The following is a 144,179-nucleotide window of genomic DNA, read 5'->3' as shown; positions in this document are numbered from 1 at the left end:
GGTTGCCAAGTCCGCTTGTTTCCCGCCAATGTTGACTTTTTTTCTATAAACTATAAACTATAAACGAACTTTGGGGGAGTGTGAATCACATTGAGTGATAGAATGGGTCTGGTGTCTGTGACGTAATAGTATAATAAATGACCAATAACATTCATAATTATAGACATGCATATAGTATTTATAATGATAAATGCATCAAATATGTATTTATTAGTATTATATGGCAATATTATTGGGCTTAATTATTTTTGGGCTTTTCTTTTCGAGGGAAGATTTGGCTTATTTCTCTCGCAAGAGTTGGCAACACTGCCCATGACCCTCATCATAGCGAGCCTGCAATCCAGCACTGATTTAAGCGATATTAGAGAGGGTGTGCTTTACCGTGAGACTCAGCACAGCTGACTTTTGAGGAGTGCTATAGGACCTCCTATATCCAGCTTTTAGTTACCGTCCTCAAACTTTGTATTAAACAATTAAATTCCCATTGACAATGAATGGAGAATTTTATGTCTTAGTGTCTGAGCAAATAGGCATAGTGTCTATTTTATGATGTACGATAATAAGATCGCCCCTCACTTCACACGGGGGTGATTTGTATGTTTTGATTAGGTGTTCCATCATTGTTTAAGCACGGGAAAATGGCTATTTCAACCAATCAGATAGTTTTCTCAAAACAACCTGTTGTAGTGATGCATACAGTGTCTGGTACAATGTCTCTGAGGCTGCCGAGACCGACAGTGATGATGCAGGTCCCAAAGTTTACCACAACACTGAGATCAGGAGAGGAGAAGATATACAGTAATAGAGGAGTGGAGAGGAAATTGGAGAGCCAGGAGAGGAAATAGGAACGAAAGATGAGCAGAAAAGATAGGGGACAGAGCCACTTGTCAACACTTGGCCTTTGTCGTCCCCTCTTGTCTTCTGGTGTCCCTGTTCCTTGGAGTGTCAAAACAACTCTTCAACATCCAGAGAGACAACACGCTGGAGTCAATGACTGTGGGAAATGAACAGCGGGAGATCAAAATGTTTCACATCCATCTCACTTCAGAGGACCGTGACATCAGCTCGGCTGATAGGCTGGACCTTTTTTGGAGAGAAATTGTCACTTTAGCCACACCGCTCCGCCTCGTCAGACATCGAGATTCCTGAAATGGCTGCATGTCATGTTATTTTTTTATTTTTTTATTTTTTATTTCTGTCACCAACCCCCCTGTGTGCATGTGTGGGGGTGCAGGAGTTCAGGGGGATTGGGGCAGGGGAATAGCTAGTTTACAGTTGTTATTAGGGGACTTTGGGGTAAAGCACAGGGAAAAAAATTGACATGAACAGTACGTAGAAAGAGGGCCATTGAGAAATAAAGGCACATAAATAATGCCAGCGTGAAAAGGAGAAATACAATAATTAAATAGAGAATTTAATAGAAAGATGAGAGCACTATTGAAAGAGAAATAAATCATCTAAAGACAAAGAAATTATACCGCTAAACAATTGCCGCAAAGCAATGGATGGATGAATAGAGTGAAATGATGCAGGAGGAGAGGGGGTGGAAAGACGGATGGCGGGGTTGATTGATTGACAGACAGGCCAATTGGAGGCAGATGAGTGGCAGAGGAGGGCTACAAGTCACGACTGCTCAGACTCCGTCATTACAGCTGTGGATTTATTTGCCACAGATGAATGTGAGAGCTCAGCATGGCAGACAGACTGGCCTGGGCTGTGTGCGCACCACTGAGAATGGATGAAGGGAGCGTGTGAACACACACACACACACACACACACACACACACACACACACACACACGTGCGTGTGCATGAGCATGAGTCCACCTTTGATTAGGATTCAGCTTTATGCGAACTCCAGTAGAGTTGATTTGAAAGGCACTCACTTCCCTTGCTGGCTGTAGAAAGTACACTGCCTTCTAGATGCAGTCTAATAAGGATAGATTCAGATGGCAGTAGTATTGAATTGAAATGACGTATTTCTGCAAGTATAATAGATGTACAGGGATTTGTCTTGGGGAATTTTTGCAGGATCGAAGCACAGAAGAAAAGATTGCACACAGTATACCTAGCGTAGCTTCCATTTTTACTGAAAGCACCCATGACGAGCAGCATTTCGAGCAGACATTCCCATCTTCACCTGTGTTGCCAAGTCTGCTTATTATAAGCGGCTTTGGGCTTGTTTCTATGTACAGTTGTAGGCCTATTGGGAAATGTTGGTATAGTAGTGGGTTGTGTATCTTTTATTTTGGTGTATTATTTGTTTGTTTGTGTGTTTGTTTATTTATTTATTTGCGGGGGGGGTGGCGGTTCTCAAACATTTTCATGTCAAGTACCCCCAAATAAAAATGTATATTGATCACAGACCCCTATCTGGAAGTGTTTTGTGCCAGGGATCGCCATACAAGATTTGTGTAGTTTAAATGCTTCAAATATATTCTAAATATTTAATATACAAGTTTTGTGAGCTTGTATGGATCAGCTATTTGAAATATCTGATGCATATGGGAATCAAGTGGTAAACAGTTGATGCTATAGCTCATTTAGCTGGGGACTCTGTGTGATCATAATGCTCATATTCGTAGACCGCTGGCCGCTTGTTTCTCTCACAAAAAGGACCATGCTACCACCATTGTCTATTTCACAGCATTGATATCATTTATAAATAGACAATTGTCCTTTTACCTGAATAATTGAATCAATGTCGGCTAGACAACATTGTATGGTTAATAATTGAAGGATGTCTGAATTGCATTCGTAAAACAAGCAGAAAACGCCATGCTCTGTAATGTGTTATCAGCTCACCCAGCATTGCCAGGGCAATTGCGCTGACAGTGTGTCTCTGTAAAGTGTCAAAAACTGTTACTGTGGAATGTGGACACACCGTTATTAAGCAATCGCACTTGTTTACAACAGGGTCCACCATTTTCAATTCATTAGAACATTTAGAGACGTACAAATATACATTTCTATAAAAACAGGAAATCATCACAGTAAAAAATCACACCTGTGTGAACTGAGTGGTACACATAATATTCTAAAATGATTTGGTAAATCTGGCTTAACCCATTCTGGGCAGGAACCCTTTTGGTGTTTTACCCCCTCAGGCCGGGAACCCATTTTGGGGTTCTGTACAGTATGTACAGTATTCAAAAATATCCTGCTATATCAATATTTGATGTTTTTCTGAAAACTAGAGGCTATTTAGAATCGGCCTTAGGCCTAAATGGGTAGATAGTGGCTTAAGTATACTATTACTGGCACACATGGTTGAAGGGCAATATCACCTGTCATTCAGAAAAGGACAACACATATACAGAAGACTACATTTTCTCTTGTAAAGCAAGCAGTTAATTCAGCCTCATTAATCAAGTTACTGCCCCTGTGATAATATAATCATCCTTACACAAATACACACCCACACACTTCATGGGCAAATGTGTTTTATTAACCATTGGTTATGAAGAATGAAAGAGAGGTTTTATTATATTAATAAAAGTAAATGAAAAAAGCGGCATTACTGGACTGCACATTTTTGCCCAATTGATCTTTTTAAGCATATGGTCATATCATATGATCATGTTAGGGATTTCCGTATTAAACAGGTGGTTACATTCTTTTCGATCCACTATAAATAGTCCCTAAAGGTAATATAGCAAGAAGCTATACTGTGATATCCTTATGGAACAACCTTCTGTGGCGTGCATTTATTTATTTTATTTATTTTCCATGTAGCCTAGTATGTTTCCATCAAGGACCACTTTGGAAATTGACAGTAATACTTTAAAATGCTATCCTCTGGGATTTTGGGTCACATAGCCTTTGAGTTTTGCTTTTCAATTCCTAATACAAATAAAATAGCTCAAATAGGCTACCTTTTATTTACAAGTTAAAATTCATCGAGTCTAAGTAGGATGATGCCTCTGGATTTTTGATAATTACGAAATGCTCAGCTTTGACAATATCCTTAGTTTACTGACTGGGTTCATGAGATATAAGAAATACAGAACAATTTAAGAAATATTGAACAAACTTTGATTGCAATCCCTTCTCAATAGCTGATAGTTCCACGGTAACATGTACACAAAGAGAAGGAAAGACATTGAAATATAATAGATTTGTATCAGAAAATATATTTATATGACTTTGTTTGCTTCACCCATGCATTCTCTAAATGCTCTCTCTAGAGCCATTTGAGTCGATCTGTATTGACATGAACTGTACAGTATTTCCAACTCTACGTACATCCGATTCCTATCTCAATACAACCGTATTGAGTATTATACAGTGCCAGTGTGCTACACACAACCTGGTCAAGTGTCAACAAACTGGGAGGTTTTGTTTGCAGAAATGTCGGTGTAATCGTCACATCTTTTCCAAACATGAAAACTAGAAGGTGTTTATAATCAGAGGAGAGAGAGGAAGTAGCAAAGGTATTCTGAAGCTGTGATTTGACTCCTGTAGAATCAGTAAATGGAGTGTGAAGAAGGGGCAAAAGAGAGATCGACACCTTTTTCACCCTGCAGATGTGTTTACAATACCTCCTCACCCTGGGCAAGACCTACGCTGAAAAGACTATCAGCGGAATTTGCAGGATTTTAGCAGAAAGTATTGCCCAAAGAAATGACGTTGATGCTTTGCAAATCAGTTTACATTCTCCGTGAATGAAACAAGTGTTGTGATTGGTTGGGAAAATATTATATCCGGGGGAAGTACAACTGACGGATGAGGTCAGATGTATGGGGGGAATTTCCCTGGCCGGACGTAGCGTGTGGAAGGAACACGTTATTCCGACCAGTTCCTTTCCTCTCCATCAGGCGCCCCGGCTGGCCAGGGGGACTTTAGAGACCAGCTGGATTACTGCATGTTTTTGTACCCCACCTCGGGTATGGGCACTGATGATGCGGAGGAGGGAACACGCCCCCAGCGCCCACAGTGTCCCCAGCGGGAATCGAACCCAGGACCTTCTAGCTGTGAGGCGATAGCACTATACCGACTGTGCCACCGTGACCCCAGTTGGGCTATTTTTTTTTACTTTTGAGTTAGATAATGCAAATAATGTTTGGTGAGGCATTATTTTGACTGTTGTTACACCTCTTTGAGGTGTATGGTTTATCAACCTTAACCGTTTTCTAGAGTTTGATTTTTCCCTTGTGATGGTTAGAGTATAATTGCTATAAGTGCTTTGGCACTTCACATGGGTGAACCCCATCAGAAATGCATGCTACAGAGGCCTCCCAGAGGTCACAGACATGGTCAGAGAGAGAGAAGGATGAGCATGGTGTTGGCTAGTTCGCACTCTCACATCGCATCATCGCAGAATGACTGACTTGGGATCAGATCCAGGGTTACCGCAAGTATCTGTCACTGGGTTACAGATCAAGCATACCACAAGACTATGAGCATATAAATCAATTTATTCATCATCCTTTTTTGCCTGATAATCTTTCAAATCTGTTCATGTCTATGATGCTGTATTTATTATTCTTTGTCTATTTATATTTTAAACCTTTTACATATCACATTGGTCATGCTTAAGCTCTGTTTGAATGCTTTAGGAATATGTAATTACTCACTAAATCTGACTAGTTTAGGAGAGGGAGACTCCAGGGGCCAGATGTATTAAGGATGTGTACACATACAAATTATACCAAGCATAAATCAACACAATGATTGGAATGTATGAAAGGAAACCTAATGCGAGAAGCTGTTCTTACTCTGTTCTTAGTCTGCGAGTCCAATAAAATGTAATTTCACTATTCACTTTTGTGTGTTTAAAAGTGGTGGTTTCTCAAGATTGATTGAATACTCTTTTAACAGAACAGACAAAGGTGTACAGTCAAAGGTGATGGATAGCCATCCATTGTGGTCCATTGTACTCAATGTATCATTAATACATATAATATATGTACAATACAATACAATGCAATACAACACAATACAATACACTAAAATACAATATAATACAAATACAAAACATATTGGAATAAAATGCAGTAGAATCATAAGATGAGCAGGAGCATTCTTCTATGAAGTGGTGTGTGGTGTCCAATGAATTCAACTATGTTCACTTGGAACAGAAGATAATTACTTGCGCAAGCAGAGCGCGCAAGTAATGTTTTCGCTCGGTCTCTTCCGCTGTGACATCTGTCCCGCCATTCGATGTTTATGCAGAAAAACATCAAATCTGTGCCTGTTTTGCTGGGACCAAATGACCACAAATGACCATATTTCTTACGTCATCATTTAGAGCTAGTCATACGTATACTATATACATAATCAGTAAAAATAAAATAGCAAATTGTGCCTGATCTGCTGGGACCAGAGTACGTGGTGTGTATATGTATGACTAGCTCTTAATGATGACGTAAGAAATATGGTCATTTGTGGTCATTTGGTCCCAGCAAACCAGGCACAGATTTGCTGTTTTCTTGCATAAACATCAAATGGCGGGACAGCTGTCACGGTTTTTGGCGCAAAGTAACCACAGTATACCGCTAATCAACTTACAATTACACACTTTATACAGTATAGAGTATAGAGTATATATGTATACGTATATAGTATATGCCTATATACTATATATATACTATATATATTTCTTACGTCATCATTTAGAGCTAGTCATACATATACTATATACATAATCAGTAAAAATAAAATAGCAAATTGTGCCTGATCTGCTGGGACCAGAGTACGTGGTGTGTATATATATGTATGACTAGCTCTTAATGATGACGTAAGAAATATGGTCATTTGTGGTCGTTTGGTCCCAGTAAACCAGGCACAGATTTGCTGTTTTCTTGCATAAACATCAAATGGCGGGACAGCTGTCACGGTTTTTGGCGCAAAGTAACCACAGTATACCGCTAATCAACTTACAACTACACACTCTATATAGTATATATGTATACGTATATAGTATATGCCTATATACTATATATAGTATATGCCTATATAGTATATGCCTGCTTTGCTGGGACCAAACGACCACAAATGACCATATCTCTTACGTCATCATTTAGAGCTAGTCATACGTATACTATATACATAATCAGTAAAAATAAAATAGCAAGTTGTGCCTGATCTGCTGGGACCAGAGTATGTGGTGTGTATATGTATGACTAGCTCTTCACCCAAACTTATATAGATAGAAACTTGAATCATACTTAATAATACTAGGTGTTTATATGCATAAAGTAGGTAGGTAGCAAATAGTTACATCTAAAAATTATACATTTCAAACTTCCTTCACAGAGATACTGAGATTTGACAGTTTACAGCGGTCGAAAGGACTTGCGCGCTCTGCTTGCGCACTAGTTGGCCATTTATGGCCTACTAGTGTGCAACAAGCAAGTATGCACTCGACAGAGTGCAGTTCTAGTTCACTACTGTATTTCCCATTGCATTTACGTGAAATAGACTTTTTTTCCCCCCTTGCTGATGCAAATCATTACGAATGAAGGGCTTCATGTTTTTCTCAGGAAACATCACAGTCTCCCTGGACATCATGCGCTGGTCCAGTGGATAGATCGAGCTTAACGAACACTAGATGGTTCATAATCCATACAGCAGAGGTCTTCAACAGGGGGTCCGGTCACTAGGGGGTCCTCAGAGGTACCATCTGAACCCTATAGCCTCCATGTTCTGGAGAGAATGTGCCGTATTGTGAGCTTGTAGATCTGCTATTTTCAGTACATATATAGAGGGGGGAACCAAGCAGACCAATTACAGAGCCAGGCATAGGGCCCTACTTTCATCAGTGCCTTACCCCTTAACCCTAACCTTCTTTGCCTTTTTTGTCCTATTTTGAAAAACTTTTCAAATGTGTTCAACTAGCTGATCAACATCAACATGTTGTGAGCTTGTAGATTGGATATTTGAACAACATTTGAAAAAAAAGGGGATAAGTGCAAGGCACTGGCGAAAATAGGGCACGTCTGAAAAATGAAAAAAGACAAATCCAACACAGCCACTGATAGCTCTGTGACACTGTCAAACAAGTTTATGAAGCTATCTATGAAATCTATGAAATGGTTTCATCTGCAACAATAAATAGGTGGGGGTCCCTGCTTAATCTCTGTCTCAGCTATTAAAGCGGTCATTGTATTGGCCTGAAATGTGTTGAATTGAAGACCCATAGCCTGAAAACCAGATGAATGTGAAGACCTACCGTATGCCATTACGATACATAATTTGTTTGTATATGTCCCTCTTCTCCTCCAGTGGCCGTGGCATTGCTTTGTGGGCATTGATTAGGTTTTTGACCTCTCTTTGAAGTCCCACAACTTTTCTTTCTTCCTCAAAGCATTGCTCTGAACCTATGCTAACGTAAATGGAGCCAATTTCGCCCACTCCCTTTTTATTTCTGTTTGATATCCTACACCGGAAAATAATATAGTTTATAGTTCCCCCTTAGGTTTCACCAACTGTACACATCTTTTTCACTGTGGTCTCACTCTCAGCCATTGTCTCAGACATTTAACCTTATTATGAACTTAGACTTGGACATTTATTGAAGTATTAATGGTTTTTTTCACATTTGACGAGAAAAACTTTCCTAAAATAATAATAATAATAATCATTATAATAATAGTAATAATAAATATAGCTGCAAGCAGCGATAAGGCGGGACCAAGAAAGAAGACAATATGCAATAAGAACAATATGCACAAATAAGAATCATGGGCTGAGTTGTCGGTACCCAGATCTTTATAGACGGCTAATCTCCTGCAGAACCAGATAGTAAAAATAGTCTGCATATAGGCAGTGTATGATCTTTCTCTGTATCTTTCCACCTTTATCGAAACTGTACTGTTTATTCTACCCACTTATAATCCTGTGATATGACAATAACATTGAGTTAACAGTCATTCACACACTGCCCACCTTAATGTCGATTACACACCGCTATTCCGAAGCCCGATATTCCGACGCAACGCCATTCCGACGGAAAGCATTACTAACACTGTCCCTAACCGTAACCATAACTGCACACAGAAGCCACATAGTCGGTCCATGCCCACCAATCACATGGTGTGCCAGAAATATCATCTCTGTCAATATTCTGTACATGTCAATTGTACCCCAACAAAGACACATCCCTGAGTGAGCTTGACATTACCTTTTTCTTTTTTAAATATATTTTTTATCCCACGATATTGTAACCCATTTTTCACCCCTGTGTCAATCATCTAATGTGATCCTGGGCTCTACACACCCTCCACCAACCTAGTCCCCCATATATGGGGGACAAGGGGAAAGCAACGGACTTGAACTCATGCTTCCTTCATGCCTGAGTGTCCAAGTTGCTCCTTTACACCTGACAGGGGGGAGTTTCCCTGGTTGGACGTAGCGCGTGAAAGGAACACGTTATTCCAACCAGTTCCTTTCACCTCCATCAGGTGCCCCGGCTGGCCAGGGGGAGGCAGTTTAGTGACCAGGATTACTGCATGTGTTTTGTGAGGGTACCTACCCTAGGGGACACGGGGAGAACATGCAAACTCCACACAGAAAGGCCCTTTCGCCAACCCCGCCTTCGGGTATGGGCACTGATGATGCGGAGGAGGAAACACGCCGCCAGCACCCACAGCGTCCCGAGCGGGAATCGAACCCAGGACCTACTAGCTGTGAGGCGACAGCACTACCAACTGTGCCACCGTGCCCCCGACATTACCTTTTTCTTGAACTCAGAACTTTTGTTCCTGTTCCTAACAGATTCTCATCAGCATCACATCGGATGTTTTCCCTTGTATTGCAAGGACGGAAAAGCTTCCTTGCATGGTGTTCCATCCCTGGCAGTCCTCTGCACCCATTATGATGCAACCAGCAATGCATTCATCGCCTCCAGGAGGGATATCTAGTCGTATGGCTGGTGATCAAATACCCTCCGTTTCCAAGCAGGGAAGAATTCCTCAATTGGGTTCCGAAAAGGAGAGTAACAGGGTGGAATTGTATCATCCTACAGGGCTGTGCTGCAAACCATTCACTCACAAGGTGAGAGCGGTGGAAGGCAACATTGTCCTGAATGATTACTATCTTCGGGTGGAACCAGTCTTCCATTCATGTGATGCAGCGTTCTGTATGGTCAGATGGTTGTGACATGGTTCCGTGTAAGGACTCGATCAATAGTAGCCAAACTCACGCTGTTGATATTTCTCTGTCTGGATTTGATGCAGTCTGTTCACATTGTATGCCACAACAATGTCTTCTCTCTACCACTGATGTGTGGTAGTCTGTGTGGATTTTATAAAGTGCTTTAAGTGCATGCAAAAAGAAAAGATTTTCAATAGATGCCACACTGCTGTGACTGGACTCTTTGTCAAGCCTTTTGATGACCTATATAGCCGGTCATTTGAAACGTGAGCTTTATTTTCTCATCTTGCTATGGCTCCTCCACCGTATATAATGACTGTAACATCCAATCATTGCCAAATTGGAAATGCAGGGTGAGGGGCCTCTATAGAGTACCCTGCCAAAAGCACTTTCTCCTCTGCCTATAGGAGGCAGCACCATCCTCCTGACAGCTGTACCCACAGTGGGATAGGCACTGACACAGCCCTGGCAACCCAGCCTGGCGGACACATGCACACTGAGGAGCACACTTTTCTAGTTAAGTTAATCATTTATACCAGCTATAAGTCTACTGTCCATGTATGTTTCACGCTTTGTTTAGCACGGTTAATCCAAGAGTTTGGGGTCTTTATATGAGATCTGTTAACTATAAAAAAAAACATAATAATAAAACAATGAAAAAACTCTGCAATGCTAAAAAGGTTATGATGAACTCAGTGTAGTAAGTAGTGTAGATCAAGTAGATCCACTCAGTGTGTAAGAAAGTGAGATTTTCAACATAAATTGAACAAAATAAACATTCGTAACATTTTGTGCAAGTAGTGCAATTCTCAAATATAGTCTACACTACATGGAATGCGTCGGCGTGGTGTGAAGTGCATGCGTGTGTCTATAGTGCTACTGTGGTAGCATTCTGGTGTACCGTGGTCAGTGGTGTGTGCAGTACAGTACAGTACAGTTGCAGTATGCAGACTATTTTTACTATCGGTTCTGCAGGAGACTAGCCATATATAAGAGGGTGTGTGTGTGTGTGTGTGTGTGTGTGTGTGTGTGTGTGTGTGTGTGTGTGTGTGTGTGTGTGTGTGTGTGTGTGTGTGTGTGTGTGCGTGTGTGCGTGTGCGTGTGCGTGCACGTGCGCGTGTGCAAGCGTACGCTGTGTCCTGCAGGTCCTTGACAGGTATAACAGCAGTGGTGCCTTGGGAAGCTGCTCGGATCTTATTAACTGCAGCTCTCTCCCTGCCAGCTAATATAATCTACAGTTCTGTCTAGTTTAGCTTTGCATCCATGCCATTACAAAGAGCAAAGGTCAATCACAGCTCCGAAACATCCAAAAATATCCGCTGGACTGTAAAACCAGTGCAGACACATGCGTTACAACTCACTGTTTATATTGCAGTTTTCATACAGTACAAGCAAAACACTGGCCTCATTTGCTATCTATGAGTAGGTGGTTATTAGCTCTTAAAACATTCACAAGATCTGTTATACTGATTGTAGATTTAATTAAGCTCATAAATAGCATACTAACAATATACACGCACTATGTGTGTGGCTGGCTGGGTCTGAGCACGAAAACGGCATGGTTGTTTTACACCACCCGTGTGCAACCTAACACACACACACAAACACACACGCACATATTAACTGTATATATGATGATTTCGGGTGTGCCAGTACAGTACAGTACAGTACAGTACAGTACAGTACAGTACAGTACAGTACAGTACAGTACAGTACAGTACAGTACAGTACAGTACAGTACAGTAGAAGGACCCCCACACAGTAACTCTGTCATTTCTCAACCGTTTCGGACACGGGGTAGCACGCCGGAACCGGCCCGCCCCCCCGGGCACATTCCTGGGGGACTGGATGTTCCGGGGACCCCCCGGGAACCCCCACATGGTAACTCTGTCATTTCTCTAACGTTACGGACACAGGGCGGCTCGCTGGAACCGGCCCGACACCCTGGGTGCGTTCCTGTGGTTCCCCCCGGGGATCCCCTCCCCCCCCCCCCCCCCCCCCCCCCCGGGGATCCCCACAGGGAGTTGCACCACTCACTTCACACGGTTGTGATTTTTATATAAAACGGAATCATTTCCATGCATGTATTTTTATGTGTTCCGTCAAAGACAGACAGACATGACAAAGAGGTTGAAGGAGGCCAAAGATACTAGCCTCCTCTTCAATATCCTCGTATTTGTCTTAATATTTGTATGCAGTGTTTTGCATCGTGTACAACTTGAATTTTGAGACGTATTCAACAATGCAACGATATAAGCAGCACTGTACTTTACAGAATGTTGGGTGTACCACACTCACTATAGCTTCCCTGCTAGTATCAGAGCCGCAAGAAACAGAAAAATGTTCAAGTGCCTCCAGCGAAACCGCTCTTCTCTTCGTTTTTCAGTCTGGTTGTGCTGCTGCTGCTGTTGCACTGTTGAAAGAGGCGCAGAAAAATCCAACACCTCTTCTGGGTCTCTCCTGAGATCACAGCAGCCAAGCATTGGAAATATTATGCTGCAGGTAATCCGCTCTTGCCTCGGCGAGAGGTGGCCATCAATTTCTGTTAACTTATTGACAGCCAGTGAGGCTGAAAACAATAAAGAGGCCATGCGGCCACTTGGCATGATTGTGAATGTAGCTCCCAGGATAACAACAGCTCTGCCTGGTTCTGCACGTAGGAGAAACAACTGATTACGGAGCTAACTAAGCTCACAGGCCAGAGCATGTCTCCCAGGAGGATGCTCTTCTCACTGCACAGAGGGCAGCGCTCTGCTTTAAATACAAATGCACACACAGGTATATCGCTCGCCTCAGGTCGTGCGCTATCTGAGAATGGTGCTTGTCACCGGGCATGTTTGGAAATATGAGATGCTTTCCTCGCTGTTATCAGCCCACTGGCGTGTGTCCTTGTGGGACTGCATTAGACGACGCAGGGGCCCTTGGGTTTCACCCGATAGGCACACCTCCTTATCGGTCTGAAATGAAGAAGGGACATATTGACCTCTAGGCGTCGAGAGTCAAGGTTTATGGTGTTTGCCTGTTTGGTCATGTGAATCATCATAATACACGGTACTGTACATACAAACACCAACAAACAAACTAAATAATGGCAGATAGAAGACTTGCTCTAGCCTCCAATGAAACAACTGTGTCAATCTTCTAAACAAAAGTGTTTTTCTCTGCCATTCCTTTTGTGAGTCATGTTTGGTCACCAGCGATGCCCTCCAACCTTTTATTCTCTATTGCTGCATGCATGCACGCACAAGTCAAGAAGACATAGACATGTAGACTGCTATGTCTCTTCACTCACTGCTCCTGGGGAGTGGGGACTGAGTGGATACTGTGTGTGTGTGTGTGTGTGTGTGTGTGTGTGTGTGTGTGTGTGTGTGTGTGTGTGTGTGTGTGTGTGTGTGTGTGTGTGTGTGTGTGTGTGTGTGTGTGTGTGTGTGTGTGTGTGTGTGTGTGTGTGTGTGTGTGTGTGTGTGTGCGTGCGTGTGTACTGCGTACCATGCCGTGCGTGTCATGCCGTACGTATGTGCGTGCACTAGTTGTTATGGTTTTATGGTTATGGTTAGAGATACAGTAGTCTATGTTCATGTATGTGCCTGCATAGCCATATCTGTTTGCATATACTGTATGCTGCATGTGTCTGTATGTGCCCCCTTGCCTTGAGATGATTCTTAGAAGAAAATAGCCATGGCTTTATCATAGCTTTCAAGTTCCAAAGTATGAAAATCTTCAATTTCCAAACGGCGTCTTCTCATGTTTGATATCTTGTTCAGAAGCACAAAGGCAGTTCAAAGCGAGTGCATGCCTCTTGTGTTCTCAGGTCAATAGAAGTCTGTAGAAGACTGTAGGCTACTGAATTGGAGGATGTTCCTCTTTTACCCCCTACTGCTACCATCAAAAAAGCCTTTAGCCCTACAGCACACCTCGGCTACTAAAAGGCACAGAATCCAGCAAGTCTAATTTCCGATGTCTCCTGCGACTGCCTTGAAGGTTGAATCTATCACGGTATGGTTTTTTTACAACGACCTGAGGCCAAATTTCAGTAATAGATAGAGGCAGACAGTCAGTCTGAAGGCTCCGTGTTGATAGCATAGCCGTGGGATATGGCCAGATTACAGCAGTCACACACACACACACACACACACACACACACACACACACACACAGAGAGACACACACAGAGAGACAAACACGCATGCATGTCACACACACACACACACACACACACACACACACACACACACACACACACACACACACACACACACACACACACACACATATGCAGGGGACTAGGCAATGCCATTATGGGCTCTCATATCTGTAATTGGATGCCGTAATACCTCGCCTACACCTGGCTAGTTTAATAAAGTTTTTTATGTGCAAGTTATCTCCGGTCAGCGGTTCATATACTCCTTATAATGTAGCTTCTCAAGTTCTCAGATATCTTTCAGGGAAGCACTGGCTCTCCCTGATATGCGCACAGTTGCGAGTGCACACACACTTGCATGTGCACGTACACTCACACACATATACCTGCATATGCAGTACACAAACATGCACACGTACCGGTATACACAAACACAGCTAACAGCTGCTCTATGGTTTCTCTCTCTCTCCCTAAAGGCTTGTTGGTTAAGATGATGGATGTGAGCAGATTTCCCCCCGAAGAATGCAACCTTATTTAGAGAGGAAACAATGCTCACAAGACCCCCGACACCTAAATCCCGACCATCGCAACCCTTTAATGTTGTGAAATGAGAAATATGATGGTGTTACCTGCTCTTTGAAGACGTGCTACGCATTGCGGCCCAGGGGAATAAGTGGGTGGTCTGTTTATTTAGCAGAGAAGCGCTGCTGCTCCCTTCTCATTATCTTTCTCTTCCATCTACAGTATCTGTCTATTTGTGCTGTAATCGACGGGCCTCTATTCTATCTGTTCAGCTGTGCCGTTTTCACTCATTCCCATTTCCCTGGGTGATGTAGGGAAAATAGAAAGAAGCGCACTGCAAAATCCTGAGTCATGCTCAAACCAGGGATGCCAGATGCCATGGTTAAGTTAACACTCAAGATTCTTATCTGCAGTGCATATAGACTCAAATTATACTGTACCATCAAGACATATTCCTTATAATAATGCAAGAGTTTTTATCCGAACACCCTGGCTATTTTCTCAAATGGGTGGGAGTTATTTAATGTGTTCCTCCCACGTGAGAGGCAGTTCCACATGCGTCACAGAACGGGTCGTCGCCAATTTCGGGGAAGTAAACCGCCTTTGCGTCAGAGAGACTCCATCTAAAGCTCATCTGAAGGAAAACTATAGTATCTATATAGTTCTATATATAGTTCTATATATATATCTATATAAAACTATAGTATCTATATAGTTCTATATATCTTGTTCTATATATATCTTGTTCTATATATATATATGTTTCACTGTTCAGTGACACAGACTGAATCCACTATTTTGGGTCCAAAAACTAAACTTGACTATTGGTATCAGTGAGACATATCTGTTAGAGCCCACGCAGCCAGGGAAACACTACAACAACAAAACACGTCAGTGAGAACATATTTCTTCAAAATGTCAAGCAGGGAGATCAACCGAAGAACACCTATAGATAATGTTTAAGAAACACACATTCTCCGGGAGATGGGCCCCTATTTTGACGTATTTCTTTTTTAGCTGCAGCTGTGGGGGTATCGGATGTCCCCGGAGTGTCTCAATAAGACATAGAAGAAGTGGCTGTGGGTCCACTGGCCCCCAAGGCAGCGCACAGAGCATAGACACCATGACCTTTGAGACAGTTGCTAAGGGTGAGTGGACGGGGGTGGCGCAGAGCATAAGTGATGGTGCCGTGCCTCAGCCTGTTACCTCAGTGGGAAGGGGGGGGGGGGGGGGGGGGGGGTTGGCTGGGCATACAACACGTACAGCCATACAATCATTTTGGAAGTTTGATGGAGGAAGGAAGCAGTCATCAATTCCTTGGGCGAACATTCAGGCAGGAAGGGAGGGGGGATGGGGGGGAGCAATTGGGTGGTCTGTTCCATCAATCTGAAAGGAGGATTCTCCTTTTAACCTCCTCTGACGGTCGATACAGTGGTACAGGGCAGTGGTTCTCAACCTGTGGGTCGGGACCTCCAGGGGGGTCTCCGCATGATTTTCGGTTATCAAAAACTATAATATAAAAACAGGTCAAGCATTGGCAAAATTATCAAACAATTATGCAAGAAAAATGAGGCAAAATTTGCGAAAATAGCAGATCTATAAATTTCACAACACCTTGCAACACGAGGTGTTGTGAGCTTATAGGTTTGCTATTTTCACAATATTTAGTCAAAATGTAATGCCTCCCCGTCAACTCCTACATTCCAAGCACTTGTCAGGGTGGGGGAGTCCCCAGTTCAACTGTGATTATTTTGGGGGGTCGCAGCCTGAAAAGGTTGAGAACCACAGGTACAAGGACACGGAGAAAGGTTGTGGGTGAGATTAAAATGACAGTGATCTTTAGCTGAAGCTAGTGGGACCAAGGACTAATCCTACAACCTAATCCAAAAACAACACAAATATTCTGTGATTATACGATGTTAGGCTACAGAACTTTAGATACCCTTACAGTGCTTAACTGAATTTTGTGTCATGCTGAGACCACATTGCTGGGAACCGCATTATATCCATACAAATATGCTATGTCATTGGCACCGCAGAGAGAAACATGAATATTGATCGGCTGAATGCCAAGGCTCACACAGATACAGCTGACGCCGTAGGAGCAGCTGAATATTGCGGATGTCAGAGCACAGCCTCAAAGATAAATGCCCCCAACTCCAGTTCACAGAATCAATCCAGTTCATTTGTCTTCTCTGTCTGCTGCTAGAATAGTTCCTCCGACCAAATGCTCTTTGTAATTAGCAACTTAAGGGATCAATATGAAATAAGCGATGGAGATTAGAAATTGACTCATAGGGGGAGGGAGGGGGTCCCAGGTCAACAATCGATGAGTCGGAAAAAAGGAAATGTGTGAGTAGCTTTTGGTCCCCAGATCCGGTCGATACTGTGGGAAATGTATGTATGTAGTAGCTGACAGAATAATTGCACCGAATGGGCATTGTCTATTGGGAGGCAAACAACACCAATCTTTCTTGTCTCCACAGAAATGGAACAATTCACCACAAACGTTGTTTCTGCTGTACAATCAGATTCTTATCGTGGAATTACTGTGGCTTGGAAACGTTTAATAGCTTGATCCTTTCACTGCCTGAGATATATGGCTTTGACACCATTTAGTTGAAGCAACTATGATAAACTTTGACCAGTAAATCCAATTTTAGACGTAAACATGGTCTTTTGTAAAAGTGAAAATCCCTTATAGGGCAGTGCTGAGGAAATCTTTGCAGGACTTTTGTATAGTCATTTATTTTCTGGTCAGTGGAATAATGCTTCACCGATAGGATGGTAGATTAGCTGGCATTAAGGACTCCACTCGTTACAATAGGAGCTCGAAGATGGATGGGTGGAAATAGAGAGGTGAAATAGAGTAAACTGTTTGCCGACACTCCTGCAGAAAGTGAAATAGCTGCATCTAAACAGCTACCGTCTGGTTTCCCAGGGGAAAGCAGAGAGATTAATCCAATCTCTCATGGAACAGCCTGTTATTGTCACGGCTGTATAATATACCTCCCAGTAGATATTATAGACTTGGGCATTTGTTTATTTTAACACAATGTAAAGCAATTGCATTTCTGTTTGTGTGTGTGTGTGTGTGTGTGTGTGTGTGTGTGTGTGTGTGTGTGTGTGTGTGTGTGTGTGTGTGTGTGTGTGTGTGTGTGTGTGTGTGTGTGTGTGTGTGTGTGTGTGTGTGTGTGTGTGTGTGTGTGTGTGTGTGTGTGTGTGTGTGTGTGTGTATACCACCTGTGGGTGCTTTTCATATTTTGTCATTTGCTTAATTCAACAGTATGGAATGTGTTTATCTTTCCTGTGAAGTAATGTTTTGTTATTCTGATTAAATTTCAATGTGCATCTCTGTGACTTAGTTTACCTGCCATGATGACTATGATGTAAATGTCGTGTCCTAACATTTTTTTTTTTTTTTTTTTTGCATTTTTATGTTCTCACATAAAGATGAAACGTAACTGCTATTGAACACCCAACCTGTGTTGATCAAACAAATATTGAACCAATGAAACGTACGTATTAAAGTGTTAAAAAAAAGCGTTAAAAAAAACTCCACTTGAGCTGGATGTTTTTCATTTCCTGAAAAATGAACATTTTGGAGGTGGGTGGCTTATTCCAGACAGCAGAGATATGCCTTCATATGTTTATTCTAAAATCATGTAATGCATCTATTTCCAATGATACAATGTTGTATTAGTAGAGCATTGAATATATCCCTATAACTCATGAACATGTGTTTATTTTAGCTGACATACAAGTCAATTTAGTATGAAACCATTTTGTATTGGTAGCCTTGCCTATAGAGCTGAATATATTCTTGTGTACTATATTATGTAGTATGTACTGTAGCTGTGAAAGCTTTCAAATTATGACATCCAACTGGGAATACCATGTACGTATCTATCGTCTACTCTACAAAAAAAACCCACATACGCAGCACTTTTGCACCTGGAAGTTCAGCCCATTATACCTTACTGAAGGCGCAATAGAGTTGAGAATGATGCTGAATAAAGCAAGTTGACATATGGTCTGGCCTAATACCCAGATGTCAGAGCGAGCAGAAACGTTGCCGCTGCCTTGACAGGCGGGTCACTGGCAAAGATGAATAAATGTATAATGCAATATTTAACCATCGTTCACGAACCCGGTGAGCCTCATGTTGTTCAATGCCCTTGACCCTTTCATGACATGCCTCAACGCCTCTTCTCCTGGGCTCGCCAGAAATGGCGTTCTCGCGTTGCGGGAGGGCATAAACATGCCAGGCCTTTTCAGAGGCTTTAGATTGTATTGCCTGTGTCACTGACCAAGGGCAATCTGAGTGTGAAAACTAAATGAATAATGATAATAATGTCATCGGGGTCACCCTGCAGCCACAGAATAGGTTTGTGAAGCTGAACTATGAGTCTCTGAATTGATGATTGAGAGATTAGATTGCAATTTTACCAGGTTCAACCCGACCTCGTCTCCATCACCAGTGACCCTGTTTCTCTATCTTCAGCCAAGTGACGGGGTCGTTTGTTATTCCTGAACTTTATCTTTTTTTCTTCTTTTTTTCATGAAATATGAACTGAATACCCCCTCTCAGAAAAGAAAAGGTTACATACATTATACATACAAGTATACATACAGTATACTACTACTATACAGTTCAGATTCTGTTTATTCTGTATATTGAACAATTTCATTCAGGCATGTCCATAAGGCCTCCTCATTCCATAATGTTGATATACATAATGAGAGCATACAATATCTATAAATTCATAGAATCTCTTTCTTTTTTCCTTCTTTTTTTTGCACAGAATCTCTGCGCGCATACATGCGTGTCTGTCCGTGTCCTCTGCATGTCTTGAGAACCGTACAACATTGATATACTTTACACTTGCTGTATGTAGTATCACAGAGGGAGTGTTGTGCCAAGTGGGAAGTTGTTTGGATGGGCGGTTGTCCTGTTGAAATATCTATAAATCCATAATCTTTTTGTCATTATGTTGGTGCTGTACCAGGTCGCTTTACATTTTGGACAGTAAGTCGTAAAAGAATAAACACATCTCTACCTAACTAGATTTTCTGCCATTTTCTTCAAAACACACCTTTTGCTACTACTCCTACATATTTTGTCCAATATTTCACACACATGTGTACACTCTGGAGTCAAGAGATCAACATGCATCATTCAGGTTTAGTATTCATTCCACGATGTGGCTTCCAAACTTTGCGGGAGAGGCTCATTTCACAAAAGATGTGAAAAACCATGAACACAGCGTCCGATCGACCCCAGATTGGAATACCACATTGAGGGGCCTCTAACACCGCAGTCTATAGAGCCAAAAGCGATTTCACTTAGACCCATATGGGGGTCCCACAAATTCCACAAATGTCATGAAATATATTTCCCCCCCTCAACAAATAATTTAAATTTTTTGAGGGGCTAGAGCCCCTCCACATGGTGTCATGTGGCAACCAAGACTATGGATGTTCAATGTTTGTCTTATTCATGCTCCTCCGGCCCCCAAAAAACAGGTCCCACTTGCCACGTCATGTGGCAGCCAAGTCTATGGACTTTGGATGTTTGCTTTAAGCAGTGATGTCATGTGGCAGCCATAGTGGGCACCACCTAACTTCACAAGTGTGATTTTTATTTATATTACATACTGTTTACCTGTAATTAACCTAGGAAATTAGTGTGAGAAGCCTATATCTCCATATAATGCCATATATCATGAATGCAACGTCCAATCAAGCCCAAATTCAAGTGTTGAGGGGCCTGTTACTTCTCGGGGGTACCACAAATGCTACTTCCTCCAAATTCTGTGCGTCATGACGACTGCATTGTATTGTGCTGCTGATGTTATATTTGGTGTGTGTGTGTGTGTGTGTGTGTGTGTGTGTGTGTGTGTGTGTGTGTGTGTGTGTGTGTGTGTGTGTGTGTGTGTGTGTGTGTGTGTGTGTGTGTGTGTGTGTGTGTGTGTGTGTGTGTAAGGATTTAAACATACTGTAGATAAATCCACCTCTGGCTGTATGCTATCATTTGAATAGAACTACTGGAGACAACTTGGCCTAATGGGAAAATATCTGCAAGAGTCGTTGAGTCTCTGCAGAGTGTTAACCTCTGGGAGCTCCCCGACAGCTTGACTGGAGTTCTTGTTTTGCACCTTCAGGATATTTTCTCCTGTGTCACTGGTGCCTCAGTAAGATCTGCACTGTCACAGCATGGTACCTGGTTCAATATTCACCTATTGGCATTTGTGTGTGTGTGTGTGTGTGTGTGTGTGTGTGTGTGTGTGTGTGTGTGTGTGTGTGTGTGTGTGTGTGTGTGTGTGTGTGTGTGTGTGTGTGTGTGTGTGTGTGTGTGTGTGTGTGTGTGTGTGTGTGTGTGTGTGCGCGTGTGTGTGTGTGTGCGCACGTGTGTGCGTGGAGCCAAGGGGAGGAGAGAAAAAAAGCGAAGGAACATTCTCGTTGTTTGCTGCAAACAAGGCGTTTTGTGAAAAACAAACGATTTGAGCGCCTTCACTGCTCTGTTGGGGGTATACTGTCAATGCATCTTAATACACACAATTATCCTACTTTTCCACTCAGAGACTATGGAGCCTCATTAACTCTCATGGGAGGACAGAGTGAAAAACATGTCCCATCACTTGTTTTCTGAAAAGCTTTTACCTTTTTGTTTGTTTGAATGTGTCTTTGTGCTTAGACACTAATAACTCAGATATTTTTTGCTGTTTCTGAAATCAGACTTAACTGATTATGGTTTGGGATTTTTAGCAAATATTGCCACCCTACTCTAAAACATACGAATGCAATTAAAGTGCAACATCTGGCAAGTGCAAAAATAGACGGAGCTGTTAAAGATCAGCCCCTATGGCTGGAATGTGTTCATAATTGCCTCTCTCTGACGGACACAAAAGCACAAATAATCACAACATACTGGATGGATATGCGTGTGCCTTTCTTTGTCTTTGTGTGTGCCAGACTCTACTGTGTCTCTGTGACGAATCCGACGATCAAACCCCCTGTCACAGCTGCGCCATTAAAACATGCTGCAGGCTTTACACAGAGTACATACAGTAGCTGAGTCTTCTCTGAATATCTAGAGATCCCTCACAGTTGCTAGCTTGACAATATTGCACTTGTGTTATCGCTCCCAATCCCATCTGACCTGGGCCTGTCTTTGATCATCAATATTAGATCCATTATGAGGGGCACGGTGGCACAGTTGGTAGTGCTGTCGCCTCACAGCTAGAAGGTCCTGGGTTCGATTCCCGCTCGGGGCGCTGTGGGTGCTGGCGGCGTGTTTCCTCCTCCGCGTCATCAGTGCCCATACCCGAAGGCGGGGTTGGCGAAAGGGCCTTTCTGTGTGGAGTTTGCATGTTCTCCCCGTGTCCCCTAGGGTAGATACCCTCACAAAAACATGCAGTAATCCTGGTCTCTAAACTGCCTCCCCCTGGCCAGCCGGGGCGCCTGATGGAGGGGAAAGGAACTGGTTGGAATAACGTGTTCCTTCTACGCGCTACGTCCAACCAGGGAAACTCCCCCCTGTCAGGTGTAAAGGAGCAACTTGGACACTCAAGCATGAAGGAAGCATGAGTTAAGTCCGTTGCTCTCCCCAGGTTGGCGGAGGATGTGTAGAGCCCAGGATCACATTAGATGATTGACACAGGGGTGAAAAATGGGTTACAAAATCGTGGGATAAAAAATATATTAAAAAAAAAATATTAGATCCATTATGAAAATATTGATTTTAGTTATCTCTGCGGCCACCAAACCCCCTCACGTCAGGCATTATTTCATTATGCACCTCTTAACTCTTGCTATCTCCCTCTTCTTCTCCCACCCTTATTCATATTTTTTCTCGCATGTGAGGTTAACCTTTATGATTATCCGTGAGCTCATTTAAGGTTTTCTTGTTGCATTTGCTCACCGCTGGTTACGTTGGTTTAGCCAGAGGTCTTCGACTAACACAATTAAGCTAGTTTGACGGCACTCTGGAATTGCATGCATTTGTCGTTCACTCTTTTCATCTTTTCATCCACTTAACCTCTGTGCATAGCTCTGGACCTGAGCTATACTGTTAACACAGTGATGTTGGAAGTTAGTTGATGCACTCACTGTAATTTTGTTTGCATAAGAATCACATTTATTCACCATACAAATTTTCCCACATTAAAATAATTGTCTTTCCATTTGGGCACTGTACAGATGCTCATCATGGAAAATAATACCAGTGTTTAAATACAGTACAGACAACCATACACTAGACACTGTCATTTTAATGTATAATGCATTAAATGAATGGCTCTAGGGTGCCGTTTTTTTCTTCTTCTAATAGACTCACGCATGATTAACCTAATTATGATGTTTTCCGAATCAGTGGTGAGAGAGAAGAGATTAATCAGATGATTTCCTCCGTGCGACGTGCTGAACCAGAGAGCAGCATTTAGCACCCAGGAGGACATGTCTTAACTTATCATCGTCTATGGAGTGGTTTCCAGTCACATGCTATATTATCACACACTGAAGAAGACTAGAGTGTGCTGCTAAAAAACACTTATGACTGAAGAGAACAGTTTGGTCCAGAGACAGAGGGGCTGCACAGTCAAATCTAGACTGCTAAACACAAGTCCAGTTAGCTCACAGCTCGCCACAGTGCGATCCGTTGTGAGCTTATGTCAGTGTGGTGGAAACAAAGCTGAACTTTCGAACCACGTGCCCACTATACCAACACATCAGAGACACATACTTCCCACAGACTGCACACACCCAAAGTGAATTTGAAACTATGACCAACGACAAAAGAAACTCCCATACCTATTGGGAGAAATACAACAATGTGCAAACACAGCAGCAAGATTTGTGAACTGTTGCGACAAAAGGTTAGCCAATGGAATACAACCACCCTAAGGACTACTATCTGTACCAAGTAGACCGCTAGACCTACTGCACATGTAACAAACAGAGCTGCTACCTTTAAATACATCTTCAATTAGAGTTGTCTTCTCTTAATACGGCACAGTTGAGAAGCAGGAGTTCAGGAATCTGGTGTCAGTGAGGTCAGATGTGGAGTTGCTGGCCCGGCTCCATGTATCTAGATCTACCATATGTCAAACCATGTATGGCTATCCAGGGTTTGATGGGGTCAGTGTTGTGATCTTCATAATGTATATGGAGATCCAGTTGATGATAGTCAGCTCCACATATGGAGATCCCTGTGTTGTACTTGTACCATCTTGGTTCATTTTCAAGTGTGACTCGTGTCATGGCAACCACACTGGTTATCATGAGACTGCCACGATATGGCCATATATTGACATTCCCATATATGGGCTTAATATTGACTGGGAATGCCCATATATGGAGATTCCTTATATTAAAAGGAATCTCCATATATGGGCATTCCCAGCCGATGCCCTAATACAATCCCTGTTATGCCCATAGGCCTATATGGATTTATTTTTTTAATTGACGTTTTCAGGCCTGAAACAACATAGCTTCTTAATACGGCACAGTTGAGTTAAAGAGATTACGAGTCAGATGTATAGATTTGCTGACCGGCTCCATATATGCAGATGTAGGTGATGATCCAGTCTTCTCCATGTATGGCTATCCTCAGGGGTTGATGAGGTCAGTGTCGTGATCTTCATATATGGAGATCCGGGATCCGGGATCAGCTCCACATATAGAGATCCTTGTGTTGTACCAACTTGGTTCATTTGCAAGTGTGAGTCGCGTCACGGCAACCACAGTGGTTGGACTGACAACCATATATGGAGATCTAAGGGTCTCCATGATGTCGTGATGTCACATAGGGTTGGGGCATGATGTCACGAGGCGTGACCATATATGGAAGCGTGATGTCATGAGGCGTGACCATATATGGAGGCATGGGTGACGCAACGAACGAACAGGATATGCAGGTTTTCATAGTAAATGCGACCTACAGTCAAAATAACATACGATGCAATGTGACATAGCTCTGTTTACAAAATGTATACACTTTCCCCATTTTCAACAGTTTTTATTATATTTTGACACGTAAAAATGTAATAGTTAGTGGTTGCTTGTGTCCAGACTCCTGATTGCTGACAAATACTTCTAAAATACAACAGATTTCAACGTTATACGAAATTCCAAAATCCCAGTTTTCACCACAGTCAAAATAATGACGCTTCTTTTGAGTGCTTGCATGAGTGCTAATAATTCTGTTCTGTTCTGTTGATAAGTGCTAAAATAATTGTCTCTAATCATAACAATGACATTTCAAACAAATGTCACAGAAATGGTCAAAAGCTTAATAGCGGAGCAAGCCTACAACGTGTCACAATGCATTGCTATACATGGCATGCAATGCTTTGTGAGCTTGTAGATTGGCTATTTTCAAAAATGTTATCAAGTGATTCAACATGGAGTGCCATTTTGTACTTTTTCTGTTTTGTACGGTTAGTATATGTGCCTATGGAGTTAACTCTAATAGACCCCCTCTGTATTTTTGGTGTCTTCCTGAAAGCTGAATAAAGCCTTAAAGGCCCAATCGAAATGCACTGCTTTAGTGACACACTAAAATCATCCCCTCCCCTAACACCTCCCATTATCATTTATTATCAACAGCTGTCAGTGTGGCTTCAGTTCAGGTGGGTGGTGCTAAGGTGAAAACCAGGTAGGCTATACTTAATGAACTGGTTGGTGTGGCCACATAAAAACGTAATTTTAACACTTTCTGGACACTTTTTTGAAAAATCTTCCTATAATCATAACTGATGATCATGTTTTAGGGGGGCACTCCGTCTTTCTTAATACATTGTCTGCTGCTGACGTATATATACGTTTTGTAATAGCCATCTATTGTCTGCTGCTGGCGTATATAGGCCCCTCCCTATACATTTTATATCGCTTTATATGAAACAGTTTAGCAAAAAATCTACTTTTAGCCCTGACCGGTTGCTAGGTAACAGCTTGCTCACCACCGCCTGCACGAAACATTTGCGCGCATCCATAGAGTCCTGTTTAAATTTCGATCTTCTCTCGCTGTTTGCTCTGAAACTACGGCGCTGTCCGTGCTGTTGATCATCCATCCGAGGTTCAGGTCTGATTTCCGATTTTTCACGGCATCGCAATTAAAATGTTAACGTTTCTTGAGAAAGATAGACATCGTGTGCTAATGCTAATATTAGCAAATTTAGCGAGATGGGAAAACGGAAGTGTTGAGTAGTAATCTGCCCAAATCGGCCGGCGCAAGCTAACTACCACTAGTGGCCACACAGTGGCATGCAGTTAACTTGTTTGGTCCGGTTTGGTTGCCCTATATTCCCACCCTTCTCACCTCTAGTGGTTGCCTTCTGCATGCACCCTGCCCCATAGCACTGTTTTGCACACAAACCTAGAGCAAAGTTCCCCGCGATGCAGGCTGTTTGGTTCGGTTAGGCCTTCAAAGGCCCGAAAGAGACCCCTGTTGTTGATAAAACAGTGTTTTCAGTCTCAACTGCTGCTTTGTGTGTAACACTGTGAGATGAGTACACACGCGCGTGCATGTGTGCACACTGCACAGTACACACTGTAGCCTAAAAACTCGTCGTCTCTTGTCTGCTTTCATTTTCATCTGAACACATGCAGTCACATGAATAGCTTATGAAAATGTGAGACTTGCATGCATGCATGCACACCCAGACACACCCACACACACACACACTCGCAAGCGACAGAGTACGTACATACAGTCCATTTCTCTGTAACCTTCAGATAAATCTGAAGAGGAAAGGGCACGGTAGGCATTTTCAACCTATCAGTAGAAGAGAGTCTCTTGACCTTTTTAAATGAGTGAGAGATCGCCGTGGTAAAGTAAACAGCACTTTGTTTGCTGCATCACTGGCATGCTGTATTGATCTCTGCTCAGAGAAGGTCATGCGCGCACATACAACACACACACACACACACACACACACACACACACACACACACACACACACACACACACACACACACACACACACACACACACACACACACACAGCAGTTTGACAGATGATTGTTGCACTTTAATTGCATTCAATATACCCAGTATGTTTAGAGTTGGGTGACCCTTGTTTTGTTTTATTTTCACTTGGTGCTCTCGTCTAGCCTGGCTAATAAGCCAGACTGATATCACACAACACTGTCGCGGAATATCAGCAGGAATTTTTTTTTTGCCAACGGCTGATTCGGTCTGGCTTATTAGCCAGGCTAGCTCTCGTCAGCATGGGGACAATTATTTTAGCACTTACAGTAGCATCCCTAGTGAGTAGAGAACAGAACATAACACTCATCTATGACACTCAAAATAAGTGTTATTATTTCAGTTATTTCATTGAAAACCAGGACAATGTTGAAAACTGGGACATTTTAGTGTTTTACAGATATTTGTCGGAACTCTGTACAGTGGACAGACGACCAGCTTGAAACCGGGACAATCCTGGACAAACTGGAACGTCTGGTCATCGTACTTTAGAGGTATCACATTTGTTTGCTTTGTTTGAAACGAGTCTGAGCTTATTTCTTCCAATTAATCAGAAATCAATTTGAGGGGGGCACGGAGTTGTCACCTCACAGCTAGAAGGTCCTGGGTTCGATTCCCACTTGGGGCGCTGTGGGTGCTGGCGGCGTGTCTCCTCCTCCGCGTCATCAGTGCCCATACCCGAGGCGGGGTTGGCGAAAGGGCCCCTCTGTGTGGAGTTTGCATGTTCTCCCCGTGTCCCCTAGGGTAGGTACCCTCACAAAAAACATGCAGTAATCCTGGTCTCTAAACTGCCTCCCCCTGGCCAGCCGGGGCGCCTGATGGAGGGGAAAGGAATTGGTTGGAATAACGTGTTCCTTCCACGCGCTACGTCCAACCAGGGAAACTCCCTCATGTCAGGTGTAAAGGAGCAACTTGGACACTCAACTTGTACAGGCATGAAGGAAGCATGAGTTCAAGTCTGTTGCTCTCCCCATGTCCCCCATATATGGGGACTAGATTGGCGGAGGTTGTGTAGAGCCCAGGATCACATTAGATAATTGACACAGGGGTGAAAAATGGGTTACAAAATCGTGGGATAAAAAATAATTGTGTGTGAGGAAATGGACATGGCCAGCCTCTCTCAAACCTCTATATAGGTCCACATAAATGCAAAGACGAATAAAAAATAAGAAACATACAAGGAGTCGAGGACTTATGGACATTACATTCTCTGGGCTGTGTGCTGACCTCGTTCTGCCTGGAGTTGTCTACACTACAGCACGGCTCGGCTAACTGAGGTGCTGAGTTGCAGTCTGAGAGCTTGGAGCCAGCTAGGGGAGATGGGATGTTTGCTCTTCATGGGAGGGAGAATTCAGCCTCCTTCCGATATTGGATCTATAACCACTTTAACCATAGCATTCCTACAAGCTTACTAATGCATTGCATTGCGACGAAGAGAATTGGTGTAGCGGAAAAAGAAGCGGGCCAAGTAGCCTACAGACCCCTGGGTCTATACTTAAATATTCGGTTTAAGTTCTTTCCTTGCCTGTAATGATTTTGGCTGAGACATCGTCGGCTTGCAGTTACATACTTTGTTTGGAGAATCTCTTTATAGTATACTGTACCTCCAAGCTCACAGCGTGATCACAACACGTGAACTTGTGGATCACCAATTTTTGACACACAGTATCATCGTAACAACAATACATAAATCAGGCTTAAGTGGTTAAGCAACTCAAGCCAGTTCATGAGATGAAGTGACCATGTACGTACAGTATAATGTGATTCATCCAGCCAATCCTCAGTGAAGGTACGTTGATCTAATTGCAGTTACTATGCTATGGCATTTTGTTGCCATAAACCCATAATTGCTTTCCGGATCAGTTTGTTTTCGTATTACGGCAGCGTGTCTTTCTTTACAACTATCTTGCTGAAATAACACAGCAGCAGCTGTATCTACCTCGCAAACATCTATCTTACGCTGACCTTCAGAGCAGCTTAGTGGAAATGTGTTCATTATAACTAACCCAGGGCATTGAGAATGGGCACATTTTACCCTACCATACATAATTGACAGCTAGCATAGCTAAAAATAAACTCACACACATAAACTGGCAAGATACCTCTGAGGTTACACTACGGATGAGGACGGTAATGTTTGCACTTTGTTGTATGAGGGTGGCACGCACTGAAAATAGTAGATATACAAGCTCTCAACGTGTCACATCTGTTATCATCCGAATATACTGTAGCTATATTCAGTGCGCAACACCGTTGTACGACAGAGCATAAACGTTTTAATATGGAAGGAGACAAAGTTCAGGCACTCCAGCGTAGAGAAGGAACAAAACACCAAGGGGAAATAGCCTTTCTAACATGGATAATTGGATATATGAGTACAATAATACTAAATAATGCACAGTTTCTCCTATTAAGGTCTTTGTGTGGGTAACCTTTAGCCCTTTTGTATTGTCAGCCCAATGAGTCTTCTGTGGTTTGGCTCTTTTCACACAGTTTATATGTGTGAGTTTAGAGCACATCGCTCCACAACACACAGCATGGTGAGATGAGAGAGAGGCAGAGACTGTGAAAGACACAGAGAGAGGCAGGCAGGCAGGGGGAGTGAATGAGAGAAAGAGATAGAGAAGCCCATCAAACATTGATGAATTCTCTGTGTTGTATGTCTGTTTTACATCTCAGTTCAGGCAGTGATTTCTCTCACTGTGTCACATGACACAATGAATAGACCCCTAATCCTCACAGAGATCACATAAAATCTGTATGTAGTACAAAGATCGACCCTTACAAGAGTTAATTGAAAACATTTGACTGTGTAGAGACACTGCTTTATTTTCAAAGCGGTTAACAAAGCGTGTTTGCATTTGCATGTTATTTAACACCTGCTCTTCTGCATATATACGCACGCACGCACGCGCGCACGCACGCACGCACGCACGCACGCACACACACACACACACACACACACACACACACACACACACACACACACACACACACACACACACACACACACACACACACACACACACACACACACACTATTATCCCCATCACAATGTTCTAGCACAGGGTACTGTGTGTGTGTGTGTGTGTGTGTGTGTGTGTGTGTGTGCGCACGTTGCTTGCGCATGTGCGTGCATGCTGCGTGCATGTGTGCACATGTGCATGTGCATGTGGAGAGAAAGCACATATATAAGCACAAGCATACATGTCTGCCGAAGTCCATCTCATACCCATTCTGCCCCTCATAAGTACATCACAGATCTTACATGTAGTTCTCCATATGTATGAATGCAGTGTGCACGGCAGAGAATAGCTAAAACTACCCCTGATTACTATTCAGGAGATCACATTCCTAATGCATAACTCACAGTCACTGAGTCACACATCACTCATTTATCACCCATATAAAATTATATATTACAGTAGTAATTTTCGCTACACTTATTCTTTACATAAAAGTCATTCATTTGAGGGAAGGCAGTTCCTTTTTAGAAGACGTACAGTATATCATCCGTGCTAGAGAAGTAGATATCGTGGCCAAGTGGACATTGTTGCCGAAGGGGTTGCAAACTTAGTTGGATACCTATTACCTTGCAATCTGCCTAGGTTCGATTTTTTGAGGAAACTTTGCAATCTGCCTATATTAGTGTGGAAAATTGACAATTTGAGTTTATTCAAATGGTTATGGTTCATCCTATGGGGAGATGTGCTCAGCAGGTTTTGTACAACATTACTATTCAAGACCAATTTCATTTTGATATATACCGTATATCGTAAAAAGACTCTCATGTGGTCACAAGGGTTGAAAAGGGGCACGGTGGCACAGTTGGTATAGTGCTGTCGCCTCACAGCTAGAAGGTCCTGGGTTCGATTCCCGCTGGGGACGCTGTGGGCACTGGCGGCGTGTCCCCTCCTCCGCGTCATCAGTGCCCATACCCGAGGCGGGGGTTGGCGATAGGGCCTTTCTGTGTGGAGTTTGCATGTTCTCCCCGTGTCCCCTAGGGTAGATACCCTCACAAAAACATGCCGTAATCCTGGTCTCTAAAACTACCTCCCCCTGGCCAGCCGGGGCGCCTGATGGATGGGAAAGGAACTGGTCGGAATAACGTGTCCCTTCCATGCGCTACGTCCGGCCGGGGAAATTCCCCTCTGTCAGGTGAAAAGAAGCAGCTTGGACTCCTCATGCATAGAAGGAGGCATGAGGTCAGTCTGCTGCCCCCCCAGGTTGGCAGAGGAAGTGTAGCCCCCAGGATTACATTAGATAATTGGCACTGGGTGAAAAGAAAACTGGGTTACAAAATCGTGGGATAAAAATTAAAAAAAAAAAAGGGTTGAAAATGAGCTGAATTATAATATTCAGTAAAAAGTGTAATTATACAAAATAAATTATTCTCAAAGTGGGGTACCACTTTTTCCATTTATCTGTTGGCTAGAAAAATAATGTACAAGCTCACAGCGTATCATTTCATGCCAAACTGTGAGCTTCATTCATATCAGTTTGGGGGTTATTGGCATGCAAAGGTTTGAGAACCATGACTGTGTACAGTATATACATAGTGCAAGTACAATATGTGTACAAATTATGCAGTGTTAACATGGAGCCAGTAAGTATATGCTTCAGATGTGAAGCATGCAGACTCTCCTCCAACCCCACTCCCTCTATTCTTTTTCACACAAGAGAGAGAGAGGGGGGTGGTCAGAGAGAATGGGGGGTGAGAAAGAGTGCGGTGGAGACAGTGGATGAGTCGAGCATCAGAGCGGGTGGGGAGAGAGAATCTTTGGTCTCTTTCACACACTCCCGGGAGTGATCTGACACCCCCTAGATCTGAGGATTAAGGAGCAGCGCCAGCGCCCCAGGGGCCCTCCCTAAGCTGCCTAAATCGGAGAGCCGATATGGCTCCCATTAGATAAGCAAATGTGTGTGTGTGTGTGTATGTGTGTGTGTGTGTGTGTGTGTGTGTGTGTGTGTGTGTGTGTGTGTGTGTGTGTGTGTGTGTAAATACATAATGTATGCCTGCTATGGGGCTGTGATTGGCTTGTTTGTGCATAAAGAAAGGGTTCTGGGAGGAGGACGGAGGCCATGTCTCGTCACTGAGTGGGGTAACGAAAACACTGAGAGGTACTCGAGTGCTGTCCGTTTACTGTTTACTGAACGTCAATTTAATTTAGGGGAAAACACAGGCTCCACAAACGTAAATGACAGAACGGCTCTCAGGGAGAGTTCAAAGTGAGCTACAGCAATCCTCAGTATCCCTTTCTCAATTCTCATTTCTTCAAAAGTTTCTGAGATGCTTATGGAAGCAGAGGATTGGTCGACTGTTGTTGTTTTTCTGACAGATGAAACTCTCTCATAAGGCGAAACGTTTCGAATTGGGTGTCTGGTTTCTGGCAGATATATCCAACTGAAACACGCCCGCTGTTCCAGAAATTATCTGGGCTCCAAGGATGGGAAATGAGTAATGTGTGTTCATAAAAGAAAGGCTGTGAACATAATTTTTATGTGCAACAAGATGAGAGTGATTTTTCTTTTACTCCCCATAATCACGTGCCTTCCATTACAAGGCTTTGCTAATCCAAACATGCAAATCCATGTCCAAAATACGCCTTTTGTGTATAATCCCGACACAATTTCCATGCGATTAGGATTTACCAATAACAGGGGAGAACATAATTACTAGTGGAATAGTGACAATATTATGGTGTTGTCGTGTTGTGTTCCCCCCTCCAATCATTGATGTACTGTAGGATCACATCACAGAGTAGCCGGAACCACAGAGTAGCCGGAACCACCTCGCCGTGATTTCCACAGTTTCTCTCTTGCGAAGGTTAAAGGACCATACCTTCGGAATATTACTTAATGTCATTGACGGCCACGCACAGCATTTTACATACATTTTGACAGTTTTTTCCCACTAAATTGCTTAATTTTTATGCTGTGGCTCTGTAGGATGGTAGCTTGCTACAAATGGGTCTCTGAGTCTGTTTGTTTTTCTGTTTGTTTTTCAAACCACTAGACTGATCGGCCCCACAATTATTCTGCCCACTGCCAGTAGGCCAAGGAATATATTGATGATATCATAATTGTTGGAGCAGGCTGCAGACAAGTTCATGAATTAGAGATGCACCCTACAGGTCTTGTCTGTTTACATAATAAAGTAATGTAAACCATAGCCTGTCCGCTGTTCCTTGGCATTTGCATTGTTTCTCGGCAGAAAATGATTAAAACATAATAATGATAAACACACTCCCCACACCCACATCCCTGAAAGGTGGCTCCCCTAAAGCAATAGTGTAATTGGGTAATTCAGCCTTGTGAAAGCTACGTGCCTTTAACATTCACTAAAAGCTCTTTGATATCACATCTCTTCCGTTTCCATGCTTGAAGCAGTCTCTTGAATCCACTTGTTATTGATTCCAGGGTGCTCAGGGTTGCCACAAGTGCCCTTTGAGGAGCTAGCTTCTGATCAAGTTCAAGAGGCTCTCAGTTTAGGAGAATTCAGGATGTCATCAGAGCTGTCAGGAGAATACAACAGGAACTTGTGTATTGTGTAAGGTCTTCTGCAAATAACCACTGTCAATCACCCAGCCTTACTAATACCCTTATTATAAATTTATAATGCATGTTTGAAATATTTACTAGACCATAAGCAGAACATTTGAAAATGCTAATGATGTTGTCGATCTTTAATTTGACAACAGAAAATGTTAGTTCAGATTGTTGGACATAATGCTGTAGGAAATACGTAATGCCATATAACAAAAAACATTGCATGGATGCACCTGGGACGTATCCTCAGTGATGTATCCTGAGGTCAATGCGGTTTTGGGTCTCGCAACATCATACCCCTCACTCAGGCGACCCAGCCGGGAGTGATCAAGTCCCGATTTACGTCCCAGTAGCTACCCTCAATCAGTCCCATTAGGGAAAAACCAGGGGCACACAATCCGTTGGAACTACTCCAGAACTACTCTGCCAGGGCTGGGAGGTACACTTCTGGCACAAATATAGTGGTTGCAAAAGTATTAATTGATTGCCTAAGTCCCGTGGTGGGAGTTAGCTCGTCTGGTTTTGGTGAATATTAGATTATTGGATTATTTGGTGAATATGGATTATTAGCACTGGGGGCCACATTAAAAATAAATTAATCCACAAAACTATAGCTATTTGAATTGTTGACCTATTTCTACCATATAGCTCAACTTTTGTTCGACTTTGTCACATGGAACAATGTTTTAGTCTACACAAAGATATATGGTAGACATAGGTCAACAATACAAACTAGAAAAAGTGCCCTTCCGGGCACAGGTCTCCACCAGGTTATCCACAGATCCGTGCAGTTAGAGGTAAAAACACTTTTCGGCCAGTTATAGCGCCACCTTGAGGCTGAGTTGAAATTGTTCATGTGGCATTTTGTCCTCGGCCTAGTGGGAATGTGGGTGCACAATTTCACGGAAATCACGCGATGTGTTCATGATTTGCAGCATTTTGTTTGAAACTGAGCACTCCTGTGAACTTTGGAAGCCAATCTTAACCAATCAGGATGGAGTCTGATAAATCTGAAAGACCCGTTTCGTTGAATGGCTCTAGAGAGACTGTGTACCAATTTGCGTGATGTTTGGACAAAATCTGTAGGTGTACTGTGCAAAAACTTGTTTTGCACAAAGCGGCCTCCTGGTGGCGCTATAACAGGCCGTTCTGGAAAGTTTGGGGCAGAGGTTCATGGTTGGCATCCAGGGAGTGTGTGTGCAAAATATGGCATGGAAAAACTTGTTTTGCACAAAGCGGCCTCCTGGTGGCGCTATAACAGGCCGTTCTGGAAAGTTTGGGGCAGAGGTTCATGGTTGGCATCCAGGGAGTGTGTGTGCAAAATATGGCATCGACCGGGTTAACGGTGGCCGAGATTAGCTGTTCACGGACACACGGACACACGGACACACACACGGACACACGGACACACGGACGGACACGCGGACGGACGGAGTGCAAAACATACTCTCCCCACATGCCTTCGGCCTGGTGGAGACAATGATGCTAGTTTTGTGGATTAATGTATTTTTAACGAGTGGCCCACTAGGATTATCATTTATTGTCAACATTCAAGTAGAACTAACAGAAGGTATAACCCAATGCAGGTAAAACTAGAAAAAGTGCCCTTCCGGGCACAGGTCTCCACCAGGTTATCCACAGATCCGTGCAGTTAGAGGTAAAAACACTTTTCGGCCAGTTATAGCGCCACCTTGAGGCTGAGTTGAAATTGTTCATGTGGCATTTTGTCGTCGGCCTAGTGGGAATGTGGGTGCACAATTTCACGGAAATCACGCGATGTGTTCATGATTTGCAGCATTTTGTTTGAAACTGAGCACTCCTGTGAACTTTGGAAGCCAATCTTAACCAATCAGGATGGAGTCTGATAAATCTGAAAAACCCGTTTCGTTGAATGGCTCTAGAGAGACTGTGTACCAATTTGCGTGATGTTTGGACAAAATCTGTAGGTGTACTGTGCAAAAACTTGTTTTGCACAAAGCGGCCTCCTGGTGGCGCTATAACAGGCCGTTCTGGAAAGTTTGGGGCAGAGGTTCATGGTTGGCATCCAGGGAGTGTGTGTGCAAAATATGGCATCGAAAAACTTGTTTTGCACAAAGCGGCCTCCTGGTGGCGCTATAACAGGCCGTTCTGGAAAGTTTGGGGCAGAGGTTCATGGTTGGCATCCAGGGAGTGTGTGTGCAAAATATGGCATCGACCGGGTTAACGGTGGCCGAGATTAGCTGTTCACGGACACACGGACACACGGACACACGGACACACGGACGGACGGAGTGCAAAACATACTCTCCCCACATGCCTTCGGCCTGGTGGAGACAATAATGTGTCATTATAAAAATATATAAATTATGAGCAGTCCACTTCCTTCCTTCCTTAGTACGGATAGCTTTCACATTGCAGCGATCCGCATCCGAGTATACGCATCAATCGGACTCTAATCGAGCTCCCATGCAGTCCCGGGTGATCCACTCCAGGGAACAGTACGCAGCATTCACGCTACCATAACATCTGCCAAGTGGTCCTGAGTGCGCATCCGGGACTGTAGTATGAATCTGCCCTTTATATATTGGTGCTTGTGTGTGTGATGAAATTCTAAATGTTGGAGTCTGGTGCTCTGGGGAGCTGTGTGTCATTGTTATTTGTTGTGTTATGATTATGGGAATGTGTTTTGGGGTTATGTTGTGGGTCTTTATGCGTAATGTTATGCCATGGTGTTATTTCTGTTGTTATATGTAAATTCAGTGTAAAACCATGACCCTGAATGTCTGTTTGTTTGGCCACATCCTTTTCTGGAGTGCTGTTGTGTGTAGTGAGCTGTTGGCTACAACAAAGATTAAGTCCTTGAAGAGTCTCTTTCTTCAAGCAACCAGACCTCGGGTCCTCACAATAATAATAAAGGTCATACCCATGGGTCATGACTTGTCCTTATCCGTGTTTTTGAGGGGCGCTAGCCCCTCCTATATTAAGCTATTCGTGTACATTTTCGTCTTACACAAACATTCCCATTGACAATGAATGGAGAATTCACGTCATATGTGTCTGAGCAAATCGCCTATTTTCGACCTACACAAAATTCCCATTGACAATGAATGGCAAATTTACATTATGATGATGTACAATGATGAGAGCGCCCCTCGCTTCACATGGGTGTGATTTTTTATATAGAGTAAATTATGTTCAAATTTTGATCATAAAGACGCGATTACTGAATGTCTGATACTAATTTAGTATGAAACTATGGCACATTAGGAATCTGCCAGTTCAGTGGGTGGTTTTTTTTTCTCCAACAATCCCCATAAAAAGGTACGTGTCCATTTGGTTTCATTTGTACACTCTCAGAGTTACAGACCTGAAATGGACCATTTGGACCCACCTCAACCCACTTTGAGGACCACAGCATTAGTAGTATACATTTAGGGTTAGCTCTGTCTCTGACTCTCTGGACTCTGGTTATATTTGTATGTCCGTAGCAAAAAATACAATATTGACAAAATTTCCACCACAAGCCGGCATGGCGATGAACCCTGGTCCAGCCTAACAGGTCAACAAACAGATAAAGGCCAAGATACAGTTGATATTATGAATAGTTTCATTATAAAATGTATTTAGGGGATGTTTTCTAGGAGGAAGCGGAACATATGAGGGGGCATTGGTGTTATAAGACTGCTTATTTTAACCCTGATCACACAGATTCAAAGGACTAACTGTACAAATTGTAATCTGTATTTAATCTTTTAGATTGTTGTTTTTCTCGCCCCTTCTGTGAACTCAGATTAGGTTATTGTTAACTCTGTGGTGTTACGTGTGGTAAGGTGACACTGGTCCTTTAAGCCTATATGATAAACAGATTTGTAAAGCGTCAACGTCATTTCCTTGAGCGGTACTTCTGCCAAAATCCCGTACTTCCACCAGATTCCAACAATGCAAAAAAAAAGTCTGTACCCTGCCCTTTTTCTTCTTCTTTCTAATTATTTGATCGGCCCAAAACATTGTGTTTATTGTCATGATTTGTCACAACAAGAGTTGGCTTTGTCTGAAGCTTAAAAGGTCTTTAAATAAATCCTTTTTGAAATGTCTATGGGAAAAATGTATGGGGAATTCTCCTCTGGGCCTCTCGTCAGGGGCGGGACTGTGACACTTTATACTTCCTCTTGTCGAACTGGTGGACTTCTTAATAGGAGCCTATTCAGAAATGAGATGTTCAAGTTGGTGTTGAGTGATACTACCATGTGCCATGATGTATGCACTAAATTTGTTTTGAGTTGCAATGCTTCAACATGTTGTTGTCAAGAGGTGCATTCAATTACAGTGAAAGACATTATATATTTTATAAGTGGAAGTGGAAAGAACACATTATTCCAACCAATTCCTTCCCCCTACATCAGGTGCCTGACTGGAGCCTTTTTAGACCTCTACTTTGAGGGTATGCTGGCACAGACGGTATTTTTGTCCCAGCGCAGTGTTTTATCTGAGTTCCACACCACCGACCTTAACAAGATCTCTCATTAGCACAGAAAGTAATGTATGTAGTATTGTGAGCCTAAACTGTCACAGTTGATGTGATGTTCTTAATGTGTGCCAGAAATATTCCACTGACAACATGCAATGGTACCCGCCATGACAGCTAAATGTAAACAAACATTATCACTTTACCACTTTAGCCAGGTAGACTAGATTGGTCACACAGACGCCTAATGTGAATAGAAAAAGAAAGTGTAATGCAATTTGCACTGCTGAAAAACATTCACTACTATCTCAAACTTTAGGGCCTTGGTCTTGTTAATTCATCCACTACAATGACTACATCAGTGATTCTCAACCTGCGGTACGTGTACCACTGACATGAAATTTGTCTGGCTCTTATACCTCTGATACGGGGTGAGTTCTGAGAGCAGCAGAGTTCTGGCGGTTAGGAAATTCAGAGCTTTCAGAGCGCACACTGGCCACTCAGTTTTTGCTCAACATTGCCATGGCAACAACAATGCAATGGTTGCATCTTATTTTGTAGATTATTTTTTTTATTCACTTACTTTGAATTAAAGGACAACTTTAGTTTTTTTCAACCAAGGTTCATGTTTTAAGTTGTTATTAGAGAAAGTAAAAGGTGAGTTCATTTTCTTTCATTTGCTGCTTTCTTTCGTTTTTGGGATTTTAGCAGTTTAAATATGTATTATTTACTAAAGTCCTAATAAACCCCAATAAATTACATCTGGCCACAAAAGATCACAGGATCTATTGAATGTGACAAACTGACATATTGAGCCTATACACACAGTATAAGCCTTCCTCCAGTAGGCTACCTTCACATTCAGTAGATCCTGTGATCTTCTGTAACCAGATGTAATTTCCTGGGGTTTCTTAGGACTATAGTAAATAATACAAAAATAAATCACCATCAAATTTGGTAAGAAAATACATATTTAGCCCCATGCTCGAATGCCCCCGCCCCCTGTCAAAAAGAGCTAAAATCCCTAAAACAAAAGAAAGCAGCAAATGAAAAAAAAAATTACACTCATCTTTTACTTTCTCTAATAACAACCTAAAACATGAACCTTGGTTGAAAAAAACTAAAGTTGTCCTTTAAGTAGAAAATCGAAATGTTGCCCGTTCATAGAGATACTGTATATACCACCACTCTGTATTGTGTTAATATATGGACATTTCAGGCTTACCCTTAGAGTCTCTAAGAGCAGAGACTTGGTTAGACTGAAATGAATTAAATTAACACTCAGGACATTACTGTGCGCCTCAGGAATTGGATTTGGGATTAAATGCAGACATGCCTTTATACTGTGCCTCCACCATTTTACACTCATCTTCCATCTCCAAAGATGAATGGAATACGGAAATACGGTAAGTGTGGGCAATGCAATATCCCTTTGAAAAGTGCTTCAGACAGACTCGTGTGGAGAACTTTTGGCAGTTACTTGAACTGCACCATTTCCAGCGTAATAACTTCAGATCAACACATAATAACACAGGCGGGGGGAATAAATAAATATTAATACGGAGACTGAGATGTGACTTGCTTCACACAGCTCATCCAAGAACTGCCCTCGTTCATTGTGAGGCTTTTATTTAGAACACACCCAAATCGGTTCAATAATACACAGCCATTCACAGGTGGCAGTCAGTGTTCCATCAGTCAATCAAATCAAACATTACGTTTGCATTAAAGGGAAACTTCACCCTTTTTGCAAAACAATATATGTTAATGACGTGTAGAAGATTTAGAACATTTTCCTGGGGGTCTTTATGTGTGTAAAATGTGGTTTTAGATATTTTTGATTTTAGCAGTGAGCCCAGTGTCTGGAACAGGCACAGAAGTTTAGGGATAAGCGGTTTAGCATGGACAAAAATATAGGGCTTCGAAGGGCCCTATCTTATCTTATTACACCCTTTACCCCTTATCCCTAAACATATTTGCCATTTTTTACTATTTTGAAAAACATTTTAAAATAGTTCAACTAGCCGATCTACATCGACACGTTGTGAGGTTGTAGATTTTGATTATCCATAACTACAAATACATCGCATGGATGCACCTGGGACGTATCCTCAGTGATGTATCCTGAGGTCAACGGGGTTTCGGGTCTACCAACATCATACCCCTCACTCAGGCGACCCAGCCGGGGTGATCAAGTCCCGACTTACGTCCCAGTAGCTACCCTCAATCAGTCCCACTAGGGCAAAACCAGGGCCACACAATCCGTTGGAACTACTCCAGAACTACTCTGCCAGGGCTGGGAGGTACACTTCTGGTGCATGGAAGGACTAGGCTCTGTGGGTTGTCTCCTGTCCGGGCCCCTCCGACGTCTCACCAGGTCCACTCCTGCTCTCACCAGGCCCAGGACCTGTGCGTTGCACCAGAGTCCCAGCACCAGACAAATAACATTTATGGATAATCATGTAGACTTGGATGTAATTTGCATACAGATGTGAGGAAACTTAATTTAATTGACTGCATTTCTTAAATTACTTATAGCCAGTGACCACCCTCCTCTGTGCCCATGTTGGCACCTGTGCCTAAGGTTGCCTACCCCTGATTTAGAGCATCACTCAACAAGAACCGCACGTTGATGTGTGGCATACATTTTACCTTTTCAAACATTGTGTTTTCTCAAAAGTTGTCTGAACGCAAATTAATAATGCATGAGTGTCACTTCTCCAAATAGAAGCATATACGGTAGGGGCATCCTGGTAGCCGATCATTTTCAGAGGTAATTACAAGAGCCTCTCCATCTCTGATGATTTGTTAAGATAATCTTGCACTTTGCTTGAGGCAGGAACACGATTTACATTCAGCACACACCATCTCTGGCTACAGGCGAAAAATGCATTCTTTGTATTTATTTTCCATGAATACCTGTGTTATTGTATGCAAATATTATCCTCCCTTTCAAACTATTCAAGAATAATATTCACAAATTGGTCTATCAGTGGATGTCCCCAGTGGATCCCACCTTGCGTATTCTACGCACACCAAATCCTTATAGTTGTGCCAGCCCACAGCAGAATAAAAGGTATAGCCTTCAATAGACAAGAACGTGGCTGCACACACCTTCTTCAGGGTATGGAAGAAGTCAGTTGTCTGACAAAATCTTGGTTCACTTATTCTCTGTGTCCTAAATTAAATTGTTGGCACTTTGGCTATCAGTGTGATCTCTCTTTCCAATTATACTGTAACCCTGTGCCCAACTGCCCATAGGATACAGATGGATTCAAGTGGATTGTATGGTGGTAGAGAAGAGAGGCATATTAGGTACTCCATTGCTGCGGGCACAGAACAAATCATCTGTATCTCTTCCCCCTGATCTGTATCCACTATCCAGTTTCAGGCTGGAGGGACTGCAGCTTAAGACATTAGTCACAGGGAGAGACTAGGAGCAGCTCACTCACCGAGCACTTCTTAACATCTCAGAGAGTTGACGTGGAGACAATTTGTAGTGGATCATTCTGAATGTTAACATGAAATGGAGTCCAAGGCTCAAAATGTACTTTTCCTCTCGATTTGCTTGGTGGATGTCACATAGGGGAGTTTGCCCATGAATAGAGAATTAGAGATGACTCATCATTTGACCGCAGTGGTTACACAGATCTGCGATTAACTTTAACGTGTCCCAAAATTGATCCCAGTATGGTCATGTTGTGTAATTTCAACCATCCATTCTGTTAGGCACAGACATAACTAGAACTGCACTCTGTCGAGTGCATACTTGCTTGTTGCACACTAGTAGGCCATAAATGGCCAACTAGTGCGCAAGCAGAGCGCGCATGTAATGTTTTCGCCCGCTGTAAACTGTCAAAATGTGAACGAACGTTTGAAATGATTAATGTTTAGATGTAATTATTTGCTACCTACTATACATGTAAACATTTAGTATTAAGTATGATTCTAGTTTCTATCTATATAAGAAATACTGTTTTATTGTTGTAGATATATTCTGGATCCCTTTTTTGTTTTTCAGAGACAAATAAATCATTTATATGTGTTGAAAAAAAAGGTATATAAACTGAATTAAAATATGTTATACAGTATACTTTTTCTGTATACCTATCTAATTTATGTATGTAAACGCCTATAAAAAAAAGTATATAAACTGAATTAAAAATGTAATTTTAATTTTAAATCTATTTCATGTTAGACTATAGTGATATTAATACTAAATCATGGTCAGAGTAATATGTGTATCTTCAATTTCTATAATAATACTTTCATTCCAGAATCATAATGTTGTATTACATACGTCATTACTGAGAGCAGTTATACAATATCTATATACGTATATAGGCATATACTATATACGTATATCTATATACTCTATACTCTATACTGTATAAAGTGTGTAGTTGTAAGTTGATTAGCGGTATTCTGTGGTCACTTTGGTCCAAAAACCGTGACAGCTGTTCCGCCATTTCAGGACCCCCCCAGAAAAACATCAAATCTGTGCCCGTATTGCTGGACCAATGATGACGAAATGACCATATTTCTTACGTCATCATACTATATACATAATCAGTAAAAAATAAAATACCAAATTGTGCCTGATCTGCTGGGACCAGAGTACGTGGTGTGTATGTGTATGACTAGCTCTAAATGATGACGTAAGAAATATATATAGTATATAGGCATACTATATATGTATACATATATACTCCATACTCTATACTGTATAAAGTGTGTAGTTGTAAGTTGATTAGCGGTATTCTGTGGTCACTTTGGTCCAAAAACCGTGACAGCTGTTCTGCCATTTGAGGCTTACGCAGAAAAACATCAAATCTGTGCCCGTATTGCTGGATCAATGATGACGAAATGACCATATTTCTTACGTCATCATTTAGAGCTAGTCATACACGTATTTCTTACGTCATCATTTAGAGCTAGTCATACATCAAATCTGTACCCATATTGCTGGACCAATGATGACGAAATGACCATATTTCTTACATACACACCACGTACTCTAGTCCCAGCAGATCAGGCACAATTTGGTAAATTATTTTTTTTATTGATTATGTATATAGTATACGTATGACTAGCTCTAAATGATGACGTAAGAAATATATATAGTATATATATAGTATACTGTATAAAGTGTGTAGTTGTAAGTTGATTAGCGGTATTCTGTGGTCACTTTGGTCCAAAAACCGTGACAGCCGTTCCGCCATTTCAGGACCCCCCCAGAAAAACATCAAATCTGTGCCCGTATTGCTGGACCAATGATGACGAAATGACCATATTTCTTACGTCATCATTTAGAGCTAGTCATACACGTATTTCTTACGTCATCATTTAGAGCTAGTCATACACATACACACACATTTGAGGCTTACGCAGAAAAACATCAAATCTGTGTCCGTATTGCTGGATCAATGATGACGAAATGACCATATTTCTTACGTCATCATTTAGAGCTAGTCATACACGTATTTCTTACGTCATCATTTAGAGCTAGTCATACATCAAATCTGTGCCCGTATTGCTGGACCAATGATGACGAAATGACCATATTTCTTACATACACACCACGTACTCTGGTCCCAGCAGATCAGGCACAATTTGGTAAATTATTTTTTATTGATTATGTATATAGTATACGTATGACTAGCTCTAAATGATGACGTAAGAAATATATATAGTATATATATAGTATATAGGCATATACTATATATGTATACATATATACTCTATACTCTATACTGTATAAAGTGTGTAGTTGTAAGTTGATTAGCGGTATTCTGTGGTCACTTTGGTCCAAAAACCGTGACAGCCGTTCCGCCATTTCAGGACCCCCCCAGAAAAACATCAAATCTGTGCCCGTATTGCTGGACCAATGATGACGAAATGACCATATTTCTTACGTCATCATTTAGAGCTAGTCATACACATACGATGACTAGCTCTAAATGATGACGTAAGAAATACGTGTATGACTAGCTCTAAATGATGACGTAAGAAATATGGTCATTTAATACGGGCACAGATTTGATGTTTTTCTGGGGGGGTCCTGAAATGGCGGAACGGCTGTCACGACAAATGGACCAGGCCGATCACATTACTTGCGCGCTCTGCTTGCGCAAGTAAATACAGTATATATTTTATAATGTGGTTTGCACATTCTGCCAACCCGTTCTTCTGTCTGAACCAGTGTACTTTTGCAACACAACATTGTACATTAATCTCAGGACCTGTATGCTATTTCTTGTCATCTCATCTCTGCCGTCACATTCCTGTCTCAATAAAGCATCCATTTCTAAAAGAAAAAGTAAACAAACAAAAGGGCTGCACGATTATGAGTAAAATGATACTCCCACATATTTGGCTGGATATTGTAATCAATAGCCTACTATTAATCACAATATCTGGCCGGGTTATTGTTTAGGTGAAATCTCTACAGCTTTCCCTCCTTCCTTTTCCCCCTACTCCCTCCCTCCCACTCTCATGATCCCTGCACCACACACACAAACAGTTACACACTATATCGCTCTGGTGCTGATCGAGCAGCACTCCCTCTCTCCCAAGATCTATACATGCTCATAGTGCATCTCATTCTCAATGCAACTTGTGGTGATCTTGTAGATCTGCTATATTCAGTGAAGAGATTTTGTGTAGAGGGGAAAAGGTCATCAGGCAGAGCCTCTGCTGAACCACTACTGCTACACAAGTTGCAACAGCTGTCAAGATGTTGAATGAATGAGTGTTTCACAATTATAATAATAACATAATTTTGAAACCTGAAGTCACTTTGTTTTTAGGGTGCTAGCCCCTCCTATGCCCAGCTTTCCGGGTTTGTGTAAACAAACATTGGGTTGTGATTGGCTGATCCCCATAGCGATGATTTGATTGGCTGAGTAAAGTACATATTGATATTGAAGAAAAAAGTGATTTTTGTATTTATTAATTCTGCAGCCCTTCAAAACCTCACCATTTGTATTTGCATAGCCATGGATCAGTTCCATGAGCACTGAGCAGCCACCTCAACAGCCTGTCACAGTGTCAGTGTATTTACCCCCCCACAATGACTACATAGAAGATCATGGTGATAATCGGTTATTGAAAGGGAAGGCAGTGACTCCATCTTCCACTTGGTTCAGACAGCAGCAGTGTCGGTAGATAATGTCTTGAGGCAGCCTATATGAACTTGACCCCAGGCAGCCCTAGACAACAGCAAGCCCATGCCCAAAACACTGGAGGGATCAGGCGATTGGAAATAGCCCTGGTGGATCACCTGACCTGAATTCAATTAAACCTTTATGGGCAGATCAGAGAGAAGGAGAGAGGAAGGAGGGGAGAAAGGGGCAGTCCTATTAGCCTAATAGTTAGCATAAACTGGGAGAGGGGGATGGGAGCACGCGCACACACACAGACGCACGCACGCACACACACACACACACACACACACACACACACACACACACACACACACACACACACCAGCGCGCGCTTTTCGGCCAGTGCCCGTGCTGAAAAGGGGGACCATATCTCTCACCCGCCCCTGGGTAAATGTGACTTTAATGAGCCAGTGCTGAATGGACATTAGGCAGAGATTCTCACGGCAGACCGCCGCTGGTTTGGATCAAGGCAAACCTCTAACCGTCTCACAGCATGATGCCATTATTGAATAGCCATGTGTCATGGCATTGGATAGGCCAGGCCGGGTATTTGCCATTGCTGCTGGCTGGCAACAAGTAGGCTACAAAAAACGTAACTGATTAATTGAGACACAACACAAGCACGAAATTAACAAACTGCAAGAAATCGGCAGGAGGAACAAATGAGGTCGCTTTCAAACAATACTATTCATAATATATATTGGTAGCCTAAAATAATAATAGTGATTTTGTGTGAATGCCGTTCCACGACATTCCCACTAGGCAGCCAGCCACCACCACATACACTTATAGGGTATACAAACTACAAACAAAATTCCATTACATTTTAACTGACACATACCTCAGCCCTATGGCTCTGGAGTAGGACCTAGCCTATAACTCGTGACGTCAGTTCATGTGCATCCCACCTCCGCGGCATCCCGTTAGAAACAGCCCGTGCGTGCAGTGTACCACTGCTGTGCTGTACTGAGTGCACCGAGGCAAACCTTACTACAACTCCAATATCTCTCAATGTGACTGATGGAAATGAGGCTTTGACGGATACAATTCAGGCACCGGACCTTAACGAAAAATGTGGAATAATCGGCTCGCACACGAACAGATTCCCGGAGTGAGATTTCAGCCACATTTTGCGAGATGTTCGCAAAGCATATTTTCCCAAATCTGTGTGGATTAATTTGAACGGAACTTTGGAACAGCGACGGCGGACCAGCTGGTCTGGTGAGTATCTAGCCTCTCTCTCTACACGCTCTCACACCCGACACTGAATCGCGTAGCCTACGGGTCCATTTGGTTAATTAATTCCTACTCTCAAAGTCTCAATGATCACGGGTGATTTTGCCATATTGCAAGAAAGTGAAAAGAGGCTAGCCTAGAGCATACATTGACCTGCTGTTCTTCCTAAATTAGCGACAAGTACACCATGCATGATGCATTTCATGCAACTTCTCTTAAACCCCAACTTTTTAAGATGCGTTGCTGAATGAATGAATGTTCCCCATATGCAAATTTAAAGCAGACTTACTTTGGTTCACATGAAACAACTCTCTGCCAATCACTCGCACGCGCGCGCCACACACGCACGCACACACACACACACACACACACACACACACACACACACACACACACACACACACACACACACACAACACACACACACACACACACACACACACACACACACACACACACACACACACACACACACTCACACGCACACGCACAGCGCAGGCGTTAGTTTCCACGGAGCGCACCGTCGGCTGACTGGAGCCCTGCAGTCAGCCCGACTCCGAACAACAGTAGTGAGACAGCGCCATCAATCGCATGTTTAGCCACACTCCCAAGGCTCAGCGGTGGAAGTAGGCTACAGGTCATGTTTGATGCCTGGCTGGGATATGGGATCATCACATGGACTACGGAAATCATAAGTGTCTAAATATTATATCCTCCTAGCCTATACAAACAACTGGCAAACATCAGAAAGTGATTATTTAGCCTAATAATTAATCACACAACACTAATGATATAATTACACAAATAAATAAATATATAAATAAATATATAAATACATAAATTCATAAATAAATATATAAATAAATAAATAAATAAATAAATAAATAAATAAATAAATAAATAAATAAATAAATAAATAAATAAATAAATAAATAAATAAATAAATAAATAAAATACAATGCCGGACCATGTGCTGGAATAGTTTAGAGAGAGAGAGTAATAATAATAATAATAATAATAATAATAATAATAATAATACTTATACAATGCTGGACCATGTGCTGGAATAGTGTAGAGAGAGAGAGAGAGAGAGAGAGAGAGAGAGAGAGAGAGAGAGAGAGAGAGAGAGAGAGAGAGAGAGAGAGAGAGAGAGAGAGAGAGAGAGAGAGAGAGAGAGAGAGAGAGAGAGAGAGAGAGAGAGAGAGAGAGAGAGAGAGAGAGAGAGAGAGAGAGAGAGAGAGAGAGAGAGAGAGAGAGAGAGAGAGAGAGAGAGAGAGAGAGAGAGAGAGAGATGCCAGCAGTAAGTAGATCCGGGCGTGCGCAGCGCGGATAGATACTGGTCACATTGTGAGTGAAAGAAGGGGGGCGCATGAAGGGAACGAGTCGGAGAGAGAAGGATGTGGATGGAGTAGCGGAGAGAGGAGTCCACGTAGTGTTATACCATGCCGAGATTTGGATCCCACAAACTACATGAAAAACCTCCTAATCCGTGACATTAATGACAGAATAGGTATGTACGACATTTTGTGCTTTCCTTGCTGTGTTTTCTGACGATAGTAAAGCGAGCTTTGGGAATTTTGAGAGGCGTAAAAAGTTGCGAACTTGCGATAGGTCCGTAAAAACGTAGCCGTTGGCTATTGTGCGCTGCTGCAAGAAGCTCCGCTTCTTTGCTTTATCTTTATGGAAGTTTAGCTCTTTTTAAGATTTTAAAGTAAATCCCGGGACATTCCACCAATGTTTTCATAACATTCGAGTTGGAGCTGGGCTTGTCCAGGCTGCAGAATGTTTATTGCGCCGTTATGTGCGGTTTTCCTTGTTCTTTTTTAACACAATCTGCATCTGGCGGCTGGCGCACGCACGGCTGCCACACGGCTCCTTGAAGTGAATGGGGGCAGACCGGCAGAGTTGGGGGATGGGGTTGTTGAAAAATGAGTCTGGAAGCACAGATTTGTATAAAAATCACTTTTCACTCTCAGCATTTGTAAACACAAGTAACGGATTCTCGACGGTGGTCGAGCCGGAACGGTCTAATCTAGAGTCGAGATAACTTGCCTTCCCAATTTGAGATGTAGGCTAGTTTCACATTTCAAATGGACTGTAGAGGCAATGTATAGCGTTTCGGTTTGTAGGCTAATAGTAGGCTACCTGTAGGCTAGGGTTATTCTTGTCTCAGTTAGTCAGTTTCTAAATTATTTTGGGCGAACTTTAAATTGTAGCCTACTTAATTAATCTCAAATACGGTTATGTTACCTGACAAAAGTAGACTATTATGTAAACTTTTATTTTAAAACGTTTAATGTAGCCTATAGCCTATTTTCTTTTTAACATATTGCGTTTTTGAAACACTATTTTACTCATAACCCACCCACAGTTGAATCGCGTTTGTTTTAATATAGGCTATTTTATTAATGTTCCCCAGACAGTGCTTTTCTCCTTAATAATAGCTCAGTGGGAACACAGGAAGCAGCCGCTCTGTTTGTTTTAGCACCGTCCTGGTAATAAACCAATGAGATTCTGCACGTTCATTCAGTTTTACTATAGTACTCTAGGTTGATAGGATCTTTCTCCAGCATGGCATGGATCATGGATTGTCTATGTTTAGGCACATTTGGTTTATATTACTACAATACCAACTGATTATAAAGAGCGACACATGCATAGCCTATAATAACAGTTCTAATTTCTGTGTTATGCGTTTCTGTTGGATTCACTGTGATGGAAGAATTAAATGTTTAAAACAATGAAATGTATTTGAGTTAGTTGCGCTCATCCAAGGAAATTAAAATAATGCTATTACCGGTAGGCCTATGTCTCTTTTCACATCACCACACTTTGTTTTCTCTTCTTATTATGGGGGGGGGGGGGGGGGTGCTCAGTTCCAGATGCTGGTGTTTGTTTGAATGAGGTTGTACTACTGTTTTAAATGCACATATTTGACAGTTAGTGTTAAATATGATATACCACAGTAGAATTGAAAGCCGCGCAGGCTCCAATTCAAGACCATCATTTGTCATGGCATTTAAATGAGTCCAGGGAACTTACAGCAAAGACTGTAATAAGGTTTTTGCAGCTCTTATCTCCACTAGCTGAGTAGGAGATGGTAATCACACATGCTTATAATTTCTCATAATCTTATTAGGCATGTGCGTGTGCACCTAATTAGTAGTAATTAACATATGTTTTATTCATTGCTCAGGCCTTTGGAATTCCCTAGCGGTGTGTTTTAAAGTAGCCTATTATAAAACCATATTGAAAAGCCCCTTTTCATATATAGGCTAAACCGCAAAAGCATTGTATTTCAAGTATTGACGTATCTTTCCATTCTGTTGCAGGTGGTTCTGTTACAATCACGGTACGAACATGGGGAAAGATTTGAATCGGCTGCTGGTGCTGCTTCTCCAGCTCCTCTGCGGCTGCACAGCGAACCACGGGTTGGAGACGGTCTCCCCTCTGCAATTCACCTACTCTGTTTACAACACCACCATATATGAAAACTCTGCTGCTAAGACCTACTTGGAGAGTCATGACAAGATGGGCGTCTACATCACAGACCCGAGCTGGGAGATAAGGTACAAAATAGTCAGTGGGGACAACGAGAACCTCTTCAAGGCCGAGGACTACCTTCTGGGCGATTTCAGTTTCCTACGGATACGGACCAAAGGCGGCAGCACCTCCATTCTGAACCGGGAGGTTCGAGACCACTACGTGCTCACTGTCAAAGCCGTTGACAGGGTTTCTAACATTGAAACTCGTGCCAGGGTTAAAGTTCAGGTACTGGACACCAACGATCTGAGGCCCCTGTTCTCGCCGACCTCGTACAGCATCTCGCTGCCCGAGAACACGGCCATACGCGCCAGCGTCGCCAAAGTCACGGCGACGGACGCGGACATCGGTACTAACGGGGAATACTATTACAGTTTCCGGGAGTGGACGGACATGTTCGCCGTCCATCCCACCAGCGGCGTGGTGACGCTGACTGGGAAGCTGGACTATTCGGAGACCAAGCTGTATGACCTGGAGATACTGGCAGTGGACAGGGGGATGAAGCTTTATGGGAGCAGTGGCTTCAGTAGCATGGCCAGGCTGACGGTCAGGGTGGAGCAGGCCAACGAGCACGCACCTGTGATCACGGCCGTCACCCTGGCCCCGTCGGACACCGACCGCGACCCCACCTACGCCATTGTGACAGTGGAGGACAATGACCAGGGACCAAATGGGGAGATAGCGTCGCTGAGCATAGTGGGTGGTGACCAGCTGCAGCAGTTCAAGGCAGTGAGAACCAGCCCTGGGAGCAAGGAGTATAAAATCAAAGCGGTGAAGGATGTGGACTGGGACAGCCAGCCGTCTGGATACAACCTCACTCTGCAGGCCAAGGACAAGGGGAGCCCACCCAAGTTCTCCTCTGCCAAAGTGGTACACGTCACATCCCCGCAGTTTAGAGTGGGCCCGCCGCAGTTCGAAAGGGCCGTTTACAGGGTCAACCTCAGCGAGTTTGCACCTCTTCACACACCTGTTACTCTGGTAACCGCCTTGCCCAGGAACCCACAGCTGAAGTATGGTTTTAGACACAAGCCTGAAAAGAGCCGGTTTGCAATCAACCCAGACACCGGCTTAATCACCACAACAGGCCCCATCAACGCTGACCAGTCATCCAGATTTGAGCTTGACGTTATCACCAGTGATAATAAGGCAGCCACTAAAGTGATCGTCGATGTGACTGACGTGAACAACAACGCACCCGAGTTCCAGCAGACATCATACAAGGCCAGTGTTGATGAAAACGTTCCCACAGGGACCAGCGTGTTAACGGTCAAAGCTACTGACGTGGACAAGGGCGAGAATGGCTATGTGACCTACAGCATCACCAACGTGAGCCCGCAGCCGTTCGTCATAGACTACTTCTCTGGTGTTATCAGCACATCTGAGGTCCTGGATTATGAGCTGATGCCAAGAATTTACAATCTGAGAGTCAGGGCATCGGACTGGGGTTCCCCCTTCCGCCGAGAGGTGGAGGCGTTGGTCACCGTGACGCTAAATAACTTGAATGATAATAAACCCCTGTTTGAGAATGTGGACTGCGAGGTCACCGTGCCGAGAGATCATGGCGTGGAAGAACAGATAACCACGGTGTCTGCCATAGATGCCGACGAGCTTCAGCTTGTGCGATACAAAATCAATTCCGGGAACAATCTCGACTTGTTCGAGCTCAACGCCAACTCAGGCGTACTGTCACTGAAGCAGACGCTGAGCGAGGGAGAGGGGGCCAAAGTGTCCTCTCATAGTTTGCTCATCACTGCCAGCGACGGCGAACACGAGACTCAGCCGATGGTCATGAATATAACTGTCATCACAGCACGGAAGCCTGTCCAATTGAAATGTATCGACACCGGCGTCGCTACGATGCTGGCAGAGAAGTTGCTCCAAGGCAGCAAGATCCACACACAAATGGAACCAGAGGATAACTTTATGGACATTCACTCTGTCAACCGCTACACTCCCCAGTTCACAGAGTCATTTCCGAGTGTCATTGAAGTTAAAGAGGACCTCCAAGTTGGGGCGCGGATTGTGCATTTAAGCGCCACAGATTCAGATAGCGGTTTCAATGGGAAACTCGTCTATGTAATTTCAGGGGGCGACACAGAGAGTCGCTTCATTGTAGACATGGACAGTGGCTGGCTCATGGTCCATGCTCCTCTGGACAGGGAGACGACGGACCACTACACTCTCAACATCACAGTGTACGATCTCGGCATACCTCAGAAATCCTCCTCACGCCTCCTGGATGTTAAGATCTTGGATGCAAATGACAACAGCCCTCAGTTTTTGCAAGACGTATATTCAATTGAGATAAGCGAGAATACGCCTGTGGGTACGGAAGTCATCCAGGTGGATTCCACAGATAAGGACCAGGGGGATAATGGAGTCATCAGGTATTCGATTTTGGCCGGTACGGATCATTTCACAATTGATGAGGAGAGTGGCGTGGTGACGGTGAAGAGGCCACTGGATCGCGAGCTACATCCTGTTTATACTTTAAAGGTTGCAGCACGAGACCAGGCTGTCAGTGAGCCTCAACTAGTGTCCACAGTGCTGCTGAAAATCAGCCTTGAGGATGTTAACGACAATCCACCGAAATTTGTTCCTCCCAATTACCGGGTGAAGGTGAGGGAGGACTTGCCAATTGGCACTGTGATTATGTGGCTGGAGGCTCATGACCCTGATGTTGGGCCATCCAGCCAGGTACGTTACAGTCTCACGGACAACGGAGATGGGTGTTTTGAGGTGGACAAAATCAGCGGCGCGGTGCGGATTGTGCAGAACCTAGATTATGAGAAGAGGCAGGTATACAATCTCACGGCTAAGGCCAAGGACAAAGGGAAACCCGTGTCTCTGTCCTCGACCTGCTTCGTCGAGGTGGATGTGGTGGATGTCAACGAGAATCTTCACAGACCGCTGTTTGCCTCATTTGTGGATAAGGGATTTATAAAAGAGGATGCGCTCATTGGAACATCTGTGATGAAGGTGACGGCTCAAGATGAGGACAAAGGGAGAGACGGAGAGATTCGGTACTCCATCCGGGACGGATCCGGCCTGGGCATCTTCACCATTGATGAAGAGACGGGTGAGTTGCCTCACACACTTCAGTTCAGTTTTAATATGCAAAAGCTGCTATTTTTTAAAAGTTCTTGTTGTTTATCGTGAATCATTCACTATTTCAAATGGGCACCCATTAGTTTGAAATGACTGTTTTCTCGCTTGTCTGAGATTTATCTACTCAAACAGCATGTGTGACAGCGGGGAAGAGGGCAGCTTCTGGGAGGACAAGTGAGGTTCCTGATTCCATTCATTTTTGCTCTTTGAGAGAGAAATTATGGCAGGAACAGATGGGCCAGCTGTCTCTCTCAGACCTGCAATAGACATTCCACACTGCTGAGGAACTAAGAGGATTTCTGAGTTATTTCAAATTCACCTCAAACCCCCCCCCCCCCCCCCCACACACACACACACACACACAGACACACACACGCGCATATGCTCGCGCATACACGCACACACGCACACACGCGCGCCAACACCACCACAGCACCCATCCTCGCAACCACCACTCATATTCATTGCAGGCACTTTTGGCTGTAGTTTTGGGGAAAGACGAATCTGTTTGACTCAGCGTCTTTTTTTAAATTGCATGCTTTTTCTTTTTTAATCAAGTTGTGTCTAAGTAGAACAAACTTTTTGATCCCGTACAGATGGAAGGATTCACTTGATGGCTCTGAAGGATCTTGTAGAAAATGTATTAGTTCTTGCTCAGCTGCCCAGAACCGTTTAACACCTGTGCCAGGGACTCCAAATAAGTAGTGTGGAATTCCAACAGTTCCTGCCACAAAAAGCTAACGATCAGCCTCCTTGGATGTTTTAGACCTGGCGAGCTGCCATCTTTTCTTTTTTATTACTTAGCAACCACATACTTGGGTGGCTTAACGTCAGTTTTTCCCCCTCAGTTTGAAATTAAATTCTGTTCTGCAGTATACATATTTAATGTCTAAATGAGGCGGTGAAACTTAATGCATAATACATAAGCTTTTTGTAACCACAAAGTTGCATATATCTATGCGCAACAAGGCTGGAAGTGTCAATTTCACTCACTAATTATTATTATTATTATAAAAAAAAATTACCAGTGGATATAATAGATTATTAATTAAGAATCAGTGGAAGTTATTTTAATGAATACAATAAGCAATCATTATAAAGTTTCTTCAGAGAACATGTGGGGAAACGGTCCTCTTTTCTCTGATAAATGTAGTTGCAGTGAATGGATGCCTTTCCTCTCCTGCAAGGCCTGTGGAACTCCCCCAGTCTCCCTCAGTGTGCTCTCTCAGTCTCTGTGTTGACTGTTCACTTGTTGGCTCCTGATTAGAACGTGTGCTTTGAGCAAAGAGATGCTCCAACATTAAGGTTTGGGACTCATGGCGAGTGCTCTCTTTGAAGCTCTCAACTATAATTGCCTCAGTTTCCACTTTGTTCCATTTAGGCAGCGAGTTTCTCCATACTGGCTCACTTAATTACACTAATGCTGGCTGACATTTGCAAGGAATATAGTTTTGGTTGTGCATTCCTGCAAAGTTGTCTGGGAAAGGTCGGGTAAGGTCTAGCTGAATCTTGATGGAAATCAAACAAACAATTTGTTTGGTATAAACCAAAAAAGATGGTATAATGCTATTAAATTCGACAAATAACTAGCAGCCATTTATATTTTGAAACACTGCCCTATATGTGCGTTGTACAGTCACAGGCGAGCATGCTTGCTCTGTTGCCTTGACCTCCATTCTTAAGGCCCTTATTAAGAGATTTATCAGGAGTCACAATGACAGGATATTCCTGGGTGGGGCTCTGTTACTTTAGTTTGGATCATGTCCCGGGCTGGTCAGAAGGCCAAAACACAGCTAAGGTGACGGTGCCCTCCATGCCTATGGTTTCTCTGGGTGGGGTTCTGCAGGGGTTGTGTGAGGTTGGACCTACCATGCATTTGGTTGGATTACTTTGCAAGGAGGGGAGCTTGAAAAACATGGGTGCACACCCCACTATATTTCCAAGGGGCTGCTGTGTAGCTGCAGCTGCACCTTGTGAATCTTAACCAAAATGCATTAAAACTTGTTAAAAGGAGGAAACAAATGGAAACGTGGTGCATGAAGAGAGGGGGGAAAAAAACCCACTCGCACCTTAAACTTGGGAACATTTTAACATGGGGAAGGAGTGAGGTAGGGCTGAGGTTGGTTTATTTGACACCAATAACCTTGAACCCATGCATGTGTGTTGAACCGATCGACATCAAGTAAGAAAAAGCTGACAGAAAATACTGTAATGCTGTCCCAGTCTGTCCCTGTAGGGTTAGAGTTAACCTAACTCGAACCCTGCCACAGACATCTCTGTTCTCTTGGCTCTACAGCATACACTGCTGAAATAAGGATAATGACATGGTAACTGGTTAAATTGCACAGTAATTTCTAAGTACTTTTTAGTAACAAATATGTAATTTTGACCTAACTATCTGGTAATATGTGAAGCACATCATGCTGAGGAGGCTGATGAGGGGTCTGGCTGTGCAGAGCCTTCTAAAAAGCATAGATCCCAAAAAATCAAAACAACATAAAGGAGAAATTGGGAAGAGAGAGAGAGAGAGAGAGAGAGAGAGAGAGAGAGAGAGAGATTGACTATTATATGGTAATACCAACCTATTATTTAAACTTCTGAGAAGTTCTCTAACTTCCTATCTGTCACACGGTAAAAGCAGAGTTTTAATTTAGCCTAACTCCAAACAGTGTTAACACGAACACGTTCGTTCGGTAACGGCTTTACTGTGTTGTTACAGTCCGTTTACTACATTTCTTTTAGGGCTGATCAGCGATGATTTGGCACACAGCTTATTCATAATGAAAACATGTAGCATGAACACTATAGTGTTGCAGTTTAGAGCCTGACAGGTTTCTCAATGCACATGACTCTTCATTCAGACACTGTCTGAATATATTATTATATATATTCCTCTAAATGCAAATTAAAACGGAGTTGGCATTATTTTCAAGGTAGTTAAATTTGATGGGGAACACAGACTGTGCAAATCTTGCCAGAGCTTTTCACTGTATCAAATTATATATAATTTAAAACAATATATCAAAATAATAGTATACTTTGCAAATAACTCGGAAAAGCTACAATTCATATCAGTAAAAGAATAACAATAGAATAAAACAAGAAAATAGAAACTGAAAGAGCAGACGTGGTGTGGCTGTCCACACATGCAGGAGCTCGTACATTTTCTGGTCACAAGATAGGAGCAGCCAAATTTAAAATGATAACGTGCGACATAGGATGTCACACAGCTGCTTGTCTTCTTCTCGCCTTGCTGGCCCTGGCCTTCTGATCTCCCATTGACCATGGTGAGAACTCAGATCACACTACTTCATTCTGTACTTTGCGTGCACGCTGAGGCTTCTGCTGTTAGTGAAATTGAACTAATAAGAGCCCTGTCGTACATAGAGGTCTGCTGCTAAGTTGGTTGATGAATCCAAAGCAGCACAAAAAGCAGCACACAGAATTGTGTTCTTAATTTGATAAAGGACTCAGGGGGAAGTGAACAAACAACTGATTCATTTGTTTTTCCATATATCATTTATATATAAAGAACAGCATTTACGCTGCTCAACTCTTGGGAACATTTACTTTCGGCTACAAAATTAGTATGGAATACATTTACTTTATTTTTCCTTCCACTAAGTGCTTCAGAAGAAAGAATGCGTTTCACCATTATTGCTGTAAGCAGACAAGGCCAATTGGAGTGCTGTGCGTGGTCTCGAGGATAGGATGATGCAGGGACACTGTTGGACTGTGCTTTATTCAAAGTGAAAGACAAAGCAAGGTACATTACCTGTAGTTTTCCACATTCAAGACATAAGCAAGTCAATGCAAATGATGTGAGTGCTATTTGCAAGGAATGCGTGATTTCTGCTATGAGGCAGTATCACTTTCAGGTTCACATAATGTCCGTCTCTGCAAAATGAGTTGATCGATCCTAACATGATGAAACTATTGGCTGTTTAGGTCGTCAATAGTCTTCTCCAGACTTGAATTACTTTTGTCTAGCGCGGATGGCGAGCTTGTGTGCTCGTGTATTCATTCTAGATTGAACACAGATGGTCATTAGATAATGCACGCACTGGCCTTTCCTCTGGCAGATAATGTATGCATGGTCGCCCTTTTACTTGGAGTCATTAGCCACGTTGTGAAAGAGATCTTTTGTGAAAGCAAAAATGAAATGGTCAGATGCATAATGTCAGCATGTGGTGTGAGTGAGCATAGGTTTTCCACCCTGCTCTCTCCCTCTGTCCCCACTATTGAGGTAAGCTGACCCTTAGAGATGGCAGATAAAAGAGGTATGCAGTTTATGGTCTGGGTTTGCTTGTTTCGTTGCTCGTGGTATTCAGGATGAGAAACACAGGCCTTGCGTTAACCGATGGCCTGTGTCTTCAAGTGTCAGGTGTTATCGACCAGAACCAAGTACCCCCCTCCCAATTTGCCTCTTTCGTCCCATAAGCCTGAGCTGGGACTGTGAGTGCAAAGTGGCACATGACTTCAAATAGTCTCTGCTTGAATGCCGCTGCTGGGGAGACGGGACCAGGAATGTGCAGAGGGCCAAAGTTGATTGTAGGCTGGTAAATGAAAAGCACACGTTCCCTAGTTAAAAGTTTGTTGTCCTCTCAGCCCATTAGGTTCTTTTTCTGAAACCTGTAAAGGTGCCTCGTGCAGATGGCATACTTAATTGCATGTTAACTTTTGTCATGCTAATGCATGTAATTGAAGCTATGGTGTCTTAATAATGATACACTTGTACGATGTCTTTGTAATGTTGAGAGATTTGGAATTGAACGACTAAAAGAGTTCAGCTGTGGCGTAAGAACACTGCACATTTTAATGTACCCCACTACCCCTTGAACCATTAGTATTCATAGGATCCAGAAAGCTGGAGTTCTTGAAGGGAAAATAACCGTTACATAAAATCTCATTTAAAGAAATGGCAGAAATATCACTCTTGCGGCAGAGGCAGGCAGACAGCTTGTCAGCCAGCCTGCCGGTCAGAGAGTCACTAAACATAACCCTAACCTCAAGCAACAAAATGAAAAGTTCATGTCTCAAGTGAGTGGGACTTTGACCAAATACACTGAAACAAGGGTCCCTCAACAGGGATTTAAACCCTCAATCTCAACAGTAATAGAGTACTACACCTCTATGTCAACTCTGTCATGGGTTTCCATCAGTTCTTTCCAATGGAATCTTTGCATTGGTTTTTTGATCAATTAACGAAATAATCCCTTTTGCACACAAAGGTGATATGAACAATTGTTCAACAAGACTAACGAATATCTCCACAAGTCAACACTTGCTATTAAAATACCCATCAGCTTCAAAATGTATGGTTGAGGACTTGAGATATAATACATACCCTCACCAACCTTATTTTCAGAATACATTTACAAACAAACAAAAACAACATTAAAAATGTGGCCAGGGAACCCATTGCAAATACACCTCCTTAACACTATTCCTTCATCTCCTTTTTGTTGCACATTAGCTTAACATGAACTCCGTTATGCTGGACATGCAATATTTGATGCAACTTTGCACAATTTGTTAAATTTTGACATGACATGGTGGTGGCTTGTGGTTTCAGCTTGGCTACATTATTAACAATATTCTATGTGGACTAGATTCAAGTTGGCATCGTTGTGCAATGTGCACGCAAGCGAGATGGAGGACGACCAGTTAAAAGTTATCAGGGCTCAGACTTATCAAGCTACTTCTAATTACCCCTCTAGAGAGTTCGTCCTGGGGGCTGACACACTATGAACATGGTCCTTTTGTTGCATATGGTGGCTTTTTTTGTGTGCTTGAGTGAAACCAGGGTAGGGTCTAGAGATTCTCGAGCAAAAAGGCTTAATCATTTGACAGAATCAAAGTCATCATTATATTTGAAATGAAAGCATCAAAAACATTACGGGAATACAGAGGAATACATCTCCATGCTTGACAGTTATAGTCAAATCAATGTCTTCAGTTCTAGTTCAAATGAAATATTGAAAGAATGAAGCCATCATTAAAGATGTAGATCTGTGTCAACCTCAGGGAGACAAACTAACTTTTTGAGAAGTTTCAGTCTACAGCGAGTGAAGGTGTATCCTGAACATTAAAGTCAAGCGGGCAGTAATTTGTTTTCTAACAATACTTCTTTCTGAATAGTGAAATAGTCTCTATAACATTATATCTCTATAACAGTATTCCAACCACAAGGGTAACAGTGTCCTGCAGAAAAGAAAGAAAGAAAAAAGAAAAAACATGATCTGATGTGAATTACTTTCCTCTTGTCACCTCAATTGGAATGGGGGCTCGTTGCTCTGATGTGGATCCTGTAATTCAATGAAGCTTAGCTCATTGGTTATTCGATGGTGTCAGTATGATGCATTGACTCTGAAAGTACAACCGACTGGCCATCAAATGAAAAGGTACATAAGTCCCGTGGTGATGTGAGAGACAACTGTGTTGAGTCCAACACTTGCACATGAAGATGGATGCTACTTTTGATTGACTTTGCCAGTCATCTTGTCCCTTGTGTGGTTTTGCGGTGCTGTCAGGCTGCACAGTCGGCAGCGCATTCTCTCTGGCAAGGCATTGAAGGAAGCCCATCAAATGTAACCTGTGCAAAGTTGACACCTGCCACACAGAGCTCAAGGGAGATGACATGTCCTCTCCTCAACATTGTGTTGTGGCATCCTGTGGGATATATTCTCCTCTCTAGTCTACACATAGTATTGGTCAGAACTGTGGCCAGTTACTCATTGCTATGCCATACTGTATGTCTAAATGTCTAAATATAGTATCACTAATGTAACCCCCAGCAGCTCTTTTCGAGCTAGACAGGGGACAGAATCAGCCTTATGTCTTTTTGAGAATGGACCCTTGAGAATAAGCAGGGGACCTACATTTCAAAGAAGCTTATATCTCTGGATAAATGGCTTTTTTCTCCCGTTTGTTTTTGCCACTGAGGCCAAAATGAGCTGTGACATGAATACAGTCAGGTCTGTGTCCGCAAACAGCTCTTCGGGGAAGGGCAGCTTCATAAAAAATGTGAAATCAAGGAAGACAGACCATGTGTCACCGTCATTGTTATCAGTGGAGTTGGCAGAGCTCCGCAGGGCCAGGAGTTGACTGCTTCTAAATAATAACGGGATATTAAAGTGCTGAGGGCCTGTTCAAAGGCCTTTGAAATAACACAGCCCCAATGGCAATGGAGGCTGTCTGGGTAGGTCCCATTTGGTCTCTTCAACTGGAATTAATGGGCTAAATAAAAAAATAAAAACGGGAACATCTTCCCTGTCTGCTCACTTCAATTCAATCAATTATTTCTTTCCAGTTTAAATTAATATGGATATCTACTGTGAATAATAGCTGCTCATTTGATAATGCATTGTAAGCTGTGGAGCCCCCCCCCCCCGCTCTCTCTTTTTTAAGCTTCCTCTTTTAGACAATAAGATTAGGCTGATATGCAGAGCTCCTCAAATAACTCTCCACTACTGTTAACTTAAGCTGGTGAAATGATTCAGTTTGTGTAAAGTACCATTTCCCCCCAGTAAGCCAGCTGTTGATAACAATTTCCCCCCACCCCCGCCGCACAGTGATAACATACAGAAAAGACAGTGATGCGTGAAGTGGAAATGGCAGTGCTAGTTGGCCACCACAGTGGCCCATAATTGTTTGTCCAGTATATTGAAGGAGATAAGATGGACAGGCTTTCGTTGCGATCCGTGTGTTAACGCAACTTACATCTGTTTGATTATCTCCCAGAGCTAACATAACATGTAACCCCCTATGAGACTATAAAACACAACAATGCACGCCAGTGTTCAAAATGTGTAAAAATGGAACACTAATGTTCCGTAAGTTAAATTGACACCCCGTATTTTACTGTGCAATTCGGTTCATAGCCATAGACATTGCAGCTCATAGATACAGTAATGCCAACTTAAATGCAATAAAACTAAAATGCCAGCTTAAGATTCTTTCCACATGAGAAATTGTAGCAACAAAAGGCGTGGATTCCTAGTGTTGCCCTTTAAACAACACCACCTTGTTATCATACTTCACTGAAAATGTACACACCACTATAGCCATGTATTTACATGGTATTTGGTATTATCACAGAAGAAAATCACCCCCCCCGCCCCCCCTACAATGATATGCCCAAAATTGGGATGCCAGGTTGAAACTGGTTAAAGGCCGATCTTGCAGCTCAGAGAAGTCTGGGAAACTTTGAGATAATGTGATTTTTAGCTGCTGGGGGAAATGTGGAGCTGCAGTTCGGGGGCTTCTCTCTGAATTCACCCGGCTCTGCAACGTAGTGCAGGAATTCTAGGCATTTTGCCCAGGCCGAGAGAGAGAGAGAGAGAGAGAGAGAGAGAGGGGGAGAGAGGAGAGAGGAGAGAGGAGAGAGAGAGAGAGAGAGAGAGAGAGAGAGAGAGAGAGAGAGAGAGAGAGAGAGAGAGAGAGAGAGAGATGTGGTTGGGTTGGGGGGCTTGTGCTGAGAAAGTTTATGTAAGCATGTGAGCGGGAGGCCTAAGAAGGCTGTGGAATGTGGGGCGGGGGTGAACCGAATGAACAGAGGTAGTTCAAAGCAAGCACCGGCGTTTTTCAAGTGCAGCTTGTGACCAGTGCAGTGCGGCTGGGGTAAGCCAACTGGGCCCATGTTCCGAAAAAATGTAGACGGTACTATTTGGTCTCAAGTTTTTGCCTGGGAATTGAGATTATTCTAGACTAGTCTTTGCTTGTTGAGTCACTGATTACCTTGTTTTTCTCTCACCCACTTACCATGTCAGTATTCCCTAATCTTTTGGGAGTATGCGACCTGGAGAAATGAGCACAGGGGGTGACTGGGATTCTTTGTTTTAAATCTGTAATCCTCTGACAGTATAGAATATTTTTGGAGCTCCAAATGGTATTAATTGCCAAGATAGTGAATTGAACAGGTAACTTAACTTGGCAGCACAGGTTTAATGTGTCTAATCTATCCCTTCCCATCATGCACTGCTTCCAGGTACGGTATATAGAGCACCGAAGTCCTGACGTAACTCGCTCATCCCGACGATTCCCCTGGTTCGCGGAAGTGATTTCTCTATGGAGAATAACATGGGGTGATCTTAATATCGTCTACTATAAGCGTTGTGGTCCAAAAATAAACAAGCTGTCTCGGCGTTATTGTCGGGAAGGTGTCTCTGTATCGTTTGCAACAGTCAGTCACTCATATATGATACAGTCTGCTTCTAGCGAAAATCTAACTAATTCAGCAGCAGTAACATTAGCGTTTTCTCTCAGTCAGTTGATTCTTCATATCCATATGAGTTATGTCAAGGGGGCCAGCTAGGCACTCCAATGTTGAAGCGCCGGGCCCTAGTGGTAAGAGGAAGGACTGCAGGCGGACCCGTGGATTCATGACGAGGAAACCCCGTGCAGCTGGGCAATGTCCATTGTCCTTAACCACGGCCAGAGCTTGGGCTGACAGTTCACTGTACCACAATCTCTGTTATTTTGAGTTATTGGATCATCTGAAAAAACAGAATAATTTCATTTTCATTTGATTGACATCTGTGCTTCTATAATCACCCACACATGATCACTAATTGTTTCAGGTTTTTTTTTTTTTTTTTGCTATTCTAGATAGAAGACAATTTAGTTGTGATTTGTGCTCTCCATTTATTCCTATGGAAACATCTACTACAAATAGTTCTTAGTCATAGCAATGCCTTTTATTCACTTATTTCTTTTTTCTCCTTCTTCCCCCTGGGAAATTGCAGACTTTCTATATTATGGTAGATAAAACTCCAAGCACTGAACATCTGGGCCTTTATAGACCACTTAAGATTCAAGTTAAACCCCAGACAGGCAATTCTTGTTCATCTCCTTTATGTCAGAAATAAACTAATTGAAAGTACGGCTTCACCCTTCCCATTCCCTGAACTGACGCTGCATTTCAAACTAGCTTACAGAGTGAAAACCAACCGTGTGCCTATCCAAGAGGAATACCTGCACTTCCTGAGAGTTGAGAGTTCTTCCTGGCTTCATGAATGCTCTGTTGCACTGCCGCTATGCTCAGTAGCTAACAGAGAACAAAGCCACAGGGCAAGGAAAGTAGTGGAGAAGGGAAGGGAATAAAGTTTGGCACAGGCTATTGCATAGTCTGCTTTTTTGTACTGGCCCAAGGGCAAGTTTTGCAACCGCCTCCCATGAGTAACCTGGGCGTATGGGACAGGCGTGTCAAGCAAATTCCTCTGATTCATCTTTTATATGCTTTGTGTCAGTAATGTATCCTCCTGCAGTTAATATATTGATAAATGTTGGCATTCAAACCACGACAGCCTTAGTGGGGTATTTTGTTGGGTGAAAGAAAATAAGTAATAGATAAAAAATGTCAATGCCTTCGTTGCAAAACGTCCAGCTAAATCACCGCCCGTTGGTTTGACAAAGGTGTGTGCGCGTCAGGCTCGACATGAGGTCCAAGGTCCAGGCTCATATAGATACTCGCCGCTTGTGTTTAACGGTGCAAATATTAAGCCATCTTCATACCTACAAGGTTGGCAGTTAAAAGTGTGACACCTAAGGGAGAGCTGGATTGTTCCGCTACGTCGGTGTCTGCCAGTCAAAACGGCTGAGCTTTCAAGCGTGACTATATATTTTCTTGGCTGAAGCACAAAAGATGTCTCATCTTCTCCCCCTCCGCTCTCCTCTCTTGGTCTTTTGTCTTATTAGGCTGCTCTCAGCCCTTTTTGGCGGGGTGGTGGGGGGGTCCACACATGACCGCATCACCCACGCCTCTCCCTCTGTCCCTTTCCATTTGTTTCCATCTCCTCAGACAGTCACGGTTTGCCCATCCGTCCTCCCTGTACCACTCTATATTGTTATCTTTAGCCTCCCATTCATATTTGGGTCAAAGACGAATAAGGATTTAAAAAAAAATGAAATTGGCAAAAAGATGCAAATTTAAGCACTTTGTATATTTATTAAAGTCTCGAGATGCAACTCAACAAAAGTGATTCATTTTAAGAATGCAATTATAAAGTTTCACTTTCCCTAAGTGGCCCAAACATTCAGTCAAATCATTCAGCCCTAGAACTCCCTCTCGGGAGGATGCTAGCAGTCAGATTAAGATGCACATTTCTTATTTATGTATCACATTAGCAATTTCCTGCCGCACTGTATATATATATTTTCCCCCAGTAGTAGCCATTTGTTTTTCCAGTGTGCTTCAGCAACAGCATGACTTTCAGTCACTGCAATAGTATACTGTAGAATAGATGTTGTCTCTACTGAGAGCATTTGTATCAATTAGTCATTTTTGTAACCTTCCTTGTCATTATGAGGTTTACTTGTGTGATTTATACATATGTACTATGGCGTGCTATGACTATATACAATGCAATTATAGTGCTGTCTATATAACATGCTATAAGTCTGTATCAGATGCTATCTAAGTCTACAGAAATGCTATCTAAGGGGGTAGGGTAAGTGCTATGGGCCATGATGGAGTCTGAAAAGGTGGGTTTTCAGACTACGGCGGAAGATTGGGAGTGATGCTGCAGTTGGGAAGTGCATTCCACAGTTTTGGAGCCAGAAGGGAGAAGAGTTTGGGACGTGTGGAGCGTTGTCCCGGCATTGAACACTGACTATATAACCTGTATGATCCTCCCTCGGAGGAATCATGGGGGAGCTATCTGTTTCCTTCTCCCATACTGCCCTGTCTTATTACATGCCTCCAGCTAACTTAGGAGAGCTGTAATGATGAGTAACGACAGTGCCGGATCCTTGGCATGCCAACCACTGGAACTCGAGAAAATACCCAAACCTGTGCTTGAGAATGGAGAATGACCTTACCCAGAAAGTGAGGGTTTTAGTGGCCGTGTGGGTCTTTTTTTTAGAGATCTTCCACCCCTCCCCTCAGGCTAAAAGGATAGGCTGCTCTCAGTTACCGGCCTACAGTGTGCTTTCATTGAGTTCCCGTTGGTGAACAAAGGCTTTTCAAAGTCACCAACTGCAACAGAAAGTAACTTCCATGGTGAACTGCGTTCTCTTCCATGGAAGTCTCCTTATCTCCTTAATGTCCCTTATCAATTCTAGGCCACAGTAAACTTTGACAGTGGGTGTGTTGCTATACTTTACATATCATGAAAAATGACCAACAACACCCACACTGTATCTGTCAGTATCAAGATAATCAGTGAGCTCATGTTTATTGGTGTTGTGCATTTTGAAGCCTCGCCTCAGAATTGAAGACTAAACATTGTTTTTCTATGTTTTCACTTTGTGCATGATGGTGGGCCTTATCAAAAGTTTTTGTCTTTGGTATAATTAAGTAGGTTTAAAAAAAGTGCTATGGAATTCCATTGGTACATATCTCTTTTGATCACATACTTCTTCCCTCAAGCTACCTAGTGATGGTGTTTTAGTCTTAGAAGCCAGATGCCTGCCAAAATTATGTGTAATTTGTGGGCATTCTTTGGAGAACTCCACTCCACTGTCAAATTTGTAGATCTCAGTTGTGAGATGTGCCTATCGTTAGGTAGATTCTTTTTTTTAATTTTATTATCATAAAAACGATGGCTTCCATTATCGTATTGCAACTTTTCAGGAATTAAAAGCCTGCTGTTTCTATTAGCTTCGATTCCCCATCGATGATGTCACTGGTGGACGGGTGCCTGAAATGCCCACAGACCGAGTAGAAAGAAATTGTGGCATTTTCTCATGAACATTAGTGAGGACCAATTATATGAAGGCTGGTTGAAAATGAATACAAAAAAATGTTTTTGATTGCCGGCTGAGATGCCTTGGTTCTCGAGCAGTTCTTGATCATCCCATAACAGCAGAGCTGTTGGATATACGTTTTTTGAACACGATCTGATGCTTTCGATTTGCTGCTTTGGTGAGTCGCCAATACATAGGGTGTTGGCGGAATTACTCCTGCCGATGAAGGCTGAAAGATAAGGTTGAAAAACAGTTGGCTATTCCTATATTACGCCTACGTGTGCATTCAAACCTATTGTTAAATGAAATGACTGTGTACCCTAACATGTTCAGTCTGGCGTCTTTACATAACACCTTTGATGTATCACTCCCCGAGCCACCCATCCTCCTCTCAAACAACTCTGAAAGTCGTTGTGTTTGCTCAGCTGAAGGCCGTAGGCCCCACATGGCATATGGCCAGCCGTAAAAAAAAAGAAGAAAAGTCCCTGCCAGCCAATGTAAAGACAAGAGCAGTGGTTGATGTTCCACCAGCTTGCCGTTATTCTTTTCCCAGCTCCTTCTTTTAACGGTGGCAGATTATAGGCACTTTTCAAAGCATCTGCCTCTCTTCTTCAGCGATCAATATCATAAATCACTGATTGAGTAGCAGTGATGTGAGATATTTATTGTGCTTTCAACCGAAATATGCTGTGGTAGAAAGTAATAGAATATCGTCACTCTCAGATCTTTTATGTTTTTCCGCAGATTAATGCCCTACTTCATTGTAGAGTGCAAGTGTGTCATACCAAATAAGTGAAAATAGCGTTCACAATGTGTCACATTGCAAACTTGTAGATCAGATATTTTCTATATTTTGAAAAAACAAATAAAAAAGAAAGAACGCTTTCCACCTGACAGTGATGTACCAACGTAGAAAATGTTTGATTTTATATAATATAATAATATAATTTGATTCTGTCATTGCCTGAATGCAATGGATACACTTGATAACACGCATGGACCTAAAATCAAATGTAAAACTACACATATTTTATAAGTGTATCTCCTTTCCTTCCACCAGGCGTCATTCGAACACAGGAGCTGCTGGACCACGAGACTACGGCCCACTACTGGTTGACGGTCTACGCCATGGACCGCGGCGTGGTGCCGCTCTCTACCTTCGTTGAGGTCTACATCGCGGTGCAGGACGTCAACGATAATGCGCCGCAGACCTCTGAGCCTGTCTACTACCCCTCGGTCATGGAGAACTCCCCCAAGGACGTCTCCATCATTCAAATCGAGGCGGTCGACCCAGACGCCAAGGCCAGTGACAAGCTCACGTACAGGATCACCAGTGGGAACCCCCAGGGCTTCTTTGCCATTAACACCAAGACAGGTAAGATGGCCACCACCTCACAATGCTCTTAAAGCAGCAGTAGTGTTCAATCATGTGCGATGGTGCCATCAGTGTATGGAGGCTATTCATTCTAGCCAAACATTATACATTATATTTAACATTATATTAAACAGATATTTCGTGTCAAGGAATACACACACTTTGAACCAGAGAGATGGAGCTAATGAAATCGGGCATTGTGTTTAATTGGAAAGAAACTCTACTGAAGGCCTAATACAATTGGCCCTCTGTAGCACATGATGATATACTACTGCTTTGATGAGTGTCAAGGGCTGCCACAGTCATGTGTTTACAATGCAGTCAAAGGCAAAGGCTAATCTTAAACATGTCTGCTAGTTCAGCAAGGAAACACTGCACCAAACTATATGCAGGAGTTTCACCAGTCCACTTCGTGTCACATTTCAAAAGCGAGACCGTTAGCACAGGTCAGTCTGCATGTTAAGAGTATTAATAACATTAAGCTGTCACTGAGTGGCTCACATTATTATTAGGACGGCCTCTCACAATCATGCAAACTCAGAGAGTGGGCTGAGACGACACATGGAGAGTATGACGTGCCACGTCCGGTTACTTCAACTGAGGGTGTCATAGGCAAAAGGGCAAATGTATATGAAGTGCGGGTTGTGATGTTAAATTACCCATGGAGGCTCTGAGCTTTGGTTTGAGATGCACATATAGCCAGACACTGAAGAGCAGTGTCCTTTTCCAAGAGACGCTACTGTTTGCTGTCTTGTGAAAGGGTCCGCAGTGTGAACGCTCGATCTTAGCGTAGGACGGACAGCACAGCAGTCGCTACAGGGAATATACAGGGGCTTTCCCCACTCTTAACACTCTACGGTATCACATAATGGCTTTCTGCAAATGGATGGACGATGAATATTTCATCAGAATTCTTTCATGAAGACTGCCAGAGAAGGCACAGTTTTAGTGACGATTGTGGAGAAAATACTTGCGAAAGGAGCAAAGTGAAACTGTGTGTACAGACAGGATTTCTATGTCTGTACAGGTTTTGCTTGTATGATTCCGAATTTTGGCTCAGTAACATGCAGGGATTGAACTCATGCTGTATTAGACTGAGTTGCACTGCTGCAATGGTCATTTGAAAGTCTGCTCCGTGCAGATTTTACAGATTCAATTGTTATTCACTTCATTTCATTTTCTTCTCTGCGGACCTACACACAACCAGAGTAATTGTACTGTGGTTTGTCTTATTCATAATTGACCTCAGCATAAGTAGGCCGAAATGGAAAACTCTTGCTGGGCTTGTTAGTCAGTGGGTATGAAAGTAAATTACCCTAATTTTCATTAACATTGTGCACGGGAACGACGGCACACTTGTTTATAGTTCACATAGGTCTTTCAGTGAGTGTTAATTACTAAGCCTAGCTTACCTCTTGAGTTTGCATTATTCTCGGGATTGCGCTGAATGCTACTGCTCATTTAAAATTGAAATGAGGAATGTAAGGGTGGAACTGTTGCTCCAATTTGTCCTCATTGACTTGTGTGGTCCTCATATTCCAAGGCAGTCACATCAACAAACTGGGGGTTATTTTGGTTTGAAGTGGCCAATGTGAATTTTCTGACCAAATAAGGATTCGCCATGTAGCATGCCTTTCCCCTGCAAGCCATGGCCTAATCCTGGACACTTTCCAAAAAGGAGAGTCAAAGGAAGCAAAAAAAAGGAAGGGCTCTAGCAGGGAGAAAGCCAAGGTGTGGTTCTGAATTCACCCACAGTGTTACCCGAAGCTGGGTGAGGACAGATAGGTTTTTGTGTGTTGTGCGTGTGCTTGCACAATGATGTCAGCTTACATTGAACTGATAAGAAATCTGCAAGGCTGAAAGAAGAAAAGTGTAGGGAAATTAAATATTTGTCGTCCAGTAAAGCACTCATGCACAAAAGTGATTTTCTAAAGGATGGCAAGAGAGGCTCTGGTTGTGAAGAAAGCAAGTTTTTTTGTCACAGGCCTCACTGTTTAGAGGATATTGTTCCTTCTCTGGAACACTAACCTGTAATGAAGTAAACTCAGTTTACTTCAAAAAAGGAATACACACACATACACATACACACACACACACACATGCACACGCTCACACACACGATCGCCTCTATTTTTCCAAAAGTTTTTCACCAGTCCTGAGTTGCCGCATTTCACCTGCTGTCAAAATGTAATGATGTTTGATCAGTCACTGTTGCTTTAAGAGCCTTTGTGGTTTCCTCTGGTCAATGAACCGATCAATACAACCCTCTTGATCAATTGTGCCTGAACCCATAATGATTTTCATTTAACCTTCCCACGTGGGAGGCAGGTGCCATTCACTGGAGACCCATGGGGACTGCCGCGTGAATCCTGAATCTGTGAATATTTGGCGTTTGGATTGAAGTTGAAGGGGGGGGGGATTACGCCTTTATGGAGGTCTGCAGTGCACTCTACCGAGTTCATGCTTGTGCAACATCCATTGTTTTTTAATCAACAACCCATTTAGTAACCCGTTCACTCAGCCTCTGCATAAATTCCTCCTAACCCACATATTTTGGGGTAAGCATGCCCCTTCCACCACCATCACACCTTCCGGCTTAAGGCGTTCTTATGAAATCAGAGTTTATGGCCGGTCCCACTGAGGAAAGGAGCCTGTTTACACGAACACTGGCTGCATTTTATTAGAATGCGAGAGGAATGATGAAAGGAAAACATAAACAACCGTTCTGCACAGAGGGCAACGGGGCTGAGCGGCTGAGATCTGTAAGCACATATTAAAGCATGTTCAAATGTTATCAGCAGGACACAGAGCCTCGCGTGTCAGGCTCACCTTCCTCACAAAGAAAAGTTTTGTTACATTGCTTTTGTCCTCCCGTTTGGAGGAGTGAGGCGGGGACAGATTTACAGACGATGTAGGAAGGAAAGGAAAGGAAAGGAGACTTGAGGAGAGACCACAGCATTACAAGGAGACGAGAGCAGGGCATATCGAGCATAAAGAGGAAAATAGTGAGTCAAGGAGAGAGAGGGAGAATGGAGCCTCCTTTCACTTCAGAATCAGCCTCCATGTCCTCAGTGGAGATTAGAAATTATCTTTTATTTTCCGTCTGTGTGGGATGAAAATAGTCCCGATATCTGTCCACATTATCAACTCAATATGACATTTTCACCGCATATTGCAGGTTTTTGAAAATGTTTAAATTTACAACACACGCGCCTCTGTAATTACACAGTCCAAAATTGCAATGGAAGCATGGGCCCTGTCTTGGCGTAGCTACAAAGCGTTGTGATGGAGTGGAGAAAGAGGAAAAAGAGCTCTAGCCAGGCCTATGTTTTGCTGGTGGTTTTCAGAGGGCTCCATATGGAGGCGTATCTTTCAGGCTAGCTCGGCTAGCATCCCACCGCAGGCCCTTCCTGTGTCCTTCATCGCACGTCGAGCCACACAACTGGCTTTGAATGCGACACAAAAAATCTGTCAGATGTTCCTGAAATTGAATATATATATATATATATATATATACACACACACACACACACACACACACACACACTGTATTGGCAACGCTTATTTAATTAATTTTTCAAATCCGTTGCAGATATGGGCCTTACAACAGGCTCATATTAAGCATGTAGCATCATGACACTCAGCAGACCCCCATGAGGAGTGTAAATGTCATCAGCTGCTCTGGATGTGAAATGGGTCAAAGTCGTTATGAATCTACTTAGCTTGCGTCACACTCTCTGTTGTCCATTCTTTCTCAAGTAATAGAGTTCACTGGCCGTCGTTCTGTGAACCACCAACCACTATTTGTTTGGGCGCATACAAAAACATGATTTTACAATATGCCTGTTAGGCATACTCATCCAGAGTGACAGAGTACAATATCAAAGTACATGGCATGAACCCGAGTCAACAAACAAAGTTAAATGGTCACGCAAATGGAGCACAAAGAAACTAAGTGTCACAACGTAACTAGGATACCAAGTAAACATCATGATTATTATTAGTATTCATTAACCTAGGGTCTGTCTAAATAACATACTTAGAATATGTGGCTATCTTAGACAAATAACATAATATGTGAACAAGTAACCAATAGTACAAGCATATTAAAATAGTAAAACTAAAATAATAAAGACATAGAACAAGGAGTGATGAGTGCTAGATGGTGAGATATAGAGTCTGAAGGGGGTGAGTTTAGAAAACAAAAAATAAACAAAATAATGATTATAACTCGACATGTGCTGTGTGCAGCACGACAGCTCAGTGAGTTCATCCAAGCAGGTCAGTCTAACACAGATGAAGACTCCACGGCATGTTGGGTGGTGTTCGTTGGCCAATGATCCCCACACTGGCTCAGTAAAGCCCAGGATGAAGGGCTTAGGGCCTGCTTAATTTCTGCCGAGTAAACAAGTCCTGCTGTTTGGGTTGTTCTCTGACTTTGGTTTGTTATTAAAGTGCAAGGCCAGCTCTTCGCTCTTCTCTCCACCCTCAGAGAGAGAGAGAGAGAGAGAGAGAGAGAGAGAGAGAGAGACAGCGACAAAATCCTAACAGCTAAGAGACTGGAACCACAGGGTCTGCATATAGCCTGCTCAGTGAGAGAGGGAGAGAGAGCTTAGGAATGAGCAGGGGGTCTTGCCCACTTGTTCTTTGTACTGCTGTTCTTGGACACGGAGATGGAAATTGTGTTTGTTAGATAGGAGAAGCTGAGGGTTTCTAATCACTGGATCAGGTCTGTTGAAGAGAGAAGGGGGGGTGGGGGTGACATGTAGACATGTTGTCATCGGATATATGACATGCTTTTGTGTTACGTTACGAAGAATAATCTGTTCATAAAGTTGCGTATAAATTTAGAATGATGATGGCTGGTATGCGCATGCATTCACGTACACTCACCCACATACATGCACACACACACACACACACACACACACACACACACACACACACACACACACACACACACACACACACACACACACACACACACACACACACACACAACCAATCCACTGGCTGTAATGAATAGGAGACCTATCAGGTTTATTACTACACATACCATAGTCTTCACGGCTCCCCTCCCCATCCCTCTTAGCCACACCTCTCTCTCCCTCCATCCTCCATTCTCCCACACTGAACAGGATTTTTTCGGGGCCTTAAGAAAACATACAAAAAGCATTTGTTCATTTATTTTGCGGACCACATTGCACACTGACCCCCAGCAATTTGCAAGAGCTCTCAGCTGTGAGGGTGGAAGACCGTATGACTCCTCATGCTTACTTGACTATTTCCACCCCATGCCAAACCTTTACTCTCTTCTGTTCTGTTCTGACGCAGAGGTGGACAGGATTGTTTCATTATGCTGCTGCTGCACCTGCCAGAGAGGGGCAGAGCACAGTGACACAGTTATCTTCTGAAACGGGTTCCCGTGGGCTTTTGAAATGCCGCTGGCCTCCTGTGACCGAGCGGACTTTGAGCTTGCGCGTGCGTGCGTGCGTGGGCGAACCATGCATTCTGTCAGATGCACTACTACGCGCGCGCGCGCACACACACACACACGCACACACACACACACACACACACACACACACACACACACACACACACACACACACACACACACACACACACACACAGGAAGTTTGCCTGGGAGGGACGGGGAGAGAAGTGGGGCATATATCACTTTGGAGTTGGAGTGTGTTTATCTTCTATCCACTCCTAATCTACTTCCTGGTTGGACCGTTCCATCTGAATCACTCTGATAACACACTCTCTCCTGGGTGGGCGCTCCGTTAAAAATTAACCTGCTAACATTTTGCAAGGGGAACGTCGGCAGGAAATGCCAATGGGTTAAACGTGTCCCTACAAAGCTTTCGCTGGCACACGTGCTCATGTTCCATTTCCACCAGAGATATATTGTTTTCCTCAACCCCCAAACCCTCCCTCACCCCCTGATGTATTGTCGTTGGTATGCAATTCTCACCTGTTACATGAGAGCTGTGCTCTCGATGTGTGCATAAAGCCTTTACACACACAAAAAAAGACTCCACCTATCATAAAGAGCTGCCCGGTGTTCTGCTCGTCTAACAATAGTATAGCAGAAGCCATTGATTCAAATGGGCCTCCTGTTACACAGAGTTTTCCCCTCTTTTTTTCTTTTTTGAGGCCCTAGTCTGTATGCTCCCGATTGTGTATTTGACCCTTTAGTGGCACCTTTCAGTTTGGCAGGTCAGAACAGCGATGAAAGAAAGGTAAACCCGGGTGAAGTTTTGAGGCTGCGCTGGAAACACAGCGCATGCTAAATGGCGATGCCCCGCGCCCCCTCAACATCCCCCGACCCGTTAGACACCCCCACCGAGCCTGGAGCCAACAACCTCTTTGTCCTAGGCTGAAAAGGAATATCTCGGGTGATGCCTTGGCAGGCTCAGCTGCCTCTGTGAGGTTTTTATATGCATTCGTAATGCCCCCGCCATCGCATGAAAGAAAGAAGAATGGTGGTGGCTTGCAGTGGATTGAGGGGTGGGGGTGGGGGGTCCATATCTACTGGGATCCGGTGCTGCAAACCATTCATGCTCGCAGCGTTCGTATCACCTTTCAACAACGCCTTCTGTGGTTTTCATTGAGGGAGGGGGAAAAATATGCATTAACACTATCTATGTTCTCTCTCGCTCTCTCTCTCTCTCTCTCTCTCTCTCTCACGCACGCACACTGAGACATACAGTATATAGATACACTGCTGGCCGTGACATGTTAAGGCCTCAGCCGATAAGCACTGGAGGGACGCCAGATAGGAAGCAGATACTACCTCCAACAACTTCCTGCAGTTTCCTGTGATTTTTCATCCCAAACAATTGGCACGGGTCTCAAACAGCCATTAAAGGAGAACCTGAGTGCCAAAAGGACAAAGGCCCTTCCTGTCCTGCAGGAGCAGTGGGGAAAATTAGATAGTGCTCTCCTCAGTTAGAATGTGCTCTGAGCCCAACTGTTGCTGTCCTTCAGTATCTTCCCTCCGCCGGGGGTTCCAACCAGCAAGGTGGACCACCCAGTAGCAGCCAGATCCTCACCTTCCGAGTGTCAGTTTAACTCTTTGAGAGTGACAACATGGACCAAGAAGATGTTGACACTCCCAGGAGTTAAAAATGGAACCGTGGTTGTTGATTAATTGTAGAACACTATATACACACACACACACACACAGACGCACCTGTCTCTCCCTGTCCTCCCTTCCCCCTTCCCTATCTATCACCCGGGACTCCGAGCCTCCTGCTAAAACAGATGGGAAGGAATTGGCCACCTAAGAGCAGCTTAAACGGTATCCCACGATGGCCTCCGTCTGGGAGAGACAACCTCCAGTTGTTCACACCAGACCTGTCTTCTTTGCATGAGCAAGCCTAGGAATGTACACATCAGCTTTATAAACACCTATAGTCCACCAGGAAACTGCCTTTTCACATCCATCTCCACCCACCCACTCATAGACGCACACACATGCATGTGCATGTGCAGGTGCACGTGCGTGCGCGCGCGCGCACACGCACACACACACACACACACACACACACACACACACACAGTCTCCGTTTATGCTGCAAAATATATTCGTCTTACGTTCTCTATTGCTCTCTGTCAGTCTATTGCTTTGTCTGTCTCTGCCCTTGACTATATGTCTATATTTTTTAGTTTCTCTTTGTACCCATTTGTCATTGTCTCCTTTGCTACTCCCCCCCCCCCCCCCTCCCTTTCTCTCTCCAGTCTAAATATCTGAGATTATATTAGCTGTGGAGGAGCTGTGATGGCCCAGCTGGTTTTCCAAAACGGCTCCATGGCTTCCAATTACCCATCTGTTTATATGAGCGTACATGTCAATCAAACCCTTCTCATAAGCATCTGGATGTATAGGTGCACGCCTGTGTGCGTGTGTGTGTGTGTGTGTGTGTGTGTGGTTACCGTGGCAATGGGAATCACTAACATGTGGATAAATCCTGACATACACATACTCCGGTCATAGTAGCAAATGGTATCAGTTAGCACGCGAGCCGGGCAGTCATAAACTTCAGTTATGGCCTCCACCAGCTACGATTGCCTCATCAGTGACCTGTCAGTTGGTCTCATGCAGAGCTCGATGACCGATGCCAGATTATTTGGTTGAGATCCCTATCTTGGAGATGTGTCTCAGCTGCATAATTGCAGATACACACTTGTCGTTTCCAAAAGGTTAAAGAATGGCCCCATATATAGGCCAGCCTGATGCATCAGCCGTGCTCTAGCTTCATGTGGTTTCCTTCCCTGTTCTACTATCATGTGTATGGCTGTGGGGGGTTTATGACAGTCAGTCAAGTGGATATCTGTCTCCTTTTTTATGTGCAGTGGTGGAAAGTAACTTAAGTACATTTACTCAAATTTGAGGTATTTTTGAAACTGTGCACACCGCTCCAATGACTCCAATAACTAACAATAAAACTGTACGGTACAGTACAGTACAGTACAGTAACTACCACAATAATAGTATAGTTGAACCGCACAGTTCACAAGGGTGTGGTTTAGACTTTACTGGAGTGTTTCCAATGTTCAGTAAATTTTGTACATTTTGATACCAATACTTTTGTACTTTTACTCAAGTAAATTTAGAATTCTGGACTTGTAAAAAATCAGAGTACTTTTTCCACCACTGGTCAGACGGCTTTCACGTGTCTGTCTTTGTTTATGTGTCAGTCTTATCACACACATTAGTTCTACCAGTGTGTGTGTGTGTGTGTGTGTGTGTGTGTGTGTGTGTGTGTGATATATGTGTTGCAGCTGTGAAGTGGGTTAGCCGGGTCTATTCTCTTGGTGATAATGCTATCCAGTTAAATGTCAGCCAGCTTCACAAAGACTCCTCTCACAGAGAGAGAGAGGGAGAGAGAGAGACTGTCTGAATATTCTAACCATGTGCCTACACAATTTTTTGACACTGCCATGGCTGTGTTTAGTTGTTGGTCTGTCTGGGTGACATCGCAGGGCTTTCAACAATGTGTCAAGTGTGGTATCTTTCCTTCTTGCTAAATAATATGTCTCTCTGAGAGCTTTAGATGGACCTCTCAGGCCAGTCAATCAGTTAGACCGGAAGTCAGTCAGTCGGGCACAAAACAAAATCTGCTTACTTTAACTCGGAAGTGTGGAAATAAAATGCAGGTACATTTCAGAGTTAAATTACCACTGGAATTCCCTGCTTATTTGGACTCAGCCGGTGAGCCTTGTTTGGAACTTTTCTTGGACAAACAGTCTGTAACATGCTTGCACAAATCCGTGCTCCTCTGCTTGCAGCGCTAATTCCGAGTAGCTGCTGTCGAAACAGCATTTTTTGTTTTGAAGGCCTGGAGAAAACCCGGCACTCGTCAAGAACGAGCCATCTTTAGCCACCATGCCGCCACAGATACCAATAACCAGCTCATAATGAAACAGAAAACATCAACCTGCACGCTTGGGACAGAAATCGGTCTCAAGCGCCAAATTGAGTAGATGAGTTGCTGCGGGGGGGGGGGGGGGGGGGGGGGGTGATGTTTATTTTTTCCCCAGACAAGCACGAACCCAACAAAACCCAAGACAACAAATCAAAAATGTTTTAGCTCATGGCTGAGTTGTTGCTGCAGAAACAGCACGTGGTACCAGTGAACCATGTCAAGGCACTTAAATCTAGGGATCGGTGGCCTTGGGGGGTGTGTGTGTGTGTGTGTGTGTGGGGGGGGGGGGGTGGGGTCACCACGACTCTATAGTCTGCCGGTAGACAACCAGCGCATTCCCGTTCGTCTGCAGTCACAGCTAAATGTGTGTCACCGTAACTATCTGTGTCAGACACCAGAGTGGTAATCAACAGCAGTAACTCCTGGGTTTGAAGCTGCTCAACAATGTCCCACGGCTCCATGGCTAACACCCCCCAAATATATGCATGTACGCACGCTCAAACACAAACACACACACACACACACACAACACACACACACAAACACACACACACACGCATGTGCGCACACACACACACACACACTCTGATATACTCATACACATATTCACATATATAAATGATCACGCACGCACACATGCACGCACGCACGCACACACTCCCTGCCCCCCTGAGGCATCCATTTTGAGGTGGTGGTTGGAGTTGGAGGACAGCGGCAACACTGCTTGCGTGCTTCTTGTTTTTCCCTGCCTTCTCAAAACAGTATGGCTATAATTACTGTCGGCCCCGGCTCAACCCACGCCTGAGGACACCTACCCTCTGTGTGTGTGTGTGTGTGTGTGTGTGTGTGTGTGTGTGTGTGTGTGTGTGTGTGTGTGTGTGTGTGTGTGTGTGTGTGTGTGTGTGTGTGTGTGTGTGTGTGTGTGTGTGTGTGTGTGTGTGTGTGTGTGATGCAGTGCGGTTGTAACTTGCAGACTCCCCTCGGTGCAGTTCCTTGCTTGGCCTGCCGAACTTTCCGACCAGAGGTTTATGCAGCTCCTTAAGTTTCAGGTGCTAGATATGCTAACTGTATTTTTGTATGGCCTCCAGCCCTACACGTGTTCCTATAGTCTTTCATCAAAGGAACATTCCTGGACTCTTTTTTTTTTTAAAGGTGTCTAGAATGTGCAGGGCGGATTTAGAGAAAGTTAATTTTAGCCATTGACCATAATCGACTGACTCTTGAGATCTGGAGCTCACCACCGGGGAAAGCTCACTGTGCAATCCTCCGAGAATTAAAGAGTTCAATGAACACACTGGGGATAAGAGTAAACATGCAGATTAGAGAGAGAAAGAGAGAGAGAGGAGAAAAGGGCAGAGAAAAAATGAAAAGGGAAGAGTGGTAGAAAGGGAGAGAGATGGGAGTTTGACAGAAAGTAGAGAGAGAGAGTCTCGCTCTCTCTGAGCGAGACAGAGAGAGAGGGAGAGAGAGGCCACATGCAGCGAGAAACTAGACCCCCCCTGTCCTCTAGTAAAAGCTGGTAATTTGATCCTACTGTTTACCTTTATTCAGTTGCCTTGCAAAGTGACAACTACAACAGAGAACAGATTTTGCATATTTTATAGTCTTTAAAAATGTCGTTTGGAATTAACTCTCTCCCGTGAACTGGGACTACAAAAGAAGGCCATTGCTAGTCGGGAGACGGAGTCTTTATTCTCTGTCATCGCGGCCCTTTACGGCCTCCCAATGACTCTTTAGAAGCCGTTTAACCGCCTAGCACCGTGCAGGCTTTGTAGAACCTTGAGCAAAAGGGCAAAGGAAAGAAAGAGAAAAGAGAGAGAAATAGAGGCTCCCGCATTCTGCAGTGCTGAGGGGAAAGGGGGTTATTTTTGGGGAGCTGTAAGTTGTGGCTAGCTATTCTGGTTCCAGGCATATGTGCCATTGATGGGTTTGGGTTTCGGAAATCCTCCGCTTTATGCTAATCAGGCGCAGTGTGGCAGGGCAGACGGCTCTGGTGCGGTCGGACTTGGCACTTCTACCCTGCACTCAACGTCTCTGCAAGGCTGCTATTACAGCGTAACCCCGCTCATAACCTAACCAAGGGACCCATATCCTTTCTCCCTCTTCTCTTCTCTTCTCTTCTCTTCTCTTCTCTTCTCTTCTCTTCTCTTCTCTTCTCTTCTCTTCTCTTCTCTTCTCTTCTCTTCTCTTCTCTTCTCTCCTCTCCTCTCCTCTCCTCTCCTCTCCTCTCCTCTCCTCTCCTCTCCTCTCCTCTCCTCTCCTCTCCTCTCCTCTCCTCTCCTCTCCTCTCCTCTCCTCTCCTCTCCTCTCCTCTCCTCTCCTGAATTTGACAGAAAATAAAATGATTCTGACCTCAGGCCTTGTTTGATTTTTGCAACATTGTTCCATGCTGGGATCTAAACAAAAAACGTGTGTCACATGGCAAAAAACAACCAAAACAAATGTCCATACATTTAACATATACACCAGAAATACATACAACTTTATAAGTCCCCTCAAACGGAGGAGAATGGTTTGAGATACCAGTTAGCGCTTGGGTGTGTGTGTGTGTGTGTGTGTGTGTGTGTGGGGGGGGGGATCTACCGTCTGCCCAGCCTGTGTGTATTTATTCAGCTTGTGGGAAGCGTTAAAAGCAGGGTGGGGAGTCCCGGGACGCTGCTGCTGTTTGGCCAGCGTTGGCAGACCTTGGTGGTATTTCACATGTGGAAGGCAGAGGGGCCTAACGTCTGGGCCACTGGGTCCACCAAACACACGGCTACGGGAAAGCCTCCCTGCTTTTCACAGACCCATAACTGAACTCTCTGCGGTGTCTGCACAGGTGGTTGCTACAGATCCGTGAATACGCTTGTATGAATTTGTCAGGGTAGGATTCAGCTAAAATATTTATTCAAACTGAATAAAAATTAAATCACTTTTTCATGGTGCCGTTTGTCAATGAATTAATGCTCATAAAAAAAGAAACAAAAAAAGACTGCATTCTCTTATGTACGCAAAGTGTGCCTAAATTTGACTTCTGTCAAACCTCTCCGGAAGGTCATGAGATAACCATCAGGTGCTTCGAGTTACGCAACGACATGTGAATGGGGCCGCTTGGTCTGCGCAAACAACATAAAGTCAGGAATTCTCTTACTTCTTTCTGTCTGTTCCAAAGCATCGCGGGGTCAGCTCGCTTCTATTTTTAACAGTGGAGAACAGAGGGCATCAGGCGCTCAAAACGAAGTTAACTCAGGTATTCCAAAAATCTCCCTCCTCATCCTCATGAACCGTGGCATTGTGTCTTGTGACTTTATCATTATCACATTGCATGAATTAAACACTTTTCGCCCTGGCGTCCCTACCTTGTGTCCTTATGTCGCACTGTGACACGTGAGCTTGTGGATGGCTCCATTTTTTAAGTTATAAACCAGGCTTGAGTGGATGAGGAAACAAGATGAAACCCGCCAGAACATTAAATAAATATTGCTGTGTGTTGTGTGGCTAATGCGATTATTGTGATCCTGTCCCGACAGGTCTGGTGACCACCACGTCGAGGCGTCTGGACAGAGAGCAGCAGGATGAACACGTCCTCGAGGTAAGAAGTGCCTCGATTTCATTTATATGTTTAACCACATAAACCCCTGTTGTCTAGACTTAGAGAACTGGACTTGAATTACAACTGTGACCACCGTTTCCATCTACCGAATCTACAGGCGTTGCGACCCATTGTGAGCTTGCAGGTTGCGGCTATTTTTGGCTAATGTTCCCCCAGAATATGGATGCTGCAGGTGAAGTTTTTTGAGAAAATTAGAACATTTGGGAAAACAAAACACACACTAGGCTTCCTCGTCTGAGACTCCAAGTCTGCTTCAAGGTCAACACTGTACAAGTTCCAAAAAGGCAAAATCTCTCTCTCTCCACTTGAGCTGCTTTTGTGTCAGCCTACACAGAGAAATGAGAAGTGTTCTCTTAACTTTCAAAGATAAAATTAACTCGTCGATTTTTGCGGTGTTCTTTGGCAAATGGCCAGGTGTTGCCAACGGGGGGAGTGTCTTCACCGGATGGACAAGGACGAGTAACCTCACCATGTTCTGATTTCCGGGGGAGGAGGGGTTTGTGTGTCTGTGCGTGTGTGCGTGTGTGTGTGTGTGTGTGTGTGTGTGTGTGTGTGTGTGTGTGTGTGTGTGTGCGCATGCGCGTACATGTGTGCATGTGCGTTGGTGACTGTTGCCTTTGTTCTTCCCCACTGTTGCGTCTCGGGGACAGAGCATGCCGGGACAGGAAGGCAGAGTTAACGGAGAGAACCGATGCCTGAACTTGTGGATTTTTAATTGAGATCACTGCTCTCTCTCTCTCTCTCTCTCTCTCTCTCTCTCTCTCTCTCTCTCTATCTGGTCTATCCCTCCTTCATTCTGTCTCTCGCCTCTCTTCTCTCATTTCTCTATTTCTCCGCTCTTGTTGTGCTTGTTGATGCAGCCACACTTGCCTTCTTGCCAGCAACAGAGAAACGCGAGCAGATTGGAGGTCATTTAATGACCGTTAGAAGGTTGCACAACGGGGCACGGTGCCACAGTCGGTAGTGCTGTCACCTCACAGCTAGAAGGTACTGAGTTCGATTCCCGCTGGGGACGCTGTGGGTGCTGGGGGGCGTGTTTCCCCCCTCTGCGTCATCAGTACCCATACCCGAGGCGGGGTTGGCGAAAGGCCTTTCTGTGTGGAGTTTGCATGTTCTCCCCGTGTCACCTAGGGTATAGGTACCCTCACAAAAAACATGCAGTAATCCTGGTCTCTAAACTACCTCCCCCTGGCCAGCCGGGGCGCTTGATGGAGGGGAAAGGAACTGGTCGGAATAATGTGTTCCTTTCACGCGCTACGTCCGGCCGGGGAAATTCCCTCCCCATCAGGTGAAAAGAAGCAGCTTGGACTCCTCATGCATAGAAGGAAGCATTAGTCCGCTGCCCCATCAGGTTGGCAGAGGAAGTGTAGCGCTCAGGATTACATAGATAATTGACACTGGGTGAAAAAAATGGGTTGCAAAATTGTGGGATCAAAATTATAGAAAAAAAAAGGTTGCAAACACCCCACAAGCCCAGAGGGGTGTTTGTGTGTGTGTGTGTGTGTGTGTGTGTGCATGTGTGCGTGTGTGTTTGACCGTGCTTTTATACTTTGAGCGTACAGCAGGCTGCGCTAATTGTAGTCCGGGACCACAGTATGTAATGATAGTGAAGGGGACAGGGTGGGAGGAGTACACACACAAACACACGCACGCACGCACGCACGCACGCACACACGCACGCACGCACACAACCGACAGAGACACACAGACTCAGACTGCGTTGGCAGTCCCCTGAGGCAGGCGTTTAGGAGATGTTTTATTATGTCTCATCCTGTCGTCTTTATCCCTCCATCTACATCTCGCTGATGAATGAAATCAGCCTCCGCTTCAAAAAATGGAATGTCAAGGTCTTCAGTGAGACAAAGGAAATGCCTTATGCACTTTCGGCAGAGTGGCTCTTTAAGATATAAAATGACCTGGTCCGTACAATGAGGTTACCGGTGCTGTCGGGTGGACACTCCGTATTTCGTGTTTTGTGTGTTTTCTCATCATTTAATGCCATATTTCTTTGTTTGACATTATCACGGAAAATGTAGTGAAAATAGCTTGAGAGGGTTACACACTAGATATGTTTAGCAGGAGCTGAGAGACGATTCCCAGGCTACAACTCCAGAAAGCAACTCCTCCTCCTCAAAGTCCCCTGCAATTTGTTCTGTCTGCATCATCGCCTCCGCTGCCAGCCAGCGTTTGAACGCCATTCTGCCGGTCCAAGTTCAGCCGGAGCCTAATTCAAAGAGAGCCCTCCTCGCCCCTGGAAAAACCATGACGCTGGGTTATTTACTAAACGCATCCATCCCGAGTCCATAAAAATCCCTCTCACTTTGTCCTCCCTTGATGAAACGCCTCTAGACGTTTAATAACCATATTACACACATTCTGGCTCATATCGGCTTCTTTCATGTCTGGCCAAATCCAACACCCCATATTCTGTCCAGTCTGTCCTGCTGGACGTCTTTATCTCCAATGGACTCTCCCTGTCAGATCCACTGTTTTTCCACCCGACGTGACGGATTCGAGGTCGCAGTGATGTGGTTGTGCGAACATTACGCTTCCCAAGTCGTAAGAAAGTTACAGTTGGCGCTGGGAAATAATACATGCATTATGTCAACGCTGCAGTCCTTAAGTTTTATGTCATTTCTCTCCCTCTGGCGAGTGAACTGCAATGATGTGCGAACTACGGCCCTTCTAGGGCATGGTGCGCAGGCTGCTTCAAATAACTTTATTGACACCGCCACCAAAATCAGAATGTCCATTTCTCAGTAGGGAGAGTAGGGAGATCTCCATCACTGCAGATATTATATTGTACATATTCTATCATACATTTACAATCAAGATTATTATTATAATTTTTTCACTAATTATGAAGCTATTTAAATTAAATGTTGTACTTTTAACACTTTTTTAGGACAGCAGGATCGCTGTAACCTTTGATCTAAATAACTTGAAAGTGGCGAAGTGTGTGTGTGTGTGTGTGTGTGTGTGTGTGTGTGTGTGTGTGTGTGTGTGTGTGTGAGTGTGAGTGTGAGTGTGAGTGTGAGACTAGTGTGAGTGTGAGTATGTCTGTGTGTGTGCCCGTGAAATGCAAACACACGTGAGTTTTGTGGGATTCCAGCAGGAAGCTCTTTATTGAGGTAGTTCTTCCGGTAGGGGGAAGGACCCCTGAACCTGGTGACCCCCCCCCCCCCCCCCCCCCCCCCACACACACACACACACACAGACCCCATGGTTTCCTTATATCCTCGGAGAAGCTGATTGCCTGCCCTGTGTGTGTGTGTGTGTGTGTGTGTGTGTGTGTGTGTGTGTGTGTGTGTGTGTGTGTGTGCGTGCGCGTGTGCGTGTGCCTGCGTGCGTGCATGTGTGTATTAGATGCCACCCCAGTGAATGCAGCCCTGAAATCCTATCTAGTGCTTCAAAAGCTTTTGTTGCACTCTAGCTTATAGAAACAGAGGAGAGAGAGAGGTTCACTCTAGCTTATAGAAACAGAGGAGAGAGAGAGGTTGAACATGTGGAGCAATTAGGGTGGGGGTGGGGGGGTGGTGTGACTGTTGTTAGGGTGGGGGTGGTGTGAGTGTTGTTTGCACCAGATGCCAAGGGGGGTGGAGGCAATGCAGGGGGGCTTTCAGCTTTTATGATGAGATGGATGGGGGTTGGTGTATTCAAGTGTGTGTGTGTGTGTGTGTGTGTAATTATATCTGTGTGAGACAAAGGCAGTATGGGAATGTGACTGCACATGTGTGTATATCTCTGTGTGTGTGTGTGTGTGTGTGTGTGTGTGTGTGTGTGTGTGTGTGTGGGTCCGGGACACATCTCTTATTTATGTCTGTATGCGTACATGTGTCCGTGCATGACTGTGTTTGTGTGCTGGCGTGTGTGTGTGAGAGGGTAATCGTTGGTTCATCATGATTGAGCCAAAGTAGGGGGGTGGGGTGGTTGAGCTCACGCCAGGCTGCAGTCGGTGGTCTGAGTGGGAGCTCTAGTGGTGGGCCAGGGAGCCATGCGTCTGAGGTGTGTGTGGGGTGGACATGTCAGGACATGCTCCGCTGCCAGTGCAGACCTGCAGAGGGAGCGTAAAAAGGGAGCAAAGGAAAAACGCCGAAGACAAGAGGCGATTGTTCCCCTCTGTTCACCAGCTCTCCTTCAGTCGTTCATTGATTTCCTGTTATAGGCAGACTGATCTGGTATAGGATGCAGTTTGACTGTTTGCGCCGAGCGTTTGTGCATGCATGTGCGGGGTGCAAAAATAAAATAATAGTTTTTCAAAAATGTTGCTGCAATATCACCAATGAGAGTTATCACCGTTTTAAATGCTATTAACATTTTTTGAAAGATGCTTCTGAACATAAGTGCTAGTTTGACCTCTTCAAAATGCTCTAATCTTACCAAAAATATAGATCTGCTCCAAGCTCTCAGTGCATCTATTTGTTCTGCTGTACATCATGCTTCCATAGAAGACATGCTGAATTCTATGGAATCCAAATCATGACTGAAATCAGTCATGGTGACTGAGAACTTTAACCCATGAATATTGTTAAATATTATACACAGCAAATTAATTTTATACATTTGCTAGATTGACAGTTCAGCGACAAATGACAACTAAACAAGACAAGGTAAAAGGGGTTGCTTAATGCGTGCACATAACAATACAAAGCCAATTGGCGAGCTCAAAACCGGATCTGATCAGTAAATAGAAACCGCTCCCCGAAAATAGGTCCCATTAGGTCGCCTGGTCGGCATTTGCGGGAGATTTATGACCCCTCGCGGGTGTCCGGGTGTGGACTCTAATTCCCGGGAGACTTCCGGGAGAGGTGTCTGAGGTGATGTCTGAGGATACAAGTAAGCTAGGGGGGGGGGGGGGGGGGTGTGTGTGTGTGTGTGTGTGTGTGTGCATGAGTGCGTACGCCGTACACACATGCACAGACACACAACTTTATCGTACTATAGTCATTCATTTTTCTGTAGCCCTACTGATTCTCTACCACCAAACAAGAATCCTCTCGTAAATCCTTGGATTTCGGAGAAGCACTTTGTCCTCATAAAGGTAGAAAAACAAGCGAACACACCCGAACACTGTGTTCCTGTGGTTAAGTGTAGTTGTGTTTCGCAAGGTTTATGTTTGCAATAACATTTTAATCAACACAATTTCCTCCATTCCCTTGCCATTACAACAATGTCGTCGTCTGTTGCTCACATTACTGGATGCCGGAGTCCTATCTGGACTTTGTCTACCTTCTGCTTTTTCAATGCCAGAGAGATAACAGGAACTTTACCAGGAGAGCATGAGGGCAGATGAACTCATCTGGCCGTAATGGAAATGTTCATTACGCAGAGAAGGATGGCAAAGCGGCATATATCTCCCGAGAGAGTGTTCCATGTTAGGAGCACACAGCGATCTTGTCATCTAATTTAATTAATTCTGCCTTCACAAACAGGCAGCTGTTGACGCTTTACAGAAACAAAACAGGGGGGAAAAAAGCATTTTGTTGGTAATGGCAACCACGGCACCAAATGGTGTGTGACTGGCCCCAGAGCCCAAAGAGTTTCTGCTAAAGCGCTGAGCAGATGGTTTTAAATGACTTTGTGACATTTGTTCTGGACCTTTTATTTCACAGCTTAAGCTGGAATTGTTCACATTTCTCCAAGGCCTCAGGATGAGTGCACACACACACACACACATGCACGCACACACGCGCACACACGCGCACACACACACACACACACACACACACACACACACACACACACACACACACACACACACACACACACACACACACACACACACACACAGCCCTAGAGTCTGCGACATGACACTCAGGTTAGTTTAGGTCAGCCTGTGGCCCCTTGGTTTTCATTCAGCTCCCTCAACTGAGCACTTAAATGATTAGGGGTCATTAAAACCGAAGCACAAATTAGCAGAAATGCTAACTGCATTACCAGGAAACAAAAGTTCCTCTACCGTGACTTAAATCAAGGCATCCAATATACATTAGCATCGCCTCAGTCCGTTGTGTGTAACTATATTATGCACAGTAAAACCCTCAGGGTTCATTTAACTCTTGAGAGTGTACCAATGTAACCAAAATGCAGGCATTTGCAAACTCTTACAAATGAATACGTTAACACTCAGGATCTTACTGTGTTCTCCTGCCTTGTGTTACTGTTGGGCTTTGCGAGGAGAAAACAATACGTTTGCAGGTTTGAAATTGATGCATTACCAGAAAATAGTTCTTTTTTGTGGAGCGTTGTTTTATAGAGGCCCCATTTTGTCAGACAGAGGCATATATACGAGACACAGTGATTCATCTTCCACTGCATGGTTTTTGGAGTTGCTTTATTAGCTGTTCTTATCTTCAGAAAGTAGGCCTGGTCTTTTGACTTTTGCATTGAATCCACTCCTAATAAAGAAGATTAGGAGGGCAAAAGACAGAATAAAGATGAGGTACTATTTCATCTTCAAGCAGGAAAGTAGCGAATGCACGTGAGCGGCCTTTGAAACATGCGCACATAATATTTGAGAGAATCAGGATCTGAAAAAGACCCTGTTGCAGGCTGGCAGCTAATCCCTTTTTATTTTGACAACCAATCCACTTAGTGGGGATCAGCCCTGAGCAAGCGGAAGAAAAAGTTGTTTTGCTTTCCAGTGTATCTCTGTATTATTCAAGGTTGTGGAAGTAACGACCTTCAAGTATAGCCATCTTGATGTGATGTGTGAGGTAAATGAATAGTCAGAGTTTCAATGTGTCTCTGTGTGCAAACACTTACATGTCTAGATAGATACATTTCCACTACCAATCTAAGTAAAGCTGTGAGGAGAGATGCCTTGTCTTGAAACACAGCAGCTTGTTGTCATCATAATTCCTCTTGTTTATCGGTAGCGCTCACCTGTTTTACAATGAACCTTTTAAGAATTCACAGCATAGCGTCCCTGGACTCCCTACACTTTCCCTTGGTGTTTCTACATAATTCTCGATGCACCTTGTGTATCTATGAATGTTTTATGATAACAACATGAAATCACTCACTGTGTGTCTATTTTTTATTTAATTATTTATGTTTTTTACTTTTCCTGACATCGTGCCTGTTTTACCAGATGGATATGGTTGCAGAAACCTTTCGACTTTTAGTTTTTTCCCCTATGCCATACTTCTTCATACAAAGGTGTCGGACGAAAATAGAAGATCTGTTTGTAGATACTATTGCCATCTTTCCCAATTTATGAAACAAATTAGTTCCATTTCTTCGGTTTTGGACACACAAGGCAACAGCAACTTGTATGGCACCTCACTGATGACAGATAAGAGTTCTCGAATTAATCCAATCCATCACTTAGCCAGACAACCAAACATTAAGCTTTTATTTTTTTTACTTTTTTATCAACCAATCAGGCAATCAGCATATCAATAATTAAATCAACAAATCAAACGGTCAGCTAATAAGTCGATGCTTTTCTTCCTCATTCTCAGATCACCGTCACCGACCATGGTGTCCCGACCAAGTCCACCACGGTGCGTGTCATCGTCAAGGTCCTGGATGAGAACGACAACCGGCCTCTCTTCTTGGAGAAGATCTACAAGATCAAGCTTCCGGAGCGAGAGAGGCCGGAGAAGGAAAGGTCGGCCAGGCGGGACCCGGTGTACCGGGTCATCGCCTCGGACCGTGACACCGGCCCCAACGCAGAGATCTCCTACAGCATCGAGGAGGGAAACGAACATGGCAAGTTCTTCATCGAGCCCAAGACAGGCCTGGTGTCCTCCAAGAAATTCTCCTCTGCGCCGGAGTACGACATTCTCACAGTGAGTATCTCGTTATATTAAAAATACAATGTATTTTGGATAATAAATATGACAGAAAACAAATCTTGAGTTACCAAAATATATAATATTTTGAATATATTGTGAAAATATATTTCGAGGGGCAACATGATATGTTAAATCATTTTGACAACTAGTGAACAAACAGCTACACATGTCCCCGCTTCAATTAGAGACCTGTGTTGTATGTTGCCCCCACGCTAACTTATTTCTGCTAATCTACATTCCAAATCTAAATTAAGATAAAGTCATATAATAAATAAATAAATAAAATCGCAACACAAATAACATAGCCCATATGGACAGACACAGCATTAATATACACTTATTACAATTATAAACTACACATTATTTGCCCACTCCTTTAACTCTGAGAGTATAAGAATGCATCAACGCTCATAGAGTTAAACTAGAACTCCAGTTTTGACTGTGTAGGATGTTTGGATGGGTCTGGGTTAGATGTTTGGCGGTTGTTTAGACTGTCTCTTAGAAGTAAACTGATTTTCATACCAGCTCCAACATGTCTACTGCAGGATAACATCCTGCAGTGTTGCATCAGCAATGCCATCATATTGACCCGTTCCACTCAATGCTCTCTAGAACTCTCGCTGCCTCCGTCCTTATGTCTCTCTTTATTTATTTCTCACAAGCTGTTGTTAACCTAGCATTTCAGAAAAACAAAACAAAAAAGCAGGCTGTGTGCTTTAAATAGCAGTGAGGATTTTAAGGTAACACATGTTCAATGTATGACTAATTGGCCTGTGTCACCCGAGGCCTATAGCTCCGCATGCTTTTTTGTATTGAGGCACATCTCACTGATTAAAGTGTGGAGCGTGTCAGCAGTTGGAATTTGATCTATTTTTCTCCTTTCACTCTGCAACATAAAACACTGACACCAAATTCTGTCTCGTATCGGAATCCGAATTTGTATTAACAATGTGCATTTGTATGTATTAGGAACTTGTCTCAGGTAAACGATTAGGCAGACCTGTGTCATGCATCAGTATATACCTTCATACCCTTACATCCAATCACAATAAAACAATGGATTGTATCACTGTGCTAACTTACAGACTAACAAAGTGGAAAGTGTTTAGACTAGAGAATCCATTTGTCTCAATTTGTAACTACTAGAGTGTACAAATGAAACCAAATGGAGCTTACGGGTATTATTGTATACGCCTAGAGTTCAATTCACACCTTGACAGTTTTTCTGTCCTGGACACTATATATGAACAAATGGCGTCGGTTCCTGCATTCATTTATGCGACACAAACATCCACGTCTTCCTCAGATCAAAGCGGTGGACAACGGCCGCCCTCAGAAGTCCTCTACATGTCGCCTGCACATCGAGTGGATCCCCAAACCGGAGGTGCAGGACGGCGCGTCTCCGCTGGTGTTCGAGGAGGCGCCCTTCTCCTTCTCCGTCATGGAGAGCGACCCTGTGGCCCACATGGTCGGCGTCATCACCACCGAAACCTCCGACGTTCCCGTGTGGTTTGAAATCACAGGTACAGCACATGCCCCAAGTTTGTGTGCGAGTGTGTTTGTCAAATTAATTGTGGGCGTGCATCTGCCTTTCAGTGTTTCCAGGTCAAATGAATGCGTGTGTGCGTGTGTGTGTGTGTGTGTGCGTGCACGTTCGTGCGTGTGTGTGTGTGTGTGTGTGCACACGCGCAATTGTTGCATGCACGTGTATCGGGATAATCTTAATCTAGTTTGTCCTTAACACTAGTACTCTCAGATCTAGTAACTAACCTCTTCTGTCGAATAAGATTAATTTTACTTTCATTGACTTTGACTACTTAGCCTGAGATGAACTCTGTGCGTGAAACTACTTTTATAATACCTTTTTCTGTGTGAATGCTTGACTTTCTCACTCACTCTGTCTAATCAATTTGTCACTGACATTTTTCTTCTCTTTTCTCTTCTTTATTTTTCTCTGGAATGTTCTGTCTGGATGGATTTATTTTTTATTATTATTATTATTCCATTTGCAAGGCGACGTAGAGGCTACTGAGATGTTTTACATTCTTCAGATGGCTTGTGACCACAACTGTACAGCAGAAGGTAGCTGCTGCGTATTTGAGAGATCGCCATGCAGTGTTTGCCTGTCCTGTCTGTGGTGTGGTGTGTTGTGAGCTGTGGTTAAAATGTGCTGTGTCACCTCACCACCCCTCTCCCAAAACCATCACATGACATTACATGAATTATAGTGGGAAATTTGGATAAATGGCCAATTAGGAAATGTGTGTATACATATTATAGATTATCGTCCCAGGAATGCGTTGTTGCCACAGGTTATAATTTGCTTATCACATACATCACACCATAGTCTTAGTTATTCACACAATGAGTAAATAGCAACCTTCCGGCCACGTTGGACGTGTCGATTTCAGTTAGATGGCTCACAGTGATAGTTTAGCGGTGACTAATTAATTAGCTGTTGACTAATTGGCAGCTACTCTCCCTCTCTCACACTGTGACGCTGATAAAGCTCCCCCAGTCTCTCTAACTATGTCCATATTTGGGCATAATCAATTGCATCTACTTTCAGGGATCTCCATATATGTTCTTTTGACACAACAGCAATAATCATTGCTACGATGTCAGTCAGCTATAATTTCAGTATTGTGACATCAAGTATAAAGGTTGCCTAATCACGTTGATTTGCACTGAGTTGTGGGCATTATCTGAACACAGACGCCCGCCGGTTTTTATTTTCAATTTTTCACAAAATACACAGAACACCCGTCCACAGCCCTCCCCACATACAAACCCACATACATAGAATACAACACAGTTAATAACAATAACAATAATAATATTATACAATAAACGACGCCCACCACAACTTCATGTTAGTAGATAATAATGCAGTTTGTATTGTGTAGTTGTATAGCAGTATATTTCATGCAGCATTCATCCTGTTGACATTGTTCTCTCAGCCACCCCCTCTCCCCTGCATTCATTCAGTGTTAGCATAGTGTTGTTAGCTGTCCTGCTATCTCTAATGTTCTGTCCCTCTTCATTGTTTTCCCACATCCCCTCCCACCTCCATCACCACACACACAAAAAAATGACTCGCCAGGTGGCAATTATGACAACCGCTTTGACGTGGGCAAGGCCAGTGGGACACTGATCGTGGCGAGGCCCCTCGACGCCGAGCTGAAATCAAATTACAACCTGACGGTGGAGGCCACAGACGGCACAAGAAACATCAGCACCCAGGTAATTGAACCGCTAATGAAACACTGAATGCCATGACGGCTTGTCATGGTGGTGTGAATATTCTGAACGGAGGGTGGGAGGAGGAAAGAGAGATAGTGACAGACAGACAGAGAGAGAGACGGACGGACGGACAGAGGGAACCTTGGCAGTTGGAGAGCAGGAGGAATGTACAGAATAAGGGGTAGGTAGAGGAGGGGAGATGAGAAAGGATGGACACAGAATAATGGAGAGAGATGGGAAGTGTAGAGTGAAAGAGGGAACAGTGTTGGGTGTTTTATGAATGTCATCAGTGGTGGAAGAAGTGCTTGAATAAAGGTAGCAAATAATACCACAGTGTAGAGACACGTCATACTTTTGTAAAAGTACAAAAGTATTGAGGCATGAACGTTGACTTACAGTACCAAAGTACAAAAATGTAGAAAAAGGCTCACAGTGATGCTTATTGTTGCTTAATGCTGATGCTTTGAGTTGATGCTTTTTATTTGAATTGAATGTTCTGTGTTGTAATGTGCTCTCTTGTTGCGTCCCATCGAGAGTCTTTAGGTCACGCTATTATATTTTTGTTCATTTTCATCATTTCACTGAGCTGTGCTTACTGTATCTGTGTCTCTACATGGAATACATGTCCCCAAAATGACATCATCAAGAGGATAAATTCGAAACTATAGAAATCTCATTAACTTAAAACAAATGGATGTGTGTGTGTGTGCGTGTGTGTGTGTGTGTGTGTGTTTATTTTAAGAAATAGCCCTTTATATCGACAGTACATGATAATGTATTTGTACTGTATTGTATATTCAGTGCTTGGATATCTATCCAACTAACGCATAGTTGGCAGGCAGAATATGGCATCCAAGAGGAATTCATAGTTTAATTTGTGGGTAAAAATGTACATGGAAAAGATTTGCTGCTGAAGGATAGTTCACACGTTTGATGGCAGCTTTCACACAAAGGCTTGTCATTGAAATATATCTGAATGATGATGTAGGCCTATTAAGTTCAGGAATGTATAGGTGCATTTTTTACTTTTGAAAACGTAGTTGAGACAATTTCTTGAATATAACCTTGTAGAGTAGCTCCATATTTCAGATTATATATATTTTTTCATAAATTAACGTGACTACTGCTTCATCATACAAGAGTGTAACAACATTAGTGAAACATTTAAGAAAAAACAAACAAACAAAAGAACACTGATGTTGAGAGGTGAGGTTTGAAATGTGCTGGCAAAGCTCTCTCGACTACATATGCCTGCATACAGTACCTTGAAGGTGCTTCCATTTTAATTTGGAAATGCCTGCAACCCTGGATAGCTGTGTTATTTATTTGGTGTTTTGCATTAACTTCTGACAGGCCATTCGAAAATCACGATAAAACTTTCCCTTACATGTTCTCCGATGGCAGTTATTCAATAATGGATGAACTTCGGCTGAGATGAAGTTCGGTAGAAATGAAGTGAGACTGAGATCCAGTTCTATGCAGAGATAAAGTTTGGATGAGATGGTTCTTCTGACCCTGGGCTTGAAGCGGTGGTCCCGGTGGTCCACATTCCTCCTCCTACTCTCTGCCTGCCATCTCCTCACAGCAACAGAAAGTACTTATTTTTTTCTCCCCTCATCGGCGGGGAGCTCCAGGAATCTTCCATTGTCTCATTCCCCAAGCAGGGCGAGAATGGTGCCGTCTAGCCAGAGGTCTTTTTTTAAAGTGTGCATTCCTCTGCGCTCTCCTTCCTCTTCGTCGTCCCTCTGCTCGGGGAAGCCGGGGAACACTCTAGTCCGTTTGCCTCTGCATGGGATTTTTATGGAGTCAGGGCTAAAGAAATACGATATGCAAGCTTACCCATGCCATGCATCTTGCATCTGCACATCTTGCACCTAGCAAAATTAATGAATATAGCAATAGTTTTAATAGTTTTAACAATTTAACAACAAAAATCTTGTTTCTGGCACAAAATATTTTAATTACATTTGACATAAAAATGTAGGCTATGAGAACCACTCTGTATAGGATTCACCATGTTTGGCCTACCTCTTCCGCAAAAGGTGGTAGTGGGGGAGGGGTGTGTGTGTGTAGGGGTGTGTGTGTGGGCAGGGTGGGGGTAGGGGTCGTCCAGCGGACCGCAGCCTGAGAAGAATCCATTTGTTGTCACTACGTATGAATGAGGCTTTTCATCAAACCGACCGAGCCTTGGCCATTGAAGCGCTGCCTTCGCTGCCATCTCAGTGGCGCCCTCAGTTGAACAACCTTCGCAAAAAACGTTCAGGGTCAACAACCCGTTGTCACAGCCGTGGTGTGCACTGGCTTCCACCCTCCTCCATGTCTCTTGTTTGAGATTATTGATAAGTAATTTGGACATGAAAAGTGAGACGGAATTAAAGGTTTGAGGCATTGACACGTGACATGGGCCATAGGTCATATTTGAAGACACTGATGTGGTATGGGAAATAGCTAGCGTAGAGAAAACCCTTCACCTGTGGTGCTGCCAGAAACGGATATTCAGTGGTAGATATTCAGTTTTTTTACTCAAGTAGAAGTATCAAAACGCCTACTGTCATGTTGATATACTTTGTCCTGTACTGTCCTGTACTATACAAATGTATTGAAAATATACTTAAAGTACCAAAAGTCGAAAGTACTCATTGTGCAGAATGTCCCGTTTCACAAGTTTTAAAACGTATATAAATCTTGAGCTTGTAGATCGGTTATTTTCAAATGGCCTGAAGTGGTTACTCTTTCCACCACTGCGTTCGGATATATTCTAGAAATGAACCTCAGCGGCCGAACTATAGACTTTTTCCAGTCCAAAATGATCACACTCAAAGGTGGTCACGTTCCGAAGACTATAAATATCGCTGTGTTCCGTGCCTTTTGTCCCCTGGCGGCGTGCGTTGACCAGAACAGCTCATATGTCTGTCCACAAAGGAAAATGACATAACACAATTAGTCACGGCACCAACGTGGCTTCAAAGACATGAGGCTTCTCTTTTCTATTGAGGCTTCTCTCTTTTCTATTCAGCGTCGGAGCTCATTAGCATGAAGCCTTTTGTAGGCTCCCCTCGGCCATCACAGTCGATCCTGTTACGGGACTATACAAGGAAGACACACACAAACATCTTCACCTCTCTCTCTCTGTGTGTGTGTGTGTGTGTGTGTGTGTGTGTGTGTGTGTGTGTGTGTGTGTGTGTGTGTGTGTGTGTGTGTGTGTGTGTGTGTGTGTGTGTGTGTGTGTGTGTGTGTGTGTGTGTGTGTGTGTGTGTGTGTGTGTGTGTGTGTGTGTGTGTGTGTGTGTGTGTGTGTGTGTGTGTGTGTGTGTGTGTGTGTGTGTGTGTGTGTGTGCAGTGCGCACGCTTGCCCTGGGCTTATTTAACTTCATAATCCCGATATCCTTTGTTGCACAACGAATAGTCAAAGTAGACAACCTACCGCCAGATCGAAGGTGGTTGAGGTGTGAGAAGAAGTATATATTTTGGGCGTGCTCTGTGCAGATATAATGACAGTTTCTGTTTCTGCTAAAGACATTCATCTGCTGTCATGAATGATTCACCACATGCAGTAGTAGGCCAGAGTACTGATGTTTGGTATTCCATGCATGCTTCTAATGGCTTGTCGGTGAGGGTGAGGTGACAGTAGCTCTGAAAGAGCACAGATAGTGCTGAAGTGTGGATGGGATTGAACCTGTGACATTTCTGTTGCAGGACAGACACTTACCTTGCCACCCACATAGACTGTTGAAAGTTAGAGTTATGAATTGTGGTTTTTAATGATTTCATTCTACACAGCCTTGACATTTCCTTAATGAGGTGTAATTACTTTAATTTACCTGTAAGTGGATTTTTTTTTAAATACGAGAGTACATGAGTTTATTGAGAGTTGAGAGTACATGGGCTTGACAAAATATATATAAAAAAAGAGATCTCAGCCTTCACAGTTTAAATAAGCTAACAATATACAGAGATTCTGCTGTGTGTGCACTTGCGTGTGGTTTACTAATAGGATGCTGTTTCACCTTTTGTAGTACTGCAGAGTTTCACAGAGCCTGGACTTTACACAGTTTAGATTTCCACCAACACACACGGCACACCTCGTGAAAGTCTGACTTATCTATTCCTCAAATCAAAGTCATGTGCAGGCTGCACTGCCAGACTGGCTGGCCTATTTCCCCCTCTGCCTGGAATGCATTCTGTCCCCCCCCCCCCCCCCCCTTCTCCTTACTTCTCTCCGTCCCTCTAACCCTTTCTTCATTTCTGATGCTCAGCCTTTCATAGCTTGCAGAAGCTGTGCATTCTCTCTTTATTTTCTCGTTAGGCCTGGCCACGGCATTGCATTGGTTTACAATAATTCTGTTTTTCGGTGTGGGGGGAGGGGAGGGGGGGTGGTTGGCAAATAAAAAAATGGTAAATGGTGCATTTATATAGCGCCTTTATCCAAGGCGCTTTACATAGATTGTGCATTACATTCACCCATTCATACACCGATTGCGGCGGAAGCCATGCAAGGTACCAACCAGCACATCGGGAGCAATTTGGGGTTCAGAGTCTTGCCCAAGGACACTTCGACATGTAGACAGGAGGAGCCGGGATTCGAACCGCCGACCCATGGATCATTGGACGACCTGCTCTACCTCCTGAGCCACAGTCGCCCCAGTCGTTGGAACGAAAACCTTTGAACATGAACAGCCTACTGTTGTTAATCCTGTGTTGGGAACGTGTACCAGTGCTCGGTGCCAGTGTCCTGCATGTGCCCAGAATCTGTCACCTGGCAGGGAAGGTGTGTGTGTGTGTGTGTGTGTGTGTGTGTGTGTGTGTGTGTGTGTGTGTGTGTGTGTGTGTGTGTGTGTGTGTGTGTGTGTGTGTGTGTGTGTGTGTGTGTGTGTGTGTGTGTGTGTGTGTGTGTGTGTGTGTGTGTGTGTGTGCGCGCGTGCGCGTGCGATGGCATCCTCTCTTGCATGGCACCGGGCTGGGTACTGTGAAAGCCCCCATGTGTCGTGCTTGTCTGTCACGTACAGTACAGATTGCAGATACTTTCTAAGATTTCCTAGATTTAAAAGTGACCCCTCTTCTTCCAAACCCCCCCCCCCCCCTATAATACCCATTGGGGGAGCTATATTTGCCAGCTATCTTTGGCAAGAAATTTGGTGTAGAGAGAAAATGAGCAGCCCAAGTACAGAATAATGATATAATATAAATATAAGTCTGGGGGGTTTAAATGGTTTACGGTCTGGTTAGTCTTGTCCGTTGGAGGTTGTTGGCTGTGCTGGGTGGTCCGTGTGGTCCACCATGGCTCCAGGAAGACGTCTGAGGGATCAGCTGATCCAGTCCAGGGGCTCAGCATTCCAACACAACACGCCGACAAGGAGCACTGCCAACCTGGCAGCCTTGGCCTTAAACACAGACCCCCCCCCCCCCCGCCCCCCTCTCTCTCTCTTGTCTGTCTCTTTTTTTTCCTCGTGCTGCCTATCTCTCTTGTGCTACTTTTCTTCCTCAATCTGTATCCCTCTCTTTCTCCGTTTGTCTTCTCTATACCTCTCATTCCCCTCTTCCCTCTCTCTCTCTCTCTCACTCTCGCCCCGCAGGAGGCCCTGCAAACTGTTCTGCCCACAATCTGCCTCTCCTTTCCTCACGTCTGCTGTTTTATCTCAAATCCACAACACAGCACTTCTCGCTCTCTTTTCTCTCTCTCTCTCTCTCTCTCTCTCTCTCTCTCTCTCTCTCTCTCTCTCTCTCTCTCTCTCTCTCTCCCTCTATCTCTATCTCTATCTCATTCTCCCTCTGTCTGTCAAACCCTCCCCAACCTCACTCACCAATATTGACTCATGCCCGCTGTACTTTCTTCCCCTCTGACAGTGTTGTACTCGGCTGTCTCGCTCTATCTCTGTCTCCTTATCTCCTCTTCCTTCCTTTCATGTGTTTTTCTCTCCTTGGCTCCAGTGTCTTTTTTTCTTTTAAAACCTTCGGTTTATCTCTTCTCTATTCCCTATCTTTGCTCTCTCTCTCTCTCTCTCTCTCTTTGCTCTCTCTCTCTCTCTCTCTCTCTCTCTCTCTCTCTCTCTCTCTCTCTCTCTCTCTCTCTCTCTCTCTCTGTCTCTCTGTCTCTCTGTCTCTGTCTCTGTCTCTGTCTCTGTCTCTGTCTCTCTCTCTCTTTCTCTCTCTCTCCCCCCCAGTCTGTTTTGGTCTCTCCCCCCCGAGCAGTTTTCTCCCATCAGTATCGCCATCTGTCACATGTCAGTCTCCATCATCCCACTCTGGTCCGGTGCTCCGCGAGGAAAGACAGCTAACATAGTGAAGACTAAACCGTTTCATTGCATGGAGTCACTTTAGGACATCCGCGATTGGGAATCGTGAGATGATTCATACAAATTTTGGGGCCTATGTAGAAAGAGAACACACCATTGAAAGTAATCGCTGAAAACCTTGCAAGATGGCACCGTCTGTCCATTGAACTCAATGGAGCGGCTGCAGTCATTCGTTCTAAATACCGGTATACAGTATATATCTCATGGATATATTATATATTTTTAACCACTTGGACCCTATCCCAATACTGAGGGGAACATTTGGCGTTGCTTGTAGATTGACAATTTTCGGCGAAGATATTTAGTGTAGAGAGAAAACAGGAGGGGGCCTATCGGGCCCTTGGGAATCCGGTCAGCTAAGCACACGGTTCCCAAAATGTAAATTATAAATAGAATATTAGTATATTATAAAGCAGAACAAGCTGGGGGGCAGCTTCTTTGTCTGGTACTCCCTGCGTATCTCTCACACGGACAAAAGTCAGCTTGTCTGCTGCTTCATGATGTTTTGTAGGGTTCCTTTGAACTCTGGCTAAGCCTCCTTTTCTACAATGAGAGGTGAGGCCCCACGGCACGGTACACACTGGACAGCTGTGTGTGCGTGAGCGTGTGTGTGTGTGTGTGTGTGTGTGTGTGTGTGCCTGCCAGTGACCAGGCTTCATCCCTTTTCCGCTATCAGGGCCTGCCATGCTACCTTGTGAATGGCTTTTCTTTCAAACGACATGCTATCTGGCGCTTGCCAGATTGACACCAAATAGCCACTTTGGCTGGTACTAGTATGGAGATTTGTGTGTGTTTGTGTATTTGTGTCAGTGTATGTTTGTATCTGTATATACTGTTTTGTGTGTGTGTGTGTGTGTGTGTGTGTGTGTGTGTGTGTGTGTGTGTGTGTGTGTGTGTGTGTGTGTGTGTGTGTGTGTGTGTGTGTGTGTGCGTCTGCGTGTGCAAGGTGCATTGTAAGGCGCCTAGGGGTCCACAGCATGGCATCTGGCATGACATGAGACGAGATGCTTGGAATGAGATAGAATGTCAGCCCACTGACACACACACACACACACACACACACACACACACACACACACACACACTAGGATCACCACTCACACGGACAAGCACACACAAACACATGATGTTAACACACACCATGCCAGCACACACCAGACGGCCTGGCGTAGCCCCATTTCAAAGGGTGTACAGTTCCTCATTTCTTCAGACAAGTGGAAGCACCCAGGTCTTTTTTTAACATAGCTTTTCTTCTACATAAGCATGACACGTATTGCCGCATATTCCATATGAGCAGGCTGGTAGCCTCTGTAACCCTGCCTATTGGCCTAGCAGTCCTATACACACACGCACACACACCGACCCCCCTCCCCTCCCTACTAGTTAGGTGGCATCTGTGAGGAGTGGCGGTATTGCCAACATCACAGCACACAGCAGATTGTCAGCCTTATCGCTCCTGTCACATCCAGTCTATATTTGTCTGTGAACCAGGCTACCCACAGCGCTCCACCAACGACTGAACAAAAAACAACCGGTCGTCACCTCTGATACACCACAGGGCTGCTGGCGGACCAGATAGTTGTCATCTCATCCTGTCTCTGTTCCATGCTACCCCAAGTACCATATAGCACTGCGAGGGAATTACAAGTGGTTACCCATTTCCCCAAATCATTGGCTAACACTAAGTAACTAATAATAGTATAATAATTATAATGTAAATGTTATGGTATTTTTGGAGGGAGGCTAGCCCCTCCCCGATGCATGGCTTTCTGAAATTACATCATGTGGCAGCCCAGTCTATGGACTTTTAATGTTTGTTTATCGCCTAATAAAAACATACCATGTTTGTTGTTGTTTAGGGTATTTATGGTGTACTTTTTGCCAATCAAGTCTAAAAACAAATATGTAATTTTGAGGTAATTATTTGCCAGCCAAGTCTATGGACTTTAACTTGTTTAGGGCCATAAATGACAACGTAAGACATCATCTGGCTGATATAAATATTGCCCTCACTGCGCCCCTCACTTCACATGGGTGTGATTTTTGTTTCATTGCGATACCGACAAGTAGTAACTTAAATTTGACTATGTACGTTAGTTCCATTGATCCAAGCCGGAACACGATTAATTGATCATTAAAATAAACAGGCTCTACTCTGATAGCAAACACTTAAAAGATTTTCCATAAATGGTTGAGAACCACTGCTATAGCATTTACATTCCTGCATTCTTCCATCCCGGTCAACACAATGCTACAGACTGTAAATTCCTGAGTATTAATTTGACTTTAAGCAAAGGATTTTGCTGTGCATTTTGCAGTGTATGGTCAGGCTTACATTCCGTACCTCATCCTACTCCCTCAGCAGTGTGTGCAGTATTGGCTACTCTGCCATTTCGCTTTAGAGCTATTCCCTTCCTTCTCCCAACTAACCCATTTACCTCGGCCTCTGTGTCTCGGCTCCCCGGCTAGCTATGAACGTGGGACACCATCACCCCCTGCTGTCTGGCATGCAGGTGCCTCTAATCTTCCCTGATCCCTTTGTTCCCCGGGCTTGGCCACGGTTGAAGCCCCATCGCCGGTCTGGGACACAGACGTGGCATTCCAGCGAGATTCCCCCATAATCCTCCGTCGGAAGTCCACTAGACGAGTGGCTGGTGTTGATAAAACATGCCCCCGGAGGAATTCTCTTTTTTTACAGTTTTACAGGACGAGGTGGAGCATACCAGGCTTTGTTGTGGTGCAGGGGGGGGGAAGTAAAGCCCCGACTGCAGTCTTGGCATGGTTTTATTTGCTTTTGGTGAATATTTGTTCAGGGGACATATAGGGACAAGTTGTCTTGTCAATATGAAGGGTTTGAGCCGTGGTTGAGTTTGCAATGTTTGATTTAGACATGAACAAGTTAGCATATCTACAAGCTCACAGTGCGTCATGCTGTGACATGTTGTGAGATTGTAGATCAGATAATTTCTATGCAAGAATACACAATGTACAACCAAGTGTAAACCAGGCTGAAGTGGACTATAACCTGCAGTATACCCTGAAACTACTATGTGTTGCACAACCGAACATTCTGAAAGCACTTTTAGGCTTTGGTCTATTTCGGATGCACTTTGTGTTAATTTCCCATTGCCGACAACTTATGTCAGTGCCGTCACCTGTCACACACCTCAGTATACATAGCATTGAAGTATACAATATACCATATGTATACAATATACCTATAATACCTATATATACAATATACCTATGCTATACCTCAGTATGCATAGCATTGAAGACATCTTCCAGCAGTGTCTTAAAACTGCAATACCAGTACTGCACAGCTCAAAGCGGACAGGAATGTAATTTAGGACGATTGCGGAACAACACCTATTTATTCCTTACATGACTGGCAGCTGATATGGCTGTCATGTCACTTAGCAAAGCGAGGCACCTGCATGCGGGCCTCCCTTCAATTCATCTGGAATGTATCAGGGTTAGCCAACATTGATTTCTTGCTTTCGTTGTTGGCAGTGGCAAGTGACCATGTGCTTACAATATTGCTTTTGCCATTATATGCATCGATTTCTACTAGATCTACACATGACTGCTCATTACCGGGGAGGGTGAACCGCAGGGTTGCAAGAGGCGGAAGTGTGTGTGCGTGTGCGTGCGTGCGTGTGCGTGTGTGTTTGTGTGTGTGTGTGTGTGTGTGTGTGTGTGTGTGTGTGTGTGTGTGTGTGTGTGTGTGTGTGTGCATGCCGTGTGCGTGCGCACATTCATGTCTTTGCATGTACAATGGATTAGCAGTACATAAAATGTGCTGTAATTTCAAATGTGATATAATTAGTTTATTTTCACATTATATTATTTCAAAAAGTCATTTGATCAGAGGTGATGGGGAAGCAGCCAGGGACAGGCCGTTCAACACAGCTACGAGCACACATTTCAAAATGTTCTGCTTGTTAATACATTTTCCCACCAGGCTGTCATGCAACAGAAGCAACATAAATAAATAAATACAAAATAGGCTGATTATCACTTCATGTCCATTATAACACTTGCTACTATAATAGAAGGAAATTAATAACCCTCAGCTTATAATTTGGCTGAACTGTCCAATAATACTGTGGACACAACTGCAAACACACCTATTAAGTGGTGAAGAAAAGATAGTGGATAAATAGGATGTGTGATGACTGATAAATTAATTTGCGTGCTAGTTTCATGCATGGCCATTCATGTTTTTGTGTGAGGTGTGATACCTTCCAGAACCCCTCGGGGAGCTGTTTATCATCTCACCTGCACAAAATGACTCATTTGTTTTCTTGCATCTTTCCATTTCTATTGGTTGCGGACTTTGTTTTGATGACGTTGCAGTTTTGATCATTAATAATCACCCCCTTTTTTCCTCCTTTTTTTTAGGTGCTTATCCGCGTCATAGACACCAACAACCACCGGCCGGAGTTCTCCGAGCCCAGGTATGAGGTGAGCGTCCCGGAGGACACCCTGCCTGACAGCGAGGTCCTACAGATCAGCGCGACGGACCAAGACGAGAAGAACAAGATGACCTACACCCTCCTGAGCAGCACTGACCCGTTCAGTCTGAGGAAGTTCCGACTGGACCCGGGAACGGGCATTCTGTACACCTCCGAGAAACTGGACCACGAGACTATGCGTCGCCACACTCTCACTGTCATGGTACGGATCATTCAATTATGGCTGCAACTCATGTGTACATTATTAATTTGATTACCTTTTGGATTATTAAATTAAATTATGCTCTAAATTGTCGTAAAGTACAACATGATGATAGATGGTACACATGTCTTGAATGTGCTTGATGTGATAACCCAGACGTCTTTCCTTCTTGTAAGATATGGAACAAAGAGTCAATAATTCACATTTGGTGACATTTCAAATAGCATGTGATTAGAAATGCTGACATGCTACATTACTAAACTACTTATATGATTAATTAATTGTCTGTTGAACGACGACGACTCAGACGACTTGATTATTTCACCCAACACATAAATAATATACAAGTATACAATATGGACAGTGACAGCTTTCAGCTGTGTGTAAATTATATCTACATTTTATGATCAACATTTTGTCTTTCTTTCTCACACTATTGATTTTGACATCTGATCTCTTGAATAAAATTCCATTTAGTTTTAGTCGTATTTTAGTCATCTGAAATGAAATTAAGTTTTAGACGACTAAAATGTAATTTCGGTGGGCCTTAATTGCATTGTGAGCTTGTATAGATCTGCTATTTTTGAGACCCAAGCGCAACCAAACATAACATGATCACTTCTCCACTGGTTCCTCCCTAACATTTTAGTCTAGTTTTTATTTGTTGACGAAATTGTCAATATATTTAGTCTCCGTTTTTGTCAGACAAAAACGGAAAAACTTGTTGACGAACAAGTTTTTGTCATAGTTTTAGTCAACAAAACCATCACTGCTCCCTCACTCTGACCTTTCACCTCTCAATCTGTTCTCGCCCCCCAGGTGCGTGACCAGGACATCCCCGTCAAGAGGAACCTGGTGCGAGTCATTGTCAACGTGGAGGACACCAACGACAACACTCCCTCCTTTATTGGTTCTCCGTATTCTGGCCGTGTGTTTGAGTCAGCTGCTATAGGCTCAGCCGTACTGCAGGTGACTGCGCTGGACAAAGACAAGGGCCAGAATGCTGAGATTGTCTACAGCATCGAGTCAGGTAAATGACCCTATAACTTTCTTCTGTAGCCTGCAGTTTGATGATGCGTTGTTACATGGTTGTCACATTCACATGCTTTATGGCTGGAAGATTGATGGTGGTGATTTATTATCTATCTGCCATATAAATCGCTTCTCGCTTTCAGGGCTATTATCTGACATAATAAGGTGTTCATAAGGCTCTTCCAAACTTGTATAGACCGTAGATCCGACACCACATTAACCCATTCTGACCTGAGATCAGATTCATACGAGGTTTCCACTGGACACACACTGGTCTGATGAACCCATTCTGACCTGAGATCAGATTCTAAAAATGTCAGTCGTTCTTCGATTTTTCAAAAATCGCAGACCTACAAGCTCGTATCGCGCCACTCGGTGGCGCGATATGAGCTTGTAGATCTGCTATTTTTCAATAGCTAAAGCATAACATGATGCCAACACCAAAATGGGTGCCCGGTCAGAATGGGTTAAAGCACTATGCGTGAAAGTGTTCTTAGCGAAGTGCTTTCAATGCAGACGAATGGAAAAAACATGTATGCGAGTCATCTTGAACTATTGTGCCCACTGAGCCTCGCTGGCTCATGAATGGCATACTTCAGAGGGAGTGAGAGGCTGTAGAGAACTTTGTCAGAGGATTTCCAAGTACGTGGGAGTGCGGCATATACCCTCTGCAGAATTTCCCACCATTGTTTTCTCTGCCAATAAGCTGTGTTATGGGAGAGAGATACATGAGACTATTAGCTGGGCTCTTTGTTTGAGGACATACATTTTTCAGATAGTTGAGATGACTCGAGCTAATTGAATTATAAGTTCCTTTTCCTTTGGTGCAAGTCTTTGATTTAACGCTAGGGTGGACTGGCCCATAATGCAACGTGGCATATTGCAGAGTATTAGCCTAAAGTTGAATGGGAAAGAACTTAAAGAAGCATTTGATTATATTTGGATAACTGCAGCTTCCACAATCTTTACAAATGGTTATCGCAGGCAACGGGGAACGGTTTTGTGCTTCTGGTGTGTTTCATTTACTAATTGTTTCACACTTCACATGAATCCAGGCGGACACCACGTACTTTTTTTGTAAATAAAATAAAATTTAATATATATTTTTCTCTCTCCCCCTCCCCCAATCTGCCTGACAGGAAATGTTGCTAACTCATTCGCCATAGAACCGGTGCTGGGGACGATCATGGTTGCCAAAGAGCTGGACCGAAGCAGCAACAGCCAGTTTGAGCTCATTGTGAAAGCATCAGATAAAGGAACACCTCCTCTGTCGGCCACAGCCACCGTGCACATGGCCGTCACCGTTTCAGACAACGCCGCTCCCAGGTTCACAGAAAAGGAGTCGTCTGCGGAGGTCAGCGAATTGGTCCACCCTGGAAGCTTCGTAAGCTTGGTAACAGCCGTCAGCCAGTCATCGGTCTTCTATCAAATTAAAGGCGGAAACACTGACAATGCATTTGACATTAACCCCAACTCTGGAGTGGTTGTAACCCAGAGAACATTGGACTATGAAACCACTCCTGACTATAGGCTGATTGTACAGGGGACTAACATGGCCGGGTTGTCCAGCAATGCCACTCTGCTGGTTCATCTCAAAGACGAGAACGACAATGCCCCGGTCTTTCTCCAGAAGGAGTACATGGGCAGGATCAGTGAGTTGGCCCCCGTCAACAGTGTTGTCTTGACCCTCGACAACACCCCGCTCGTCATCCGTGCCTCTGATGCCGATGGTGCCCGCAACGCCATGCTGGTGTACCAGATCGTGGAGCCTTTCGCTCACAACTACTTTGCCATCGACTCCAGCACGGGAGCCATCCGGTCCACAACGTCTTTGGACTATGAGCAGAGGAGTGTTTTCCGTTTCACAGTGCAGGTTCATGACCTGGGGATGCCACGCCTGTTTTCTGAGACGGCCGCCAATGTTACCATCAATGTCATTGACATCAACGACTGTGCGCCTCTGTTTAGCCAAGAGGTATATGAAACCAGTGTCATTGTGCCCACCTACAAAGGTGTGGAGGTCTTCCGAGTTAATGCCACCGACTCAGACTCCGGACCCAACTCTAAGCTATTCTTCTCCATCTCAGAGGGTAACATTGGAGACAAGTTCAAAATGGATCCCACCACAGGGATGATTACCATTCAGAACGTCACGCATCTTAGGAGCAGATATGAGCTGAAAATCCGGGTTTCAGATGGCAGGTTTTCCAACACAGCCATGGTGAAGATAAACGTCAAAGAGAACAGAGAGAGTAGGATGAAGTTCACCAGAGAGTCCTACAAGGCCTACGTTCCAGAGAACTCTTCGGAGAAGACAACGCTAGCAGTTATCGCTGCTGTTGGCAACCAAGTCAACGAGCCCCTGTTCTACACCATTTTGAACCCGGACAGGAGATTTGAAATCAGCCGCACCTCTGGGGTTCTCTCTGCTGCCGGAATCCCATTTGACCGTGAGGTGCAGGACACATTTGATATAGTCGTCGAAGTCACGCGGGAGGACCGAACAGCAGAGGTCGCTCATGTACTAGTCACAGTGATTGTGGAGGATGTGAATGACAATGTGCCCATGTATGTGAATCTACCCTATCATGCACTGGTGCAAATGGATGCAGAGGAAGGCCAGGTCATCCGTCAGGTCACAGCCATTGACAAAGATGCAGGTCTGAATGCAGACATCCACTATCACTTAAAAGAACACCAGGAGTTCTTCCAGGTCAGCCCTTCTGGCGAAATCACACTCAAAAAGAAATTTGAGAAAGAGTCCCTCAACACTGACTTTGTTGTGATCGTCGTAGCGAGAGATGGTGGAGATCCAGCTCTCTCTGCTGAAGTAGAGGTGCCCATAACTGTGGTGAACAAAGCCACACCCGTGTTTGAGAAGCCGTTCTATAGTATTGAAATCCCAGAGAACATCCAATTACACACACCAGTAGTTCATGTCCAGGCCAATGACTCTGAAGGCCCTCGCATAGTGTACACCATCTCTGAAGGTGACCCCTTTAAACAGTTCTCCATTGACTTCAACACTGGTGTTATACACGTGATCCAGCCTCTAGACTTCGAGACCCACCCAGCCTACAAGTTGAACGTAAGAGCCACTGACTCCCTAACTGGAGCACACTCTGAAGTGTTTGTCGATATCATCCTGGAAGACGTGAATGACAATTCCCCTGTTTTTCTGTCCAAAATGTACAATGCCAGCATTTCAGAGGCCTCTGTCATTGGCACCTCAGTTTTGCAGGTAGCCGCCAAAGACTCCGATACTGGGAACAACCAGGAGGTCTTCTATCAGTTAGTGAGTTCAGACTATTTCAGCATTGACCGCAACACAGGAATCATCTCGACGGCACGGGTGCTTGATCATGAGGAGACCCTGCAACATAAGCTGAGGGTCCGTGCTGTAGACGGAGGGGTTCCTGCCCTGTCATCCGAAGTTATCCTGACCGTAGACGTCACCGACCTGAATGACAATGCGCCAGTTTTCACCGAGCCACTTTATGAGGCTACTATCAGTGAGCTTGCTCCTCGTGGTCACTTCATCACACAAGTCCAGGCGTCCGACGCAGACAGCTCGGACGCAGAGAAGCTGGAGTTCTCCATTGTCTCCGGCAACGAGGACCAGAACTTTGCCATGGACAAACATGCCGGCGCCATTGCCGTCTCCAACCACCGCAGGCCTAACATGCAGCCCTCGTACGACCTCAACGTGTCGGTGTCAGACGGCGTGTTCAGGAGCTCTGCGCTCGTCAAAGTGACGGTCATCGGCGCCAACTTCCACAGCCCCAGCTTCCCTCAAGTGGACTACGTGGTAGAGCTTGTGGAGAACTCTCCTGTCGGTACGTTAGTGGCCGAGGCCAAAGCGACAGACGATGACGAAGGCGTGTATGGGCAGCTGACGTATCGCATTGTTAATGAATTTGCACGAGACAAGTTCTCTGTCAATGAAAATGGTGAAATTTTCACTCTGGAGAGTCTTGATCGTGAGAATGCCATTGAGAAGGTCATCCCAATTAGTCTCATAGTAAAAGATGGTGGCGGAAAGGTGGGCTTTTGCATTATCAATGTAATTCTAACAGATGTCAACGACAACGCCCCACAGTTCAGGGCGGTCGAGTACAAAGCCACCATTGCGACGGACGTCCCGCGAGGCACATCTGTGATCAAAATCACTGCTTCAGACATGGATGAGGGAAGCAATGCAGACATCACCTTCACCATTGAGGCGGATGTTGAAAATGTAGAAGAAAACTTTGAAATTCATCCTACCTCTGGGGTTATTGTTACTAAAGAGAGCCTTATTGGACTTGAAAATGAGCTCTATGCTTTCTATGTCAGAGCAAAGGATGCAGGGAACCCAGTTAAACAATCCGTTGTTCAGGTTTACATTAGAATCGTGGCCCCAGAGGTGCCGGTTCCCAAATTCACTGAACCTCATTATCGCTTCACAATTGCTGAAGACCTGCCCATCGGCACAGAGATCGACGTCATCCAAGCAGAGAGTGAGCAGCCTGTGGTGTACAGCCTCGTCAACGGCAACACGCCCGAGAGCAACGAGGACCAGGTGTTTGTCGTGGACAGAGACTCTGGGGCTCTGAAACTAGAGAAGAGCCTCGACCACGAGACCACAAAATGGTACCAGCTCACCCTGCTCGCCCAGACCCAGCACGAGAACTATGAGGTTGTGGCGTCCACGCACGTAAACGTCCAGGTGAAAGACCTCAACGACAACAAGCCCGTCTTTGAGTCTGACCCCTACGAGGCGGTCGTGGCGGAGAACCTTCCCGGCGGCACGTCGGTGATCCAGGTCAAAGCCACCGATCAGGATTCCGGCACCAACAGCCAGGTGGTCTACAGCCTGGACCCCCAGCAGACCTCTCGGGAGATCGCCGAGCTGTTCGCCATCAACAGCGAGACGGGATGGGTGACCACCTTGATGGAGCTGGACCGCGAGAGGACGGAAAAGTATACCGTCGCCATTCTGGCCACAGATCGGGGCGACAAAACCCAGCACGTGACTAGCACCGCGGTGGAAGTGACAGTTGCCGACGTGAATGACAATCCGCCTCGCTTTACAGCTGAGATCTACAAAGGCACGGTGAGCGAGGATGACCCTCCGAGTGGCGTCATCGCTATCCTGAGCACCACAGACGCGGACTCAGAGGATATCAACAAACAAGTCAGCTACTTCATCACAGGTGGGCATTTCATTATTTGATTCCAGCCATCTCATTATACGGCTCAAAGAGTTCACCCTACACTGCTTATTTGTGAAACAATTCGAAATTCGACAAAGCACCGCCTTAACCCATTTTGACCTGTCTTCTACATCTTCTACATCCTGACAGTTTTCTGAAAAAGCTATGTTTCTATGTCAGTCGTTCTTCGATTTTTCAAAAATAGCCGACCTAGTGGTCGCGCTATGAGCTTGTAGATCTGCTATTTTCAATAGCTAAAGCATAACATAATGCTAACACCAAAAGGGGTTCCCGCCCAAAATAGGTTAAAGGGGATTATCTGTTTAGGCCACTTAATGTGATGATAATATCTGCTATTTGTTTTGGTCCTTTCATCTGTGAGAAGCTTCCACTAATGTACCAAGGCTGTATCCAAATAAAGAAAAAGCAGAGATGATGAATTATCTGAGAAATCCTATGGAAATTGACCAGGGAATAAAATAAAAACTCCTTTGGTGCTAATTAGCAGGTGTGAATAACAGTGCTTAATATCTGCCAGCTCTCTCATAAGCTTGTGTACAACTTCCCTGTGATTTTCTTACAAATGTTTAAAAGAATAAATAATGAATTATACCAATAACTATTTAGGTGTAATTAGGTTAATCAGTTTTTGTAATAGTTAATAGAATGAAAACACTGCTGGAAAAACTCAGCTTTTGGTCTTGGTATTACTGCAAAACTATACACAAACAAGCTAGCAAATGGAGTACTATTTAAAAGCAATGCATGTGTTGTTGTTGTTCTGAGTTCTATAAGGTTCTATTCTGTACTCATTCCCCTTCTCATTTGTATTACTAAAGTTTGCCTCCCGTCTCCCTTTTGACTCTCTGAAACAGGAGGGGATCCACTGGGGCAATTTGCCATCGAGCACGTCCAAAACGAGTGGAAGGTGTCTGTCAGAAAGCCCTTGGACCGTGAGGAGAGGGACAATTACCTCCTGAACATCACCGCCACAGACGGTATCTTTGCCGCCAGGGCCACCGTCGAGGTCAAAGTTCTGGACGCCAACGACAACAGCCCCGTGTGCGAGAAGGTGAGGGCAAATGACCATGAAATGTGTCACCTTTGGGCGGTTGCCATTTACAAGGACGTGAGGGAGAGGGCAGGCATACTAAAGAGAGATGGGAGGGGGATTTGCCGGGTCACAGAGGAGGTAAATTACACGTTTTAAAGAGAGGCCACCGGTCGACTGAGGATTGTGGGGCTGCATTAATGATTAAGTGCACTTAGTGAGCGGTGATAGTCGCACAGTTTGTTACCCATGTCTTGTATGCGTTTCCGTATGAATACATCCATCCATTTCAACTTCACCCTTACCCCCCCCCCCCTACAGTCTCTGTACAGTGGGAGCGTCCCAGAGGACTCCTCGGCTGGCAGGCTCGTCCTGCAGGTGTCTGCCACAGACGCAGACATCCGCTCCAATTCCCAGATCTCCTTTGAGCTCCTGGGAGATGGCGCGGAGCTGTTCTTAATCGACCATGACACAGGTGCGTGTATATGCATTGGTGCAGGGGTGTAGTTAGTAGTACCCTTATGGGTAAGATTTTACACTCTTAACTGAACACTCTGGATTTGACTGTTTGGAGGTTTGTATATGCCTGTGTATGGGGTGTATCTGACTGTCAGTCTGTGTCCATTCATGTTTATGTTATGTTGTATTCATTTGTGTGTAGATTATTATATCTTTTTTTTTACCATGCTTCATTCATCTGCCATTTTGCCTGCTACGCTCATCACTGTGTGTAGGCCCAGTTGCTTCTCTCTCTCTCTCTCTCTCTCTAGAGCTATTTAATGGCTGCCCTCCTGTACAAAGTGTTTTTAATCTAGTCTTGTTCAAGCACATCGGCGCCAGAGCTATTTAGACACAGAAAGTTGTGTCATCTCCATCCACTGCATATTTTACATAATAATGTTCAACATTAAATCATTTATTGCCACACAAACTTAGATTTTATTTGGAATTAGTTTCAGTGTGCTCAGAGAAAAACATTTGGCCTGTAGTGTTTCTGACCCCTCACTGATGCAACTCTTTCTATATCAATGGCCGTGGTTTGCGCTGTTGAATAAGTAGCATGTCGTATTATGCAAAGAGACGTGCACACACTGTACACATTACATACATTTTCTATTGTCTTAGCTTTGCAAAGACTTGAATGATGGAAACAAATGGTTTCGGGGGCGAATTGTCTCTTGGAATCCTGTTGGCATCTTTCAACAGCTTCCACCTCAAAGCCGTGCACCAACAAAAGCCTAATCCTCCGAAGGACATGTCAGCAGGCATGAATTCTGCCCACTTGACTTTGTAATCTCCCACTCCCCTCCCTTCCAAAATGTTGGTGTGTGTACTTTCCTAGCTTGCCTAGGGTGGGTGGGTGTGTGTGTGTGTGTGTTTGTGTGTGTGTGTGTGTGTGTGTGTGTGTGTGTGTGTGTGTGTGTGTGTGTGTGTGTGTGTGTGTGTGTGTGTGTGTGTGTGTGTGTGTGTGTGTGTGTGTGTGTGTGCGTGCTCTTTATTATGCATCGACATCAACTCTGGAGGAGGAAAAAGAGAGACTTTTACTAGCACCGAGTTGGCATTATGTTTTGTTTATTATTTATTTTCAAGTCTGCCAAGAGTGTTCCTGCAGGAGTTAACGAAAGAGCTACAGCGTCCGTAAAAAAAAAGGCAGAGTTGCTCACTCGTACTGAATTTATGGCCAATATTGTCCTGGCCTGAAACTAAATTACATTCGGGAGCCCCTGGAACAAGACACTACAACCATCTGTTAAATCTTCATTTTTTTTTATTTATTCTTTTACAAATGTTAAAATCCGCCAAGGGATGTCAGTTAAAAACCCAATGCCAGTTAATCAGCATCAAACCGAACTTGAAAATAAACAACAGGACATCAAAACATGGTAGATGACAAAAAACAAAACCTACACTGGCAACCAAATGGGGACAGAGAAAGGAACTGCTGTACCGCACTGCTACAGCACAAAGGCCTCTTTTGTGACGGCCAAGTCCAGGCGCGTAGCGCTGCCCTCGCTGCCTGATCCAGAGGGAAGATGCCACGGTGACAAGGCGACCATCCAGCTGTCTTTGAGCCAGCCTCCATATTGAGGTCCCTCGCAGCGGCGCCAGCTACAGTAGCGGTCTGGGAGCACGGGGGAGGCGGTATGTTTTGTTCCGTGCCGACAAACAGGATTAGCAGCGCACAAGGACCTCTTGAGGGGCAGCGTAGGTGTTCCGCTGAGGCCACGCTGAGTGTTGGCTGCCTCTCATCTCGTGACGCTTCCGAAATGCTCTCAACTGCCAGGTTCTTCAGCACATTTCTCTCTCTCTCTCTCCACCCCTCTGAGATCCATCCTCTCTTCCCTTCCCGCTATTACTTATTAATTAATTATCTCTCTCTCTCTCTCTCTCTCTCTCTCTCTCTCTCTCTCTCTCTCTCTCTCTCCTGAAAGCCATTAGTTGACTCAGATGTGAAGTGTTTTTACTCCTTGGCAAGCAGTCAAGGGAGTTTCAAGAAGCTCTGCAGCATCTGAGGCCTCTCGCTCTCTTTCACACATGCAATCACAAGCAAATGTATACACTTTTTCTACGGCATTCGAATGGACACATTCTGTTTTAGTAATGGATGCGTGTAGTCATTTACACAATAGTTTTTACTTTATTGTATCATTCATTTAGTTCTGTTTGCCTGGCTGGTGTATGTCTTGCAAAAGAGCATGTTGTATGTGGGAGACCATACCATTATGTTTGCGCGCGCGCGTGTGTGTGTGTGTGTGCGATCGATCGTGTGTGTGCGCGTGATCGTGTGTGTGCGCACGTGTCTCACCATTGTCTGATTCCTCCCCCAGGCGAGCTGAAGACCCTGCGGCCGTTGGACCGCGAGGAGAGGGAGGAGTACAGGTTCAGGGTGCGCGCGGTAGACGGAGGCGGGCGCCACTGCGAGGCCAGCGTCCACATCGCGCTGGAGGACGTCAACGACAACGCCCCGCAGTTCTCCTCCGACCCCTACACCGTCACCGTGTTCGAGAACACCGAGGTCGGCACGTTCGTGGCCAAGCTGCTGGCGACCGACGTCGACACAGGTGAGGAGGGTCAATACACAGCGCACGCCCATTCCTCTCCGACCTTGTGCTGTTTTCCTTTCCCTTACTGACATGGATAGTTTTCTTTCCCTTACTGACATGGACAGACAAAATGTGTGTTTATTCACAAAATATTTTACTGTGTGTGCTTCTGGATGCACCCCGTTCGTCTATAGCACTGGTTCCCAAACAAGTTTTATGGGTCCCTTTAATTTTTGTTTCCTACATTTGAACTCTTTTTTTTTTCAAAAACATTTTCAAAAAACACTCCCGATAAAGCAAGACATAAATGTTTAGCTTTTTCCCCCCCATGAATAAAAAACTAAATTCTATGATTTTTTTCAGTAATTTCATGAATAAATCAACGAAAAATCTAAGAAATTCCATAAATGTGCGTGTGTGCGTCAATTTTATAAAGGTGCAGACGATCAGAAATCAGCAGAGAGTGATTGACGTTTGCGCTACTGAATGCAGAATTGAAGTGGACTCTGCCCCAGACTTTTTTTTCTTCTTTTTGGAAATAAAAACGTCTGGGTTTCCGAGGCTACTGCTCTATAGGTGTGTCCAAACGGTGTGACGCCTGGGAATGGATTGTGATGCAGTGCGCAGTGCTGTCCCAACACCATCTAAGCCCGGTTTCCATTGAGTAGTAACAAAGTGTTCTTAAAGCACTTTTTTCCATAGATTATAGATCTTTTCCTGGACTGGAACAGGGCCAATAGAAATGAAAGGTAAAGCGTTTGGTAGTGTTGTTTGGCATCCTGGGTATTTGGCAGGTACTTGTCACAGTTCACAATCGGAAAAAAATACGTGAGTTTATTACCCTTCCCATTTTACACTCCCTTTGCACTCTGCGGCAGGAGGCAGGGGATAACAAATGTGGAATTTCATGAATGATCAACCCTTCAAATTAAAAGCTCCATTACTCTCTAATGAAATTCTTTTCTCCTCAAGCGCTGAATTCTAACTGCGCTGATGGCAATTTTCTCCTCACCCCTAGCAGAAAGCCACATGCCTCTCGGCAGACATAACCTGAGAGAGAGCAAAATGCCATGAAATAACAAACCTCCGAAAATACGGGCTAATGGGAAAGGTGGAGGCCCTTGCAACATTCGATTGGTGGCAGTTGTTGAAACCTTTCAAGCCTTTATCTTGGGAACTTGCTGTTCCAAATAGCAGGGCAGGGTGTTCCAGCTTGGAGAACAGTGTTTAGATTGTTGCGTTAGCTGTCCAACAATTGCAGATGTGCAAGTGCTTGCACATGTGCCATTTTTGAACATTTTTGAAAAATCTTAAAAAGTGAGAACTGCTGTAGAATCGACCCCAGATCTGAATGGGTTAAAAGTCACCTGCCATTTGAAGCATTCAGGATGAGGAAAATAGGGAGGCGGGGCCAGAGTATAGAGTTGAGAAGCGAGGGCTTTATACTATGTCTCTCTCTGTCTCACTCTGTCTCTCTCTGTCTCTGTCTGTCACTCTCTCTCTCTGTCTGTCACTCTCTCTCTCTGTCTGTCACTCTCTCTCTATCTCTGTCTCTCTGACACACGCACGCGTGTGTGCACGCACACACACACCACGCACACAGGTCTTCCTAGTGAAATAGCCATTCCAGAACCCAGACCACACTGAGCATGTCATTCAGCTCGCCTTCCAGCTGATTGTCACACTGTGGACATAATTAACCTTTTGTCCAGCATAGAAGCTCATCATTCTCCATTCAGCTCTCGGGTGTCAGTGTTTGACTGGGCATCTTTCTAATGTGGATCTTGGCTCCGGCCACGGTTCTGCACCGTGGCCTCTGTCGTCCATTTGACGGGACGTCGTTTGATACTTGCCCCCTGTCCTTGCACCGCCTCAGTCTCCGAGGAGACAAGTCTCGTCGGCACAGAGTGAGCCAAAAAGGCAGAAACAAAACCCTGTGCTGCTGGTGTCGTTTGATCTGAAATAAAGAAAACCTCTGCAAGGTTACGTTCCTTCTCTCTTTTGAACTTTTAATCGATCTCCGATCTCCTCGTTGTCTCTGTTGATGTCAAGTTTTGCTTCTGTGTGTGTAGGATCCTACACAAGATATATATTTTACCACTGCCGTTTGGAAACAAAAAAAGTAGTCTGCAGGGCTCTGAAGGTCGTTGTGAGTCAAGTGTGCTGTTGATACACCCACATTAGGCAGTGTAGGTCTTCAGTCTTCAAGATAGGACACAATTTGCATCGTGGCGTTGGTTAATTTGTCCCCCGTGTGTGGTGGTCAATTGGATTCGAGACATTATGACATTTGAAATGGTCGACGGCAGGAGTGAAATTCAGTCTATTCAATTCACTTAACCGCCATTTAGCTATTGTCTGTGTTTAATGTGGCCTGATATGAGAGCGGGGCTGGGAAGAGCACAAAGGGGCCTCCCACCAGCAGCCTCTCTAATGCCATAATGAGAATCACAGAGGGAGGGGACACTTACCTGACAAATGGGAATATAATGGCATTTTCCAAACAGGGGGCCACCTGCAGTAAAGGCATTACGATTATTATTACGATCCGTCTTTGTCTCGTTGTCGGGGACCCGCGTGTGCTAGTGGGCGGAGATGAGTTATGAGGATGGCATGGTTGAGATGTTTTCCACCCTCTTGTTTATGGGGAAGGCTTCGGAAAATGGATGCTCTGACTGCAAGTCTGGGATCTGTGGTCTCTATGCACTTAAAGTGACATTCAAAATGTAGACCGGGAGGAACAGAAATCTTTCTAGCAGGACATTGTTCAAGTCTCATATCGTATCGTAATTGAGGGAACATTAATTTCAACCATAACCAGTTAAGCCTTTCAATGAATCAAACAACTAATAGCGACTATAGCCAATTCACAAGCTCACAATGCATCATGATGCAACATGTTGTAAGCATGTAGATCTGCTATTTTTGGAAATTCTGCAAATGTTATTCCTTAATTTTAATAAAATGTGTTTTAGCATGTGCAAAAAATAATCCATCCAACATCCTGTCTTCTATCCGTCTGGCCCAGGTCTAAACGGTGACATATTTTATTCCCTGGACGACTCGGCCGACGGCTACTTCTCGGTGAACGAGCACAGCGGCGTGGTGAGCCTGGAGCGCCCGCTGGACCGTGAGGTGCAGGCCGTGTACGAGCTGAGGGCCCGCGCGACGGACCGCGGCTCGCCCCGCCGCCTCTCCTCCGCCTGCCACGTGACGGTGTCCGTGCTGGACATCAACGACAACCCGCCCGTGTTCGAGCACCGCGAGTACACGGCCACCGTGTCCGAGGACGTGGCCGCGGGGACGCAGGTGCTACGTGTGCAGGCGGCCAGCCGCGACACGGAGGCCAACGGAGAGATCGCCTACAGCATCATCAGTGGCAACGAGCATGGGCGGTTCAGCGTGGACACACACACCGGTATGTATGAGAGTCTACCTCTCTTGCTCTTTGAAGAATTCTGGGAATAATTCAATAATTCAGTAGTGGAATGTCCGTAGAGTACAACTCACTGCTGATTCTCTCTCTCTCACACGCTCTCACATGTTTGAATGTATTATTTTTGTATAAACTGCAATAATGACATAAGATTTGCACTCTAAATTGGTGGTGTTCTTTTTTGTTTGTTTGTTGTTTGTCTGATGTTGAAAACCACATTTCCATTTTAGTGGAGTGGAGTGGAGTTTTTATATTGATCAGATAAAACTATGTCACTGTATGTCTGTCTGGTATTAGACCAATTGTGAAGATCATGTGGACATGGGCTGATTTTTAAGTGGTCATTGGTCAGACGCAGGCAATAAAACGCTGCACTCGAGCTTGGTTTGATTTGAAACCATTTAAAAACGGTGCATGTTGGACTGCGTGCAGCAGTGTTTCATAGAGTAGCACATGCTCGTTGAGAACCTGCCTGTGTGCAACGATGGCCCTCTTGGCTCCGTCTCGGCGACAGTGGTACTCATCACCGTCTCCTTTCCTGTCCTTTTCCTCCCTCTCTCTCCCCGCGTCCCTCGTTCCCAGGGGACATCTTTGTCATCGAGCCGCTGGACTATGAGGCGTCCCACGAGTACTACCTGACCGTGGAGGCCACGGATGGCGGCTCTCCTCCGCTCAGCGACATGGCCGCCATCAACATCAACGTGACGGACGTCAACGACAACAGCCCCGTGTTCAGCCAGGCCACCTACACCGCCGTGGTCGGCGAAGACGCCGAACCCGGAAAGGCCGTGCTGATGGTGAGAGATTAGAGAAGGGGGTAACCATTTAATTCAAACGGATAATGCATAATATATGTTAATGGTTTTTTTAATCGTACTTCTTTTTTTTGGGAGGCTCTCTAAGCATCCGTTTTGCTCTTTATGGGCTCTCTGGGGACCTGCAATTAATGTAAACGGACAGATTTAACTGAAGGCCAATGGTGAAACCAATAGTAAATGAACTATCTTGTGTGAAATATCAAAGCCCCAACGTTAGGCTTCATAATTTCCATATTTTACCATTACCATATTCATGTAAAGTTAACACGTGAATCACATCGTATGGCATTTGTTTAAAATGAATTTCGACATTCCCTCATGAATTGCAATGAGACATATTGGGGGGGTTGGGGTTGGGGTAGGGGGGAGGAGTTGGTTTCCTTGCGTGCGTGGTGGTTGTCATGGCGATAATCTGAATGACTTCATTATCTGTGGGAGAATGTGTTCACAGTGACATGTTCCATTGCCTCTTCTTAGTGCTCAGGTGGCACTGGCGTGATGTTTCTAGGAACGACATGTTCCTACATTCTAAGTACTTTACTGCCATAAATAGTTCTAAATAGCTAAATTGCTCAAACATAAGCATTGAAACATCTATATATTTATTTTTATTTTACGAATAATAATCCACTTTGCACACAAAGTACAGTACAGTTCATGTGTAGAATAAATGTACTGGAACATGGACCTCGTATCAGAACATTTCAGCACCTCGCAACTGTGTGAAAACAGGATCCCCAATTTGTTAGGCAATAGAACTCCATAATATCAACATTTACACACTCTTGGAGTTTCTGCATGCTATCCTCTACGCACCTTAGTGACACTCACACACTCGCCTCGTGCACACACACACACACACACACACACACACACACACACACACACACACACACACACACAATCACATGCAGGCTGTAATTAAATAGTTGAGATGAAATGGTTGAACCCTCATCCTGGATAAGGAGGGATTTGTCCTCTCCCGAGAGCTCCATCCTCACCGTGTCTCCTCTCCTCCCTGGCACGCATGCACACACACACACACACACACACACACACACACACACACACACACACACACACACACACACACACACGCACACACACACAGACATGCACACAGACACACAACACACACACACACACATGCACTTTCCCTTGTGGCCATTTATCAGCAGCATGTCTAATCGCTCTGAATATAAATTATCCGGTAGAAAATTAGATTTTAATACCTGTCATTGTCTCCTACGAGTAAATCTCTGCTGTCTGGTGATTTCCCCCGGGGTTACCGTCCAGTGGGCCGTGCCCAGTGGCCAAGGTGGGCATTTAAACGTTTAAATGTTTGTGTCCGTTTGGCTGGCAAGTAAGCAGTGATGGAAAATAACTAAATACATTTACTTCAGTACTTTACTTTATTGTTGTGGATACCTCTGAGTCTAACAACTATGATTTCAAAGACAAATTGTACTTTTTACTATTTGTAGAAAACGGGAAAACGTACATTATGAAATATAGTGAAAATAAATAGCATTGCGATGAGACACGGTGTGAGGTTGTAGATCTGCTATTTTGCCTATTATTGATACTTTTTTTTTTAAATGTCTGGAACGTTTCATTTCAACACAACAATGCATTGAAAGACAGTTTTAATAGGGAGCAGTTTTAAAAGCATGTTTTTTGAATAAGTGACATTTTTGACAGAGCAACTTTCATTTTGTATGCCTGCCTGTCTTGCGTGCGCGCGTGTGCGTGTGTGCGTGTGTGTGTGTGTGCGTGCGTGCGTGCGTGTGTGTGTGTGTGTGTGTGCGTGTGTGTGTGTGCGCTCCAGGTCATTGCGGAGGATGCAGATGGGCCGTCCTACAGCCATGTTCGATACTCCATCGTGGACGGTAACCAGGGGACGCCCTTCACCATCGACCCAATCAGAGGAGAGCTGAGAGTGGCCCGTCAGCTGGACAGAGAGAGGGTGAGAGACGCGAATGCACTGTCCATGTTCTCCAGTCCAATCACACACACACGCGCGCACACACACACACACACACACACACACACACACACACACACACACCGCCACCACGTCTGTTATCAGTGAATGACAGTGAATGCTAATGCTCTCCTCCTCTCTGTCCTCCTCCAGACGTCAGGCTACACTCTGACGGTGTTGGCGTCAGACAACGGTGTGCCGCCGCGCTCCGGCAGTGCTGCGGTCAACGTGGACGTGTCGGACGTCAACGACAACCCCCCGCTGTTCTCCCAGGCCAACTACAGCCTCATCATCCAGGTACGCAGGACAGCTGGTGGTGGTGGGGGGGAGGGAGGTTCTGGCGAGTGCTCGACAGATATGGGTTTTTCAGTGGCTGATGCCGGCATTTCGAGACAGGGCTGCTGCTGCAGTTATTGATTATTTTCATTCTAATTGTTACTTTTCTGTTAATAGAATAGAAAGTGTGTTTAAAATATATATTGTTATCCATTCTGGGCGGGAACCCCTTTTGGTGTTTTAACCCTTCTGGACGGGAACCCCTAATGGGGTTCCCGTCCAGTATGTACAGTATTCAAAAATGTAAAACATTTGATTCTGCTATGGCGGCTGTGGCTCAGGAGGTAGAGCAGGTCGTCCAATGACCCCAGGGTCGGCGGTTCGAATCCCGGCTTTTCCTGTCCACATGTCGAAGTGTCCTTGGGCAAGACACTGAACCCCACGTTGCCTCCAATGAGTTGGTCGGTGTGAGCTCGCCACCATTGGTGTGTGGATGTGGGAAGTGAGGACGCTGGCGTCAACTGTTCGCAGCTTCACCTCCCAATGTATGAATGAATGAACCATTGTAAAGCGCTTTGAGCACTTGGAAAAGCGCTATAAAAATGCAATTCATTAAATAGTTGATGTTTTTCAGACAACTTAGGTCAGGATTTAGAAGGCGTTTTTAGAATCGGCCTCAGTACAAAATGGGTTAATGATAACAATGAATCAATGAGCCTCATATGCGTTATTTAAATGTTCATTGTACAGTGGTGCCTATTTAAAAAAGAATAGGGCAATGATTTGTTTTAAAATTTTCGCCTATTATCACATCCTCAAATTAAGGACCAACAATTATTAATCAATTATTTTATTAAATTATCCAAAACATTTTTTTATAACAGATTAGATCAGATTAGTTATATTAACCGTCGCACCACTATTCCGAGAGCAGTTGAAGCAGTGGGAGTGGACGTACAGACTGATAAGACAGGACCTGGAGGTGGAGGTAGACGAGGTTGGTGGAGGGTGGAAGGGGGGGGGGGGGTGGAGAGCGTTGATAAGAGGGTGAAAATTAGGTAGACGGAGAGAACGAGGAGTGGTTGAGGAGGGGAGGGGGGAAATAATGGATGCACAGAGAGAGAGAGAGAGAGAGAGAGAGATTGTGTGTGGGGGCGATTGTGGAAGACTGCACCACTGGAATGTAAAAGAGGGATAAGCAGAGAAATAGAATAAGAGGGAGAGTGAAAGAAAAAAAAGGTAGACAGGCAGGTGGAATTAAAGACTGGGGGCTGAATCTTAAGTATTGGAATGCAGATAAGAGAAAGCCAGATGGATGGCTTCATGGGCAGATGGATGGATGGACAGACAGACGGAGGGAGGAACAGCCTTGAAGGTAAGGGTGCGGGAAAGATAGCGAGGAGGGAACCGCGAGCACCCACTGCGACACATAGCTATCTGCACTGTTTGGAAGATTAGAAAGATGGCCAAAATGAAAAAGGGAGAGCATGGTGCTTCTTTTTTGCCTGCTTTGATCTAAGTGAAAAAGTAATTTAGCGAATGACTGGTAAAACGGTTTTCTATTTTGATCCGTCTGATGTTACACATATGACAGAGGCATTAGGAGAGCTTCTTGTGTTCTAAAACCACCCTCGAACTTCAGATAGTAGACAGGCAGTTAAGAAAGGGCAAAGAGGGGGCAAAAAGGCCAGAATCGACACAATCAATATCATCCGGTCACCAACTGCGTACAAATTGGGAATACGACTCCGTTGTAAACGTATGGTCTCTTTTCTCCAACAGGAGAACCGACCGCAGGGCGCCAGCGTGCTCCAGCTCAGCGTGACTGACCGGGACGCCACGCACAACGGACCCCCGTTCTCCTTCAGCATCGTAGACGGCAACGAGGGAGACGCCTTCCAGATCAGCACCCAGGGCGAGCTGCTGGCGGTGGGCGTCCTGGACAGGAAGAGGAAAGAGAACTACCTTCTGCAAGCTCAGGTAAGACTAGAGCAGATTCTCTGTCAAGGCGCAGCGGACATGGTCCCCCCCCCCACCCCTCCCAATGTCATTCTTTCAATCTCTCCATCTGTGTATCTCTCTCTCTCCGTAGCTATTGGCTTCTCCTCTCAAAAACGTTCGCCCCGTTACTTCTACACTCTTTTTTTTTTTTTTTTTTTTTAGATATTGTTTTGCGGCTTACGCCTTTTATTGTTTTTTTGAAGGGACAGACAGTAGGTTGACAGGAAACGGGAGAGAGATGGGGGAAGACATGCAGTAAAGGCCGTGTCGGGCTCGGGAGTCGAACCCGCGGCACACTGCGACTGGATTACCAGTCGGGTGCCCAGACGGTTACGCCACCGCCTGGGCTACTTCTACACTCTTGACTCTCAATCTCTCCCCTATGTTGTCAAGTCAACACTTCAACTCTGACTCTCTCTCTCTCTGTTCCCTCCTTCATCTCTTTATGCCTCCTCATCTCCATATCAAACATCCCTCCCACCTCAGTGGTTCGCCTTGATAAATAGAACGCAAGACGGATGAGTGGATATTAAAAACAAAATAAAAGATAAAACCTGCGGCCCTCTTTGGCAGGTTCAGAAAACGCCCAATGGGAGGCATTCTCTTTGAGCCGTGGCCATCCTGTGCGTTGACAGATGGTGGACTGTCCCCGCTGAGGAGAGAACAGAGAGAGAGAGGAGTGGGTAGAAAGGATGGGAAATAGCACTATTTAATTTTTTCCATCACCAGGTGCACACATCGTTTTGTGTCAGTGTGGGTTTTTATATATCGTTGCTGTTGGGCAGAAACCTCTTATCTCCATATTTGATCTCATTGTGTTTTTTGGTAAATTAATGTCCTACTTGATCATACTACAGGATCACGCAAAAGCATCAAAAGTAGCTCCTTCGCGACTTGCAGATCTGCTATTTTTTAATTTGAGTCCTGAAATAGGGTTTTCCACCCGACGTTGTGTGTACTGTGGATGGATGTAAATGCAGGCGCTCCTGTGTAGTTGATCTGTGCACTGCTCACTCTGCACAGGGCTGTAGGTGATCTGTGCACTGCTCACTCTGCACAGGGCTGCTTTGAGCTGTTTCTCTAGGTTTCCACTGTAGTAGGTGCTACTAACTGACGGAATGAAAAGGCTGGAGTGCCCTCTAGAGGAAGGAACATGCTACAGCAGATCATTTACACCTAGGGCTGCAATTATTGTTAATTTTCTTTCAGATTCTATTAACAGCTTTTTCAATTAATCAAATAATGGAGTGGGCACTTTTTGGGATCAGGAATACAATTCTAATAGATTGTTTTTTTAAACCGATTAGCCTGATTAACGACTTCATTCCTATTTTGACTTGAGTTTGATTACTTGGTGCACCCCTACAAACCACACTGAACTCACCCACCCAACCCTCTCCTCTCTCTCCTGGCCAGGTGTCAGACAGTGGCAAACCGCAGCTCCTCTCCACAGCCTTCATCGGCATTCGCATCATCGAGGAGAGCGTCTACCCGCCGGCCATCCTGCCGCTCGACATCTTCGTGTCCACCGCCGGCGACGAGTACCCGGGAGGGGTTCTGGGCAAGATCCACGCCACCGACCAAGACGTCTATGACACCCTGACCTACAGCCTGGCTCCCTCGTCCTCGTCTCCGGACGGGAGCGATGTCCTGTTCGAGGTGTCGGCGTCCGACGGCAAGGTGATCGCCCTGCGACCGCTGGACGTGGGCCACTACCCGCTGAACGTGACGGTGGCGGACGGGCGCTTCACCGTGGCGGCCGACGTCACGGTGCACGTGCGGCAGGTGACGCGTCAGGCGCTGGACAACTCCATCGCCGTGCGCTTCGCCGGCATCTCCCCGGAGGAGTTCGTCGGCGACTACTGGCGGAACTTCCAGCGTGCGCTGAGGAACATTGCAGGGGTGAGGAGGAGCGAGGTGCAGCTGGTCAGCCTGCAGCCGAACGAGCTGGGGGATCTGGACGTCCTGCTGACCCTGGAGAAGTCTGGAGGGCCCTACCAGCCCCAGGAGGTAAGAGATGGACTAGTCACTCACTCACTCACTCACTGTTCAATTCACTATTTACTAGGCAATATTACACGAGAGGGTGTTCTTTATCGGCATTAATGCACGCCTGCGGTTCCGAAAGGTATCGCAGAAGTGCATTAATGATGATAAAGAACACCCTTTTAGTTACCCTTACAGTTAAAAAATATAATTTTTCAATGACAGATGTAGTCACTACGACCACAAATGTCTCAAGAAACTAGCTAGCCTATAGCCACCGAGTCGGCTGCGCTCTGAGAGAAAAGCATGGCTGAATTCTTTGTTTTGATTAGCCGTTCCAATATGGTGGTTTAAGCACGGCTAGAAAGCTGTTTCAACCAATCAGATTGCTTCCTCAAAACGACCTGTTGTATAATTAGGCATTAAAGGTATCCCTGGCTATTGTGGCTAATAAGACGAATATGCATTCGGCAGGCTCTCTTATCCAGAGTGGTTCTCAAACCTTTTTTAAGGACCACCAATATATGCACTTGGCCATAGACAAAAGAGTTGGCATACTTGGACCAATGGAACTGAAAAATATCTGCTTTTGTTAAATACATTTTAACTCGGTTCACGGTCTTGCTTTCTGGAAGGCAACACTGTTTTATGCATGTCGACTTCACCACGCCCCTTCTGTTTGGTGGTTGATTCTGTAAATTATTTCTTCATTGGTGGCTTGTGAGTTGAACACCTGCTGTGTGTCATCCGACAGATGGTGTTGCGTTCCAGAAGAGGCTCTTATTAGCTTGTTTACAGTTTCATTTTATCATCAGAAGAAGCAGAACTGTGTGTTTGATTGGGGGTAGACAAAGCAAGCTTGCATACTGACGAACTGTGCTACTCCTACTCCCACAGACACACACACACACACACACACACTCACGTGCGCGCACACACACACACACACACACGCACGCACAAGTTAATTTAAAACTATTTTATCGATTACTTTTTTCGATGTCTCAAAAAAAGCAAACTTTTATAAATTATTTGTTTCATTACGCATAATTATACTGTGTCAACAAATCAACATGAAAAATGGCCTGATTAAACACACTGGCCCTGTTTAAACTGTTGTAACTTAAAACAGCTGGTCTAACAAGCTCCCAATGCAACACGAATTGTGAGCTTGTAGATCGGCCATTCTTGGCATTTTCTTGTGAGGGTGAGCACAATTGAACCCCCCCCCCCCTCTCCCCACCAACAGAAAAGTTGTAATTGCTTTGCTAAAATCGATTATCGATTCATTTTCATAATCGATTAGTTTGATTAACCCCCCACCGCCAAATCGTTTGCGTCTCCAGATGGTGTTCCGCAAGCTGAACTCGTCGGCGGGCGTCATCGAGGAGATGACGGGTGTGCGCATCGTGCGCGTGGTGAAGAAGGTGTGCGCGGGCCTGGACTGTCCCCTGAGGTTCTGCGATGAGGTCATCAGCCTGGACCGGACCGCCATGTCCACCTACAGCACGGCCAGGCTGAGCTTCGTCACGCCCAGACACCAGCGCCTCGCCACCTGCCAGTGCCAAGGTAAAGCCTCACACACAGACACGGACTCACTGTATGTACACAGACACACACGTCGTCGTGCTCCGCGCACGTCACATACATGACCCATGCATAAACACAGACGGATGCTTCCAGAGGTTGTAGATCTGCTATTTTCACTGCTTCTTATTTATTCATTCATTCATTCATGGAAGTTCTTTCATTTACGTTTTTGAGAAGGTTTTTGTTCTTTTGAAAAAAATATATATAAATATATTATATATTAATTATTTAATAATTTTGACAAAATTGTAGGAAAATGAAAGATGGGATATTTACTCACATCACAACCCATAAATATATATATATATATATATATATATATATATATATATATATATATATATATATATATAATTATATATATATCCGCGACCCCCAAATTAGTCCCAATCCAGTGTTCGGGAACTACTGCCCTGAGACACACACGCATACACACAAACTTCACACTCAGCTTGAACTGCCCTTCTTAAATGGTGTGTGTGTGTGTGTGTGTGTGTGTGTGTGTGTGTGTGTGTGTGTGTGTGTGTGTGTGTGTGTGTGTGTGTGTGTGTGTGTGTGTGTGTGTGTGTGTGTGTGTGTGCGTGCGTGCGTGCATGCGTGCGTGCGTGTGTTTATCTGCAGGTGGTAAATGCCCCCAGGTGAACCTGCTGTGTGAGAGCAGCCCATGTCCCGAGGGCATGGAGTGTGTGACCAACCAGCACGACGCCACGTACCGCTGTGTGTGTCCAGAGGACCGCAAGGGCAAGTGCTCCGGTAAGACCACACACACACACACACACACACACACACACACACACACACACACACACAATGGAGGACTCATTACTTTTCGTTGAAACCTCACATCTCCACACTTTTACTTCTTTTCATAAATGAATGCCGTACGTAAAAGTAGCAGATCTACAAGTTCGAAAACACGGCGCGAAGCGACACGTTTCGAGCTTGTCGATCTGCTACATTTCCTAAGGTATTTTCGAATTTGAATCCTGAAAAGTAACAGTTTTGGACATATGAGGTTTCCACCCGACAAACGTTTTATTAAATAAAAGGTGACATCTGGCATGCGCTCCACCGTACTGATTCACTGTTGTTATAATAACGTTGTCTCTGCTGTTCGTCGTGTGTCAGACGGTCACTCTCTGGCGTTCTATTTTGTAATATTAACGTTGTCTCTGCTGTTCCTCGTGTGTCAGACGGTCACTCTCTGGCGTTCTGTTGTTATATTAACGTTGTCTCTGCTGTTCCTCGTGTGTCAGACGGTCACTCTCTGGCGTTCTGTTGTTATATTAACGTTGTCTCTGCTGTTCCTCGTGTGTCAGACGGTCACTCTCTGGCGTTCTGTTGTTATATTAACGTTGTCTCTGCTGTTCCTCGTGTGTCAGACGGTCACTCTCTGGCGTTCTGTTGTTATATTAACGTTGTCTCTGCTGTTCCTCGTGTGTCAGACGGTCACTCTCTGGCGTTCTGTTGTTATATTAACGTTGTCTCTGCTGTTCCTCGTGTGTCAGACGGTCACTCTCTGGCGTTCGGCGGCGCCGGCTACATCCGCTACCGCCTGCTGGAGAACGAGAACAAGGAGGAGATGAAGTTGTCCCTGAGGCTCCGAACCTTCTCCAGTCACGCCACCGTCATGTACGCCAAAGGCACCGACTACAGCATACTGGAGGTATGGAGAGAGAGAGATAGATAGAGAGTCTCTGTGCGTGTGTGCGTGTGTGTGTGTGTGTGTGCGTGCATAGAATTGAATAAATAGACATTGCGAGGACCATTTTACTGATTTACTGAAGAGAAATGGTTGTTTCATGATTTAAAAATATTTGGGGAGTTAGGATTGCAAATTGCAATTAGGAAGTAATTCAGGTTAGGATTCGGAATGTAGAGGTTAAGTTTGTCGTGTGTGCAAGGCTGCGCGCATGTGTGTGCGTGTGTCTCGGGATGGTAGGGACTAACCCTTTCTGTTCCTACCTCCATTTTAGCTCATGCTAGTCCATATCAGCCATGATAAGCACATACAGTACAGTGCTGTAACTGTCCCACCAACTCTGATGGATGATGTATGTGTGCCTGTTCAAGAAAGCACTTTCACACGCGTGACTATGGGAATGCTGTGGTGGGCTGAATAGCACACACACACACAAACACGCCCATAAACATGCATGCCCGCTCACACACGCTCGCTCGCACGCACTCACCCACGCACGCACGCACCCACACACTCACACACAGACACACAGGAGCTATTTTGGTGCTGGGAGGGGAGTGGAAAGCGCTTTCTCACACATTCCTGTCAGAGTTGGTCTGGTTAGGAGTCTGGGTGCAGCCAGACTGCAGGCAGGGCCCGTAACCTGACTGGTTCAAAGGGTATTATGCTACATACACAGCCACAGTACATCTGTGGACAAAATTACCCTCCATCATTATTTTTGCTGGATATTAGTGATCGTGGATGTTAACCCTTTTTTAATTCCTACGTTTTTATGATATTGTTGCTGTCGGGCAGAAACTTTGTAGGATTCTCCATATTTAAAAACGTTTTTGTTTAAAAAATAATTAATTATTTTATCTACTACAAGCTCTATTTTCAAAAAACATTAAAACATTAAAAGAAAATGTATAAAAATAAAAAAAACTGTTTTAGACATACACTGTACATGTTTTCACCCAGCAGAAACGATATACTGCATATGTGTATGTACAAACGGGATGCACATGCAGACTAGACACACCAACGGACCGATATGTGGAATCAGCGGTCAGACATGCGGTCGAACATGCGCTGCTCCATGCTTGCGGTTAGGGTTTCAGGTATAGGTTGTCAGTCTAATGACAGTCGGACCAATAATATGTCTAAACTACAGACTACATGAAGGACAGGCAAAAATAATCCTCTGCTTCAGCCTCCACCGGTGCCACTACCATTAGTGGACTTAACTGTACTGTATGTATGCTCTTTTAAATGGACCGAAATTATTTACTACTACTACTACACCGTAAATTTTCAGTTTCCAAACATAGTGGGTATTATGTATGTGTTGACACACTTACATTCAACAATTAGTATATGTGGAAACGGATACAAGTGATACATCATATGAGTAAAGATAGTTTTACAGCTGCCTGTCGCTCCACCCCTGCATGCTTTATTTAGAGGTATACACAGAGGATCCATTTGGGTCCAGTTATTCACTCTGACTCTCATTGTTAATGACCGCAAAGGGCTTTCTATCTATTCTAAGATGCTAATGAAAAGCCAGGCTGCGCTAATAGAATGGGCTTTATGGTCACACCCTTCTGGACTGTGTGCAGTGGGTGCACCATGCTGTTCCAGCCGTAATGATTTCAGGGTGAATTACTTTCTGCGTTCGATGTGTGTGTGTGTGTGTGTGTGTGTGACCATGACTCATGAAAATTAATTACTGGTTACAGCATTATCCACAGCCTCCCGTTTCAGGATATAGAATCTTGAATTAGAGCCTGTGAACCCCGAAATAAAACGCAGATCTCAGAATTGGTGAGGCATACACTGTAAACCTTCCGAGAAAGGTTCCATTCTCTTGTCATTTACATGGGCAGTTTAGAGACGGGAGACACATGCAGGACATTAACCACTTAAGACCTAGCATCCCTATTCTGGGGAGACATGTCAACATTCGCCAAAAATATCCTTGAAAGTGTGAGAACTACTGATTTAGAAGATTTGTGGAATCGGCCACAGGTCTTAATGGATTAAAAACGTATTATTTGGCAATTATTTGGGGACCCACTTGCAATGTCACGGCCCACAGGTTGAGAACGATTGCACTACCTGGTCAGCTACTAGCATACACCCCCTCACTCCTTTCCTTTCCCATATCCTCCTGTGTCCTACATGTCAGATCGTGAACGGCCGCCTGCAGTACAAGTTTGACTGCGGCAGCGGCCCGGGCATCGTGTCGGTGCACAGCACACAGGTGAACGACGGCGAGTGGCACAGCGTGTCGCTGGAGGTGGACGGCAACTACGCCAAGCTGGTGCTGGACCGCGTGCACGCCGCGTCGGGCATGGCCCCGGGCACCCTGCGCACGCTCAACCTCGACAACAGTGTCTTCTTCGGCGGCCACGTGCGCCAGCACGGCTCGGCCTCTTCGCGCCTCGGCCGCAGCCTGCCCGTCACCAACGGCCTCCGCGGCTGCCTGGAGGCCATCACACTCAATGGGCAGGAGCTGCCGCTCAACACCCGCGCCCACCGGAGCTACGCCGCGCTGGAGGAGGTGGTGGACGTGGCGCCGGGCTGCGCTCTCGCGCCGCCGGCCGAGAGCTGCTCCAGCAACCCCTGCACCAATGGAGGAAGCTGCTCATCTCTGCCCAACGGAGGTACCTCACGTTCCACTGCCACAGTGTTCACTTTTGACAGCAAATTTGTATTTTGTTTTAGTCACAGTCTTGTTAATAAAATTCAATTTAGATTCAGCCATATTTTAGTCAACTAAATCTACAGTTGATTTTGTCGACAAAAAGGTATTTTGCTGGGCCGTGATGGTGTCGTAATGCCTGATTTATATGCATGCCGACAAGCTCACAACATCTGAGCCGCCTTATGAGTTTGAGCATATGACTTGTCTTAGTTCTACTGGATCTCTTGTCCACTAGTCGCTGACATTGTAGTCTAGTTTTTATTTGTTGATGAAATTGTCAATATATTTAGTCATGGTTTTAGTCATCACAGCTATCTTGTGCTTTATTTTGATTTTTTTAATCAATCCATTGTGTGTTTAATCTGTTAATCGTTTAAAGAGTTGAGAACTCACATTCAAACTTTAGTGTGGACCAAAGAATCTGGACCTAATATAGAAAGCAAATGTCCTCAGATTTGTTTAGAATGGACTATATTGTTTTGAGGTTGTCGGTTACAGTACACTGTTTGAGTAAACACTGGCTAGTTTATATTTTTTATGTTTAATTCATGTAATGTTAAATACATACACTGGTCTTTTGTGTAGTGCACAGAAAATATAGCACAGGCATCCATTAGGGCCCGCTGTGTCCTTAAGTAGTCTTTTTTATGTCGTCTCTGAATTGTTTGAAGCAATAAGCCCACATTTTTCACACGTCTCAGTGTTTGCGCTGTTATTTGGAGCACCAAATAACAGTCGCAATATGCTGCTCAATTGTTGTCCACTGCAATGTGATTTTGTGACGGAAAGTGATTTACCACAGCATTTAGTGTGCTATTGCTTAAATAGGGTTTAATGAGATGAGGGTATCATTCAAAAATGCAATTATCCACCCCCAGTTTAGTTAATTTAAATGAACCTCAAATTAATTTGTCAATGTTTTGACAACAAAGACGATGTTGTTCTGAGAAGCAAGTTTCCTAAACTTCAGAAACTTCATATGACTCATCATAACATTAGTGAGATCTTATGATATGCTGTACTTTTATACCAGCAAACTGTAGCTCAGACAGCTGTATCAATACTGCAACATAAGAATACTCTGTCCGGAACATTTATTTGAGTAAAAGTACAAAAGTATTGGTATCAAAATTTACTTAAAGTCCTAGGCCAATAATTTGATAACCTGCTCTCCATACTCCCTATGGAGACACAAAGGAGACACTTTGTGTCTTCATAGGGAACCACTGCTGGTCCACAAATTATTGGCTTAGGAATGCGACAAAATACAAACAAAAAACATGACAATTCAAGTCTCCATGGGGTGAGTAATCCCTTTAAGTACAAAAAAAATGAAAAGAGTTCTTCTTCCACTATTGGACTGCTTAGTTGAGTTCTGCCCTGAAACACATCTTCTTCTCCTGTCCCTGCAGGTTACTTCTGCAAGTGTACAGCATCCTTTATGGGCACCCACTGTGAGGTTGGCATCAGCCCCTGTGCCTCGAACCCCTGCCTGTATGGTGGCACCTGTGTACCCCGCGCAGATGACTTCTACTGCCAGTGCAGAGGGCAATATTCAGGACAAAGGTAGGCTACACCGTGTTTTCCACTGTATGTATACGTGTCACTAATATAGGCCTACTGTCATTTCAGGCCTCTGCTACATTGCAGTGTCTTTTTTTTGTCACAATGTGTCATCTTACAGTAGATATCGTCGCTCTCTGGCAGAAACCTTGTAGTCTTTTATTTTATTTTTTTCCCTTTTTTTAAATTATTATTATTATTTTCTCTCCCTTGGCCTATTATATAACTTGTTTTATGACTGTGTCATGCAAAAGTAGTGACAGTAGTCAAAAGCTTGTGAGCTTGTTAGAGCATTTTGGGTAATTATCACCTATATGACATGCCCAAAATGGGGATGCCAAGTGGAAAGTGTTTAGGTCTGTCTAAATAATACACAATCTACATTGCCTTTTTGTTTTTGTTTTCTTAAAAGTAACGCTTTTGGGAATACAGTTAGTTTCGTTTTTCAGTTTTAAAAGGTATGATAAACACATCTTTTTTGATTTACAACCTATTGAGAATAGGGGGGCTTATAGGCAGCTACTTCTGCTTAATTGATTTGACCCAGATTTGTGCAAACTGATGTAATTAGTGATTTGGTTGCTCAGCTGTGTAAAATTCCAATATTAGCTATAAACAATTTAAAAGGCAAGGTCATATAGGCATCCTACTCTTAATATATTCTTTTAAATGAGGTTTGGCCTTATAGATCAAAAATACATGTGCTCGTTTTTTTTTAATGAATTCATTTTCAACTATTTGAATAAAGGTTGTACACAAGAGTCCCGCTGGGAAAATCCTTAATTGAGAGTGTACCAGTGCACATGATGCAATATTGGCTGCATGCCATCTCTCTCCATATCGTTTGATAAATGCATATAAAAAAACATGACTATATGACATGATATACACCCAATGAAAATATAAACTTCACAGAGTATAGACCACTTGGAATTATAACAATCGCTTGAGGATTGCCTGAGTATGGCACGAGTTAAATCCCAAACCTTTTAGAGGACTTTGTGGTGGCGGTGTACTTGTGCTCGTGTTCTATACTCTACGCTTGGATTTGTGGTGAGAGTGCGTCCTCCACATCCCCAAAATAAATCTATAGTTTCATTCGTGCTATACTCAGGTCTATGTACAACGATTTTTTAAATTCAAAGTGGTATATATTCAGTGAAATGTTTGTCATTTTGTGTATCAACAAGCTGTTGCGTCCACAGCGAGTTGTGAGCTTGCAGATCTTACATTTTCACGCTGTTGTGAGGTAGTGAGGTCACGGTGAGTGCCGTGCAGAAAATAGGAGGTCTGCAAACTCAACACGCTGTGTATATAAAATAAATGAGGCTGACTAAGTTTGCAAATAACGGCCCATGGGCCGTTATACGGACGAGGGCGAGTTGCAGACCCAGCTCCCAGACCCAACTTTGAGAATAGATTAACGGCGATATTTATTTTATCGCGCGATAAGAGTCTTGCGTTAACACAGCACGTTAACGCCGATAACGGCCCAGCAGTAATTTATACTAATGTTTTAGTCAGAAGACTGAATGCTTAACCCTTGATCGATGTTTCGGAGACCAAGAGCTCTTATCTGTATTGCCAAATGAACCCTTCTATTTAAAAGCATTTGGTCCGATGATGTTACTTGCGTTTTATCAGCACCAAAGCTTGTTAGCCGCAAACCTCAGACTGACATTTAAATCAGTCTGGTCGCCTCCCAGCTGACAGCATTGATGAATTATAGTATACGAAACCATTCCAATGCCCTCTCATTGTTCTATGCGCTATAGAGGGACCTGAAGTGTGTAAAGAAATGTGGAAAACAGTCATTTAGTCATTTTGACAATTGTATTTTGATTTTCTGCAAAATATTTTCAGGTTACAGTGGTCATTATCTGCAGGATGTGTGTGACAGTATTGGCATCGGTTCATCAGTAGCCAATACCAACCATCGTTTTGTACTGCAGCCTAACCCACCGTTTTCAACAATAATTTACAGCTATCATCTTGTAAACAATTTCCTCACAAAACATTTTAATGTGGAATAAAACTCTTCACAGAGCAGTGGAGCAGTGTTGGCATTCAGCCTGTCAGCAGAACTCAGTCAAGCCCTGAAAATGGGCTTGGATCAGAGTGGAGCAAGTAATGACACTGTTTGTCAGACTGCTTTGACTCGCTATGCTGATGCACACTGATTTGAATCCCACAGGTGCCAGCTTGGACCGTACTGCAGAGATAACCCTTGCAAGAACAGTGGGAAGTGCATCGACAGTCTGGACGGCCCAGTGTGTGAGTGTGAACCAGGCTTCCAGGGAGACAGGTATGTCAGCATTTAATGGGAATTAAATTCAGTCATTTATATATGTACATGTGCAATGTTTATTGCTATTCAATTGTTTTGTGCAAGTGCTTCAAGTACACGTATGAGTGCAAAGTCTTTCTCATCTGTATTGTTCCACTCTCTCCCACCATTGCGCTCCCAGGTGCCTCAGTGACGTGGATGAGTGTGTGAAGAACCCCTGTGGCAACGGAGGCCAGTGCCAGAACACGTACGGCTCCTACCGCTGTAACTGCTCGCTGGGCTTCAGCGGACTGATGTGCGAGCTCCGCGCTGAGGTGCGCAATGAGTTTGTCTCCACCTCTTGGAACATCGGCCTGGAGGAGGTCATCGGCATCGTGGTCTTCGTCTCCAGCATCTTCCTCATGGTCCTGCTCTTCATCATTGTGCGCAAGAGGGCGTGCCGCGGCCGCTCGAAGAGCGACGGGGACAAGCGCCCCGGGGGCTCCCCCGCGCCCCACTCCTTCCTCCAGAGGCCCTACTTCGACGCCAAGCTCAGCAAGAACATCTACTCTGACATCCCGCCACAGGTCCCCGTGCGGCCCATCTCCTACACGCCCAGCATTCCCAGCGACTCGCGGAACAACCTGGACCGGAACTCGTTTGAGGGCTCTGCCATCCCGGAGCACCCGGAGTTCAGCACCTTCAACCCGGACTCTGTGCACGGACACCGCAAGACGGTGGCCGTGTGCAGCGTGGCGCCCAACCTCCCCCCTCCCCCGCCCTCTAACTCTGTGTCTGACAGCGACTCCATCCAGAAGCCTAACTGGGACTACGATTATGATGGTAAGAAGGTTTCAGTCTGATTTCAACATGACACGTTGTGCGCTTGTAGATCTGATATTTTCCTCTATTGTGACTAGTGTTGGGTACCGAGAAATGGTGCCGTACTAGAGCCGGTACCAACTGATCTATCAAGACCATATTATGGCGTTGATTTGTGTTGATCATAATTGAATGTCGATTCTTTTTTAAATTTAGTTTTTTAAGTACCGGTTCAGCACTAGTAACCTATTGAATAATATCAAACTGTAATTATGGCATGCCCAGAATGGGGACACTAGGGTTCATGTGGCTAATTCCTCACTTTTCTTCTCCCCCCCAGCTAAAGTAGTGGACTTGGACCCGTGTCTGTCCAAGAAGCCAGTGGAGGACAGCGCCTGTCACCCCTACAACACCAGGGGGAGCATGTCTGAGGTTCAGTCTCTCAGCTCCTTCCAGTCTGAGTCCTGTGATGACAATGGTACGTTGGCACCTGCTGTCATTGTCATGTGAGAGGAAATAACCCAGATAAGAGAGAAAAGACTTACCTGCGATTAGTGTTTTAAAACTGTCATCTTTCTCACATAACATGGAGCTCAAAGTGCTTTATGAAGTGATATAGTTGTCATACATTGTGTTAGTGTCTTGTGCAACACACATTATAGTCTACTGCATGAGTGTACAGGATTGCCTTTCAGATGTTTTATTGCCCTAGTCTTGATTTGCCTGCAGGTAATTATGATACATACACTGCAAAATCCTGAGTGTTATACCAGATGTTTTACACTCAAAGAAATTATGCTCAGTACTTTACAGTGTACTCTCTGGCTTTTATTTATTTTTCATGCTAACCCACCTCTCTTTGCACGTTTTGAATGGATGACCCAATCAATGCCGGCTCCGGGGTCACATCTTCTTTTCTCTTCCCTTTTGTTTATTCGCTGCGGGGTCTCAGCTCCCATTTGGATCAAATCGGTCCACAGATCCAGAACAAGGTTTTAAATAGGGGTCCTTATTCCTGTAAGTCTTCAATCACCACCATTACAGACGGAAGCAATCAAAGACACTTGATGAAATTCTCCAGGGATTAAAAAAGAGAAAACATTTCGGCCTCTCATTCTTCCAACTTCCATCTCCCTAATGAGATGGAAAAGCCGTATTTTTTTAAATTCTGAGGAATTTCACAGATTCTTCCATCTGTATTTTCAATCGCACCCCAACCCCACTCCCCCAGCATCTCAGAATGTTGTCGTTGTGTTATTTCACACAAACACACCAGACCCGACTGTGTGTGTGTGTGTGTGTGTCTGTGCGCGCCCGAACCACCCCTCCCCCACCCCACGTTCTGTTGCGTACCATTGTTTTGTGGCTGCACCCCCCCCCCAGGCATTACGCGTTAGTGGACTATTCTCCTCCATACCTTGTCCTAACCACACAGTAAGACAAAAACACACATACAACCTCTCAAGCAAAAGGGACAGTAAGTGAGTGTCACTTACATGTTGGCATTCCACACCTTCCATGTTTGTTTTTCTATTGTCTTTGCCCAAGCCTTTTGTACTAACAGTAGATATCTCTTGCCCCCTCCCTCCTTCCCCCACACCCTCCCCTCCTTCTCACAAGCCTCCATAGTGACGGTAATCCACCTTGTCAAATCTGCCGTTGACTCGGTGGAAGGAGAAGGTATTCTTTAAATTACTACCCCTCTGCCGGTCGCTCTGTCCTTTTGGTGTTGGGCTGTGAAGCGTATAGGATGTCAGACCAATGCCATTTCCTTACACGGACGCACATGTCTCATCCAACAGTGATCACAGCGTCCTCCACTAATCCAAATGAACTAGAATGAATTGAGCATGTGTTCAGAATGCCCTTGCGGGCGATTGTCATTCTCGTGCTCCTGCATGCACAGACAAATCTTGAGCACAGTTGTCTATTATTTGAATTGTAGGGCTGCAACTATCCATTATTTTCTCAGCAATTATTCTATTGATCGAGAAGTGTGCAGAGAATCGAGACAAACAAATTGAATAGATTTTTTTTTTAATTATGTATTTAGTAGATCAAACAATTAGGAGATTCATCATTGTTGCCTAGTAGTTGGCAGGAATACCGGAAGACTCGACCCGGTGCTTGCCCGTTTTTCCTCCCGGAATTGTCACCAGTGAGGGGGATAACTTTGTAATATGCTATTGGCTGTTTGTATTCTTTTTGGAAAAATATAAAAAGATACTCCTGTAGAAAGGCTATATTATTTTACTTATATTGACCCTATAAAAAATGTAGTATTATTTAGTATATGTAAGGTTTTGCACACTCAAATGGTACCTCGTCAGATAATCCCCACATATCCTACAACAACTTCTGTGAACAGACTTCAATGTAGTAGATTTTCATAAATTATATTTGTACTTAGGCTGTCTGCTGTCATGAAAGTTTATAGTTAAAGAAATTCAAAGTCCAGCCGTCTGCTGTCCAGCCTCTCCCACCCCTCACATTGGGGGAAATTCTGGGAGGAAAACAGAAACGGGGCGAGTCTTCTTGTTACCGTTGGCAGCACACTACCCTACCCACTCTTGGCTATGAACCTCTAAGTCAGTTTAAGAAAATGGCAATGCAATAGCTAGTCTTTTTTCCCACCCTTTCAGTGTTCATTTTTCAATGTTTCATACTTTCATACTACTCAGCTTACTGTTTCAGCTTTTGGCTCAGGATGGTAAAGTGACTTGTTCTCTCTCTCTCTCTCTCTCTCCTCCCCTGTTTGCATCATATAAAGAGTCTTTTTTGGCTCATGATCTCAAGAACCCAAGAGGTGACTTTTTCATCTTTGTTTGCCTGATGCCCAGTTGGTGTTACCCTGGTTCCTCTCCTAACCCTGTCCCCACTAACACTCAGGTTTAAAGAGCAGCAGTATACTTAACGCCTCGTAACTCCAACCTGACATCACTTTGAATGATCGGTTGCTTTACGTGGTGTAAATTATGCCTGGATAAGACCACCTAAAACATTGTCTTGCATGGTCTTAATACTGTGACGCCATTATGGAAAAATGTTAATACTCATGTTCAATGTGTTTGAAAGTTTAGCCTTGTTGCTAACTACATACTATACAGATGTGGCGTGTGTCGGTGTGTGAGACATTAAAATGTTAAACCTTTATGTTAACTATTGTGTTCATTACAGCTGTGTTGTGTTCATTATAACCAGGTCATCGTGAACTCATGCAATCAATATGCTTTGTAATGAAAGAAAGGTTCAAACCCGAGTGGCACTGTTGTGTGTTGGCACATGCGTTGTACACGTGTGCACGTGTCCTGCTTCAAGCTGTGTATGTGTTGACAATGACATTGTGTTGCCCCGTGGTGTGATAAACTCATCAAGTGTGGATTAATGAGTGTATTGAAGTGTCATGTTGCATGGTGTGGGTTTTTTAATATTAACACTGTGGCGTCTGGTCAATGTAAATCAGTGGTTTTCAACTGTAACTCTGAGAGTGCACAAATGGAACCAAATGGACCCATATGGGTCCATTTGCATCCATCAGACAACTGAGTTATTCTTAGTGTTAGCCTACGTAAATGTCTGACGTTTACATTTCGGTCTAATAAAGTATTCAACGGGGTCTTTCAAATTAAAAAAAGCTTGAGAACCACTGATATAACAAACTCACGGTGTGTGACATGTGTTTTTGACATGTTTTCTTTTCCCATTCCACCAGGATACCACTGGGACACATCTGATTGGATGCCAAGTGTTCAACTTCCTGGAATCCAGGAGTTCCCGCAGTACGAGGTGGTGGAGGCCCCCGCGCCACTGTACGGGGACGCCTGCAGTGCCATGGACAGCGACTACTACCCGGGCGGCTTCGACATCGAGGGCGACTTTCCGCCGCCGCCGGAGGCCTTCCCCGTGCACGACGACCTGCCCCCGCCACCTGTTCCCGAGTACAGTGACCGCTACGACACCCTGCGGCCCCTGGTCAGAGGAGACCTGGCCCCGGGGTCTCCCGGGAGCCCCGGCTCAGGGGCCGGAGGCGTCCGCCAGCGGCCGGCCTTGCCTCAGCTCTACAGCCTTAACCATTACCTGCCCCAGCACGCCTACCCGGGTGGAGACGGGGGCGACACAGAGAGCACGCAGGGAGCGGGGCTCACCTCCACCGTCACCCCCACCTCCACCCTGGGCACCACCACCACAGGCGGAGGAGGCGGTTACAGCAGGGGGGACTTCTCCTTGGGCTACAGCCGCGACCTGGACGCGGCGGCCCTGGACAATGTGTCGCTGTCGCTGTACACGTCCACGGCATCCTGCTCGGACATGTCGGCGTGCTGCGAGGAGTCCGAGGTCATGCTGAGTGACTATGAGAGTGGCGACGAGGGCCACTTCGAGCGGCTCGCCATCCCAGCGCTGGACTCCCAACAACACACTGAAGTCTGACACTGGATCCAAACAAAAGTGCCTGAACCCCGACCGCTAACCCCCCTACACACACACACACACACACACACACACACACACACACACACACACACACACACACAGACAGACACACACACAGACACACACAAAACTTGACCTTCTGTTATCCAACCCTAAGCTACCTTCCACCTTTCCTACCCATAAACCTCTCATTTCATCACAGTGAAACACAACTAAAGACAGACACATCGCACACACATGCGTCACACGATATGCATATCCAGTGAAATGTGTCGCAAAACAGGAGTCGTTGAGACTGGAGTCTGTGGGACCCTCCTGTAGGCATGGGACTGGCCCCTATGACCTCCTCGCTTCCTCTCGGTCCAACTCCTGCCACTACTGGAATACAAAAATATGACCGTTTGAGTTGGCTGTGCCATTTTGCTTTAAACAAACTGTCATCATGCACAAGAAATTAATTTGTCTGAAGGAATCATGTGTAAATGTACATCAGAAAAAAAATAAACAGAAAAGATATACACAATAACAGTCATGAATAATAAATATTTCAAGGTGGTATCTGTATTTCTATAAATGAAAAAAGAAGAAAAACTAAAGTAACCAGTTTTTTTTATACAAGTCCTCATTTTCAATGTAAATTTAAATGTACAGTTTTGATTTCAAAGTTTACTAGGTTTTGTAGATATTTTATGCTTTTATTTTCAACAAAACACAAGTTAAATGGTGTGACATTATCGGCCTTACTGTGCTTTACATTCACGAAAAATGAAATGTGTACGAAAAAACAAGATTTTAGAGCGGGCGTTGAGAAGAGCGTGGCTTTTCCAGATATGATGTATCCGTAAAGTTTATTGTCTCTTGCTCATTTCAAAAAGGGTCTTCTATGAGCGACTGCATATTCTTGTGTTGTTCTTTTTATTTTATTTTATTTGTTTGTTTGTAAATTGCGACTTTGAAACCTCTTTATTTTTCCACCAAGAAAACGGGACCCAATATATTTATAGTGCAAAGTAATCCATGGACACGTGACTTTTTCAGGTGTCTATGTGTGTTTGAGCAATGCTATGGTCTTGTTAAAAGTTTTTATTGAATACTGCCACAAGCTCACGCTTTCCTACTGGCAATAAATTATTCCTAAAAAATATTATGTTTCTCTATTGTCTTGTCATTTATATTTGTATTTTAATTGTTGCCACAAATCACGAACACAGCTTCCATTGTTGTAAAACTTTGCACGCGAACATACAGTAGACTCCACTGTATGTTCGCGTGCAAGATTTGGGATGGAGGTTCTTCCTCTACTCTACTGAGTAGAGTAGAGGAAGAACCTCCATCCCAAATCTTTCCCATCTGCCTCATGTTGGCGCTACAACAGCCCACTTAACGTTTTGGCAAATAACTTTTGAACCATAGAAAAATCACACCCGTGTGAAGTGAGGCCGCTCTAATCAATCATATTGATTAGAGGGTTCCCACCGACATACATATGCCGATTTGCTCAGAAACATATGACATAAATTCTCTGTTCATTGTCAATGGCATTTTTAATGTTTGTTCAGACAACACAAACATTAAAGCTGTATATAGGAGGGGCTAGCGCCCCTCAAAAATAGATTTTTCCCTGGATTCCTCTGATTATTTCTCACTCTCCAGTCTCTGCATAGATCTCGGCCACTCGTGCCAGTCAGAATACATTTTCTGCCACTTTGAATTATTTTAAATTGAATTCTTCAGCTAAATTAAATATGTAGTGAGATGTCACAAAAATGTCCCAGCCGTAAATCATGGCATCTAAATTACGTTAATTCAAGACTGGTATCTTCTAATAGCACGCCAAATGTAGCCTTATTCTATTCTTTAAAAAATTGCCAATGTCTAAGCTCACAAGAGGTCACATGGCAACGCTTCTGAGCTTGTAGATCAGCTATTTTCCAAAATATCAAATGTAAATATAGTGCAAATAAAAACAATAAAAATTAATGGGTGAATGAATGAATACATACATGAATGCATGAATACATAAAATCAAATGTAAATCAAATAAAAACTATACTATAGAAATATTGTGACAATCATATAGTATGTCAAACATAAATGGCCCAAATAATTAGAATCATAGTCCAAACAGGCCCCATGCACAGTGCAAAAAAACTATAATAAAACAGGAAATCACAAAATACAATGAAATCATAAAACCAAACCCAAAATACAAGTAAGTAAAAAAGTAAAAATAATAAATATCACACTTGTGTGAAGTTGGGGCGCCTTTTATCATGATGATTCTGAACATGTATGATGATGAAGTCACCCACTTACATCATTTGCCATTGACTTGGCCTGAATGTTTGTACGAAAGGAATTATTCCGTAAAAGATGTTGGGCTTTTGGCCTGTGTAGCACACAGATTAGCATTAACTTAGTTTTTTTTAGTGGGCTGTAATTTCTTTGTGTGTCATGGCTGCCAGTTCCCACCTGATGTTGTGTGGGAGTAAGGACTGATCCAGACAATACTGAGTTACAGCTAGCTTACATAACGTCTTCATACTGGGGCATAAGTCTAAGATGTACAGATGAGACAAATCCTCATCATCTTCATCTTCAAAATCTTCATCAACAACGGGTGTGAATCTGTTTCCTCCAAAGGCGATGATCCGGTCTCCCACCATGCAACAGCACATCTTAGACATCCAACGTGGTCCAATCCCACTGGGCTCACACCTCTTCCAGGAGAAGGTCTCAGGGTTGAATTTCCATAGATCATGGTAGGTCTGACCCAGACGAAAGTTTTGGCCACCAAATATATACAGCTCTTCATTGTAGGCAAAGGCTGAATGGCATGCGCGTCCTTCTGGAAGAATCTGTGCAGGTGTGCATGTGTATCGCTCTGGAGGAAGCTGTACAGAAGGTGTACTCATCCAGGAGTTGGTCTCTGTGTCAAACATTCGGATGATGTTGTCCTGGTGCGCTTTCCCTCCAAATACAAACATCTTTTTCCCGATGATGGTGGCAGAGTGGCATGATGAAGGAGGTGCCAGAGTGCCTCTGGTGTTAATTAGAGACCAGACCAATGTAATGGTGTCGAACTTGTGGATGTCATTAGTGATAGTGTTAGTCAGCATGTTGAATCCCCCAAAAATATACATGACCTTCGTCAAGACGCAGGCTGAGTGGCTGCTCCTCTCCATTGGAACTGTCCCAGAAGTCTTGGGATTGAACCATATGTGGGTGTCGACATGAAATGCATAAAGGACATTGCTGTACCTTCCATTGAAAGTATTACCTCCCCAGATGTAGATTATATCTTCTATTAGCACAGCTGTGTGGCCCATGCACATGGAAGGAAGGCATTCTCTTCCAGTTGTCAATGGGGGCAACTTCTTCCAGTGCAAAGATACTGTGTTGAATATGTACACATCAATCTGATCCATGTCGATCTCCTCAATACAGTAGCCTCCGAACGTGTAAACCTTGTACCCCACTGCCACAGCGGCATGATCCTCTTTTCTTTGTCCTTCTTTCAGATGAAACGTCCAGCGCACCATTTTACACACCAGCAGTACGGTTTATGAAGATACTTTTGTTCTGTTCTGCTGTGTATAAATAATAAACTTCCCTTATAATTTTAGGGATTTTATGGCAGTTGCATAAAGTAATATTAGGTGTACTAAAACTTATACGAATAGTGGGACAAACGTCACATGAAGTTTGGCCAATCTTTGAAGCTCACATGTTGGTTTTGCCAGAGAAGCTCACACCTGTTTTACTCCCAAATAAGGCAAACTGATCGACCCCAGCATAGGCAGGCTCTGACAGTCCTCTGTGCCCATGATTTAAATTACAGAGGGATTGCAGTCAAAACTCAGTAGTGGAGCTTTTGCTTGGCATGGTGTTCACTCTCCATTCCGACATGCTGCCACTCCGACATTGACTTCTAATTGTTGGAATGGTGGTATGTTCCATATTTGTAAACATCCCACCATTCCGACAGAAAAAAGTCCCACCATTCCGACAGGGACCCGCGGCAGAAAAAGTCCCACCATTCCGACAGATCACTTTCACAACTATTTATTTATTTATTTATTTATTTATTTATTTATTTATTTATTTATTTATTTATTTATTTATTTATTTATTTATTTATTTATTTATTTATTTATTTATTTATTTTTATGTATTTATGGTTTATTGATTATAGTACAAATGGTTTACAACTATTTATTTATTATTACTGACCATGGAGAGGATTAAAATGGTGCTGGATGCAGCCAGAAGGTTCCTCAATGTGGTGGATGTAACCATTGATTGATTGAAATATCTATTAACAGTCAGTTTGTAGAATTACAGTACATTTCAACAGGGTTGTTCAATTCATCAAACACAACGTTAAGGGAGGGATTCGCGTCCACTCAGGCGAGTGGGCCAGGGAAGTGAATGGAATAGGGGATGGGATGGGATCACAATGGGTGGACAGTTAACTTTTTATTTTTATTTTAGTCGTTTTTGATATGGTAGAAAGTTTAAGTTTGACCCGTAATATGGGTCAGAAGGTGGCGGTAATGCACCAAATCTGGATGCCAACCGCCGTTAAACAAAAAGAAGAAGAAAAAGAAGAAGAAGAAGAAGAAGCTCCAAATTCTTTCAGGAGTCGAGTTCATCCCAACCTCAAAGGTCTGTTAAATTTAATGTTTATATACTTGCATGTTTTAAATGCTACATTATGGTTTAACTGCAGTGCTACCAAATTGGATAAGGAACACATTGCAGCATTTGCTATGTGTTACTTAGTTTGGGCACACTGCTGTGTTCAAACACACTTGACAGTGTTTGGGGAAATTAATTCGTTTGTGTTTAAAGTATAAAAGTTAGAAATGTTACGTTTATTGAACATTACTTTAATAATTTAAAAGACTACTCAAATGTGGACAATTCATGGTTCACCATGTTAAAGGTTTAAATGCCTAGTTGGAAAAGAGCTGATCCATAAGCTCAAGGATCAGCTATTTTTCTTTCTTTATTCCATTTAGAGTGCTTAAAGCCTATAGTGCATGGATTGTTCCACTGTATATTGGCATAAATAGTATAGGCTACTGATGAATCTGCCTATAATGCTGAAACGTGTGTTTACCATGTTTTATTTACTCATGCAGTCTCATCGTATCGAGGAGGGACGTTATTGAATGGTCGGTTAGCCCGACTGACATTTGCATTTCCTTTCCTTGGAGCGACAATGCATGCCGATGCGATTCCAAATAAAAAATGACCCTGTTTGAAATCATTCCAACCAGATAGACCTACCGAACCTCTAAATGTTTTGTCACTCAAAAGATAGTCCTCCTGGACCTTGTCTGTAAACTTTTCCGCAAGCACCCACTTGATGTCTCTGCCTGCCTGCCGCACGGCTCCTCTCCTTTCCTCTCTCATGCATGCATAGCCCTGGAACATGACTGCCATGATAATTATCATGACAGTCATGCAGTAACTTTGCCCTGTTTTTTGCAGCCGCTGCATTTACAAGATTTCCGTATATTTAAACATTCAGATTTCAAATATAAAGTACTCACAAAGTTTCCCACGGGTGTTAGTTAGTAGCAGCGCGAGCGATTAGAATTGCTGCGTCCCGCGTTCTTTAATAAAAAGCATTTTTGTCCGAGCTCTCCGGCTACTTTTTTCAAACGGGGTTCGTTTGGGAAATCCACAGTTGCACACCGGGAGCGCACTAGCCTATTAGTCTGTATTGGCAGGGCGGTCAGCGTACCTATATCGAACACACCGAGTGCCACCCTCCTCCCGACCGATAGGGGCGCGTAGTTGAAAGCCAATGGAAAACTAACACCTCGGATAAAAATGCTTTTTATTAAACAACGCGGGATGCAGAAATTCTAATCGCTGGCGCTGCTACTAACTAACACCCGTGGGACACTTTGTGAGTACTTTATATTTGAAATCTGAATGTTTATATATTTTAATTATTTGTAAATGTAGCGTCTGCAAAGACCAGGGTGAAGTTACGTCATGACCCTCGTATGAATACGAGGGTCATGTTTACAGGGCTAATGCATGCAATGTTCATGACTCCAAGTAACTCCCCGTGAGGTATGCGGATGTGCATTTTACATAATGCTGTAGTACTATTTATGGCGGTGATGCGATGAGTGAGCTAATCTAGTGAGCTAATTTAAGACTTCCGGTGGACGATCTCTTCAAAATAAGAGTACACTCTAGACAAGAGTATTGAAAAAAAGTTTAATTTGCACATTAAAACTACAAATTAAGCATTTAAATGATGCTACGGTATAAGACAAAGACACACATTATGTTTCTGTGTAAAAATAAGTAATTCAATAATAATAATAATGTTATCTAAATGGATAAATGCTATTCACTGGAG

General features: G+C 44.1%; 2 protein-coding genes across 3 annotated transcripts; one reads left to right on the top strand and one right to left on the bottom strand.

The window, feature by feature from the left end:
• Nucleotides 1-47,528: 47,528 nt before the first annotated feature.
• On the top strand, nt 47,529-138,935 carry fat1a (FAT atypical cadherin 1a). Of its 2 annotated transcripts, XM_083765396.1 has the most exons (29): nt 47,529-47,653; nt 49,476-52,765; nt 66,542-66,856; nt 79,803-79,864; nt 87,352-87,681; nt 88,994-89,210; nt 90,791-90,930; nt 101,627-101,902; nt 102,722-102,932; nt 104,074-108,129; nt 109,005-109,201; nt 109,502-109,655; nt 112,009-112,242; nt 115,253-115,642; nt 116,243-116,457; nt 118,307-118,444; nt 118,616-118,759; nt 120,521-120,718; nt 122,156-122,749; nt 124,072-124,294; nt 124,937-125,068; nt 125,824-125,981; nt 128,191-128,668; nt 130,122-130,275; nt 132,467-132,577; nt 132,741-133,381; nt 133,701-133,838; nt 136,131-136,166; nt 137,073-138,935. In XM_083765396.1, the coding sequence occupies exons 2-29, from the start codon at nt 49,504-49,506 to the stop codon at nt 137,786-137,788; spliced, it is 13,920 nt and encodes a 4,639-aa protein (XP_083621522.1). In that variant the 5' UTR covers nt 47,529-47,653; nt 49,476-49,503; the 3' UTR covers nt 137,789-138,935. The 2 variants fall into 2 exon arrangements, with proteins under 2 accessions (XP_083621522.1, XP_083621523.1); XM_083765397.1 differs by lacking the exon at nt 136,131-136,166.
• A 1,282-nt stretch (nt 138,936-140,217) lies between these two features.
• LOC310858248 (kelch domain-containing protein 3-like) lies at nt 140,218-141,333 on the bottom strand (the record flags this gene model as incomplete). Its single annotated transcript, XM_083764356.1, has 1 exon — nt 140,218-141,333. The coding sequence occupies one exon, from the start codon at nt 141,331-141,333 to the stop codon at nt 140,218-140,220; it is 1,116 nt and encodes a 371-aa protein (XP_083620482.1).
• Nucleotides 141,334-144,179: the final 2,846 nt, after the last annotated feature.

Source organism: Protomyctophum parallelum (genome assembly GCF_964188405.1).
Source record: "Protomyctophum parallelum genome assembly, chromosome: 5".
NCBI lineage: Eukaryota > Metazoa > Chordata > Actinopteri > Myctophiformes > Myctophidae > Protomyctophum > Protomyctophum parallelum.
This window is presented reverse-complemented; position numbering and strand designations above follow the sequence as displayed.

Coding starts and splice junctions, on each gene's coding strand:
- fat1a (XM_083765396.1), top strand. CDS start 49,504: ATGGGGAAAGATTTGAATCGGCTGCTGGTGCTGCTTCTCCAGCTCCTC. Junction 118,445..118,615: donor GTCAGCTGGACAGAGAGAGG/GTGAGAGACGCG, acceptor GTCCTCCTCCAG/ACGTCAGGCTACACTCTGAC. Junction 136,167..137,072: donor TGATCTCAAGAACCCAAGAG/GTGACTTTTTCA, acceptor CCATTCCACCAG/GATACCACTGGGACACATCT.